This window comes from Cetorhinus maximus, chromosome 16 (genome assembly GCF_964194155.1).
Source record: "Cetorhinus maximus chromosome 16, sCetMax3.hap1.1, whole genome shotgun sequence".
NCBI lineage: Eukaryota > Metazoa > Chordata > Chondrichthyes > Lamniformes > Cetorhinidae > Cetorhinus > Cetorhinus maximus.
In genome coordinates, this window is record NC_135894.1 from 38,679,889 (window position 1) to 38,824,067 (window position 144,179).

General features: G+C 42.1%; 1 long non-coding RNA gene across 20 annotated transcripts; it reads left to right on the forward strand.

Moving 5' to 3' along the window:
- The first annotated feature begins 34,845 nt into the window (after positions 1-34,845).
- On the forward strand, positions 34,846-104,192 carry LOC144691537 (uncharacterized). 20 transcript variants are annotated; one of them, XR_013579154.1, is made up of 8 exons: positions 34,850-35,080; positions 35,216-35,284; positions 49,200-49,296; positions 58,766-58,847; positions 78,216-78,420; positions 94,838-94,913; positions 95,689-95,732; positions 101,852-101,914. It is a non-coding gene; the product is annotated as an uncharacterized LOC144691537 (long non-coding RNA). The 20 variants fall into 20 exon arrangements; XR_013579153.1 differs by lacking the exon at positions 49,200-49,296 and having other exon boundaries at positions 34,852-35,080; XR_013579152.1 differs by lacking the exons at positions 49,200-49,296; positions 78,216-78,420 and having other exon boundaries at positions 34,846-35,080; positions 35,197-35,284.
- The last annotated feature ends 39,987 nt before the right edge of the window (positions 104,193-144,179 follow it).

Consider the following 144,179-nt stretch of genomic DNA (forward strand, 5'->3'; position numbering starts at 1 on the left):
AGGAAAAGGAAAAAAAACATTTGTTTTTCTTTCCAAGGACTGTCAATAATTTCTCTTTTTCTTCCTGTGTGTCCTTTTCTTGCTAGCACTGACTAATTTTTCACTTTTCAATTTTGCTGTTGGCTGGACTAGACTCAGGCATGAGCTGAACATGAATGAGCTCAGTAGTTGGGTTTTCTGACAGCTCTTCTGAGAATTCGGGGGCTTCTAGCTTTAAAACTTCAGGGTTTTTATGCAGCTGCTGCTTCAACTCTTCTAATTCTTTCCTGTTTTCATTCATAGTTTTCTGGAGAATCGCAGATCGTTGCCCCTTTTCAGCTAATTTGTTCCTTAACTCAGCCAGAGACAGGTTTAACTCATCCTTTTCTTCTTCATATTGTTTTCGTGGCACAAATTGGAAGCTCATTGAATTTAGTAACGCACAAAAGTCCTTTAATAGATTTTCCATTTCCTTCCGAAGGATGCTGACTTCAGTTTGAACTCTGTCCCTGTCTAACACTTCTATGGGCTTCTCCAATTAGGTCTTTGCATACTCATTTTTTCTTGCAGCAACACTTCTAGTTTTGAATTGGGAACTTAGTGGACCCTCAAGATTTATCTCTCCCATCCAGTTCCTTCCGAGGAGACTCAGTCCCCTGCCTGACATTACAAATAGGGGTAATTTTGCAGGCTGTTCCTCATACTGCACCTTGACTTGACATACCCCTTTTATATTTATTTCTTCGCCTGTGTATGTCCTCAGCTTTCTGTCCAAAACATCTAACTTCAAAGGATGGGTTCCTTTACTCAGATATCTGAACGTATGCTCTCCAATGATGGGCATCAACGGTCCCGTATCAACTTCCACCTTAATGGGTTGTCCGTTAACTGTAATGACTACTTGGATTGGCTCAGTTACACCCACTTTGAGGTTATATAATGAATGGATGTCTGATTCTATTTCTTCTGGCTCTTCCATGAGACATATTTCATGATTTTTCCTTCTGCCTTTAGAGTGTTATTTTAGCCTTTCTCTGCAGTGCCGCATTATGTGGCCATAGCGATGACAGAAAAAGCACTTGACTTGTTTGAGTTTGTTTGTTGTTTGCTCACTGGAGGCCTGGATGTATTTCTCTCATTCATTTTGTGGGTTTTCACTGCAGTGCCGTTGTTTTTCAATGGTCTGGAGCTAGAGAGCATTTCCCGCCTTTCCGTGGAGTCCGAAGTTTTCGCGCCTTTTGTTGCCGGATTGTTCCAATTGACCAGGTGGATAGCGCCATTTTGTGCATCTCTTATAGCTTCTGAATTTCTAACAGCACTCTCCATTGCGGTAGCTAATTCTAATGCCTTATTGAAGTCTAGACTAGGTTCGGTTAGCAAACGCCTTTGTATAATATCATTTCCAATCCCACATATCAGCTGGTCTCTCAACAAATCATTAATGGACGTTCTGAATTCTCAATGCTCAGTTAATGCCTTTAAAACAGCCACATAGTCGGCTATTGTCTCCTCTGGAAGCCTGTTCCTTGAACTGAAGCGCTGCACAGTAACTGAGGGCTGTGGTCTCAAGTGGCTCTGTACAATTTTTATTAACTCATCGAAAGTCTTTGAGTCTGGGGCACTAGGGGACGTAAGGCTGCGGATCAGCCCATACATTTTGCTCCCGCATAAGGACAAAAGAATCGCCCTCTCCTTCTCCTCCCCCACGATGTCATTAGCAGTAAAAATGAACACTAGGCATTCGACATACTGAGACCAGTCATCTGAAATGGGGTCGAATGGATCGACATGCCCGGACTGCGGCATCGTGAAAGACTACAAGGGGACTGCACTTCCAATAGGCTTTTGAAGTAATGATGAATTTAGGTGTTTGGCTTGCTGAGGAGTTGCTGCCTCCCTGGGGTCTCTTATAATTTTCTGTCCATAGCCATTTTTCATTTATTTACCCTTTTAAATGTATTGCCACTTTAAGAGCAGTCACTATTTTTTCAAAACTCTGTCTCTGCAGCTGTCGGCTTTTCTCAGCTAGGTTTCATGCTCTTTTTGTGTTTTGGCAGGATCCCCGCAATCACACATCTACAGGGGTTTTTTTATATTTAAACTGCAGCACTGCTTTCTGCTCTGATTGACGGCTGTTGCCTACTTTACAAGATAAGTACAGATGCTCTTTCTAATGCTTTTCTCACCCATCTTGAAATTTATTTCATTTTGTTCTTTATCCTCGTTGCCACTTTTATGTATTGAGTAAATGAGTTCGTTGGCCAACCGAGCTCTTCCTATGTTCTCCTCAATTTCTGCTTGCAATCAATAATGGGGAGAGACTGATGTAAGAAGAAAGTGATGGTTTATTGAGACATAGGCTGAGCACCAGATCATACGTGCTCACTCAGAAACCTCCAGAACTAGAATTACAGTTCCCAGTTGCCTGCGCTGTACTGATTCGTCAGTGCTGTCACATGATCAGTACACTTGCATTCTCTTAAAGGGACATTTGATGAAATGAAACCGTACTTTAACAGAAGACATGAAATACCCAGTCAGAATGACATTTAATTGTGGGGAGCACGAGTGATAGTTCCTCCAAAACGAAGTAAGCCATTGCTAATTGAACGACACAGTGCACATCCAGGTATATCCCAAATAAAGACCATAGATTGTAGTTACCTAAGAGATGGATGGTGAAATAGAGAGTTTAGTGAAGAATTGTGTGCAATGTCAGCAACTGCAAAAGTTACCTTTAACAGCTCCATTACACTCTTTTGAATGGCCAGGAAGACCCTGGGCTTGGCTACACATTGCGTATGTTAGACCTTACATGGGAACAATGTTTCTGCTCATTGTTGATGCCCACTCAAAATGGATGGACATGTGTGAGGTGAAATCATCAACATCTTCTGCTACAATTGAGAAGTTATGTCAAAATTTTGCCATTAATGGACTACCAGAAGTAGTCGTTTCTGATAATGGCACGGCATTTACGAGTGCTGAGTTTCAGCAGTTTATCAGCCTCAATGATATCACTCATGTAAAAACTGCACCATACCACCCTTCCTCAAATGGACTGGCCAAAAGAGCGGTTCAAGCATTCAAGGCTGTCATGAAGAAATTAACTGGAGATTCCTTAACAACGAAGCTAACACACTTTCTTTTCCATTATAGGACCACCCCATATTTGTGTGTCGCTTTTTGTGTCTCTAAATTAAGTATGCATTTGGAGGGAATTGGCACTCAATTATACAAGGATCATAGGTGTAATTGGCAACTTATTCATCAAAAATAATATTACAACTGAACTCCAATTATCTGAAATTCAACAATGTCTTTTAAATATTATACAATGTGGCATTAATTTGTGCAATTTTGCAATTCTGAAACATTTTTTTTTTAATGGCCCCTCAAATCACATGCCAGCTTTGCAACAGATCTTTTAGATTCCTGCTTCCAGCACCTTCTGTAATCTTGGTTTGTCCAGCTGCAAGTTGGAAGGTATCTGAGATGACGAGGCAGTCAAATTTTCCTCTGGGTAGGTGCTGGTCTCTGTTCAAACTGAGAACTCATTCTCTGAGAAATCACAGGAATAATTATTCCACATGTTACAAATATTGACGAGCAAATTATCTGGTGAAGCAAAAAGTGGGCAACATGTGTTCTTCCTGAATGGTGCGGAAACAGCTACGGATGAAGATGAAGTCTCGGAGAGTAATTTTGACTTTGCATAATAGTGTGAAGTGAGTGATGGTGAATTGACAGTCCATTTTATAATTTCTCCTGATTTTTATTTCCATTTAAGTTATTGGAAGATATGTTAAATAGGCAGTCGATTTATTTTCTTGTTTTAAACCATCAAATAAAATCAAAATGACCCCAGGGGTATGAGCAGACTTAGCGTTTAAATTGTCTCTGTAAAACAAGTAGAACAATGAACTAAATAACCAAAACTTTAGCATAATATTACCAGAGATATATTAAAATTATGCTGGGATTTGTTCTGACCAGACCTAAAGTACTCTGTTCGCAAGAAACTGTAAGAACTAGATTTTTCGACCATTCATTTTCAGCAGTATTCAGTGGGTGGATAGGAAGGAGAGGGAAATTAGTTAGGGAACCATTCTGCCAGCTGTCCAATATTTCCAGGGTTTCCCAACAGAAATGCCAGAAGATGCTGAGCATAAGGTAGGCATGTTCAAAATAGAATCTAGCCCTTGGACCTTTTTGCTTTGAAGGGAAGTGACCAAGAAGGGGCATTTCAGAGGTATTTAAGATGGCTAATTGTATAGAACAGATAAATTTGGAAACCTCTTCAAGTTAAACCGTAATGGCAGGACGTGGCCAACATATGGAATGGACCTCAAAGCTGTGTATTGGAACCAATAAGAAACAATTGGATGCTGTGAAAGGACAATGCTTTTTTTGGCTGGATGATCTATGATGACCCGAATGCCATACCTTATTTTTGTGGCATAGTGCACAGAGTACATTGAACATTGTGTTGAGATAGTGGGAAAGTAAGTTTACTGAATGCTAATGCTTGTTGGATCTCCCGAATGACAAATCCTCAGAGGAGCTGATTCCTTCTGAACACCATCACAGGACACATTTTCCCCCCATCGGGTTGTGAGGGGGCGGGAGGGAGTGGGCACGAACCCGATTGGTGCTCCCGATCATGTCTGCACCGCCATTTTACGTGCACAGGCCAATTAAGGCCCGCCCAGCATGATGTACGCCCGGTGCACTCCCTGTGTGGTGGGGGGGAGATGTTCCCTGAGTCGGGGCCTGCGCTCCTTCGCGCATGCGCACAAAAGAGCACAGGAATCTCCCTGAGGCACGGAGGATTAGTTTAAGGTTTAAAAGTTTAAATAAAGAAATAAAGAAAAGAAAATATTTAAAGACATGTCCCCTCATGTGACACATGAGCTGGGACATGTCAAGGAACATTAATGAAAAGATTTATTTAATTTATAACCCTTCATGAAACCTCATCCCGCCCGTGGATGAGGTTCCATGAAAAATGCGAAGGCCGCCTGGGCTCTTCGCCTGTCCCCCAACCTTAAGGTTCAATGGGCAGCTCAGTTAATAACTTTAATTGATATTTAAATGACCTGGCTGATATTTAAATGGGATACACATCCGATGTCACCGTGCGTCATTTTACATGTCAGCGAGCGGGCCCCGCCCCCGCTCGCCAACCCGAAAATTCTTCCCTTGGTTAACATGCACCAGCCCAGATACTTCTGCTAAAACCATAGGGATTGAACCACATGGAAGGGTAGGAAAGGAAGAGTAAAGCTTTGTAGCTAATTGTTCAAGGGTATATATGTGAATAGTTGAGAAAATGTTATGTTGGGATAAACCCAGCAACTATAGGCCAGTCAGTTTAACTTCAATAGAGGGAAACCTTTTTGAAACAATAATCTGGGTCAAAATTAACAGTCACTTGACCTGGATGGATAAATTAGGGAAATCCAGCGTAGACTTTTTAAAGACAAATCATGTTTAACTAACTTGATTGAGTTTTTTGATAAAGTAACAGTGATGGTTGATGAGGGTAATACAACTGATGTGGTAACCTGTATTGGAGAGTGTTGGTTACAGTTCGGTAGGTCTGAAGAAGTCTTAGTAGTCATACATAGGTTAACTGTAAGTCTTTATTGACTCTTAGAACTACTTACAAATATACAGTAAAGGGTCCAAGCTAAGAGCTCTCTCCATGCTTGCTGGTACACATGTCTTTGTCCAATACTAGGTTGACCCTAGGTGTGGGTCATGTGCTTCTTGCCTCACTGTGTGGGCGGTACTGTATTCATTCCCACATTAACTCTATATATGCCAGACCCTCATACAACATTGGATGTCCAAATGGCATTTGGCAAAGTGCAACATAACAGGCTTGTCAGCAAAGTTGAAACCCATGGAATAAAAGGGAGAGTGGATACAAGCTTGGTTGAGTGACATAGTGGTGAATGGTTGTTTTTCGGACTGGAGCAAGGTATACACTAGTGTTCTCCAGGGGTCAGTACAAGGCCCACTATTTTTGTTGATACATATTAATGACCTAGACTTGACTGTATGGGGCACAATTTCACTGGAGGCATCTTCAACATAAATCAAGCTGCAGTGCATTTTTGCATTAAGCAAATCAAAGGCTGTGAGTTTTTCAACCATTGCAGAATTCCCAAAAGTGCAGGGTCCCATCAAATGCATAGACACAACTGCTAATTCTCCTTCATGAACCACAGAGGATTTCACTCCTCTAAAGTCCAGTTGGTATCTGGTCATAAGCAGAAGTTCATGCAGATGTGTTCCCACTTTCCAAGCAGCTCTCATGATGTCTATCTACATATAGTAGCAGTTCAGGATTCTCCCATCCTTCATGTGGAGCAGTAAATTGTAAGTTGGCCGCTAAGACAATGGATATCCAAACTTGGCTGCTCCAAAACCCATAGATATCCATAGAGATGAGATTAGTCATCATGCCATCCATAGGGTCTTTAAACAATGCCTGAACCATTGTTTGAGTGTTGGCAGGTAACAGCCTGAACAGAGTGTCAAGGATTGTGGTAACTGCCTCAAGTATCACTTTGCCCTGCAAGAAGGAGACCAGATGATGAGGACCATCCGCCACACAAAGAGGAGGAAGATAATCAACTACAGGATGCAACAGAAAATCTCCAACACTAGCCTGCAGCCAGAGTGGTACACCTGCAACCCACCTTTTCTTTCAACCTGCTCCTACCACCATACACTGTACCCCATCCTACTCATTTACCATTCCAAAACAACATCTGAACCATACCATGAAACCTCCAATCATTACAATTATGAAGTTTATAAAGTTGTTATGTTTTGGGACTGTGTCTTCAATTTAGGGGGAAATGAAGGGAGTATGTGATCTGTTCTAAATTCTGCCTGACAACAGGCCTGTGAAGGGGCTGTTAAAGATTAAAGGTAGGCCTAAGTTGCTGGAAAGAATGTGTAAGTCTTCACACTTGGAGATAACGGTAGCAGCATCTAAGATTATAGCGGTTAGACTGGTAGTCCCCAAGGTCACAGAAGGGTGTTGAGAATGTCAGGTTGTAAACAGTTGTGCTTTAAATTGTCCATTTAATTCCAAGATAAAAGAAAGTTGGGCTCTGAAGGATAGCTAATCGGCATTTCTACCTGGGTACAAGACCATGTGATTCATGGTGTCATGGAAATGGGCTTTGAGAGGGGAAGGGTTTCTAAGATAACCCTGAAACTCACAGGCATGTTTAGTCTGCCAGGATCCAGGAGAGTTAGAGCAGCTAGAGACCAAATTCATGAGGACTTAAAACGAGACTGGAAGGGTTGCCTAGCTTGTGCTAGAGGGAAAATTGCCAGGAAAAATCCTCATCATGAAAGACAGTTCTAGGGTTAAACGCTACCAGCCTGGAAAAAGAAAAGAATGGAAGTAAACCCTCGGGAGCTAAGACTCACTTCGGACTGGGTCTGGGAAAATTGAACGACTACTTAAAGGACAGTGTAAAGTATAGCAGAACATTACTGCAGGAGTTCCTCAGGGTTGTGTCCTAGGCCCAACCATCTTCAGCTGCTTCATCAATGACTTTCCTTTCATCATAAAGTCAGAAGTGTGGATGTTCACTGATGAATGCACAATGTTCAGCACCATTCGTGACTCCTCAGATACTGAAGCAGTCTGTGCACATATGCAGCAAGACCTGGACAATATTCAGGCTTGTGCTCATAAATGGTAAGTAACATTTGCTCCATACAAGTGCCAGGCAATGACCATCTCCAACAAGAGAGAATCTAATCATCGCCCCTTGACATTCAATGGCATTACCATTGCTGAATCCCCCACTATCAACATCCTGGGGGTTACCCATTGACCAGAAACTTAACTGGACTAACCATATAAATACTGTGGCTTCAAGAGTAGGTCAGAGGCTAGGAATCCTGCAGTGAGTAACTCACCTCCTGACCTCCCAAAGCCTGTTCACCATCTACAAGGTACAAGTCAGGTGTGTGATGGAATATTCTCCACTTACCTGGATGAGTGCAGCTCCAACAACACTCCAGAAGCTCGATACCATCCAGGACAAAGCAGCTCACTTGATTGAAACCCCATCAGCCATCTTCAACATCCACTCCCTTCACGACCAATGCACCATGGTAGCAGTGTCTACCATCTACAAGATGCATTTCAGAACTCACCAATGCTCCTTAGACAGCACCTTCCAAACCCATGACCTCTACCACCTGAAGGATAAGGGCAGCAGATGCATGGGAACACCAACACCTGGAAGTTCCCCTCCAAGACACTCCCATCCTGACTTGGAAATATATTGCCGTTCCTTCACTATCACTGGGTCAAAATCCTGGAACTCCATCTCAAACATCACTGTGGGTGTACCTACACCACATGGATGGCAGTGGTTCAAGAAGGCAGCTCACCACCACCTTCTCAAGGGCAAATTTGGGATGGGCAATAATAACACTGGCCTAGCCAGTGACACCTAGTCCTGTAAAATAATTTTTTAAAACTGTGAAGTGGGTTTTTCAGTTGTTGTAAAATTAAAGAGGAAAGTTCTATTCTGTAATTTAACAGAGTAGGTGAGAAAGCTAAATATGCTAAAGAGTAGTAATTAACTGATGCAATGATTGGGTTTTACAAGCCTGTGGATTTTGGGTGGAAGGAAAGACTGACAGAGGGAATGAGGTCCACTATTTTGAGATGCTGGGTTAGACTGGGAAACTATCTAAGAAGTATTTATTTTTGTATGTATGTGTGCAAACAGAAAGCAATAAAGGCCAAGGAGCATATGTAGCAGAGAAAACTACAATTGAAACATAAGGATAAGCTGATTAATGCTAAATCAATAATACTAAATGGACTGTTTCTAAATAAAATCCATTCACAAGCTAGGAGCAAATCATTCCATTGAAATAGAAGACAGCTCTGGGCTCTTGCTCCATACTGTCTGAGACAAGCTGGATTCCCACGTCACGGACTAACCCAAACTAGTGTTTCCATTTCCCAGCTACCCATCCTTCAAGCTATTGTGAGCTAAATGGAGCAGAGATTTTTCTATTGGAGCAATATGTGCCGTGGACTAATTCCCAGAGGGAACTAAACTGAAACTGGTGTAACTTTTTCAATTTAGGGTTTCAGTGACAAATGGCACCAGATGGAAGATTCTGGACCCCGCCCCAAATCCCAGAGGGAAATGAGTAATGTTTCAAATCACCGTGACATCAATGAATTTTTCCAGCGTGTTAAAAAGAATTGTAACATTTTAATAGCTCAGAAAATGATTCTAGTAAAGATGTTGAATAACTTAGAAACTGAATTTTACCAACACCCTGGCAATGGCTGGGATGGCATGGGAAGGTGTGGGGTGGTGTGCCAATGCCTCCATGCCACCATTCCATTTTGCCAAGGGCATGAACGGTTGGAGACAGCTTTGCCTACATAAGCCCAATTGAGCCACTTAAGTAGCCAATTAAGAACCTCTTCCTGCCTCAGCTGGCATTACCAGCTGCTGGGGGGAGGGGGTGTATTGTCATGTGGGGAGGCCACCAGTTAAACTCTGGTGGCCTCCCAGCAGGCTCCAGTGGAGTGATGGGGGGGCTCCCTTTGGGCACTCTTTGGTCCACAGAGGAGGTCCCAATGCCAATGGCCACCCCCACAGCAGAAGTGCAGCCTGTCCTCAGCAACACCATTCAGCCCTCCCCTCATTGAGGCCTGCCTGATGGATTAGTTGAGGCTATGTTGCCGCCCCTCTGAATCAGCCACAGATCTAACTAGGTGTGTCAGCCCTCGTGGCAGCCACTGACAAAATATGGCTGTGGGTCCCACTGCCTGCTGAAGCAGGGTTGCCCACCTCTTCTGCCCCAGAACCTCCACCAAATCCAGCCACATGGGCTAAATTTTTGCTTTGGAGATAAAAAACAAGAACCTGTCCCAACGGGACACACAGGAAAACCCCAGTCTGCCTCCATTACCATTAACAGTTAGTAAGCCTAATTGGCTGCCCACCTCATGGGGGCGGATAACCCTGCCAGCCATGAATCCAACTTGGCCAAAATAAGTGACGCCTGGAACAGGATTGGGAAACCAGCAAGCTGGCCGGCACCTCTATTTTCAGGCCCTGCGCAGCTTCATTCCCAATCTTAGCGGTGTCCAAACATCCATTCCAATGTGTTGAAACAAATTTACAGTACATTCAAACTGATGTTGTCTTGTATGCCTAGTGCTTGTTGCTATGTTCATTCTTTAGAAGTTATGATCTATTCTTTAATTAATTGTCATTTTAGCTGTTAATGGATACTGAATATAAGGTGGGAAAACCTGAGGACTGTTTGTAAGTGATGTCTGAAAGTTAGCATTTGGATTCTTTTGTTAGGTGTTGTGCTCCATGCATTCCATTGTGGACGGGCTCTTAGTGATAAAAGTGGAGGTTTAGTGGGAGGAGCTCTGGTTTGGCACAAATAAGATTCCCTTTCTGTGCAGGCATGCACTTTATTTTCAATTGTCTTTTCCTGTCATTTTTTTCTCTTCAAACATCATGTAATAAAGCTTTAGTGGTGCTTGGGTAAGACACAATTTAAATTGACTCTGTAATGTAAGCTGCCTGCACGGGAATGCAGCACTAGGAGTGGCAGGTTTGTTTGGTTTAGATTTATGGTATTTTGCCTCAAGCACTTTAAGGTTTGGATTTGTTGAGCTGGTTTCTCTTTAACTATTCAGGTATGCCATTCACAAGCAAGCCCCAGCATCTGCTGCTGTTTGTTTGATCATGTAGTAATTCTCCCATTTACTGTCAAGCCCTTGGCTAATCCTACAGCTCCAAACCAATAAGTAGGGCCAGCTTGAAGGCTTTTGTTGGCCTGTGCACAAGGTACATTCCATTCTGTTTTAAACCATTCAAGCATGGGAAATAAAAAAAATACATCTTCTATGAATAACATTGTGAAATGTGGGAAAAAAATGTTAAGTGTGCTGTTTCATTCCTGGGATTATTAATAAGCAGGGATCAGGCCAGAGAGTAATTGTTTTGCTCTTTTTCACCTAATGTGATTGTTTCTGAGATGCAACACTAATATGCAGCATTTTCCCAACACACCAGCCCTGGCAATAAAACCTACAAAAGAATGAGCAATGAATGTCTTAAAATGATTATCCCAAAATAAAACTGATTTGTAAATTCAACTGCCCGTGTCCTTTTTAGAAGAGATGAGCAATAGTTTGATTTTGTTTTTATTTGTTACATATGGTATTTCTCATAACAGGCACACATATTCACTGAATTACTAGTTCAAGGACACATTCTCAAAGCTTAACTGTAGAATAAAAATTTCCCAGAATTATTCCTCACTAAAACTTTAATCACGAGGAGTAAAACAGGTAATTGTTTAGGCTGCCAATGAAAATGTCCATTAACAGAATTGCTTAATACCAATGTATTTTCATTATGATGCTGGTGGTAAACTAATGATAATTACAAATAGTTAGCGAAAAATTCCCAAGAATTAATATATACGTATGCCAATATTTTTGGTATTGCCATTGACATGAATTACTGTGCAGGTAGCCAAACTGTTAATTGCTGAAGATTTTCAGTTGATGTGATTCCTTTCCACCATGAAGCGTTTTGCAAATTACATGTTTGTAATGCAATATCCAACTTTTCTAACTTCCCAACACCTTATTTAAATCAGAACAACCACTTAATCAAACTGTGAGCAGTTCACACTAGAAATCAACACAATCCTACTATACCACTGCACTAGATCTGTGGAGTGACACCTTGGTGTGTGTAGGGGTGTGTAGTAATTATGGTATTATTTAGTGTGTAATGTACATTTAAGAACAATATTTGTTAGGAAAGATCACATGATCTGTAGTAACCAATAGGAGAGTAGCACATGCTACCTCAGCAGACAGTGTAGAGGTAGAGTTGGAGTTGAAAGCACACGTGTAGTTGCTGCTGAGTATATTGTAAATAAATTTAACGTTTCCACTTAAGAAGTGTCTGCAGTTTAACTCTATTACCAATAGTACAACTCAGCCACCCTACAACAAACTGGCGATGAGGATAAAACAGGATTGAACAGAAGAAATCAAGTTAAAAAGAAATCGACACTCAAGCTCTGTTAGAATTGAAGAAGCTATCCTCTCTGAAAATGCCACAATTTGGGAGAATTGATCCTTTTGAACCAGCCACAGACAATTGGTCTCAATACATAGAATGCCTCACGTTCTTTTTTCAAGTGAACAAGATAACAGGGATAACAGAGATGACTGACCCTCCTGAGTATCTGTGGGAGCAAAACCCATGGTTTGATTTGCGGTTTGACGGCACCCAGTGCCCCAGATTTGGAAAATTTTGATGAATTGGTGGACCTTGTGAAGGGTCACTTTCAACCCAAGCCCTCAGTCATGATGCAGAGGTTCAGGTTTAACTCCCAAAATAGAGGCCCGGGTGAGACGATTGCATGCTACGTGGCAAATTTGGAGCAGCTAATGGAACATTGTGAGCTCAGCACAAATCTGAACAACATGCTCAGAGATCATTCAGTGTGTGGTGTGAAAGAGGACACTATTTAGAAAAGATTATTGTCCGAAGTGAATCTGGATTTCAAGAAGGTGCTAGAGATAGCGCTGGCCATGGAGAGCATAGTAAGAAATTCAAAAGCAATACAGGGTGTGTAAAATGACACCGTCCTCCACATTGGGTGGGAAATCTCAGCCAAAAGTGGTGCAAAAAAGTGACACTCTGCTGACAAGCGGGAAACAGCCCCGGCTAGCTGAAGAATAAAGAAAAATAATGTAGCAGCAAGATTGAAGAATAATTTTAATAGAGGTGGAAACAATCAGTCTTTTAGAGATTGGCAGTTTTAAAAAATCGATTGCTACAATTGTCACAGAAATGGACATATGATGAGGCAGTGTAAGGAAAGATTCAAGCAGGCTTGTAAACAAAAGAAGAAGCCCAATGAAACCTACAATGTGGAAGAGCCTGAAAGAACAAATTCTGACATTTACTCATTGTTTAATCTGAAATTTGGAAAGACAGAACCAATATTTGTCACAGTGAAAGTAAATGGCAAACCTGTTAAAATGGAAGTAGACATGGGAGCTTCCACTACAGTAATTGGGGAACATACTTTCAGATATTTGAGTAATGGTGAACATCAATTAAGGTTAGAACAAACAGATGCCAAGCTAAAAACATATATGGGTGAAGACATTCAAGTAAAAGGCATAAGCAGAGTAACTGTCCATTATGGAAGCCAATCAGCACAGCTACCCTTGATGGTGGTAGCAGGTGAAGGGCCAAGCCTCCTGGGGCAAAATTGTTAAAGGAGATTAAGTTAGAATGGTCTGAAATTTTCCAGTTGAGAGCAAGTGGACTATCAGAGCTACTTAGAAAGTACACCGCCATCTTCAAGGACAAACTGGGGAAAATCTAGGGCCTGCAGGCCAAGATTCATGTGGATCTGGAAGCAACCCCTCGCTTCATGAAGGCGAGACCGGTGCCATAAGCCCTGCGAGAAAAAGTCGACACTGAGCTATACAGGCTAGAGAAACTGGACATTATACAACCTGTTCAGTTCTCAGAATGGGCAGCACCCATAGTCCCTGTCTTTAAACCTGACCAAAGCATCTGAATTTGTGGGGACTACAAACTGACAGTTAACAAGGTAGACAAGCTGGACCAGCACCCATTCCAAAAATTGAAGACCTGTGTGCCAAGCTGGCAGGAGGGACAATTTACACAAAGCTTGACATGAGTCATGCTTATCAACAACTAGAATTGGATAATGCATCCCGAGAAATTGTCACAATTAATACTCACAAAGGGCTGTACCAATATACACGATTGCTTTGCAGTGTCTCCTCAGCTTGTACCATCTTTCAGAGAACAATGGAAATCTTACTGCAGGGACTGCCCCAGGTTGTAGTCTATTTAGACATTGTATTGGTGACAGGATTCACTGAAAAAGAGCATTTGGCAAACTTAGAAGAAGTCTTAAAACATTTCTTGCAAGCTGGAGTGTGTCTAAAAAAAAGAAAAATGCACGTTCCAAGCGAGGGAGGTAATCTATTTGGGTCACCAGGTAGATTCACAGGGCATCCACCTAGTTGAGGAGAAAGTGAGAGCCATAAGAAAGGCACCTGCGCCAAAGAACATCTCAGAGCTCAAATCATTCCTAGGAATGATCAACTATTATGGGCAGTTCTCACCCAATTTGTCTACAGTGCTGATCCCCCTGCATTCTCTACTCAAAAAGAACCAATGTTGGTCTTGGGAGACGTGCCAAAAAGAAGCTTTTATAAAGGTAAAACAATTGTTGCACTCGTCCAATTCATTAATACATTATGACTCGATGAAAGAATTAGCGCTGACATGTGATGCATCTCCCTATGGAGTGGGAGCAGTGCTATCTCATCAGATGGACGATGGCACAGAACGGCCAATAGGTTATGTATCAAGAACGCTCACCATAGCGGGAAAGGGATACTTGCAGATAGAAAAAGAAGGCCTGTCAATCATCTTTGGTGTCAAGAAATTCACCAGTATGTGCACAGCCACCATTCCACAATTGTTTCAGACCACAAACCACTACGAGGTTTGTTTAGCAAGGAAAAGGCTATGCCACCCATAGCTTCAGCAAGAATACAATGATGGGCCTTAATTCTGGCAGCATACAAATACACTTTCATATATAGGCCTGGCAATCAAATCGCAAATGCCGATGCCCTTAACCTTTATAAGAAAATGATGAGCATGTTCCAATTCCACAGGAACTAGTTTTACTAGTTTTGTTAAATTTCTTAGATTCCTCATCATTATGTGCTCGACAGATCAGAGATTGGACAAGTTGGGACCCAGTCCTATCCCAAGTATGAGAACAGGTGCTACATGGTTGCTCAGAGGAGTATGTACCTGATGAAATGAAACTGTACTTCACCGGAAGACATGAAATAATCAGCCAGGATGGCATCCTATTGTGGGGAGCGCGAATGATAGTTCCTCCAAAGGGAAGGGAGCCACTTTTAATTGAACTACACAGTGCCCATCCAGGAATTTCCCGAATGAAAACCATAGCACATAGCTATCTATGGTGGCCTGGGATGTATGGCAAAATGGAGAGTATAATAAAGCATTGTGTGCAATGTCAGCAACTGTAAAAGTTGCCAGTGACTGCTCCATTATGCCCATGGGAGTGGCCAGGTAAACCCTAGGTACGGTTACACATTGACTACGTTGGACCTTTCTTGGGAACAATGTTTCTGCTCCTTCTCGATGCCCATTCAAAATAGTTGGATGTATATGAGGTGAAGTCACCAACGTCGGGCGCTACAATTGAAAAACTATGTCAGAGTTTTGTCATTCACAGACTTACAGAAGTAGTCGTTTCTGGTAACGGCACAGCATTTACAAGTGTTGAGTTTCAACAGTTTAGCAGCCTCAACGGTATCACTCATGTACCGTACTACCATTCCTCAAACGGATCGGCCAAAAGGGCAGTTCAAACGTTCAAGACAGGCATGAGAAAGCTAACTGGTGATTCCTTGGCAACCAAGCTAGCACGTTTTCTTTTTCATTATAGGACTACCCCTCACACAACGACAGGTGTTACACTTGCGGAGTTATTGTTGAAACGCCATCTCAGGATGAGGTTGAGCTTAATAATGCCGCATTTAGAGGAGAAGATGGAAAGGAGTCAGGGAAGCCAGAAAACTAGACATGACTAGCATAGTCGTGAGAGGAAATTTACCATGGGAGAGCTGGTATGCGTGAAGAACTTTGGAGAAGGACCAAAATGGTTACCGGGTGAAACAAATGAGGTGATGGACCTCTATCTTACCACGTGGAGATGGAAGGCTGAATCATCAGTAAACAGGTGGACCATTTAAGGAAGAGCGAGACAAATCACCAAGGTATGGTTCCACCAGTGATCATGACCGGGTCTGCATTTCCTGTTGAAGATACTCAACCCAGGACTGACAGGTCTGATGCTCCTGTAAGAGTTGAGGATACAGAACTGCAAGTGCCTATTGAAGAACCTGATGTTCAGGCAACTCCGGAAAAGGAGGTTCCTGACAAAGAATCTGAAGTTGTGGAGCTGCGACATTCTGCACGTACCAGGAAGCTACCTGAAAGACTGAACTTGTAAATTCCTTACCCAATGTAAATATTATGTTGTCTTGGAAAATATGTACTTGTAAATATAATATGTATAGCCAAGTTAAAGGGGGGAGGAATGTAGTCATTATGGTTTTATTTAGTGTGTAATGTACCTTTAAGAACAATACTTGTTAGGAAAATCACATGATCTGTAGTAACCAATAGGAGAGTAGTGCGGGCTACCTCAGCAGACAATGTAGAGATAGAGTTGGAGTTAAAAGCACACATGTAGTTGCTGCTGAGTATATTGTGAATAAACTTAATGTTCCCACTTAAGAAGTGTCTGCAGTTCAACTCTATCATCAATAGTACAACTCGGCCACCCTGCAACAGGATGCCACTGGGAGTTTTGGCCACCGACCCTGTGAGAGTTTGCAGCATCAGCGGGGAAGTTGCTTTTTTACATATTCCTGGTAGGTAGCCAGCGCATCCAGGTCCTGAACTAAAGCCCAGCCATTCCATCACACTCCTGCTTGACTTGGTCCAGTCAAGGCCTGGATTGCAAAAATGTTTGACTCCATTGGTTTCTTACCTGGTCAAAATTTTCAAAGTGAATAAAATGGAAATTGAGTAAGTAGTTCAGACTAAAATAAAAGCAGAAAGCGCTGGAAAAATTCAGCAGGTCTGGTATCTATGGAGACAGAAACAAAGTTAACGTTTCCAGTCCGATATGACTCTTTTTCAGACTGAGTAAGGGTCATATCCGACTCGAAATGTTAACTCTATGTCTCTCTCCACAGATGTTGCCAGGCCTGCTGAATTTTCCAGCACATTCTGTGTTTATTTCAGATCTTCAGCATCCGCAGTATTTTGCTTTTATGTAAGTAATTCAAACTATCGCATTTAGGAGTTAAATAATCATTGTAGCCCAAACATCTGAAAAATTAAAGGAGACTGGTAAGTACAAGAGCAGGTGTTTAACAGCATAAAGAACTTTTGGTTCAACCAAAGAGAGAAGAAGCAGAATATTTAAGTGTCGGTGTGATCAACAACATTGCATGGCTATGCATATTAGGCACTGAATAGGGAAGGCATTTTAGGTGATTTTATATCACTGTTTGTTGAGGTCACAGGACAGCATCATTTGCACTAAAAATGGTTACCTCAACAAATAGTAGAATCATATGCGCAAGTAGGTCTACATCAGAAAAATGGAACGGTTTTAGAAATTTAAAGAAGAGCAATAGTTCTTGGCACTGTGCGATGGTCTGAAACAGGTGATAGCAAGTCTGCAGTCCCTTCTACATCACTTGGATTTTTATTGCATTGAAGTCAGTAAATTCAAGTGGGAATTTTAGCTCCCAGGCAGGAAGCAAGTAGTCTCCATTAGATTGCTGGCCAATATTAACTGCCTGGCCTCATTTATATCCTGTTGGCCAGCTGCCTACCCAAATTGGCACCAGCTGGTGAAGACCAGGCAGCCCAGAGGCTGCCTGCCGGCACTCAGATATCATGGGGGGCAGGTTTGGCCAGACATTTTGTTGGAAAGGGCAGGGCCCAAGGCAGCAGCACAATTCTCAGTGTTTCTCTTTCTCTGTATCAGCACCCCCCTCTCTATCTGAACCTTCTTCCTCTCACTCCTTCTCTGACCTCTTTCTCTGGATCTTCCTTTAATTTAGTTTAATGATAAATATTTCCTTAATTTACCGCTTGGCCAGGAAAACTTTAAAGCAAAACAACACTGATTGAGAAAGCCTTTTTTTTGGAGGGGGCTACAGATTTATTTCATGACACCAGTGACCTCAAAATTAAATTTACTCTTCCATTCCATAGCTGTCTGAACTCAAGAGTTTTCTACTGGATGAATTTATTGCAAGGGCTGCACACACTGTTCTCTCACTGGCTGAACTCACTGTTCTCTCACTGGCTGCACACACTGTTCTCTCACTGGCTGCACACACTGCTCTCTCACTGGCTGAACTCACTGTTCTCTCACTGGCTGCACACACTGCTCTCACTGGCTGCACACACTGCTCTCTCACTGGCTGAACTCACTGTTCTCTCATTGGCTGCACACACTGCTCTCTCACTGGCTGAACTCACTGTTCTCTCACTGACTGCACACACTGCTCTCTCACTGGCTGAACTCACTGTTCTCTCACTGGCTGCACACACTGTTCTTTCACTGGCTGAACTCACTGTTCTCTCACTGGCTGCACACACTGTTCTTTCACTGGCTGAACTCACTGTTCTCTCACTGGCTGCACACACTGTTCTTTCACTGGCTGAACTCACTGTTCTCTCACTGGCTGCGCACACTGCTCTCTCACTGGCTGCACACACTGCTCTCTCACTGGCTGCACACACTGCTCTCTCACTGGCTGCACACACTGCTCTCTCAGTGGCTGAACTCACAACTCTCTCAGTGGCTGAACTCACAACTCTCTTAGTGGCTGAACTCACTGCTTCCTCACTGGCTGAACTGAAGCTCCCTCACTGGCTGAACTCATTGTTCTCTCACTGACTGAACTCACAGCTCCCTCACTGGCTGAACTCACTGCTCCCTCACTGGCTGAACTTACAGCTCCCTCACTGGCTGAACTTACAGCTCCCTCACTGGCTGAACTCACTGCTTCCTCACTGGCTGAACTTACAGCTCCCTCACTGGCTGAACTCACTGCTCCCTCACTGGCTGCACTGTCATTGGCTGAATATACCTGCTCATGGATTTCTCTTCCTCCTCATCCTCTTTCTCCTCTTCATCTTCCTCTTTTTCCTCCCAAGGTAACATCTGAATGTCTGATGGTATGAAAGGGTGATTGTGAATGATGTAGCAGACCAGCACAAACTTGAACACTGGCTCTGGTAATTACTGCAGGGCATCCACCAAGCAGTCCATGCAGTGGAACTTTCTGCAAAACATCAATGGCCTGCTCCACGACATTCCTTGTTACTGCATTATTGGCGTGTTGTCTTTGCTTTGTGGGGTGATGGAGGGAAGTCATTTCCCTGCTGTAGAGTAGGTATTCATTATTGCCCAGGAGCCAACCTCTGGTTCATCATAAGACATAGGAGCAGAAATTAGGCCATTCGGCCCATCGAGTCTGCTCCACCATTCAGTCATGGCTGATAAGTTTCTCAGCCCCATTCTCCCGCCTTCTCCCCGTAACCTTTGATCCCCTTACCAATCAAGAACCTATCTATCTCGGTCTTAAATACACTCAATGACCTGGCCTCCACAGCCTTCTGTGGCAATGAATTCCATAGATTCATCACTCGCTGGCTAAAGAAGTTTCTCCTCATCTCTGTTCTAAAAGGTCTTGCCTTTACTCTGAGGCTGTGCCCTCGGGTCCTAGTCTCTCCTACTAATGGAAACATCTTCCCCACATCCACTCTATCCAGGCCTTTCAGTATTCTGTAAATTTTAATCAGATCCCCCTCATCCTTCTAAACTCCATCGAGTATAGACCCAGAGTCCTCAAACATTCCTCATATGTTAAGCCTTTCATTCCTGGGATCATTCTCGTGAACCTCCTCTGGACCCTCTCCAGGGCCAGCACATCCTTCCTGAGATACGGGGCCCAAAATTGCTCACAATATTCTAAATGTGGTCTGACCAGAGCCTTATAAAGCCTCGGCAGCACATCCCTGCTTCTATATTCTAGTCCTCTCGAAATAAATGCCGACATTGCATTTGCCTTCCTAACTACCGATTCAACCTGCAAGTTAACCTTAAGAGAATCCTGGATTAGGACTCCCAGGTCCCTTTGCACTCCAGATTTCTGAATTCTCTCCCCATTTAGAAAATAGTCTATGCCTCTATTCTTCCTACCAAAGTGCATGACCTCACACTTCCCCATGTTGTATTCCATCTGCCACTTTTTTGCCCATTCTCCTAACCTGTCCAAATCCTTCTGCAGCCTCCCCACCTCCTCAATACTACCTGTCCCTCCATCTATCTTTGTATCATCTGCAAACTTAGCCAGGATGCCCTCAGTTCCTTCATCTAGATCATTAATATATAAAGTGAAAAGTTATGGTCCCAACACTGACCCCTGCGGAACTCCACTAGACACCGGCCACCATCCTGAGAAGGACCCCCTTATCCCCACTCTCTGCCTCCTGCCAGACAGCCAATCTTCTATCCATGCTAGTACCTTGCCTCTAACACCATGAGCTCTTATCTTACTGAGCAGCCTCCTGTGCGGCACCTTGTCAAAGGCCTTCTGGAAGTCCAAGTAGACAATATCCATTGGCTCTCCTTTGTCTAACCTACTCGTTACCTCCTCAAAGAATTCTAACAGATTTGTTAGGCATAACCTCCCCTTGATGAAACCATGCTGACTTTGCCCTATTTTACCATGCACTTCCAAGTATACTGAAATCTCATCCTTAATAATGGACTCTAAAATCTTACCAACGACCGAGGTCAGGCTAATCAGCCTGTAATTTCCCATCTTTTGCCTCACTCCCTTCTTAAACAGCGGGGGTTACATTAGCGATTTTCCAGTCCTCTGGGACCCTCCCCGACTCCAGTGATTCCTGAAAGATCTCAACTAACATTCCACTATTTCTTCAGCTATCTCCTTCAGAACTCTGGGGTGTAATCCATCTGGTCCAGGTGATTTATCCACCTTCAGACCTTTCAGTTTTCCTAGCACCTTCTCCTTGGTAATGGCCACCATACTCACCTCTGCCCCCCGACCCTCTTGAACTTTGGGGATGTTACTCGTGTCTTCCACCGTGAAGACTGACGCAAAGTACCTATTCAGTTCCTCCGCCATTTCTTTGTTCCCCATTACTACTCCTCCAACGTCATTTTCCAGCGGCCCAATGTCCACTTTTGCCTCCTCTTACCCTTTATATATCTAAAAAAAACTCTTGCAATCTTCTTTTATATTACTGGCTAGTTTACCCTCATATTTAATCTTCTCCCTCCTTATTTCTTTTTTAGTTGTCCTCTGTTGGTCTTTGTAGTCTTCCCAATCCCCTGGTTTCCCACTGCTCTTCGCCGCATTGTATGCTTTCTCTTTAGCTTTTATGCAGTCCCTGACTTCCCTTGTCAGCCACGGTTGCCTCGTCCTCCCTTTAGTATGCTTCTTCTTCCTTTGGATGAATTTCATGTTGGCACAAAGGTGACAGAAATGACAGCCTGCTGCTAGGATAGTGGCCATTGATCAAGAGAGGATTTTCTGGTCATGTTCACACCCCAACTGGACATTAATAAAGTGGTAGCCTTGTGGTTAGGGAACATCTCTCCATCAATATTTGGGGCCCACAGTAAGCAGTTGATTGTACCCTGCACTATTGAGAATCCTGCCAGCCTGGCAAATTTACATGGTCTCTCCTTCAGCTTCTCTCTGGTCATGAGAAGACAATGAAGTCCCCTCTCCATCTATACAGAGCCTCTGTCACCTCCCTGATAAAGTGATGGACAGCAAACTGTGAGATGTTGCTAATGTTGTCTGTTGCTGCCTGGAAGGATCCACTGGCATAGAAATTCATGGCCATGGTGATCTAGATGGCCACTGGCAGTGCCTTCTTCACCTTGCTGTGAGGCTGCTGGTCGGGTTTTCATAGGAACAGTGCTGGAGGCAGTCAAAAGTACTCTGGCTGCTTTCATTTCACTTCGGGCTTCCATGGTGACAGCACTAAAGAAGCCCAACTACCGAAGCCCAATTTCATGACCGTAAACTTTTGGAATGGTTAATAGGAAACTTAACCCACAGCCTTATTTCAGAGACAGTAAGTAAATCAGGAAATCTTATAAAAAGACAAAAACAAAATACTGTGGAAGCTGAATATCTGAAATCAAAACAGAAATGTTGGAAATGCTTAGAATGTCTGGCAATCAACTCAGAATTGATGAAAGGTCATCGATCTGAAACATCAACTGTCTCTCTCTCTCCACAGGTGCTGCCTGGCTTATTGCTTCTTATAAAAAGGCTCTGTTCTAATTCTTTTAACAAACCACTAGAATTAATTCTAAAATTTCTGATAAATGTTTTTTTTCATTTTGTCACAGGGCATGGGCATCACAGGCAGGGCCAGCATTTGTTGCCAATCCCTAATTGCTGCTGAGAAGGTGTTGATGAGCCACCTTCTTAAACCGTTACAGTCCATGTGGTGCAGGCACACGCACAGTGCTGCTGGGAGGGGAGTTCCAGGATTCTCATCCCATGACAGTAATGAAATGGAGATATATTTCCAAGACAGGATGGTGTGTGGCTTGGAGGGGAACTTGTAGGTGGTGGTGTTCTCATGCATCTGCTGCCCTTGTCCCTTAGGTGGTAGAGGCTGCGTGTTTGGAAGGTGCTGCCAAAGGAGCCTTGGTAAGTTGCTGCAGTGCATCTTGTCAATGGTACGCCCTGCTGCTACTGTGCATCAGCGGTGGAGGGAGTGAATGTTTAAGTGGGTAAACTCATGCCGAACAAGCGGGCTATTTTGTCCTGGATGGTGTTGAGCTTCTTGTGTGTTGTTGGAGCTGCACTCATCCAAGCAAGTGGGGATTATTCCATCACACTCCTGATTTATGCCTTGTAGATAGTGGACAGGCTTTGGAGAGTCAGGAGGTGAGTTACTCATGCAGAATTCCTAGCCTCTGACCTCCTTTTGCAGCCACAGTATTTATTTGGCTGGTCCAGTTCAGTTTCTGGTCAATGATAACCCCCAGGATATTGATAGTGGGGGATTCAGCAATGGTAATGCCATTGAATGCCAGGGGCAGATGGTTAGATTCTGTTGGAGATGGTCGTTGCCTGGCACTTGTGTGGCACTAATGTTACTTGCCATTTGTCAGCCCAAGCCTGGATATTGTCCAGGTCTTGCTGCATTTGGACATGGACTGCTTCAGTATCTGAGAAGTTGCGAATGGTGCTGAACATTGTGCAATCATCAACGAAAATCCCCACTTCTGACCTTATGATGGAGGGAAGGCCATTGATGAAGCAGCTGAAGATGGTTGGGCCTAGGACGCTACCCTGCAGAACTCCTGCAGCAATATCCTGGGATTGAGGTGATTGGCTTCCAACAAATACGACCATCTTCCTTTGTGCTAGTAATGACTCCAAGCAGTGGAGAGCTTTCCCCTGATTCCCATTGACTCCAGTTTTACCAAGGCTCCTTGATGCCACACTCGGTCAAATGCTGCCTTTAGGTTAAATGCAGTCACTCTCATCTCCCCTCTAGAGTTTAGCTCTTTTGTCCATGATTGGACAAAGGCTATAATAAGTTCAGGAGCTGAGTGGCCCTGGCAGAACCCAAACTGAGCATCAGTGAGCAGGTTATTGCTAAGCAAGTGCCATTTGATAGCACTGTTAATGACCCCTTCCATTACTTTACTGATTATCGAGAGTGGACTGATGGGGCGGTAATTGGTCAGGTTGGATTTGTCCTGCTTTTTGTGTACAGGACATACCTGGGCAATTTTCCACATAGCCGGGTAGATGCCAGTGTGGTAGCTGTACTGGAACATCTTGGCCAGGGGCACGGCTAGTACTGGAGGCACAAGTCTTCAGTACTTTTGCCAGAATGTTGTTAGGGTCCATAGCCTTTGCAGTATCCAGTGCCTTCAGCTGTTTCTTGATATCATGTGCAGTGAATCACATTGGCTGAATACTGGCATCTGTGATGCTGAAGACCTTGGGAGAAGACCAAGATGGACCATCCACTCTGCACTTCTGGCTGAAGATGGTTGCAAATGCTTCAGCCTTGTCTCTTGCACTGATGTGCTGGGCTCCTCATGTTAGTTGTTTAATTGTCCACCACTATTCACAACTGGAGTGCAGAACTTTGAGCTGATGGGATTGCCTTGTTCTATCGTGTGCTGCTTCTGCTGTTTTGACATGTAAGTAGTCCTGTGTTGTAGCTTCAGCAGGTTGACAACTCATTTTTAGGTATGCCTGATGCTGCTCCTGGTTTTCCCTCCTGCACTCTTCATTGAACCAGGGATGATCCTCTGGCTTGATGGTAATGGTAGAGTGGGAAATATGCCAGGCCATTAGGTTACAGATTATGGTTGAATACATTTCTACTGCTGATGATGGCCCACAGAGCCTCATGGATGTCCAGTTTTGGGCTGCTAGATCTGTCCTGAATCTATCCCCTTTAGCACAGTGGTAGGCATTGTACACAAACATGATGCTCAGTGTGAAAACGGACTTCATCTTCACTAGGACTGTACGGTGGTCACTCCTTCCTATACTGTCATGGTCAGATGCATCTGTGACAGGTAGATTGGTGAGGGCAAGGTCTGGTAGGTTTTCCCATTTGTTGGTTCCCTCACCACCTGCTCCAGGTTCAGTCTAGCAGTTACGTTCTTCAGGACTCAGCCAGCTCGGTCAGTAATGGTTCTTCGTAAACACTTTTGGTGATGGACATTGAAGTTCCCCACCCAGAATATGCTCTGCACCCTTGCCATCCTCAGTGCTTCCTCCAAGTGGTGTTCATCATGGAGGAGCATTGATTCATCAGCTGAGGGAGGGCAGTGGGTGGTAAACAGTAGGAGATTTCTCTCGCACATTTGACCTGATGCCATGAAACATCATGGGGTCCAAAGTCAATGTTGAGGACACCTAGGACATCTCCCTCCCAACTGTATACCACTATGCTGCTGCCTCTTCTGGATCTGTCCTGCCATTTGGACAGGTCATATCTGGGACATTGTCTGTAAGGTATGATTCGGTGAATATGACTATGTCAGAATGTTGCTTGACCAGCCTGTGAGACAGCTCTCCCAATTTTGGCATAAACCCCCAGATGTTAGTAACCCGGACTTTGCAGGATGGACAGGTGTGGGTATGCCGTTGTCGTTTCCGGTACCTAAATCAATGCCAGATGGTCCATCCAGTTTTATTCCTTTCTGAATTTTCTGTAGTTGTTTGGTATAACTGAGTGGCCATTTCAGAGGATAGTTAAGTTCAACCTGTCAGCCAGACCAGGTAAGGATGACAGATTTCCTTCCCTAAAGGGCATTAGTGAACAATCAGTGATAATTTCATGAAGGACTACCTTTCAATTTTTTTTTAATTCATTGAATTAATTCATTAAATTTAAATTCACAGCTGCTGTTGTAGGATTTGAGCCTATGTCCCTAGACCATTAGCCTGGGCTTATCGGTTACTACTCCAGTGATATCACCACTGAACCACCATCTCCCAAAAGGTAAGAGATATGGAATAGGTATTAAATGTATAGGAGAGTTATTTCTGAATAGGACAGCAGCGCTTTATCAGTTTAGTTTTTTTTCAGTGCCAATACTGCATTATAAAGCTGAAGAGACTGTTATAGCTCACTACAGGATCCAATGGGATTAGACATTGGGTCTGCAGAATTGACCCTTGACATTAACTCTGGGCGGACTTTTCCGTGCCTGCTGAGGTTGGGCATGCTCGGCGGCGTGAGCGGACAATATGGCAAGAAGGTCAGAAATCAGCTTCATGACATCGTGAAAACAGTTTGCAATCGTCCGATCAGCCTGTCGATGGCAGTCCAGGTTCCCTGCACCAGATGTTGGGAACCTCACGGTACTACATCAGTATACCGTTATAATGCCAGCCCACCAGAATCAACGCCCCCCCCCCCACCCCCACCACAGCTCCCCGCTGGATTGTCCGCCCACGTTGGCGTGATTGCACGCCAGTCTTGACGCCTTGACAAGTGCGACGTGCAGAAGTCAGGACTTACCGTCTTGCTCACATCGTAGACAGCCAAGGAGCAGAGGATGCTGAAGCCCAGCAGCAACGGCACACTGAGGAATGTCCATGGCCATGCTGGGTGGACTCTCATGGACACGGCTCTGCTGTGAAGCAGCTCACGGGAGTTGGAAAGTCACCGTTGAGGGTCTGCTCACAATGGATGATGGTTGAGGGGGTGGAGAGGAAGGTCCAGCTGTGTTTGAAAGAGGAAGATGTCCTGGGGGGTGGGAGAGGAAGGTCGAAGATCGACTGGGAGAGGAATAGATGTCAGTGTGGGGTGAGGTTGGGAGGGCTGAATGATGGTGTCAGGATGGGGTGAGGTCAGGAGGGAGAAATGAAGGTGTCAGGATGGGCTGAGGTTGTTAGGGGGGTGGGAATGAAGGTGTTGGGGGGCAGGTTGGAGAGGGAGTACAGTGGGGAGGAGTGGGTAACAGGGGAGAAAACGGCAACTGGGGAGGTAGGTATAGGGGGTGAAAGGTGCAAGGGAAGGGGTTCGGAGGGGGGAAGGAGTATGGAGAGCACAGGAAGTCCAGGGGAAGAAGGAAGGAGACCGGTAGGTGGAAGGAATGTGGAGAGGGGAGGGAGTCCAGGGCGAGGAAGAAATAAGGGTGGAAGAAGGTGTCGGGAAGGGGGAAAAACTAAGGGTGGAAGAAGAAGTAAAGCTGGAGGAAGAAATAAGGGTGGCTGAAGGAGTCTGGAAGGGGGAAGGAGTAAGGCTGGAGGAAAGAGTCAAGAGTGGGGCAGGACTAAGCGGGGGTGCAGTCCAGGGGGGAAAAGAGTTCCAAGGGGGGAAGGGGTCTGGAGGGGGATGTCCAGATGAACGTGCAAGCGAGGGCTCTGATGAGTCCATGACTATCTCCTGAGGAGTGAACTGAGTGTGGAAGTCATATGAGGGAATAGTGAGGATGACCAAGGGCAGAGTGAGGCGGTAGGGCGGGAGGGTAAGAGTTTGCTGGGAGTGGTAGAAAGGATGGCGAGGGTGGTTGGTGGGGATTCAGAGGCAGACACGGACCATGTGGGTGGGAAGGAGGAGGTCGAGGAGGTAAATGTGGATGGGGGTGGGATTTTCAGGAAGGAAGGGAACATACACATTCACCTGGACATCCCCGAAGGAAAATGGTTGTGATTGGTAGGTCACGGAGGGGAGGTGGAAGGTCATGCCAGGGGAATGAACAGTGATCGAGAAAAAGAAATGGGTGACTGGGGGAGGGGAAAAGATGAGGGAGCACAAGAAAAACCTAATCAAAAGCATGTTGCCTAAATCAGAAGTGAAATGACAGTCATGGTAGGTGAGATCAGATATTGCATGGGAGTGTGATCAGTGGGTGGACGGAGATGCAGGTCAGCTCAGATGGACAACTGAAAGCAAACCCCAGCAGGCAGCATTGAAAATGCTCAGGACAGTGAGGTGAGTGTGATACGTGAAGGATCTGTGTGTGTGGGAGAGAGCTTGCACAAGGCTCCGAAAAGCCCTGCCACATACACATTTCTCCCTCTAGAATCACTCATTGGCCAGCTGCCCCCTCTGCGGTGACAAAGGGCAAGGTTGAGGGGCTCCCAGGCAAAGGGGGCTCGGAGGGAGAGGACAGCCTCTGAGATTACTGAATGGATGAACCAGGGATGTCCAGCTGCCGCTTCTACTCCCTTCGGATGCCTGGGGGCTCCAGCCTGACTCCTTGAGGGGAAGGAGCACCTGAAGAGACATCGAGGTGCCCCCTTTCTCTCTCGTGTTGCCAGTGCAGGAACTGACCCATGATTCCTGTGATGAAGTGAAGGTCTGCACACATCTCTGCATTCTGCTGGACCAGGGTCTCCATGGCGTCCACCATCCTCCCCATGGAGACTTCCATACACAAACGTGTAGGCACTACTTTATCAGAGAGCAGGCAGACACACTCTTCCAACTTGTGAGCCACTCTGTTTAGGGCTTCCAGCAGCTCTGTGTGATGTTCCCCCGCCTTCTGCTGATTCTCCAGGATGAGTTGGAAGGCCAAATCCAGAGGCTCATCATCTGACTCGGACTTCACAGTTGCCTCTTCCCAAGCAGTCCTCTGAGTGCCAGGGAACTCAGCCGAACCTGCCTCCTCCTCCTGCTGCGGACATGCGTCCGTGCGGTGACCACCAGATTGTGAACCTGAGCCTGCTCTAGCTCTAGGTCCCACTGAGGTGTGTGTCTCTGCACTGGTGGAGGGTGTGGGTAAGCGCTGTGATGGGTCTTCCAGGCTGCTTATTTCCAGCTCTTCAATGGAGGAGGTGTCCTCTTGGCTGGAGGTGAGGACGTGGATGGAGCTGAGGGACTGGCTGGCTGAGGGTGTCGGTTGCTTGGCAAAGCTCCCTGTGAACCAAAGTAGAGATAATTAGTGCATGTCAGCAGAGTCAAAAGCAGGAGAGAGAGCACTCACAGTTGTGTTGAAAGAGGGATGATGTGGTGCAGGATCCTCACAAGGGTATTTGCCGCTGACCTCACTGTCACTGCAGGCAGGATTCATGTCCTCACCAGTCATTGCGATGGCATGCTCCTCAAAGTGAGTGAGGGGCCTAATGTAGGCCACTCCACCCCCGGTCTGGGACCTCTTCCTGCTGATGTGAACAGGCTTCTTCTACATGAAAACAGGAGAGAGTGTGAGCAGGACACATGGCACTGCACGGAATGTTTGCCTGGTGAGCGGAGCCATGGACAGGATGAGGATACGAGCTCCAGAGGATAGGAGCCTGATGGAGATGTGAGGGTGTGTGTGAGAGTTAATGGTGTTGTCCCTTGAGGTGTGAGATCCCTGTGGATGTGTGATGGGTTTGTGTGTGTGTGAGTTGAGAGTGAGGAGAAGAGTGAATTACCTTGGAAGAATAGATAAGACCATTCATCCTGTAGTAGTACTGGGTGGCTGTCGTCTTTTGCAGGGCATTGGCGCTGACCACTGCAACCACTGCCTCCCATGCTGGGTTGGTGATGCAGCTGCCCATCCTGCAGCCAAAGCTGGGTACAGGACATCATGGCGGGCCTCCACGGCGTTCAAAAGGTGTTTGAGGGATGCATCACCGAAGCAGGGGGACTGCAATCATTTTGTCTTTCGGAGCAATCCTGTCTTCTGTGCAACAGTTGTGGGCTGGAAGCATTGGGAGGAGTGTGTGCGGCTGCACTTTAAATATGGCGCCAGCATCATGAAGCAGTGAGGTGATGGTGTGGTGGGTGAATGAGAGCCCGCCCACCATTGAAACGGCGTGTTTCCCAGGAATGCATAATTAATGCCAACCACGACTGTCATTTTACCCGCCCGCTACCACACTTAATGCAAACCTGGGATCATTCCACCCTCTATTTCTCTCCACAAATGCTGCCTAACCAGCTGACAGTTTCCAGCATTTTAATTCAGATTTCCAGCATCTGTAATAGTTAGCTTTTGACCTTGGTTCCAGGGTTAGAAAATATTTTGAAATATATTAAGCTTCAAAATATTAACCTGCATGACTGCATTTTAAATTCTATTTGATTTCATAATTGAAATGCAATTAGCCAATCAGAGAGATGGATGTATGCACTCCCACTTCCAGGTTAAATGTTACAATATATAGGCAAGCACGCACAACAGATGACGTATTAAATGGCATCCCAACTTACAGGAGAAAGCAGTTCAGATCAAACACGAACATTCTCCGGCTCAGCCCCATGTTCACATTTGGTATCGCACTAGTGTGGAACAATCATGACAGAATGAGAAAGTACTGGAACCAGCGTGAGATAAGCATTAATGGTTTTCACAGCAAAGCTCTCTCCAGAATTTGAACCAATGCATCCATTCCAACTTGGAAGAAGCCTCTTATAAAAGCCCAGAGAAAATATATCAGTGCCTTTCATAAAATGGACATCTTACTGTCATACTGTAACTATAGAATTCAATCTGCAGCTTACATAGGATTACATGGGGTATATGGCCCAAAAACAGGCCATTTGGCCCAACCTGTCCATACTGGTGTTTATGATCCACTCGAGCCTCTTCTCATATTTTCTCATCAAAATCTACCATTCTAACCCTCAATTCATTTCTCCATCATATGCCTGTCTATCTTCCCCTTGAATTCATCTATACTGTTCACTTCAACCACTCCCTGTGGTCATGAATTCCACATTCTCATCATTCTGGATAAAGAAGTTTCCAAATTCCCTGTTGGATTTCTTGGTGAGTATTTTATGTTGCTTGCTTCCAGTTATCCTCTTCCCATAAGAGAAAACATTTTCTCTGTATATACTCTATTTCATAATTTTAAAGACCTCTAGGTCACTCCTCAGCCTTTTTTCAAGAGGCTTAGCCTGTTCATCTCTTCCTGATATGTATACCCATTCATTCCTGGTGTCATCATTGTAAGTGTTCTCTGCACCCTCTCAAGTACCTCTATATCCTTTTTATAATACGGCAGTCAGAACTACACACGTGCTTTCCTGCTTGCGGGTCTGAATGCAAACAAAATCTCTCATGTTTGCCAGTTTGAAATCCAACTTTTGGTTGAAAATGACTTGTTAGAACCTAGTATGCAAATGAAAATAAACAAGGCTTTTAAATGGAGATATACTTACCATTGTGCATTGCACAGTAAAGTTAGAGTGGAATAGAGGATCATGGGATCTTCTGACAAACAAAGCCTTGGTTCAGGTTTTTTTGTTGAGAAAATGAGACCGAAGCGTCATTAAAACAAAAGCCTGTGGTTCGTAACCGCTTTCTTCAATAATTGGGTGTCTTAATTAGGTTACCGGACATATTCCGAGAGGTGTCATCACATGACCTCCTACCACCAACTGCCCAGACTCCTGCCATTGGTCGCCCAACATCTGTGTCATCCTGTAAACCCAGCCTTCCAATGCTTTTCACTGTGTCCTGGTTTTGACTTTTGAAAATCTGGTCACCCTACTTCAATTAGCATTGACTATCCCCCCCAATTTGGTATCATCTGCAAACTTAGAAATTGTGTTTTTGGCTAAAGTCCAAATCATTAATATAATTGTGAACAGCAGTGGTCCCAACACTGATTTTTGAAGAACACCACCTCCTCCCACTCTGAATAACTACCTTTAACTCCCACTCTCCATTTTCTGCCTTGAAGCCTGCTAGCAATCCATTCTGCCACTTGTTCCCTGACTCCACTTTATCTAACCTTATTCACTAGTCTATTATGTGGCATCTTATGGAAGGCCTTTTGAAAATCCAAATAAATTGTATCTACTGCATTGTCATTGACTACTCTCGGTTACCTCCTCAAAAAAATCAATAAGGCTGGTCAAGTAAGATTGCCCATTTTGAAATCCATGCTGACTATTTATTATTATATTCCTTATTTCTAGATGTTCTTCTATTCTCTCCTTAAATAGGGATTCCATTATTTTTCCTACCACCATGACTGGTCTATAACTCCCTGGACACGTTCTGTCATCCTTCTTAAATATAAGAATTATATTAACTATCTGGCAGTCCTTTGGAAGTTTTTTCTAATGAATTACTTAGTATATGTAGCGAAGCCTCTGCTATCTCTTCCCTAGATTATTTTAAAGTACATGGAAGCGATTCATCTGGACCAGGGGTTTGTGTCCTTTTTCAGTAGTTGGATTAGTTTATTTTATTTTAAATGCACTTATCTCACCCTTTATCTCATCATTCAATGTTATGTTTACTTGTTCCATCTTCCTGGCAAATGTTGAAGTGAAATAATTATTTAATATTTCTACCATCTCTCTATCATTACCTGTGGTATTATCCTGTCTATCTCTTAGTGGTCATTTTCCCATTGCAATCTTCCTTTGTTTATATTTCTATTTCAAAATATTTTACTATTTTGTTTAATGTTCCTTGATAATTTAATTTCATAGTTCCTCTTTGCCTTCCTAATTGTTTTTCAAACTTCTCTCCTAATCCCTTCATATTTTCTCTTATTCACTCCGCTGTTGTGTATTTATTTAATGCATGCCTTTTTCCTAACCCTCAATTGTTCCCTTACATCTTTATACATCCATTGATTCCTACTAGTGTTCAGCTTGTTCCTTCCTTTTAGCAGAATTTATTTTTCCTATACTTTGTTGAACTCCATTTCAATGTTGCCCATTGTTGTTCTACATTGTTCTAAATTGTTGCCCATTTCATTTTCCCAAGTTCTCTTCTCAGATCCTCAAAACCGGCTTTTCTCAAATCTATTAACTTGGCTTTCATCAAAATTATATTCTTCTCTATCAACGTAAAGCATATTATATTATGGTCACTATTGCCTACAAATTCCCATACTTTTACTCCTCTTATCTGCTTTGGTTCATTCTCCATTACGAGATCAAGTGGTGAATCATCCCTTGTTGGGATTTTTACACATTGGGTTAGAAACAAGTCCTGCACACATTGTAGGAACTCCAATCCCTTACCCCCTTTATCTACCTCATCTGTCCAATTAATATCAGGGCAGATTATTCTATGTTTTTTACTCAATTCCCTAATTTGTCTGTACATTTGTTCCTCCACCTCCTTTCCACTTTTAGATGGTCTATAGACTTCACCTGTTAATGTGATTGATCCTTTATCATCTTTAATCTCTTTCCCAGTGGATTCTATTTTGACTTGCTGATATCTGTGTTCCTTTTTCTACTGCCTTTATGTTATCCCAGATAAGTACAGCTATTCCACATCCCCATTTTCCCTCTCTAGCTCTTCTAAACATGTTCTCCCCTGCAATGATTAACCCCCAGTCCTGATTTTTCTGTAGCCACCTTTCAGTAATCCCTATTATGCCTGGTTCCTCCAATGCAGGATTGCCTCCAGATCCCTTGTTTTGTTACAGATACCATGTGCATTGCTGTACAGACATTTTAACTCATTTTAATGGGGTTTCTTCTCACTTTATGTTTAGACTCTCATTCTGATGATTCCCTAAATCTGCTCCCCCACCCCCACCTTACTTAATTCTCTCCTTTCTTCTCCTGGCCTATTTAGGCTGCTTACATTTTTTGTCAAGCCCTACCAACTCCCCCCACCCCTTACTAGTTTAAAGCCTTTGCCATGTCTCTATTTACCCTTTCCGCCAGGGCATGGGTCCCACCTTGGTTCAGCTGGAGTCTATTTCACCAGTACAGCTTCTTCTTGTCCCAGAACTGGTGCCATGGTCCCATGAAAAGGAACCCCTCTTTCCCACATCAGCTCTTTTAGTATGAAAGATGTATTGTCGGGAGAAGTCCAGGGGTGAAATAGTGTTGATTCATAAAGCAAATTGTAATAACTTGAAAAACAAGGAGCTTGAAAACTTTTTATTTTGGTGTAATCTCTTTATACACTTTGTTCGTTCATTCTTTTGGTGTCATCTTCTTTCCAGAATGTTGACTGCCAAGGATCTCCGCCTCTTTCTGTTCTGTGCTGCCCTTACACAGTCCACAAAGGTCAATTGCATCCAGTCCATTATATCTGTCATCCATTTTCTCCTCTGCTTCCCTCTCCTGAGTTTTCCATTGACCTGTCCTTCCAATAATTGTCCTGTCTACCATCTGCTCTAATGAGGTGGCACATCCGAAATTCTACCATCTGTGTCCTAACTCACGCCAAGTCCTGTTCACCTATAACCCCTGTGCTCATTAATCTATATTAGCTCCCAGTCCACCAATTCCATGATTAATAAATCCTCATCCTTGTGTTCAAATCACTCATGGCTCACCTCACCCATCTATGTAATTTCCTCCAGCCCTACAACCCTAAAAACTCTACATTTTTCTAACACTGCCTTCTTCTGCATTCCCCCATTTCCTTCACCCCACCATTGGCCTTAGGTCCTAAGTTCTGCAATTCCCTCCCTAAACATTTCCGCCTCTCCATCTCTCTCTTTCCTTCTTTAAGATGCTCCTTAAAACTTACCTCTTTGACCAAGGTTTTGGTCAAATTTCCTAATGTCTCCCCCTTTTTCTCAGCGTAATCTTTTGTCTGATTACGCTCCTGTGGAGTGCCTTGAAACATTATACTACATTAGAGGTGCTATATAAATGCAAGTTGTTGTCAAATATAAAAGTATTACAAACTCAGATTTTTCATGGATTACTTAGCATTAACTCTTTCTAAAGCACCTTTGCTAAATAGCAGCCATTTTTCGAAAATAATCCAAAGAGGTAATAATGATCTTTCTCCTTCCCATCAGTGCTGGGAGGAAAATCATTATCTTTTGGCAGTTATAGTTAGTCAGCCAGCTTAGAATGGTATTCATTATTCTGACACTCCTCATTCTGCAGCACTGTGGTTTTATTTACCATTCTTCTACATGGTATCCTACTCTACTCACAGAATTAACATGAAATCCTGACTGTCAGACAATTCACTTACCAGGAACCAATGTAGCTCCACCCAACTTAACCTGTGCAATAGCTGTTGGGCTCTATTCACAAGGTAAGCAATCATTTAAAAAAAAGATATGGATGGTTCCCAGATTTCTTTAGAGCTGAAAAATTCCTTTGCACTGTGCTTCAATCTAAGTTTCCAGTCAGGTTACAAAATCTTGTCTCATTTACCTAAATGCACAGAGTGAGCAATTATTCAACATTTTTAATGCTTTTAATCAGATTTTTTTTTTGCTTAACTCCCTGCCAACAGATTGCTACCACAAGTAAAATATTCATGTTTAAACCACACCACCCAAACTATTAGGTGTAAATAACCTTGCAAATATGTTGGAAGTGCAAATGCATGCCTTACAGACAAGTGGGAGCAATATAAAGATCAGCTGAAATATTTGTAGCACAAGGCTGAGGTTTTTTTTTCTCTAGAAAATTAGCTTAGAAATTATTACATGCAATTTAGCTACAATAGCACAAATAAAATGTGAATCTTTTGAAGGTGGTTAAAATGTGTGACAAAGATGTGTCTAGATTTGCCTATCGATAGGTTATGATTACAGCCTACGTAGTTACTCTGGGAGAGGATACGGCAGCTTGAAGTACCTTGATCTTTGTGCAAAACACACAAGCAGGTGGGCTGGCTGTAGGGTGAATGTGGTCAGGTGACAGTATTTGTGAGGCAGGTTGCTAGCGTGGGTGGATTATGCTATGCAAGTGTGTAGGCAGCAGCAATTTACTCTTCCATGTGACAAAGGGGTGGGAGTTACTCTATAGGTTAGCTGTGCCTACCAGCAGGTGGTCAGTCTCAGGCGCTCAGTTGAGGGAGATAAAACATTCAAAAGCCTGACTCCAGAGGCTTTGGGGTGAGGGACTGTGTTTTAGAGTGCAGAGTCACTGAATTTACTCATTTGCTGCAGAGCTGACACACTAGCAGGCACACTGAAGTACAGGTAAGGCTGTTATTTATAGAGCTAAGTGAAAATCCCTGTGAACATGTTGTTATTTAATGTGATGTAACTGGAAATAATCTTAATAATTTAATATCTATCAGCATTCTCAAAATGAGTTTGATCTGTTCTAATCAGCCAGCCCCTGATGCGTGCAATAACCCAGATTTGGATCTGATGGGACTCAACTTCAGAGGGTCCAACAAGGTAATTTTAAAAATCGTTTCTGTAGCCTTCTGTAGACCTGCAAAAGGCTTTGTGGGAAAAACGTTTGTAAAGTAACTAGAGTAGAGTTCTGATATGCATCCATAGATGATAAAGTAGATTACATTTTAAAGAACAAGCTAATAATTGTGATTATTAGAGATTTGGTTTAAAGAGTACAGAATGGAGCTCTCTGTTTCTGACCTACAACACAGATTCTCACGTATGTAAAGTTTTTAAAAATCAGATGATACATTGCATTTATATTGTTTTATTCTGAACCCCAGTGTAATTTGGATATTATAATTGAACTAACAAATGGGACAATTTCAGGGATTTATTCCTGCCTTTGTGAATTTTGCTCTTAGGATCATGTTTTCAGCTTGCCTGTTCCTTTAATAGATGCTGGCATACATGAACACAGGGACATAGTTGCTGCCGTTTTCTACACTGCACCACAAATTTTCCTACAAATGGGAAATAACAAATTCCTGTCACCTTTAGCTGTAGTCAGACTAACAAAGATTACATTTCAATTATTTTAATATGAATGGGGTATTTGGCACCTGCTGAACTGGTGGGCATGAGCTCAGTCTCTGGTGGTTTAGAATTGCATCAGTTTTCTCTGACAGCCTGATAGGAAAAAGGATTCTCTAATCCCTGGTATCTGGTGGTGGAGCACTGACACTGTTTATAAGAGCCATTTACATCTTACCTCTGCAGTAATGGGCTGAGTACATGGTACTCTATGAAACACTGCACTTGCCATCAGTAAAGACATGCATTCCATGCTGGAAGCAGACTTTCAGATTTAACTTTATTTATCCTGAAATTTTCTCCTTTTGTCCTCGAATAATAACTCAACCTGGCGCATGGTTCTGTGGCCTTTTATCACGTGCTGGCCTCGAGAGCTAATCTCGGTAGGCTGTTCATCTATGGACATGGCAGCAGATCCTAACCTTGTCCTCACCCACCATCCACACACAAATGCACTGTCTTGGAAATGTCATTGAATATTAATCAGGAGTGGGAACTCTAGCTAATTTTACTGCTCTCCGAATTAGGGCATTCGGTCCAATTGTAATGCCATACCAATGCCCAGTTGTGATCAGTTAACTCCACACAACACAAATCGAACCTTGTTGTTTTGTGTGGCTCATTACTTGGAGAACATTTACTCACCTAGGCATTGGTGGAGCTTTAAGTTTCTTTTTCTGATTTTCTGCAAATTTCAAATTTTTAAAACTTCACCAACCTTAGAGAAATTGATCTGTTGTTCTTATAGTATTTTTGAAAGAAACATAATAATATTCTTGTTTCAACTTTAATACAAATATCCATCTTGATTTGGAAATGATAAATTCTCATTCTGCACAATTAATGACTCCTTTATTTAATGCATCATTGTTTTGTTACAGAATTGACAAAGATTCTGGTATGGTTATAATTTCCATTATTTTATTTTGCTTTTTAATATCATCTTGAGGAAAGCTTCAAAGCTAGCTAGCTCTACTAATTTAGATTTGAATTCACAGATCATTCATTCAATGCCCAAATTTTGAATTACAGTTGGAATTACTGGCACTCATTAGCTGGGTGGTTATGCAGCTCGGGGAAGGAAAGAAGTGGCTGGGCTGATCTTCCTCTGTGAGATTTTTTTCCACTCACAGTGTAGTTATGAGGAAAGCTGAGGCAAAGTTTGCAGCCGAGTCTGACCAAAGTGGAGGAGGAAGTTTGCTGGTGAGAGGCAGTGTGGGAAAGGAAGAATGGCAGGAGAGTGGGAGGAAGTGGGGCATCAAGCAACAGCAGTGGAGACAAAGCGTGACAGTCAGAGTATTTCATGGGGGAGGGAATGCATGAATTAAGATATAACTGTGGAGGAGGGAATATTGGGACAAAGTATAACCAAGCAGATGTGAGGAAAGAGGGAGTGCAGCAGTGGGAGGCAGCAGATAATCTATTTTAAAATATTCAAATCATAACACTGTTATGAAAATAACAACTTTAAATTTGCCATGATATATCCTTGATGGTTTTTAATAATTTAATTGTTCATTTTTAACCGAGTTATCTCCACGTTCAATGCCAAACAGGAATTCGTTAAGACAGGTGACCAAGAGCTTAGTCAATGAGGTGGGTTTTAAAGAGGGTTGTAAAGGAGGAGTGGGAGGCGGAGAAGCTGAGGAAGGCAGAGAGGTTGCGAGCCCCTGGAAGGAATTCAACTTGGGTTGAATTTCCAGAGTCTAGGGTCTAGGAAGCTGATGGGACAGCTGAAAAGATGAAATGAAGGGAGGCAATGGTGCACTACAACAACAAGTTGCATTTGTATAGCATCCTTATCATAGTAAAATGTTCCAAGGTGCTTCACAGGAGCATTGTCAAACAAAATTTGACACTGAGTCACAAGAGTTATTAGGGCAGGCGGTCTAAAGCTTGGTCAAAGAGGTAGGTTTTAAGGAGTGTCTTAAGGAAAAAAAAGAGGTATAGATACAGAAAGGTTCTGAAATTTCCTCCCTAAACCTATGACCTTAGCAGCTGAATGCAGTCACCAATGTGGAGCAATTAAATGCAGGGATGCCCTAGAAGCCAGAATTAGAAGAGCGCAGATATCTTGGAGGGTTGTGTGGCTGGAAGAGTTTATAGAAATAGGAAGGGTCAAGGGATTTGAAAACAAAGATGAGAATTTTAACTTGCTTTACCGGGAGCCAATGTCTGTCAGCAAGCACAGGGGTGATGGTGAGTTGGGACATGGGATTTGGATGAGTTTAAATCTATGCTAGGTGGAAGATGGAAAACTGGTCAAGAGAACATTGGAATAGTCAAGTCTAGAGGTAACACAGGTATGGATGAGGATTTCAGCAGCAGATAAGCTGAGGCAAGGGCAGAGTCAGACGATGTTGCGGAGGTGGCAATAGGTTGTCTTAGTGATGGTGCACATATGTAGTCAGAACCTCATCTCTGGATCAAGTACGGAACCGAGATTGTGAACAGCCTGGTTCAGGCTTAGACAGTTGCCAGGGAGAGGGATGGAGTCAGTGGCTGGGGAACAAAGTTTTTGGTGCGGACCAAAAGTGATAGTTTTGGTCTTCCCAATATTTAGTGGAAGAAAATTTAGCTCATCCAGTACAGGATGCCAGACAAGCAATCAGATAATTTAGAGACATTGGAGGGGTCAAGGGAGGTGGTGGTGAGGTAAAGCTGGGTGTCATCAGTCTGCTGTGGAACCTGGTGTGTTTGGATGATGTCGCTGATTTGATAGTGATTCTAGGGCTGGGGGATGGTTACAGAGTAAGGCCATGGAGGTACTTAAGCACAAGAAAAAGCAATTAAAATTTGAGGTGTTAATGAACTGGAAGCTAATGTAGGTCAGTGAGCACAGCAGTGATGGACAAGTAGGACTTGGTGTGAGATAGCACATGGGCATCAGAAGGTTTGCTGATCTCAGATCTATAGATTGTGGAGGATAGAAAGCCAACCAAGCTTTGGAATAGTCAAGAGAATGAATGATCAGTGGCAGATGTCCTGAAGCGTGGATTGAGATGAATGTTTTTACAAAAATGGAAGTTAGACTTTATGATGGCAAGGATATAGGTTGGAAGCTCAATGTTCCGGGATGTCGAGGTTGTGGAGAGGGCCATGAATGAATGTTTTGGAGACACCAGGTGCTAATGAACAAATTGTTAGGTTTGCTTTGACTGTGCTCAGGTAGCTAAAAATGAAACCAAACTAGGGTAGTCCTCTAAATCTGGACAATGATCCTAGCTTACTGCATGGTTTTGATGGAGGAGACTGAAGCCCAGAGGAGATTGATGTGATGCACTCAGATCTGGTGTTGGTTGGCTAAGCCAACTGTGTGCAAGATGCGCTTAATTCTGGATGGGAAGATTTTGCTAGGGACAAGAGTATCAAAAGAGTAGGTGAAATAATAGTTGAACAAATGGATAGTTGCAGAGATGTTGTAGTAAATGGTGGGCCAATGCCTAAACAGTTGAGAGTTTGAAACTGCAGCTGTAAATGATTTAGGAGGATTTTTTTTACAGGGAGATGTAGAAAGAAATGGTATTGGAAGGGCATATGGGAATGTGGTGGTACCGGATGCAGGAAAATGATTGGTGATGCTCTTGTTAGCGATCAAAAGCCCAGGAATAGAGAGGCCAAGGGAATTGGTGAGGTGATGGGGGTGATCATATGTATGAATAGGAGAGTGTAGGAGAGGTTTAAGGAGTACAGGAAGGCAATGAGTTCAAAGAACATGGGGACAAGAGGAACTGATATTGAACGTCACTCAGTGCAGAGCCTAAGGGAGGAAAGGAAGGGGGATATATTAGGGAGAAACTCACAAAGGGATTTAGGAGACTGCAGAAAATAAGAATTTACAAGAGAGGGAAGATGTGTGGAGCAGGTAAGGTACTCAACGGAGGTGAAGAAGAGTGAGGTGAAGCAGGGTGGTGGGAGGTTGTGGGGGTGGGGAGAGCAAGATGTGAATTGGCAATAAAGGCCATACCACAATCAAGGTGGTTTGAGCAGGGCAGGAGGTGGAAAATATAACCAAGCAAGAAGGCTTTGATAAGAGGCAAGGCATTGTCATCAAGGAACCTTGTTTGAGTCAAAGCCAGGATGACATCATCCTCAATAGGGTTATGGAAGGCAAGTTTCTTGATTGAATGGCCATTGTGGAAGGAAAGGTAGAGAGGACTGATGAATGTTGGTCTACAATGAAATCCAAGAGGGCAATAGTGGGAGGTATGATTTGAGAATTGAAAGAAGTTGATTAGGTGAGATCCTCCAGGTATGCTGGGTACAAGGTGCAGCATGGTCTTGGGTGTTAGCAGTGCAGACCAGTGGAACTGATAAGCCAGCAGATGAACAAGTTGTGAAACCCAAGGACAGAGCAAGGGAGACTAGGAAGTCAGGAGAGGGTAAAGCCATAGGATCAGCTCAGGTGAAAGACCTGAGCCAAGGAACAGCTGTAGGCTAGTGGTGAGCAGACAAAAAAGTAGCAATAGGATCCTGTGCAGCCAGTCCATTCCCAATTCAGCAAAGGATGAGAAAGGAATCCTGAAGGATGAGTGGAGCAGTACAGAGTCAGCGACCATAGGAAGCAAATCGATAGCCGCAAAGCAGAGATGATTCAGGCAGGATGGCAGCCAGTAGCAATGGATCAGATGTAGCCCAGAATAGAGTGGAAATCTCAGGGAATGAGCAGGACAGGCAATTGAACTGAAGCAGTCCACCAGAGAATATGGTCTCAGTGAATCACAGCCGCAAAGGCAGAAGTTACAGTAAAGACCAGTAGGCAGACGAGAAATGGGATTCCACAGGTTTCTGCCTAGAACCCAACACAGTGACAGTATAAAGCTAAGAAGCCATCAGTATACAGACAGAAGCTCTGTAAGTAAGAGAAGTACGTAGGTAAGTAAGGAAATGGCTGCTTCAAACTAAAAAAGATTGAGTGGCAGAACAGAGTCATAGGCCCAGATTTTCGCCAAATAGGGACGACTCGGGAACCCTTTAAAAATGGCAACCAGGATCCAATTCTGGGGGATTCCCACCTGCACTCCCGTTTCTGGCAATATTCACTAGCGTAAGATAAGGGTGCGGGCAGTCAGCTGACACACAGCACTCCTGCCCTTACCAGCTCCGTTGAGGGGTGGGCAGTTTAAACCCCATGCAATGTTAGTGGAGTCGAGCCCAATCAATAAGTAGATGTGGTCCATGGCCTCTCAGAAGAGTCATGAACCATGGGCAAGCCCTAGTCCCAAGTGGGGAACCAAAAAAGAACAGCCACCTGCTCCTGGGAATACTTTCATTGACAGGCTTGCAATACAAAAAAAATGTTCTTTCAGTTTCAATAGTTGGATGCTGTGTTATAAGTTAAATGTGTTTTTACAGCAGTGATTGATTTATAAGGCACTGCCCTGCAAGGAAAGTTGACCATTACATAAGAACATAAGAACTAGGAGCAGGAGTAGGCAATTCAGCCCCTCGAGTCTGCCCCGCCATTCATTACAATCATGGCTGATCTCATTTCAGCCTCAACTCCAATTTCCCGCCCTCTCCCCATAACCTTTCAACCCATTACTAATTAAAAATCTGTCTATCTCCTCCTTAAATTTATTCAGCGTCCCGGCATCCACTGCACTCTGAGGTAGTAAATTCCACAGATTCACGACCCTTTGAGAAAAGTAATTCCTCCTCATCTCTGATTCAAATCTACCACACCTTAGCCTAAAACTATGACCTCTTGTTCTAGAATGCCCCACAAGGGGAAACATCTGCTCCATGTCTACTTTGTTTATCCCCTTTAGCATTTTATATACCTCAATTAGATCTCCTCTCATCCTTCTAAACTCTAGCGAGTATAGGCCTAAACTGCTCAATCTCTCCTCATAAGACAAACCCCGCATCTCTGGAATCAATCTAGTGAACCTCCTCTGAACCAACTCCAATGCAACTACATCCTTCCTCAAGTAAGGGGACCAAAACTGTGCACAGTACTCCAGGTGCGGTCTCACCAATGCCTTGTACAGTTGCAACAAAACTTCCCTGTTTTTATACTCTATTCCTTTAGCAATAAATGCCAAAATTCTATTTGCCTTCCTTATTACCTGCTGTACCTGCATACTAGCTTTCAGCGATTCCATGCAAGAGGACCAGATCCCTCTACACTGAAGCATTCTGAAGTTTCTCTCCATTTAAATAATAAGTTGCTCTTTTATTCTTCCGAATAAAATGGATAACCTCACACTTATCCACGTTAAACTCCATCTGCCAAATTTTGGCTCATTCACCTAACCTGTCCATATCCATTTGTAAATTTCTTATTTCTTCATTGCAACTTACTTTCCCACCTATTTTGGTGTCATCTGCAAATTTAGCTATAGTACCTTCTATCCCTGAATCCAAGTCATTAATATAGATTGTAAATAGTTGGGGCCCAAGGACCGAACCCTGTGGCACCCCACTAGTTACAGCTTGCCATCCAGAAAAGGATCCATTTACCCCGACTCTGCTTTCTGTTGGTTAGCCAATCCTCTATCCAAGCTAATATATTACCCCTAACTCCATGTGATCTTATCTTGTGTGTTAATCTTTTATGTGGCACCTTATCAAAGGCCTTCTGGAAGTCCAAATATACTACATCTACAGGATCCCCATTATCCACGTTGCTTGTCACATCTTCAAAGAACTCTAGTAAATTGGTCAAACACGATTTACTCTTCATAAAACCATGCTGACTCTGATGGATTGCATTTTGACTTTCCAAATGCCCCATTACTACTTCCTTAATAATGAATTCCAACTCTTTCCCAATGACAGACGTTAAACAAACTTGTCTATAGTGTCCTGCCTCCCCCCCACCCTTTTTGAATAAGGACATTTATATTAGCATTTTTCCAATCCACTGGAACCTTTCCAGAATCCAGGGAATTTTGTTGCCAATGCAACAACTATCTCCGCTGCCACTTCCTTTAAGACCCTGGGATGTAGGCCATCAGGTCCTGGGGACTTGTCACCCTTTAATCCCAATAGTTTGCTCATACTTTTTTTCTAGTGATGGTGATTGTTCTAAGTTCTTCCTTCTCTATACCCTCTGCACTACCTGTTACTATTGGGGTGGTACTAGTGTCCTCCACTGTGACAAAATATTGATTAAGCATTTCTGCCATTTCTGCGTACCCCACTATTAACTCCCCAGTCTCACATTCCAAGGGACCAATAGTCACTTTAGCTATTCTCTTTCCTTTTATATACTTGTAGAAGCTTTTCCTATCAGTTCTTACATTTTGCGCTAGTTTTCTTTCATAATTTACCTTTGTTCTTTTTATTACTTTTTCAGTAACCCTTTGTTGATCTTTAAAAGTTTCCCAATCTTCCAGCATTAAAACATTGATCAGTATTGTGTAAGTGTTCAGATGCATTATAGTGCTTTTCTCATTGGGTTCATTCTCTCACTGGGAAAGATGCTCTTATGCATTCAAAACTGAATAAAACACAGCTTTGGATCTCTAGAGTAATAACCTGAAGTGATATAAATGCTCAGAGCCCTTTTAAAATGAAAAAAAAAACCTTTAGCAGCTTTTATTTAGAGAAAGAAAAGCCCCCACCTGTTCCTGGATTGTTTTGATTGACAGGACATCTGGTGCAACTTAGAAAAAAAGCCCATTTAAGTTCCAATAGACTCCATTGTTTAAATTTTCCAAGGTTTGATTATAGCAGAGCCCATTGTGAATGTCGGGCTGAGTTTCAAAAGCTACAAAACCACTTATGTCAGCAGGGGGCTGTGTTTACATTTAAATTGACAGTTTTAAGAGGTTATTAAAGGATTATACGTGATGTGATTAGAGAAATTGGTGGTTTTTTAACAAATTGAGGGGATTTAAATTTTTGAATGGGTTTTATGAATGGGAATATTTTCAGTATCAATTGTTTAAGTGAAAGTTCTATTAGATTGTTAGAATTTTTTTTCATCTCCTCATGGCTCCTGAGGCCTCTCCATAGTGGATACTGGGTGAGTGGCAATGGAGGATACATAGGGAGCATGGAGGTGAATTGGGAAATATGAGGGGACATGAGGATTATGGGACCATGGAGGTGGCATAAGGAATATGAGAGAGCATTGGGATTGGGCTTGGGATTATAGGGAGCATGGAGAGGGGATGTGGAGTGGTTGGGGGGGATTGAGGGGAGTGAGGATTTGAGGGCCTGACATTCTTCAATAAACTTGGGCCCATGTCCAAGTAAATGGAGACATGCATTCCAGCTGCCAGCCTGGACATCTTCCCGCCTCCTTTGTCACCTCAGGCCTGCCTCTGGAGATGGCAGGCCCCTTCTCCAAGCTTCCCCAGAGCTAAAATATGTTGACCTTGGCTTTTTTAAAGAAGACCTTCCCGTCTCCTCCATGAAAATCTGGCCCATGGCAACTGAGGAATACAGTGTAGTCGATTGGAACAGAATCTGAGAAATAAAACATGAGCAGAGATGCAGCCATTGAAGAGAGCACAGGTAAAACACAGAATAAACATTCTGATGTTGCTCTCACATCATCACCATTCAACCTCCTCTGTTTCAGGTGGGAGCTTCTGTCTATGCCAGCAGATGCCCAAGGAAATGTTTGGCCAGTGCCAATCAATTTAAAGATAATTTATACAATTTAGTTTTCATGTAAATGATCCCAATTTTGACCATTCCATCAAGCACAGCAGATTTAGGTGTCTATTATTTAAATGATAATCAAGAAGAGGCTAACATCTTTTTTTTTGGTATAACATGAGCAGCTACTGCTGGCAGAACAGGTGTTCTGAAGGCGTGTAGTCAAGTACATGGTTAGTGCGCAGAGCAAGCATTGCACTATCCTTTACAGATTTTATCTAAGTATCTGTATGTTTTCCCTACTGTTGACTAGATATTATAGTCAATGTAACATTTATAAAGGAACTCAGCCCTACATTGACTGGGAATTTACATCATCTCAGAGCTAAGTGAGAAGGACCAGGCTTTTTGTCATGTCAGCAATGTGTATAATCCAATGACGTCACCTCAAGTGATGTATTCTTTCAAAGCAGGCTTTGAGTATTTGCACAAGCCAAAACACTGACCTTCCATTCAGCACAGAACTCATCATCTTTCCAACAAACATGGCCATCCTTTTATTTTAAACTTCTTTGCAGCCTAGATTTTACAGCCACTCTTTTGGGAGTGGGTGGTGGTCTAACACAATGTCCATTCACTTCAAGGGCCTGATTTCAAATCCTGTCTAGTCTAAACAAATGAGCATCTGTTCCCTCTCCTTGAAACTTAGGGAGCAATGCGAGATGAGAGTAGGGAACCTTGATCTAGTTTACTTGGCAGGATTGGAGAGGATGATTTTTAACTGCATCTGTCCAGTGAAACCAAGTGGTGATATGGTCAAAATAACTTCAATTACATGGCCAAGGCTGGTGGGTGTTTTTAACATACGCAGTCAGGTCCTGATTATTTCACTGGGACCCATTTATACCATTTATTCAGTGGCCTGAGTGGGAAGCAGCAATGAGTTTTCCATTAGGCCAGCCCAGTGAGAAAGAGGATCAGTGTTGGCGAGGTCTAAAAGGTGAGTTTTTAATTTTTTTTTACTTCCCTTGTGAGGCCAGAATCAATGTTCATTTCAGAAGCAATGATCTAGTTAGACAACAGACCAAAGCAGCATATAAAAAAACCTTTCACTCTGTAATATAGGTACATTAACAAGTGTATTTGAACACATTCCTATCTACACAACCTGAATTTCTGTCACAATTTGATACATTTTTGGCTCATTTTTTTTCTGTTGTAATTCCTACATGCACAGTTATAATGGGGTCTGCCTTTTTAACTTGTCGCCTTATAATTATATCTCATCTGCAGTAATGCTGTAACTCGTTAGTTTAATTGTATCTCCCAGCTTTTTAGCCTGTACTGGAGAGTAACTTCTATGCACCAAACAATTCGACTCCACTGTTTCCCAAATTGTCCTAAGTTTTACTTTTTAACTATTAATGTTTATAAAATCAAAATATTTTTCTTGGTTCTAATTCTATTGTGATGCTCAAATGGTTGGCTTAAATGCCTAATATCATTGATATGAATTAAGATTTGATAAGATTCTGCAAGTAGCGTCTTCCCAATTATTCCCACAGGGACAATTGGAGCAGGATATGGGGGTGGAGGCTGATTGTGACTCCTTTGGAGTCAGGAGCACTCTTGCTCCATGGGAAGGAATAATCTGTTGCAGTGATCACCTTTAAAAGTCTCTGAAGCATTAAAGCTATAAGCAACAGGAAGTATGGCCATAGATTACTACTGGATCTCTGCCTACTGTGATCTGTGTTGTAATTCTTACCACCCCCAACCCCCACCCAATCCCCACACCTTAGTCGCAGAATCCTTAATAGCCTTGAGTAGCCTTGCCTCATAGAAACTCGTCAGCCTCATTTTTGAAATGTTATTTGGACTAACCTCAACAGCTTTTTGGGGGAGGGAATTCCAGAGTTCCCCTATCCTTTATGTGATGAGCTACTTCCTGACTCACTCTAATTTTAAGTTTGTTACCTTTTCCTGGATTCCACCGCCAAAGGAAAATGGTCTAATGATCTACTCACCATTCTCTTCTCATTGTTGTCTCTCTTGACATTTTTTCTGTTACTTCTTGATGATGGTCCTGTTACCTAAAAATCTCTGTGGTTTCAGGTCAGGAGAATTGATATTATGTTTAAGGTGAGGGCTAGGTTTAGGCTAAAGCTGCCGGAGGCCTCCTCCCAGGAAGCCTGGGAAAATTGTTGTTAATTGGGCCTTTAATTATTCAAATTGGCTGCCTGTCTCCTTTCGTCGAGAAACTTTCCCGGCTGCAGAACTGAGTCAGACAGCCGTCCCAGTCCAGCTCCCCAATACTATCTCAGCTTGTTGCTCCAGGGCCGGTAAAATTCTGCCCATTAACTCTGTTTCTCTCTCCATAGGTCCTACCTGACTTGCTGAGTACTTCCAGCATTTTCCGTTCTTATTTCAGATTTCCAACATCCACAGTATTTTGCTTTGGTCTTAACAACAACCTACTTCTTTACTGTTGCTGCTGCTCTACCTCACTGCTAGCCATTTGGCCACTGTTTCCGAGGCCAGCCATTACAGAGGCACATCAAACGTATACAGGCAATGAGCAAAGGGGGTGAGTGACCCTTCGTAACAAATTCTACTTTATCAACAAACTGATGCTTTCATGGTCACTTTTACTGACACCAGATTTTTATTTTGCTAAACAAAACTAGAAAATGCTGGGAACATTCAGCCAATCTGGCAGCATCTGTGGAGAGAGAAACAGTTAACAATCCAGGTCAATGACCTTTCATCAGAACTGGAAGAAATTTAAGATGAACCACAGAGCCAGGGAACAGATGAGCAGGAAAAGCACAAAAGGAAAAGGCCTAAGATAGGATGAAGGGCAGGAATGATTCAATGGCAGAAGGAATGATGATGCAAGGGATGACAATGAGACAAGTAAAGAGACAAAAGTTGGTTTCATTGGAGGTGAAAATGATTATAGCGGAAGGGGACGGAAGCATGGAAAATTTGGCAAAGTGGAAAGGATTACTGTAGCCCGAGATGTGGCGGAGGAAAGGCAAGTAGACCCCAGGGGTGTAAATCAGCCATATTCTGGTAGAGGATCGCCACCCCGAGCTCCAAGCCACAGCCGCTCTACTGCTGGAGGCTCTGGTGCAGCCATATTATCAATATCTGTTGTCCAAGAGAAAATGGGAGTGGTGGTTAAGATTTAAGGCTGTACTCAATTCAAATTCTCAAGTCACCATGATGAGATTTGAACTCACATTCTCTAGATAGTTAGTCCAGGCCTCTAAATGACCCTTCCAGGAGAGAACTTAAGTAGGTTAGAAAAAATGTCTATTCTCAATTTTCAATGAATTATTGTGTGATTTAAAAGCCCCATTAATCCCTGGAAACAGTAATTTTTAATACAAAATTTTGTACTTATTTTGTTGTGCCTGGAAAATTTATGCAAATAACTGAGCTGGCCTACTGCAGAAGAGTATAAAAGTTAAATTTCCCTCTATTTTCCCATCAATAAATGCAGCGAGATTGGTTTTGAGAAAAGTTTTATAACATTAATTTGCAAATTAGTGAAAGGTTGTGGCGAGGGAGGTAAACTCCCAGCGGTAATCATTTCCTGCCGGCTGCTCCGATGGTTATTGACAGGCCCTCCCTTCTCTCAACTGTGGTGATTCATATGAAACCATGATAAGAATTTTAAACCATCATCTACCGTAAGATACAGTGATTCATAACTGGGCTAAAATGTTCACCACTTACAGAATCTTTGTTTTTCCCCTCTACTTAGCTAATAGAATCATTTTGAATTAATAAAACCTTTTAGAAATGGAACTCTACTTGTGCTTTTATGTTTAGAAGTCCAGTCACTTCTTTTCAAAAGCGGATTTAAAAATTTTCACCTGTCTCTTTGTTCTTTTTTTGATTTACATGAGTAGGAAATGCAAGCTTCCTTATGCTTTATTCCATTTCTAATGCTTCTCTTTTCTTGCTTTAGCTTGAAAGGTATCACATCAAATCAACATACGAGTCAGGTGGAAGGAATTAAACAGCACTTGGAGCAGATTTTTCTAACATCACTTTCATTTCCAGTAAATGGATACATAAGTTAATAAAAAGACATAGGCGGAAACATAGGGCTGGATTTTCATCCTCCAGGTGGGTGGCGGGAGTCGGGAAAATTCCCGTCTCAGCTTGCTAGCCTCTGGAGAAAATGCGAGGAAAGAGAGGATTTTCATTGCTGGGGCGGATGCAGGCTGCAGGGTGCCGAGGCGGACGGTTTAAAAGACCCACCTCAGTGCTGTGGGACTTTGTCCCAGTTATACTGAAAAAAGTAAAGCCCTCTAGCCCTCACCCCTCACACTCACAAGGTATGCCTCCCTACCCATCCCCAATGACCTCTTATGCCCACAATGCCAATGTATGGCTCCCATCCACCCCCAATGCTCCTCATGGCCCCCACGCCAAGGTATCAAAGCTTATTGCGGAAAGTAAAAGCTCATGGTATGAGGGCAACATATTGGCACGGATAGTAGATTGGCTGGCCAACAGGAAGCAGAGAGTAGGCATAAATGGTCTTTTTCAGGTTGGCTGGATGTAACGAGTGCTGTGCCACAGGGATCAGTGCTGGGACCTCAACTGTTTACAATTTATAGAAATGACTTGGATGAAGGAATTGAAGGGATGGTTGCCAAATTTGCTGATAACACAAAGAAAGGCAGAAATTAAGTTGTGAAGAGGACAAAAGGAAGCTACAAAAACATATAGATAGGTTAAGTGAGTGGGCAAAGATCTGGCAAATGGAGTATAACGTGGGAAAACATGAATTTGTCCATTTTGTCAGGAAGAACAAAAGGGAAGCACACTATCTAAATGGTGAGAGATTGTAGAGCTCTGAGGTGCAGAGGAATCTGAGTGTCCTAGTGCATGAATCACAAAAGGTTAGTGTGCAAGTATAGCAAGTAATTGGGAAAGCAAGTAGAATGTTATAATTTATTGCGAGGGGAATTGAATACATAATTAAGGAGGTTATGCTTCCATTGTACAAGGCACTAGTGAAACCACATTTGAATTACTGTGTACAGTATTGGTCACCTTATTTAAGGGAGGATGTAAATGCATTGGAAGCAGTTCAGAGAAGGCTTACCAGACTAATACGTGGAATGGGAGGGTTGTCTTATGAGGAAAGGCTGAGCAAACTAAGCTTGTATCCGCTAGAGTTTAGAAGAGTAAGAGGCAACTTGATTGAAACATACAAGATCCTGAGGGGTCTTGACAGGGTGGATATGGAGAGGATGTTTCCTCTTATGGAAGAATCTAGGACTAGGGGTCGCTGTTTAAAAATAAAGGGTCACCCATTTAAAACAGAAATGAGATGAATTTTTTTTCATTCAGAGGGTCGTGAGTCTTTGGAACTCTCTTCCTGAAAATGTGGTGGAAGCAGAGTCTTTGAATATTTTTAAGGCAGAGGTGGATAGATTCTTGGTGAACAAGGGGGTGATAGGTTATCCGGGGTAGGTGGGATGCAGATTTGAGGTAACTATCAGATCAGCCATGATCTTACTAAATGGCGGAGCAGGCTCAAGGGGCTTAATGGCCTACTCCTGCTCCTTGTTCGTATACCGCCCCCCCACTCACCCTCTATGGCCTCTCATGACTCACATGCCAAAGTATGGCACTTCCATGCCATTCATCCACTATACACTGTATAGAACCAATGAAACCTATCGTACAATATAATGTATTAAAAAATGCTTTTAAAAAAGTAATTCATTGATAATTTTCCATTTTCTTAAAACTTTTTACTACCGTACACAATAAAAGTGTCAATCACCCAGACCCTTTAAGTTATCAATAACTTAAACTGCAAGCACGTGAAGCCTCTTTATCTTGTGTAAATACACACTGTGCAATTGACAGAAGAGATCAGAGAGCCAGAAACGTTAATCAAGCAATATTTTCCCGAGACTCTAATGGATGTCTGGGATCTCAGGCAATAATGCATCATGAGGCTTGACTTCTTGTGGCACTGCTGCCAAGTCCTCAGGTCCAGACTCTGGGAATTGACCTTCCTGGACACCTGCTCGCACTCCCTTCTAAGGGTGCCCTTTGAGGGTCTCTTTGTCCCTTGCAGATTCATAGCATTTCTCCTCCTGTCCACCTGCACCAGTAATGCCTCTAGCACCACATGCGTCACACTGCATCCCTCTGTCTGACCTGGTCTTCACTTTTCAATAATTTATATTGCAGCAATATTGTTGAATGCAGCTTCATTTTAAGAATCAGCTTGTCTTTAAGAAGAGTGGGCTAGCTGGACCATGTGGTCTGCAAACTACGCTATTGGACCCTCCTGCTGTGCACAGAGCCCAGAGGCAGCATTCAGGAGGACGCAGCAGTGTGGGATATGTTTGGCTCAACACCACAATCATTCACCAAGTTTGCATGTTGCCCACTGCAATCTGAATGAGCATGGGCAGGTCGTGAATTGTGAGCCCAGTGCCCAAAAGATAGGGCTAACCAATTTCTAACTCTATGATTCTAAATTGCCCAGTGCATCAAAGTTTCACTGTTTTATCAGTGGCTGTCTGATCACCTGATGTTGGAAATTCTTTGCAGCTGAATAATATTGTAAAGTAAGTTACATGTTTGTTCCACTTAAGTCTACCTTGGCTGGTGTTAATGAATACGAACATGCTTGTTCCCGTCTGAGCAGTTGTTTCATTGCGTATCATATCAATCATAGTACTTGCTGTGACAGCCAAACTGGTTTAATATTTGAGGGTTGAATTCTCTTCACAAGCAGGGTGTTCCCTACAGAAAATCTACTTCTAAGTGTACAAGCATTTATAGTGATAATGCTGGACTTCGTTGTTTAGATAATATTTAAAGAGCTGTTGTCATCATGAATAAAGTTTGGCAATCTTACTTTGTTTGAAGACTGGGAAAAGCCAGAAGAGTTGTGAGCCACTTTTGTTAGATGATTGTGCAAAAGTTACGTGATAAAGTGATGTGATAATGTAGCATGTTCATTTTACGTCATTGTACAATGTGTTTGTTAAAAAGCAGTGAAATATTTGTTAAATACTACCTCCATGAATACTATAGCATTTTAAAAATTGTATCCTAGGTTTCCTATTTATGTACAAAAATGCCACCATCATCACCAAATAACAGACTTAAAAAGTGATTACCGCTACATCTTTGTGAGCTAAAGAAGATACAAAGTGTGTTCTGGAGGTGCTTGTATTGACATAATAATGGAGGGATGTGAATTTCTCACATTTATAACTGCTTATTTTGTTCTGTCTTAATGTTTACTTTTACTAAAATTATCAACAAAGAAATTTTGCCATCAGAGTACTCAGAGACACTGTCAAGGAAGCAATTAGTGAAGTAGCTCCTGTGGTCTGAGGAGTTAAGGAAGCCCATATGTATGGGATGTACCCTGTATTTAAAGCGGAATTGTTTTGTGGATCCGGAGAAGAGATGGAGGCAGTTCTGGAATAACTTGCACTATAACATTGGTTACATAGAAGCAATCTCTATGCAAATACTCCCATCATAGTATTAATCATGTTGCTCCTCTCATCATTCAATTTCATATCTACCTGTTCCAACTCCCTGGTAAATAATGAAGTGAAATAATTATTTAATATTTCTATCATACCTGTGATATTATCCTGTCTATTCCTTAATGATCCTTTTCCCAGCACAACCTTCCTTTTTTTTAATTGATTTGCCTGTAAAATATTTTTCTATTTTATGTTCCTTGCTAATTCACTTTCATAGGTCTTCTTTGCCTTCCTAATTTTTCATATTTTATAAAATATAATGGAAGGGACACTGCATGTAAAATAACTTTTAAAAAGCCTCATTTATTTTCTATTTACTTATTACTTGCAAACATATTGATTGCATATTTCAACATTCAATTGTGTAGTGCTTCTGCTTTAAGCATGAAAGAAAAGTTGCAGCAATTCTTTATTAGTAGGTATCATCAATTGTGAATATTAAAATTAGAAAAATGAATGATGACCAGATGTTTGGCCAAAGAGATCGGCTTCATGGAGTTTCTTAAAGGAGGAGGGAGATGTAGAGAGGCAGAGAAGCTTAGGGAGGGAATTTCCTAAGAGCTTACATCTGAAGGCATGGCTCCCAATGGTGGTGGAGCAATGAAAATCAAGGATACTCAAAAGGCCAGAATTTGAGGAGTGCAAATTTCTGGGAAGTCTGGAGGAAATTACAGAGATCGAAAGGAACAAGGCCATGGAGGGATTTTAAAAACAAGGATGAGAATTTTAAAATTGAGGCATTGCCTTAACAGAAGCTATTGTAGGTCAGTGAGCAGAGTGGTAATGGGTGAATGGGACTTGGTACAAGTTGGGATATGTGCAACAGAGATTTGGATGAACTCAAGTTTATGGAGGGTACTAAGTGGAAGGCTTGTTGAGAGATCATTGGAATAGTTGAGTCTAGAAGTGAAAAAGGCTTGGATGAGATTTTCAGCAGCAGATGAAGTACCGTATGGACTAACGATTCAGCGCCAATTAACATTGCATTATCAAATCTTAGTTAGGGTAGTAGAGAGTGATATAATTTCCATCAACGTCCCTGGATTATTGTTCGTGATGTTGATTGTTATTTAGCAATTGCTGCAGGTAAGTGCGCAGACATAGTCTGCCAGAAAAAAATGTAAGATTCCATCAAATTTAGTTTCGGAGACAATGTGATTGGTGTCCCAGAAAAATTGCATAGGGCTTTACCCATGCTGCTTTGGGTAGGATGAATACACTTTAGGTCTCAAAAATATTGGAAAAGGCATCAAAAGGGTTTTAACTTAGAAAAGTGTCGCCCCGCCCTCCCCGCACTGTCTAACAGGAATTTTAGGAGTTGTGCAGAAAGTACATTTGAAATGGGCCTCTTCACACAAAGGTATGGGATATACACGTAAAAATAGACAATACTGAAGGGGTTAGTTTATTTTCCGATGTGACTCCATTTTAACACTTGAAAATTAACGTGACACCAGACACCAGCAAAATCAATTCAGTAATAAAGCAGCATACTAACATTGAGTATATAATTATTAAAATTCACATGTTATAGATCAACATATAATGCATTGAATAAATATGAAAATGTTTTTAAAGTCCTCATAAAAATGTTATTATTTTATGTATTCATGTAGGTTTCAGCCAATCTCTCCATTTTCCTCAGTGAAGGACTCAGTGAAGCCCCTCTCCTCCCCAAACAGTAATCAGCCCCTCTCCCCACACACGCATGTACACACACAGACACGTGCGTACACACGTACACACACACACACACACACACACTCACACACAAAAACCAGCCGCTGTCCCCCACATATATATAGTAATTAGCCCATCTCCCCACATGCACACACACTTATTATCACTTCTCCTCCCAACACACAGTAATCAGTCCCTCTTCTCACATACACACACACACATAAACCAGCTCGTCTCCCCACCCCCCACCACACACACACACACACACACAGTAACCAACTCCTCTCCCCACCTCCACACACACACAGTAACCAACTCCTCCCCCCATATACACACAGTAACCAACTCCTCTCCTCACGCTCCACACACACACACACAGTAACCAACTCCTCTCCCCACCCTCCACACACACACAGTAACCAACTCCTCTCCCCACGCTCCACACACACACAGTAACCAACTCCTCTCCCCACCCTCCACACACACACAGTAACCAACTCCTCTCCCCACCCTCCACACACACACAGTAACCAACTCCTCTCCTCACGCTCCACACACACACACAGTAACCAACTCCTCTCCTCATGCTCCACACACACACAGTAACCAACTCCTCTCCTCACACTCCACACACACACAGTAACCAACTCCTCTCCCCACCCTCCACACACACACAGTAACCAACTCCTCTCCCAACGCTCCACACACACACACAGTAACCGGCTCCTCTCTCCCATACACACAGTAACCGGCTCCTCTCTCCCACACAGACAGTAACCGGCTCCTCTCTCCCACACACACAGTAACCGGCTCCTCTCTCCCACACACACAGTAACCGGCTCCTCTCTCCCATACACACACAGTAACCAGCTCCTCTCTCCCACACACACAGTAACCGGCTCCTCTCTCCCACACACACAGTAACCGGCTCCTCTCTCCCATACACACACAGTAACCGGCTCCTCTCTCCCATACACACACAGTAACCGGCTCCTCTCTCCCATACACACACAGTAACCGGCTCCTCTCTCCCATACACACACAGTAACCGGCTCCTCTCTCCCATACACACACAGTAACCGGCTCCTCTCTCCCATACACACACAGTAACCGGCTCCTCTCTCCCATACACACACAGTAACCGGCTCCTCTCTCCCATACACACACAGTAACCGGCTCCTCTCTCCCATACACACACAGTAACCGGCTCCTCTCTCCCACACACACACAGTAACCGGCTCCTCTCTCCCACACACACACAGTAACCGGCTCCTCTCTCCCATACACACACAGTAACCGGCTCCTCTCTCCCACACACACAGTAACCGGCTCCTCTCTCCCACAACACAGTAACCGGCTCCTCTCTCCCATACACACACATATTGTAAACAACCCCTCTCCCCACTTTTGGTCTAGTTGGTGGTGCCTGTGATTTGGAATCGCTAACCCAGGATAAGGAGTCTGTACAACAGGCAGACAGGAACAGAATTGCAGCTAGGCTTGAAGCCACCATTCACTTCCCCGGCTCAACCACATGACCTCCCGGTGTTTCCCGGACACATCAGTCACTGAGTTACACTTGCCTGCCTCTGCCTGCTCTGCCTGCACTAAGTCGGGCCCACTTGGCACTTGCTGTTAAAAGAGTTTTCTAAGGCTAAAGAGCGCTTTGGTTTCACCGTCTGCCCCTTGCTGTTTGGCGGCACCAATCCAGTGGCTCCATTGCTGTCCCGGCGGAGCCTCTAGATTGGGTAGTCTCCTTTCCACAGTCGTCAGTGCTGCCCCAGAGGAGGGGGAGCGTGTGACCATCTCTGCAACCCCACTGGGGTCATGGCCCATGCTTTGGGAACGATTGGGTTAATGTTTCAGATTCGTTCTAGTGAAAGATTCCACTCAAAATGTTAAATGCTTAGTGACTTTGCATTTTAGCCCTTTCTGTGTTTATTTTTTTAAAACTTTTTTTTCTCTTCTTGTCAAAAATTTTTGATACAATTCTCCATTAGCAAGGAATGGGAAAACATTAAGGAAGAATCGAGAATAGTAGAGGGCTACCGCTGGATTGCTCTGCAGATCACTTGTGTTAATGCAAAAAGCACTTGTTGCTATTCAATTCATACGGGATTCCCCAAATCAAAAACTGTCTTTTATCAGCAAACATGGGACTGTATTAGTGAGAAAATGAAAGATGTGATCAAAAAGAAGTTTCAAAACAGGCAGAATGAAACCGAGATTAGGTCATTCTGGTGCATAATAATATCAGGCTTTCACATTTACAATGTGGACTTTCCTAGCAGAAATTCCAGTGCAAAGTAGCACACTGTTTGGTTTCTGGTATCACTTCAGTCTATACGGCAAACTGTACAAGGGACAGTCCCTGTGGACAGTGGGGATTTCAGGGATTATGCTGGAGGGCGTAGTGTGATACCGATGTGAATGGGGAGCAACACGTGCTTCTTTTTAACGGAAGAGTCTGATGCAGAGGCATTTCCTACAGAACAGTGGAGAAATATTTGTGTGTGAGAGCCTCTGACCGGCAGATAAAAGCACAGAAAGTGCTGATTAGATGAACAACTGGTTAGATCGCACAGATTGTACTAAAAAGTTCTAACTTTGTTTCTTATTAGTTTCATTGTGGATTTATTTAGTGGAAATGAATGTAATGGATGCTATTGTAAGACATTCCATCACTGGATTGAAAAGAGAACCACGAGACTAACAGGTTAGAATTGAAAGAATATGTGGTTTTGGAGAATTTGAATCATACAATAATACTTTCACTTTTTTCTGAGCCATTATTTCCTATAGTTCAAACCACCAGGGAGACTGAAGCTCTGATTTAAATAATGTGTCAATCTCTCAGAATAAGGCAATTTGTTTTTAAGGGATGTGTGTGAGGAATGTAAGGAACCAAAATCTGATAGTTTGTTAGCAACCATTGCATGTGTTCTGCATTAAAGGTTCTGCTTTCTTTGAGAATTGTTTTAAATTTAGCTTTGGAAGGCCCAGTTTTCTGGGATTTTTTGTATTTTTTTAAAAAAAGGCCAGAAGTGCTTGTAATCCCTTTCTTCCTGTCGTTCAGTAGGGCTCCTGGTGTGTGTAGCAGGGGTACAAAGTGTGTGGTCTTTAGCTCTTGACTAATGCAGTTTATGTTCTGTGACTGGAAATAGTCTTGGAGCCTAGCAGAATTGACTGAGTGTTCAGGAATGCTGAGCTTTCCTTCCTCTCTGAGTCTCACACACACACTCTCACTCACACACTGAGGTAAATTATTACAAATGGATGTTGCTAAGTTTGCTTTCATAAGAACAATTTGAAAATGTGAGAGGAGCTTTTGTGCGTGGGTTAGAGTGTGACTTCCCTCAGGAAGTATGTTAGTCCATAGTGAGACAGAAAAAGAAGAAAAGAGACTTGAGTGTGGGGCCCAGTTTCTCTTCATTAGAAATGACAGCTGGTGCTGTCACAGCTCACATGACAGAGCGCTATGGAAACAAGCTGTTTAGCTGAAGCAAGCCAGCAAGGATGGTCAGCTGATTTTAAGCATTAGTCAGGTGATCATATGATGTTGACTAATCACATTCAGTACTTACTGTGAAGACACTGAAGGCTGCAGGTAGGAGTGAAGAGATCAGCAATGATTCATTTTTTATTTAAGTTGTAATACTCCTGGGGTTTGCTGTTTACTTGTACAAATCTATGCCTCTCTTGCATGTTTTCTTAGCATAGTTTTAAGGGAGCCTTTTTTTTCAATGAATAAGTTTGCTCATCATTTAATATGCCTCAGACTGTCAGTGTGAAGTATTCTGTTTCTTCATAGATTCTGTGGCTGCAAACTAATGATCTCTATTGTGGCTGGATTGAGCACTCATGCAGAGTATAAGCTTGAGACTTGTTATTTTAGTGAGAATTAACTGGGGATGTAATTTTTGTGAAATGACACTTGTGTGGAGGTGTTGGATCTAATTGCTGTGCTATAGAATTTGTCCAGCTTTAACCTGTATCAGCAATAAAGCTTTGGAGTTGGTTTAAAATAGTGGCACTGCCCCGGGAGCTGTTGAAGGATTTATGGTTTGGATTGTATCTGTAATCTCTTTCAAAATCATTTTAGAAAAAGAGGCTCACATTTATATAACGCCTTTCGTGACTTTGCGACATCTGAAGTGATTTACAGCTAATTATGTACTTGTAATGTTGTATTGCCAGCAGTCTATTTGTGCTCACCAAGGTACCACAAAATAATAATTTGATAACAAGTAGATAACCTATTTTACTTAGTGAGAAAACATATTGCCCAGGGGCACCAAGGGGATCTCCACTGCTCTTCAAATAGTGCCATGCAATCTTTATGTTCGTCTGAGAGGACAAATGGGATCTTGACTCATTGTCTTATTTGAAAGATGGAACCTCTAATATTGCAGTACTTCCTCGGCGATGCAGTGGAGTGTCAACCCTTTGTAATATCTGCAATCCTGCAGGTTGTTATCAACTCTCAATTTCACTGTGTATAGTAGGACAATGCTCCTCAGCACAGGTCATCTTCAGGAGAGTTTACAACTAAGAGGCATTGTCTCGGGATAAGGGGGTGGCCATTTAGGTTTGCAATGAGGAGAAATCTCTTCATTCCAAAAGAATTGAGAACCTTTGAAATTCTCTGCCCCAGACAGCTGTGGGTACTCAATTGTTGAAAATATTCAAGCTGGTCAATGGATTTGAGCAATCTCGGGGAATAAAGGGATAGTGGGATAGTGTGAAAAGATGATGTCAATTTGAATATCAGGCATGATCTTATTGAATAGCATAGCAAGCTTGAGGGGCGTATGGCCTACTCCTGCTCCTATTTCGTTTGTTCTTAGGAGCTCAACTAAAATTTCCTAAAAGAAGGTGTTTCCAGTCTTTAAAACAATGTGAACCAATTGTTTTTGGGGAGGCATAAATTTCATTTTGTTTTCCTAGTTTCTACACATGGGCTTCAAAATGGGTTGTCACCAAATAGTTAAACTAAAATTGTGTCTAGAAAATAGAGGACAACAAGCATATAGCAACACAAATAAAAACAATTGATTTCCTGCACCTCCTGTGGCACTAACAAAGCAGTTAAAAAGCAATTTATAGGATCTGTCAATCTGTACCAATTCCTTTCATTTTTTTTGGACCCATTGTCCAGGTAATATTCCCTTGCGGTGTACTTCAAAGTCAGTATGGCAACATAGACTTGAACTCTGGACTTCAGGAGAATACAGTGAACTGTGAATGTAAGTGCAGGCTCTACTTTAATAAAGTCACTAAATGTATGGGGCTTCATATTAGTGCCCCCTAGAGGAGTATGAGAAGTGCAACATGAAGTACAGTGTAAATTAAGGAAGAGATGTGGAAATCCGGGCATATTGTTCAGGCCGGCAGCGGGGTAACTAGTAAACACCTCCTTGTCTCTAAGGCATCCCACCATGTTAGTGCAGCTGAAATTTAATGGGAACAATTCTGCATGTGGCTAGTACATGTACAGGGAGCTCAAAGTAAGTCCTGCAGGATCACCAGACTGAACCAGTAGCTGACTCAAACTTCTGGTTGACAGCCAAACTCACCAGTAACCAGTTGGTAACAAGACACATGTTGAAAGTTCCTCTATGTGTCTGAGCAATGATTGTCTCCATCAGAAATTGTAAAACTGATCTGTTGCTCAACTTGTGCTCAGTAAAGAACTTATTGTTCAATGGCTGTATGATGTTTCCTTTTCTTTCTAGTTTTCTTCCCTGCTTTTCTTTCTTTTTCGCATGGCTCCATAGATGGTGGTTGCCTTCCAATTCCTTGCCCTGATGGTAATCATTCATGTATAACTTCAGTCAATCCCTGCACACTAGTCAGCAATGAAAGACATAGTTGAGCACAATTCCTCACCTGTTATTCGCAGCAGGAGTTGCTCCATAGCAATTGGGAGTAGGAGCCTTAACTATTTTTACTTCTCTAACCAGAAGCATTGAGGCCAATTGTATTTTCTCTAAAATTGGACTGGCTGTGAACAGCCACCTCGATGCAAAACAGATCAAATCTGTTGCCTTTCTGATTGGTATGGTTCAGAGATCCAATTATGTTCTGTTCTTTTCTTACCTCTCCCACCCCTCGACAAGATGCTAGGTCTCATTCCTCAGCTAAGAAGCCAATCAGAGGACCTGCACCCAGCCCTCTACTAATGACGCACTAAGAAAGCATATTCTGTTTTCCTGCCTGCTCCCACTGCCCGCCTCCCTCCTCCTCCTCCTCATTTTTCTCCCTTCCTCTCCTGAAAGTGCTGACCTTTACTGAGCTTTGTTTCATAGGTGCAGCAGCCCTCAAATGCCTTGCCCAAAATGGCCATTCATTAAGTGTAGCTTAAGACAATGGATGTTATTCTGCTATATAACAGAAGCAGCATTATAGGCACACCCAATCTTGTCCTCCCCTAGAATATGCGCAAAGCAATCCTGAAGCAGAACTCACAGAATAGTGATCAAGGGCAAGAACCTTCTTGATTTCTAAAACCATCCTCCCCCCTCCCCTACTACTACCACCACCACCACCCAGCCAACTTGAAATCCACTGTAGTATTTCCACCATGACTTTAAATTAAATCACCGAAATCAGCAGTTCTTAATTAAATCTGGAACTTTTCTGCTCTGTACAGTTTAGACGTGAGACATTTACTCACAGAACCATTGGGATGCTTACAAATGACTGGCATCTTTCTGGCTTCCCACTTCTTTAGCACCAAAAGAACGAACGGCTTCCAAATTCTGCTAGCAGATAGTGACTAAACCTGAATATATTATCCTCCCCCTCCCTCCCCCCACTCCCCCACATAATGCTTGTGGCAGGTGGTAATTTGTCATTTTTGAAAAAAATTATGCAGAACTTGATGGATGAATTCAGATTTGCAGTCGTTTTGGCTTTTAGGCAATAAACTGTTCAGTTGCTGTTCGAGGTGTTGGAATTAAATTCCTCAATGTAGAGTTATATGAATTATTTAAATGCCTATCCTGCATGTTAGAATGGAAATTTACTGGGTCAAAATTCAATTTATAGCCACCCTGCAATAACGCTTTTGAAACAATAAATTCTGTGCAAGGTTTCTGAATTTTGTGGTGCAATTTGTTGGACCTGATCTGGACTGGGAATGCAACCGAAGCCATGTTGGCTCGATGACTTTTAATTATCCAGGGTGCCCACCTAAATTAGGTATCGGGCTGCTTTTAATGTGCCCAAAATGGGCGCAAGTCAAGTTAATCGGATGTAATCTCAAGCTACTATTCTTTTTAAGCTATAATGGCACATTGTTTTTTCAAAGAGCCCAGGATAATTCTGTCTTTTCAAATCATTTGTCCTCATTTGGTAAATACAATGTGATACTTCATTACTGTGCAGCAGCAATATAGTGCAAATTTGTAAAAATTAATGCAGATTTGTCTGACTGTGAACAAAAAAAATCCAGCTGGTTGCTGGGCATCCAGGGTAGAATCAGAAATGGTTGCTAGGTAGCACATAGAGTACCAGGTTGCTTATACTAAGTAGCAAAGGAAGAACCAGGATGCTAGCTAGGTATTCAGCTGCTTAACAGGATGGTTATTAGATACTCAGTGGCTGATTTCTAGACTGCTGGGACTGTAACAAGCTGGAATTTGGGACCCTGTGGAAGCTCTTGGCTTGTGACGTAACCCTTACGTTACACTGGGCTACTCCATGGGGCACACACCCTGGCTGTGGTATCCTGATCATTGGGCACTCTGTAGCACTGGCATGCTCATTTTGCATATTAGGAAGTGTTGGTCTTTTCTGAGCTCTCGAGAGAACCCCAGCCTTGCCACTGAATAGCCGATGGAGCAGATTCTGAATGCTAATCAGGATATCACCACTGCATTTGGAGCTCGGCAAGTTGCTGACCAACGACACCACATGAGATTGCCTTTGCCCAACCCCCTTTGGTTATTCTTTACCTTGTATTTCTGGATTTAGGAATTCCAGTCATTTAATTCTTCCACCTGGTGTAATGGTTAACTTGCTAGAAATTTTTGTGGAATGTATTTAGTAACTTTTGGAAGCAGACTAAAGCATACACATGAGAGCACATGGCTAACCTGATGGTATTTCTCCACATGTCATAACCTATATGATAAGGATTAATTTATTCTATCATTTATCCATTTGCATTATTATATTAAGCATGTATTTAAATTAGCTCCTTTTGACAGACTGTTTTTTAAATAGTTACTTTGTTCTATTTTATCTGTGGTTATCCAAAATTGTGTTTCATGTGTGAAGCAGCAACGTAACTGAAAGTGACTGGGATTAAATTAAGATTGGATGTCATGACCTTTTTTATTATGTGTGTTCATCTGTAAAATTAAATCGTTAAAAAAAAAGTCGACACAAGAATTTGGGATGCCCCTAAAGTACGAGGAGGGCACTGACCATGAAACCCAATCATTTGATGTTCTTACAGCACTGCTTGTTCTCGAAATCAAATTTCTATTGAGCCCTTTCAGACCATGCAGCACTCTGCAATCAGCCTGCACTTTTACTTTCAATTCCAGTGTACAGTATTGTTATTGCCATAGAGGCAGAGCCTGACTTCTGCACACCAAACCTAATAAGCAGCCAGGCTCTTTACTCGCTTATCGAAACTAGAATTATTTTTTTAAACTATCCTTCACTGATGTAATCTCAAGTGCTCACACAGATGGTGATGTTATTTGGATATATGAGCATTTGGGCAACCAGATGTTGGTTTTCAAAGAGTGCAGTTGAACAAGAGAGCTAAATGTGGTTCTCAGAATGAGACATTTTGGATGGAATGAAACTTGGAACAAACACATATGTAATCTGCTGCTGGAGCGCTCAATTGAGCTTGAATCCAAATGAACCCTCTTTCATAGATGGAGAGCAGTATCCCATTGGCATTAATGACATGGTGCTCTAATTGATCCACTGCAGGGTTACAATGGCTGCTGATCATGTCTTGCAGGTTCATGAAACTCTCTTCCCTGCACTTTTAATAGAAGTGCTATCCTTATTTTGAATAGGTTAGCATTCGCTAAAATAGCAGAGAAGGGAATTGGGTTTGAAGCACAATAGCATCGCTAATGGTTATTTCTAGCCTTTATATCAGGGAGATAGATTAGGAATGAGAGAGGCTTCAAATCTATTCCTTAAAAGAAGTAAACTGGATCTATAATTAATTCAATTTCACTGCACTTCATGCAGTAAAACAGTGAAAATTTTACTACAGGACTTACTGACATGAAAACTAAGGAGTGGCATTGGTGTGCAGCTCAGGAGTGCTGCAATTGACTTGAAAATATTGGAATACTAACCTCCCAATCAGCTCCTCTAGATATTTTAAGCTTTACTGCCATCAACTATCTTTTTTGCTGAGTTGGCTAAACATGTTGGCAAACCAATATGGATTCCGGGAGGGTCCCAGCGGATTGGAAAACTGCTAATGTGACGCTCCTGTTCAAGAAGGGAGGGAGACAAAAAGCAGGAAACTATAGGCCAGTCAGCCTAACATCTGTCATTGGAAAAATGCTAGAGTCCATTATTAAGGAAGAAATAGCAGGACATTTTAGAAAAGCTTAACCAAAAAGCAATCAAACAGAGTCAACATGGTTTTGTGAAAGGGAAGTCATGTTTGACAAATTTGCTAGAGTTCTTTGGGGATATAACAAGCAGAGCTGATAAAGGGGAACCGGTAGATGTAGTGTATTTGGATTTCCAGAAGATATTCAATAAGGTGCCACATAAAAAGGTTATTGCACAAGATAGGAGCTCACAGTATTGGGGGTAATGTATTAGCATCGATTGAGGATTGGTTAACACACACACAAGACAGAGATTCAGGATTAATGGGTCTTTTTCAGGTTGGAAAGACGTAACTAGTGGAGTGCCACAAGGATCTAGTCCTCAAGCTAGATAGTTACTATCGATATTAATGACTTGGAGGAGGGGGCAGAGTGTAATGTATCCAAATTTGCTGATGATATAAAAATAGGTGGGAGGACATGTTGTGATGAGGACATAAGGAGCCTGAAAGTGGGTATAAATAGGTTGAATTGAGTGGGCAAAAACTTGGCAGATGGAGTTTAATGTAGGAAAGTGCGAGGTCATGCACTTTGGTAGGAAGAATCAAAAAGTAGACTATTACTTAAATGGAGAGAGACTCTGAAAATGTGCAGCACAGAGGGATCTGAGTGTTCTTGTACATGAAACACAAAGTTAGCATGCAGGTGCAGCAAGTATTTAAGAAGGCAAATGAAATTATTGCTAGGGGGTTGGAGTTTAAAAATAGGGAAGTCTTGTTACAACTGTACAGGGTGTTGGTGAGGTCCACCTGGAGTACTGTGTACAGTTTTGGTCCCCATATTTAAGAAAGGATATACTGGCATTGGAGGCATTTCAGAAGAGATTCACTAGGCTGATTCCTGGGATGAAGGGGTTGACTTATCAAGAACAGCTAAACAGGTTAGGCCTTTATTCATTAGAGTTTAGAAGAATGAGGGGTGATCTTATTGAAACATACAAGATTCTGAGGGGGCTTGACAGGGTAGATGTTAAGATATTTCCACTAGTGGGGGAATCTCGAGCTAGGGGACATAGTTACAGAATAAGGGGACACTCATTTAAAACTTAGTTGCGAAGGAATTTCTTCTCTGAGGGTAGTGAATGTCTGTCTGGAATTCTCTACCCCAGGGAGTTGTGGAGGCTAGATCACTGAAAGTATTTACAGAGGAGGTGGATAGATTTTTGAAATAGCGGGGAGTTAAGGGCTATGAGGAGCTGGCACGCAAGGGGAGTTGAGGCATGGGGCAGATCAGCCATGATCTTATTGAATGGGGAGGCAGGCTTGAGGGGCCAAATGGCCTACTCCTCCTATTTCTTATGTTCTTATGCAAACATTTGATATCAAACAGACTAGCTATTTGCTCCTCTTAATATTAAAACATCTTTGAAAAAGGTAATTTTTTTTAGAGTATGACCAAGGGAAGTAGATTCCTGGATGATTCACCTGATAAAACATCGTGTGAGACCTGGAAAATGAGAACTCGGTGAATACTGCCAAATTGGTTGTGTTGTAGTTCCCAGACGTTACACTGAAGCTGTACAGAGGCACATACTCACCAACAGCCTGCTCATGAATGATCGGTTTGAGTTCTAACAGGATCACTTGGCTCCAGGTGTCATTACTGCCTTGGTCCAAATGTGGACAAAAGAGTTGAATTGCAGAGGTAAGGTGAAAGTTACTGTCCTTAAATCAAAGCAGCGTTTGCTCTATTTGACCTAGAACTGGATTTTTGTTATCGAGGCAAGTAGCTCAAGTCGGCAAAATTTCTTGACTCGGCAGACCCACCTCAGTTAAACGTGCTCAAGTGTGGGATCAAGTCTGGCACGCCAACTCCAGAAGCAGATCAGAAACGGCCACGAGAGTGGGCAAGTGCCAAGGCAGGCTGGTTAGAAGGCTTGCCACAGTTCTCTGGGACTTTGTCCCAATTGTTTTAAAAGCTATTTGACCCTCTATCCCTCAACCCCCACCCACTCTCCATGCCACCTCTATAGCCACTCACCCAGTATCCACTATGGGCAGACATCAGGAGCCATGTGGAAATGTTAAAAAAATAAACTTCTAACTATCTAATAGAGCTTTCACTCATACACACTTGGTGTAGAAACAAACTCTCATTCATGAAATCCATACAAAGATTTTAAATCCCCTCCAGTGATCATTCTGTTATAAAAACAAACAAACTTCTATTCAGTAACCACATTAAAGACAGCTAATCCTTTTATCGCCTCTTAAAACTGTTAATCAAAATGTAAACTCTCCACTAGCTGGTGTCATACCTAACCCAAACGAAAATGGCTATGGTTGTTGGAGGTCAGTCATCTCAGCCCCAGGACATAGCTGCAGGTATCCCTCAGAAATTTCCTAGGCCCAACTATTCTCAGCTGCTTCATCAATGACCTGCTCCCCATCATAAGGTTAGAAGTGAGGATGTTTGCTGTTGATTATGCAGTGTTCAGTACCATTCTGCAATTCTTCAGATAATGAAGCAGTCTGTGTCTATATGCAGCAAGACCTGGACAGTGTTCAGGCTTGGGCTGATGAGTGGCAAGTGATATTTACCCTGCACAAGTGCCAAGCATTGACCATCTCCAACAAGAGAGAATCTGACTCTCTCCAATGAGAGAGAAACTAACTACCCTCCTTGACATTCAACAGCATTACCATCGCTTGAATACCCCACCATCAACATCCTGGGGGTTACCATTGACCATTAAAATAAACTGAGCCAGCCATATAAATACTGTGGCCTGAAGAACAGGCCAGACACTGGAAATACTATGGCAAGTAACTGATCATCTGACTCCACAAAGGCACAAGTCAGGAGCGTAATGGAGTGCACTTGTTTGAATGAGTGCAGCTCCAATAACACTCAAGAAGCCTGGACAGCATCCAGAACAAAGCAGTCCACTTGATTGGCTCCCCATCCACCACCTTAAACATCCCTCCACGACTGGTGCACAGTGTTTACGAGATGCACTGCAGCAACCTGCCATGCCTCCTTTGACAGCATCTTCCAAACCCACGACCTCTACCCCTAGAAGGACAAGACTAGCAGATGTATGGGACCTGCAGGTTCCCCTCCAAGTCGCACACCATCCTGACTTGGAATTATACTGCTGTGCCTTCATCGTCACTGTGTCAGAATCCTGAAACACCCTCCCTAACAGCATGGTGAGTGTCCCTAATCCACACGGACTGCAGCGGTTCAAAAAGGTGGCTTACTATTTGGGATAAGCAATAAATGCTGACCTTGCCAATGACTCCCACTTTCCATAAATGAATAAGAAGAAACCCTGGTAAGCAAAGGCTCCAAACCAACCCATTCAAAAGCAAGGAATATACTGGTATCAAAAAGTTAGCCAAAGGACCAGTCTTCTGATGAAGAGTCATTCGGACTCGAAACGTTAACTCTGTCTTCCTCTCCACAGATACTGTCAGACCTGCTGAGTTTTTCCAGCTATTTTTGTTTTTGTTCCTGGATGTTTATTTGATGGTGACACATTAGAAAGCTGAGCAAATAAGCCTGATCCCAGCAGTCTCTCACACATTCACTCACAGGCGCTTACACTTGCACACGCACACACTCGTACATTTTTCAGCAAGAGTCACAAGATTATGTTTAGGATAGACTAAATGTTGCCCTACCTATCTGGAAACAGAGCGGAACTGTATTGCTGCTTTTACTTCATAAAAAAACCCTTCAAGCTATTTGTGTTATTGTAAATAAATTAACTGTTATGTTTCACAACGTAGAGATTTTCAAGCCTTCCATGTGTGGTTGGAATCTCAAGAGTTAAAGTTCTGATCACATTGGCCTATTCTGAGTTATTTAACAGCTGAAATTGGTGGCTGGGAGTGAAAGGCCTGTCATAAAAGGGAGTGTATTAGCAGGAAGCTCTTGTCGGTGTTGAAGTAGAATGGAATGTTTAAAAGATCAGACATGTAATTTCCAGGATAAGGGTGGTTGCTGCATTCTGGTGGTGATGTGGGAAGCATTGAGAAGCACTGCCAGCCCACTCACAGGATATAAAGGGGAAGTATGACCAAATGGGCAGGGGTCAGTGAATAGTTGGGTGGAAAGCTAGCCAGGGGCTTCTCAGGGGCTGCTGTTGTCATATATCCTGAGTTTCCATAGCCAAGTACCGGGATTGTGTCCTGCAGGATGCTGGGTGTGCTGCATTGCGTGGGCTGGTGTGGTAAGCGACAGTGGGTGGAGATTATAGTATTTCAGCTGCTTTTCCTCTGACACCTTTTAAAGACACAGCCCACCACTTGCTTTCTAACTAGTAAATCTATTGTTTTAAATTCTAAAACTTTATACAACTACATAATTATAATTTGATTGTAATTTAGGTTGCTATTACCTTATCAACAAACTTAGTTTCTCTAACAAGCTCAGGAAGAGCCACAAACTGAAATTGTCTTGAATGTATGAGGGGTACAAAATCCCAGAATGGCCCATCAAATCCCGATAATGTTGAATTTCAAAAAACATTTGCTTAGAAATTACACAACCTTGTATTTCAAAAGCTGGTGTCTTGCCTCCTACCAACAGCTGTTCATCTCTCAAGATTGCCTGCCTTTTAAATTCACCTCCCACCTGGTTTATTTGTTAATATATTTTCAGTTTCTCTGCCTTGATACAAGTTGATGTTGAGGCATTCTGTCACTGGGAATGTAAATAATTGGTTGAACCTTATTTTCCATGTGATGCCTTTGGAGGTGCTGACGAAAAATGGAACAACCAAGGGTGATGGAATCAGTTTTATAGGAACTTTTAAAAGGCAATTGGACATGTACTTCAGCACTAATTTGCAGAGTTAGGGGTGGGGAGAGAAAGCTATGGGACTAAATTCTCTCAAAGAGCCAGCATAAGCCTGATGGACTGAATGTCCGTCATCTTCCTCATGTGTTGTAGGATTCTATGATTCGAATCCAGGCTGCTCTGATCACCCCTGTGGCAGAGGATATAAGGTCAGGAGTTGCCTGCAGGGGTAAACAGTGGAGAGACCATAAAAAGGAGTGTAGAGAATGAAGCGTTAGTTTTTTCTTAATAAAGTGGAAAGTCAATCACTCCATAAAATTGAATCACCAAGACCAGAAAAACATCATTCCAGTTCATAGAATCACACAATTTTAACGGCACAGAAGGAGGCCATTCAGCCCATCATGTCTGCACCGGCTCTCCAAATGAGCATTATGACCTAGTGCCATTGCCCTGCCTTTTTCCTGTACCCCTGTACATTGTTTCTATTCAAATAAACATCCTTGAATGCCTTGATTAACCTGCCTCCACCAGACTTCCAGACAGTGCATTCCAAATCCGAACCACTTGTTGTGTGAAAAAGTTTTTTTCTCTCGTCACATTTGCTTCTTTTGCAAATCACTTCAAATCTATGCCCTCTCGTTCTTGATCCTTTTACAAGTGGAACAGCCTCTCCCTGTATACTCTGTCCAGCCCCTTCATGATTTTGAACATCTCATCAAATCTCCTCTCAGCCTTCTTCTCTCCAAGGAGAACAGTCCCAACCTCTCTAAATTATCCTCATAGCTGAAGTTTCTCATCCCTGAAATCATTCTTGTAAACCTCTTCTGCAGTGTCTCCAATGTGTTCACATCCTTCCTAAAATGTGGCACCCAGAACTGTATACCATACTCCAGGTGATGTCTAACAAGGGTCTTATATAAATTCAGCATAACCTCCTTGCTCTTGTACTCTATGCCTCTATTAATAAAGCCCAGCATGCTATATGCTTTATTAACTACTCTCTCCACCTGTCCTGCCACCTTCAATGATCTATGCACATATACACCCAGGTCTTTCTGCTCTTGCACCCCCTTCAAAATTTCAACCCTTATTTTATATTGTCTGCCCATGTTCTTCCTACCAAAATGCATCACCTCACACTTCTCCACATTGAACTTCATCTGCCACCTACCTGCCCACTCCACCAACTTGTCTATGTCCTCTTGAAGTTCTACACTGTCCTCCTCACAGTTTACAACACTCCCGAGCTTCGTGTCATTTGCAAACTTTGAAATTGTCTCCTGCACACCAAGATCTGGATCATTCATATATATCAGGAAAAGCAAGGGTCCCAATACCGATGCCTGAGGAACTCCACTACAAACCACCTTCTAGCCGGAAAAATATCCATTAACCATTACCCTCTGTTCCCTATTACTCAGCCAATTTCATATCCACTTTGCTATTGTCCCTTTTGTTTCATGAGCAATAACTTTTCTCACAAGTCTGTGTGGCATTGTATCAAATGCCTTTTGATAGTCCATGTACACCACATCAACAACATTACCCTCATCGATCTTTTCTGTTACCTCTTCAAAAAAACCCCAGCAAGTTAGTTAAACAAGATCTCCCCTTTAGAAATCCATGTTAGCTCTTCCTTATCAACCCATATCTTTCTACGTGACTACTAAATCTGTCCCGAATAATTGTTTCTAGAATCTTGCCCACCACTGAAGTTAAACTGACTGGCCTGTAATTGCTGGGCTTATCCTTACAACCTTTTTTGAACAAGGGTGTAATATTGCAATTCTCCAGTTCTCTGGCACATCCCCTGAATAGAGGGAAGACTGAAAAATCATGGCCAGTGCCCCTGCAATTCCTACTCTCACTTCCTCCAATATTCTTGGATGCATCTTGCCCGGTCCCGGTGCCTTGTCAACTTTAAGTACCGGCAGTCTCTTCAACACTTCCTCCTTATCAATTTTGAACCCTTCTATTGACAGACTTTCCTCTGTCGCCATGGCCTTGGGTAGCATCTACCTCCTGGGTAAAGACGGATACAAAGTATTCATTTAATACCTCAGCCATGGCCCCTTCGTCCATGTGTAAGTTCCCTTTTAGGTCCCTAATCGGCCATACTCCTCCTTTTACAACCCTTTTACTATTTATATGCCTATAGAAGACTTTGGGATTCCCCGTTATGTTGGCTGCCAGTCATTTCTCATAATCCCTCTTCTCTAATATGCTTTTTCACCTCTCCTCTGAACATTTTGTATTCCTCTTGGTTCTCAATTGTATTTTCTACCTGATACCTGTCATAAGCACACTTTTTTTCTTCTTTATCTTAATTTCATTCTCTTTTTTAATCCAGGGAGCTCTGGATTTGAGGCAATCTCAAATGTTTGTGCAATAAAAACTGAAAATATAGAAAATACACAGCGGGTTTTTTTTAAAAATAACTTACCAGGAAGATTCGGGTGGGATTGTCCTTTACACCCGATTGAGATTAAAATCATGCAGGAAATGGGCAGCTGACCCAAACCCACCAGGCGAGTTAGGTTAAAGTTACCCCCAGCATGGCTGTCACCACCTAGAAGGGAAGGACGGTTCAATGTTTTATTTTGGGTGTGGCCTTGCTATCAGGACTTTCTCCCATTTTTGATGGAGGACTGCACCCAAACATTAAGCTGTCTTCCTCTCAGATTTCCAGGGTTCAGTTTTGCTTTTTATCTCATGGCTGTATCCCGCTTTTGGACAACATCGACAGAAAGAAAATACCCTGAAGTGTACTATTTAGCAAAATGTTTGAAACCAATGAATTAAAGTGTAATTATTTGTGTTTTGTTACAAATTCAATTAACACAAAATTGTTGCAGATATCGGGTAGTATATAATGATGGGTCTCTCCCACTAGCTGGAGAGCTGGCGAGAGCCCTGCATCCCTTCTCTTCTGGAAAGACAGTGACGGGCCGATCCTGGTGGTGGAAGTCCTGCCCACTGATAGCTGCTGGCCAATTGGAGGGAGGCAATGGCTGTTGCCATTACTATACCCACCTGAGGCCTAGGATCACCATGGATCCAGACACAGATGAGTGATGGCAGGAGGAAGGTCGCAGGGGAGGTGGGGGTCGGCAACAGGGGCATGGGGATGGCTTTCAGCGGCTCTGACACTCTTTCCCAGTGCCAGGTCCCGCAGTCAAGAGACTGAGGGCCTCCTCTGGAAGCCCGTAAGCAAACACATCAGGATTTGTTTTTCAGGGGTCCTGCATGGCAAGACCCCCACCTGCTGCTGGTTGAAAGTCAATGGTGGTGAGATCAGGCCCTTAATGTATTAATTGCCCATTTGAGGGCCTCAATTGGCAGTGGAGCAGGAGGGCCATCCATAGACCTTCCTACCACTGACTTAATCGGGGCAGTGGTGGGGTCCCCCACCTGCCATCCTCCTGTCTGATTAAATGCCCCCACCCCGACAAGGGAGGGCATTACATTCCACCCATCATTTCATGCAGTTCTGGGTCATGGCAAAAGTCATCTTCCAGCAAAGTACGAACAATGTTGCAAAATATAATTCATTTTGATCCAAATTGAAACAGGTCTGAGTAAATTGGTAACCTGGCCTCAAGGCAATGTTTTTTAAATGAAATCTTCTCTGATACCGAAAGCAAGCAATGTTGTATTATGCTGTTTAAAACGGAAGGGAATGTTAGTAATGTATAAAACGCAGAACCTGAAAAGATCCAAAAGTCTTGAGTAATGTCTGAATATGTTGTCAGTCAGGTTTTCCATGACTGGCTGTCCATTAACGTGGGCTGGAGATGCTGCTTTCCTGGAGGCAGAGCCCTTGTGTGATAGAATAACTTGCATTAAATAGGGAATTTAAAAAAATACAAGCCCCATTTCCACTAAACTATGATCTGTAAAAACTTGGTATTTTCACATTGCAAGTAAATATTGTGTTGTGACTTTTTTGCTATTTTTGGCATCTTTAAAAATAGTTGCTCTTCACCAGAGCATGATTATTTTAGTCATTATTAAAGTAAATTTTAGCGGCAACAGTGTTTTTGTTGATGATGGGCATTCTGTAAACAAGAGAAATATGTTTCATTTCTTAAACTTAAGACTAAAGTCTGAAGAACAAACGTTGAGCTTTAGGCAGCGGTGGCTTTAGACCTGTCAGGGCCCTGGGCAAAGACTAAGGTGTGAGCCACTCCCCTCCTCCATGTTTTTTACTCCCTTGTAGGTGTGACCTAATTTAGCCTAAAGGGACCCACATAACCCATAACCCTGGCAGTTGCCCTAAAGTTGCTGGTTTGGAAGAGTAGCTGGAAAGACTAGAAGAATTTCTAATTTTACAGCAGTTTCTTTACAATTGTAGCCTTCTTGAATTATAGCATAAAGAATGGTCCGTGACCTACATGAGAGTGTATGCATTGAGCTATGCGGCCAAGTGATCAATGGACCACAAGTACAATGGACTACACTGAGCTGATGGAATTAAGCAAATTAAGGCAAAGAAAAAGATGTCCAAAGGACCTTATTTTAGCCTTTTGGTAAATTGGCTTTTTTTTTAATAAAAATGTCATGTGATAAGCTGTCAGGAGTTCAACAGCAGTTCAGAGAGACTTGGTCAAAGCTTCAGTTCCTTTTCAAGTGGATCATGTCACCCAAAGGGTGGTTGGAATCTGGAACACACTGCCTGAAGGGATGATAGAGACAATAACCCTCACAACATTTAAGAAGTATTTCGATGAGCACTTGAAACGCCATAGCATACAGGGCTACAGGCCAAGTGCTGGAAAATGGGATTAGAATAGATAGGTGCTTGATGGCCAGCATGGACATGATGGACTGAAGGGCCTGTTTCTGTGCTGTATAACTCTATGAGCCTATGACATGTCAATTTTACTAAACTTTCAAATAATTCAGATTACTTCTCAATCATGAGATGAACCAAATAAAACCAAAAAAGAAGTCATATGTACACACATGTCTATGGGTGGTAAAAGATTAGAATTAGGTCTCATGGTTTGAATTGTACAACAAATGGTGAGGTCTTACTGCCAAGTCAGTTCAAGGGATGATGAAGTCAGATAATGAAATTTCAATGCTCTCTTACATTTATAAACAAGGACATGAAATATTGATTGACACAATTGGTGATAAAACTACACAATTGCATCAGATGCAAAAACCTACTGTTTTAACTTTTTAAAATAAAAGTATAAAATCTAAATCGTTGATAGTTGTATATATTAATAGTTGTATGTAAATTTTCTCGAACATCATGTATGGTTGTGTATTTTTCAACACGGATGTCACCTGGGCATTTTACATTTCAGAAAACTTGACAGTGAGGTAATGGGAGCCTTTTAAGGACTTGTACGATATTTCCAATCTGATTTCCTCCATGTTTCAAGTGTAGCAACATTGAGTGCATTGTTCATTAGCCCATTCTTAGATTTTGCTACATTTTATGAACATAGGAATATTTTTTTCTCTTGCTCTATTTCGTGCCATTTTCTATTGTGTCTTTTGTTCATTTGTAAATCTGCTCAAATGTAAAGAAGCAACTACTTAAATGTTCAATGAAGAAGACCTGGAGATTATAGAAATGAGCTGGCATAATGCCAATCCGTCACTTGGTCTAATGTACCTATTTATCTGCTTTTCAGTAATTGCTAATCATTGGAATACTTTTTGCTCTGCTTTTCACTAAAGCTTTTGAGATTGTGCTGTTACAGTGGTTAAGACAACTTGTTTAATCCCAAAATGTTAGACAGATCTGTCTGGGTCCCGGGCTTCTCCACAATGCCATCAATGTCACTCTGATACTGGCCATCATATAAGGTAATTTAAACTGAGCAGTTTGGGCAAATGTTTTTTTTTCTCACCCTCTTCTTCCCCCCTTGTCAGGTACATATGTGCATCTGGAAACCCAGTCAAATTTAACCAAAAGCTCTTTTTTGAAATGAGGGCAAAATGAATGCCAATCCTGACCAATTCCAGGCAGACTCTGACCTTTGCTTTGAATTGGACCATCCATGTTTAATCCCAGTATTTCTTTCAATTCTGAACCATGTTGATGAAAGCTATCCAATTGGATGATTACATATCAGATTAATTATTATTATTATTACCATGTCAATTACACAAAACTGTGTGTGTAGATTTTCGGATACCAAGGTTGTCAACAGCATTGGATATCTACAGGACTTTAATTTCACAGCAATACCACCTTAATTTCATTTTTGAGTTGCTGTAGGAATCGAGAGAATTGGCATATAGCAATGTTAAGGTAGTGCCACTGGCTATTTAGTGCATTACTGCATCCTGACTGGTGTGGTACTGAGCCCTTACAAACCAGGACGATTGCGGGTTTGCTCAATGGTTTGAATTGAATTAAGGTGGCAGTAGAATTTACACGAGCTAATTGGGAACGGCCATCCATTGTTCCCACTTCTGAATGCTCGAGCCATCTCTGCTGAAAAGTGTGTGTGTGTGTGTCAACATAAGATGAGGACAGAATTAACTTCAGGTTTGGTGCTTCCCACCCCTTCTCATGCATTGGCAAATATTGTGCCAATAATGTTTAAGATCACACATGAAAAATGGCCAATTGGCTATGGTACCAGGGTGCTGCAAGCATTTGTGGGACCGTGTCGCGGTCTATCTAACAATCAAGGCATGTCATCATATTTATGATTATGGGAAGTGGGCCCTTTCTTATATGCCCCATCTTGACCACTGGCTGATGCTGACATAAGTCTATTGACAAATAAGATGAAAACAGATGAAACAATTCTGCACCCTGCGGTGGACACGAGTAAGAGAGCAAAAAGTGGGACCATTCTGAGCTGTTGCTGCAGTGATGTTACCCAAATGCCAACAACATGTGATCATGTGTGGCAAGGATTTGTTGTTGCATCTTATTAAAACAACTCAATTTGGCTTACTGCAGACAACTGTGGTGAATGGTGCCCACATGCATTCATTGTTTAAAGGAGGAGTATTCTGAGGTTAGAGTGATATATATGCAGATGGGCACCCACACAGACATTATGGATAGCAAAAGGAATACCTCCTATTTTAATCCCATACGCACTGTCTTCAGGTTCTCCTGATTTAAAAAAAACAGGAAAAAATATTCTTAAATCCCCCTCAATATAGTTTATCTTAAATTATCAGTCCATTCTCACTGCAGCTAAATCTTTGGTTAGGCTAAAGATAATTTGGGGACAGGAGGAAGGTATTAGCAGAGTCATATGCCACTTAAGACTTTTAACAGGGGCTCCTACTGATGACTCAGTGAATAGATTATGTTGTGCTAAATTATCTGGATCACTGAAGTCCGAGGTTCAATCCCCAACCTGTGATGAGTCAACTAATTTTAGGCAGAGTAGGGGTAGAAGCTACACGTGGCTGCATAGATTAGGGAAGTGAAAATTTCCCATTTATTTCTCTGTTCACTTCTCTGTAAATCTGCATGTGTGTGGACATTGGGTGAGGCAAGAATCAGCCTGTGATGCTCTCCATGGTCTTACAGCTTGTTAATGCTCAAAGTATGGAATAACACTGCCTCAAATTAAATAACTCAGCAGATATAGGAGATAAAACCTGGGAATTTCCTGCTCTGTTTGGCTCAGTATTCTTCTGGATCGTATATTTACCAGATAAGCCAGCCAAAATGAGCTTTTTGACAAAGTACAAAGTTGGAGGGCTGATGCTATTAGTTATGAGTGTAGTCATCCAAGGATTGGACAAAACTATAGCCAATGTTTGGACAGAGTCTGCCATCATACTCATGAACAATGCATGCTGTGCATCAACCTGAAATTTGAGTGATGGGGAGAATCTCTGCAAAATTTTGTTTCTAATTATCCACCTACAATTAAGGGAGGAGAAATTTTGAGATGTAATGAAAATAAGTACTTATATTCATTTTGTTTTGCTTTAATGGCACAGCATTTTTAAAGGGAAGAATGTAGCAGACTTTTTTATTTGTAAACAAACACATGATGTGATGATAAATCATTTTAAACACATCATGTCATTTGTACATGATACCACAGTGGCTAAAATGACTCATGGCTTTTCTGGCACTGCGGCCTGTCAAATTAAACAAAAGTATAGCAGATCTTAATTTTAATGAAGACAGTGCACCGTTAAGTTATAACTGTGTACCTCATCATTTGTTATTTACTGGCTGTCTGGATATTAAGTGCATGTAATATGCTGCACAACTCTGTATGGGGTAATTAGACTGATTCATGCTATTCTGACATCTTAACTTAGTTTGACCTACTGCAAAACAAACTGTACTGCATGAAATGCACTCCCATCTGCCTCAAAACCTCAGTGGCACATCACACATGATTCAGACACTGCCCACTCCCTCCCCCAGAAGCAGCCCCCTCTTGTTTATGCTTCGGTCCTGGTAGTAAGCCCTTTAACTATCTTTGAAGCTTGCAGTTGCAGTGCTGTGTGTTAAGCTAACCAGGTCACCAGTGCCCAATTATAGGGAGAATAGCAACACTGGAGAAGTTGTGATTGAACAGTATTGATACCTGGATTTAACTGAAGTTGGTATATATTAATACTAATTCCAGAAACTGTTGATTTGTTGCTCTTGTTTGAACAGAAACTAATACTAAAATAAGACATTTTAAAAAGATTTTTGTTTGTTATAATTGAGATCTTGACAAAAATATAAATTTAATTACCTCTGTTTTCTCTGGATCTGCTGTCACTGTGCAAAATGGCACTCTCAAACTAAAAGTTTGATTTTTAAAAAAGGTTTTAATCTGCATATAAACACAAGAAGAATTTATGACATAAATCATATATTAAAATACATCGTCACTTAATTTGCACATCGTCATCAAGATTAAAATGACGAGACACTGGTGACTCTTCCAAAGTATCACATTTTCATTATAGTAGTAGTCATTTTTTTTTAATATTATCCCTCTCCTACACCCTCCATCCCAATGAGTTTCTGGAACTCAGGCAGGACAGGGTAGGATCCTTCGTGAATTGATATTTTCATTGATTATGCCTCAGTTCAGATTCAGTGGGACAGTTTGTAATGTTCTATTAATATCTAATTACTTTTGACTTGATTAATGAGCTTTGACCTAATGTGTAGGACAGTTAGTCACAAAGATATAATTTAATTTAAAAAGAAAAATAACTGATCTGTTAATTTAGAGCTGTGGAGTCAGTTTTCTTATATCACCGACGAGTCAGTGACTATATATTACAGATTTAAGACTAACCTTTTAGTTTCAGGTTTAGCCTGTATTTAATGCCATACATTTTTATGTGTGGTCTCAACAAAATAGAGTTGAGAACACTGGGAAACAGGTTCTCCTATTTTGTAAATAAATCAGGCATAAACCACAAATATCCTTATTTGTGGGATAGTCTGTTTTCACCTCCACTGTGCATCCTTCATGTGTTGACTAGTTTAACCAGAACACTTCGGTGTCACAAAAGTGTTAAATAATCCAGCCAGATTGTCTTGACTTTTACGTGCAGGAAGAGAAAAATCTAAATTAAAAAAAGGATAATGGCTGGATTGGAAGTTGTAGGCCCACTTCAGGATGTACTCCCAGTGTGTGTGGGGGGGGGGGGGGGGGGTGGTGGAGGGGGGGAATCGTTCAAAGGCAGTCAGACGTTTCCCTTATTTGGATAAAGGCCATTCCTTTTGTGTGTGAGGCAGGGGAGTTTCCTGCTCGTAGCGGCTGGGCGTATTCTGTCTTTTTTTTTGAATGGATGCCCTTTTCCTAACCCCAGCCTAGCCCCTGATTGAGAATTTTGTGTAATGTGTCGGGATTGGTCATGTGATTGGCAGACTGGGTGTTGGGGCGGGGGGGGGGGACTCGGCGATTGGCCCGCTGGTGATTGGCGCTTGTCTATAAGAAGAGCCGTGTCTGTATTCGGAGCTGCCTGGAGCCTTCCTCCGCTACAGTCAGACACTCGCTAAGCTGAGTGAGTGAGACAGACAACTCAGATACCATCAGCAGCATTGTCACTGGGACCGGCCGGAGCAGACACTGCCAGTCACCTCGCACCTGGATTACTCAGCAGAGTGCAGGGTGATGCGTTTAAAACCGGCACCTTTAACGTTTGTTCCTTGGTTGGAGTGAAAAGAAATGCTTTTTAAACCACCAATAGCGATATGTGTGGTCTGAGGTGGTTTTCTCTCCCCCCCCCCCTCCCCCTCCCCACTCTCTCCCCGCTTATTTATTTATTCTTTTTTTTGTTGTTGTTGAACAGGAATGAAATAGCGATTTCTTTAGAGTTCACGTGTCAGCAGTTGCCAGAAGTGACATCCAGTAACAAGATTTGTTTGAAACTTTTTTTTTAAAAAAAAAAATTAAGCCAGTGTAACGGAGGGGACTTCCAGCTAGCGGCAGCAGCCTGCCATAAGGAAATACTGATGAAAGAATGCCTGACCATAGAGATGACTTAATCAGACTGGGTGAGTGAAAAAGTCATCAGTTACTTGTACTTTTTCTTCAATAGATCGTTTGTAAATATTGTTCAAAATCGTTTGGGGACTGTTCTGTATGGAACAGATTAAATTTAAAATAAAGTTTAAAACAGAACAGTAGAAGCTTCCTAATATATTGAAATGAATTACCAATGTGTAAGCTGCTTGACAGTGCTGGTGTAATAAGCTTGCACTTCATTGTGACATATGGGTTGGTCAGATTGCCTCAAGAACTTTCTCATTCTTTGGGTACTTTATGCTTCACAGCTTTATAAGGTAATCACAGGTACAGCCATGTGAATTTCCTTATGCACTCTGTGTAAATTTCTGATGCTGGTTGCAAAGTGTAGTCAGAAGCTTGGAGGATTGTGGCACATTCCTAGTGAACATTTAGGTGTGGAAAAACTAACCTTGTTTTGTTTATTGTTGGTTGACTTCAGTACTTAAAGGGTTAATGTTTAGCACTTGTAAATCTAGTTGGACTCAATTGTAATGCTTATTTGGTGGGGGGAGGGGTTGATTAGGAAACACAGGGTGCGGGGTGGGGTGGGGGGTGGGGTGGAGAGCAGGGGTCAAAATGAAACTAGAATTGCAGGCAACCTAATAGCTACCTGCAAGCTAAAGAGTTGAACAGGAAAAGAATAATAATGGAGCAGCAATAAAAGAAGTTGGTTTAAGATAAGCCTAATGATTAAGGGTGGAGTTCCCAACAACTCTTACAGAAACTGTGTCGGGGCCTTGGCGCCAGTAACTGTATATACTCTTTAAAGGTGTGGTCCAAAACCATGTAAGGTGCTTCAGTTTCAATTTGTGTGAAAGAGTTTAATTGCCACTCCCTTGTAGATTGACAGTCCATAACAGGGCAGACAACATTCCCAAACTACCTGCCATGTAGTTTTTAACCTTTTTTCCCCCTAGGAGGAATGTTGACAAAATGAGTCCAAAACATGCTTTTTTTTTCTTTCCTCATGGAAACTTAGGAACAATTCATAATTGTAGTAATGGTTGGCATTCCTGGTTTTCATGTAGAAGAGAATCAAGGCATGGTGATGACATTTTTAAAAATATTAGTTTTTCAATGGTGGCAAGGAGCCTTTTGGGTGTCCCCTATACTTATTTGTGGGGGGGGCGCCTTTTAAATTTACTTTGAATATTTTTAATACCAGTGCCAACAGAAAATGTTGCTTAAAATTACAAAAACAACTCCCACCCATTAGGACTAGGGAACAGGAAGACTGGGCACTAATCTTAATGTTGATGACACCCATCTCACTGCCCCCACACAATCTGACAATCACACTTGCACAAGAAAGCAACAAACTTAAGGCATCATAAATGGAGCACTCTGTACCTCGGTTGAACATTATACGTGGCACAAAGATCAGTGAAGCCTGCGGGCGTGTCAGGCACAGCCAGTGGCTTGATCTTGTCTGAAGAGAGATGAACCTATTGGCACTCTGTCACTGTCACAGGCCATTAGAATCATTTCATTGGAGGTGGCATAAAGCTACGGTAGAATCATATTTTATAACGCAGAAGGCCTGTCACCCTTCACAGGTGCTGGCTCTCTGAAAGAACTATCCATTCAATCCCATCGCCCCACCTTTTCCCCCATACTTTAAAATTTTTTTTGTTTTTTCAATTTTATCTGCGTCCTTTTTAATATTTGAAAAAAACTATAATGGATTTTACTTACCACAGTTTCCAATTGGGCTATCCATGCCTTAATCGTCTCTTTCAAGGTAAATAAATGAATATCACTCCTAACATCTTCCATATTTTTGGTGGTCATGAATTCTGCCATCCAGTTATAATGCTGAAACATGGTTTTCTTGAGGCAAATGGAATATATTTAAAAATAATTTTTAACATCTCTATTAGATGTCCTCTCAACTTTTATTTTCTATTATAATGAGTCCCCAAAATGTCTCATGTTGACTAAAGCTTTTCTGTTGTCATAAATATCTTCAGCACCCATTCCTTGGCCTTGACATACTTTCCTAAGGTGCCTAATGCTGGATACAATAGTCCTACTCCAGCCTAACCAATGATTTTATATAGGTTTAACATTACCTTCTCTTTTTGCATGTAAGCACTGACTTGGATGACCAGGTGAGTTGAATGTGACTCCTATAGTGGGCTGCAACTTGTTTAAAAAAAAAGCTGTGGAAAATATTATGGGTGATTTCATAATGAGCTAATGGGCATCACAAATACAAGTAACTTGCTTTGAAGTTTCATGGATGTAGAACATGCAGTGGCCAGGTTTACTTGGCAGTTCCACCAGACTTCAAATGTAACTCCATTTGTGGGGTGGAGGGGGGATGGGGAAAGGACAGGACCCAGAAAAGATGGAATTAATTGCAAAATCCCAAGGCGCAGTCTCCACCTTGGAGAAACAAGCTACACAGTGAGGATCCAGGCCCAGGAATTGACCTGGGCTCCTGAAAACAAAATACATTTTTAAAAAATAAATTGGGGTATGCCCCCTACACGGGTGGCCTGGGTATCCCAAACCTCTGTTGACCAAGCACTGGAGTTTCTCTCAGCATGGGACTAATGAGTACATAATATGCAGATGAGATGCCCCCCTAATGTTCCCTCAAACTCTGCTGGGGTTTGCACTAGCATAGCTGCCAGGAAGGACCCTGGCCCACAGATTTTTGGGGTCATGATACTCTGTAATGTCATTTAAAATTTTGCACTGGTGAAATTTTTAAATAATAAAGGATTTAGCTCTTGCTCAATTAGGTGCTATATTAGCTAGTGTTCTGCTTATTGTGTAATTGATATGATTTCTAACCTTGCAGGGACCTTGTCTACCTTGTTCATTTAGGTCAGATTAGTTTTAAGCATTTAAATGGTTTTGCAAGTTGTGTGGCACGGACTAAAGAGATGTCTATTCAGGCCAAGGATTACTGAAACTCACATGGGATATTTGAGTCGAGCTTTCGCTAAGTTCATGGTTAGGAATCATGCTGACTCAATGTCACCTCACACTGTTAAAGGTGGCATAATGATCAGGGTTGATGCTAGTGTAGAAATCAGTCAGTTTAATCGCAGAGCTATTATGAGGATCTGTATGCGGTATTTTTTGAATTTCAAAGCTCCAGAAAAGCATGACTTTCATGTTAGCCAATAAAATTGCACCTTTTTGTCTTTCCATGCCAGCTAAGTGTGATTTGTTGGAGAGGCCTTACATCTGCTTTTGGTTTGAATTCTCTCCAGCTAGTATGGTTGTGGAGGAGGTCCCTCCTACATAACAAGTAATGTTCTAGAGAATGGGTGGGGTATAATTTTATCAAATTTCACCATGGGTGAAAATGTGAGCTCCTCCCACATAAGTTGAGATCCGGAGCAAATCAATCCATGAAACACCTGCAGAAGATGAGGCTTTGGCTGAGTAACAATGATTTTCAGCCCACTCTGGTTGGTGGCACTGAGTTACTTCCATCATAAAGAGAGAAGCAAATGTATGTTTAAAGTGCTAAATGTCCTATTCTAATCAAGATATCCTTGGTTGGTTCACTAATGTAGTTCTCAAATAAATTATTCTTTTCCCTTTGATCAATTGTTGCACAGGAAAATAAACAGAAAAGATTTGATGATTTTCCTATCTTAATTTTAAGCATTACAAAGGCTAAGGCTAGAACTAGACTGTGCCTCAGTAGAAACGTTCGGCTAGTAGAATCTGTCCTAAACCATTAGTGCAACTGTTAACATTTGCATGTGATGGGAATCATTTGAGATACTGCTAATTTAAGGGATCGCCTTTTGAGATCACCTTTTAGTGTGGGTTCATGGGAATCTTCAGTCTTCCAGCTCACTCCTTAATGTGCTCAACTTTGCAATGGAAGTTTACCCTTAAGCATCACACATGAAGTAAATAGCACAATACCTTCAACAGCTATGATCTGGCCTGTGACTGCAGAGTTATGAGAGGTGGATTTATTTCCAGAACCTCTCACGGCGATTTCCTGATATTGGTCATCTATCAGGGGGATTAGAAGAAATGAGAAATCAGTCAAAACACCTCACCAAGTAGTGACAGGAAAATTACAGTCAACCTGGTCTCTCCCCTGGCATTTCATGATGGCAAATACAATAATCATTATGCTGGGCACAGATATCATGCACATCCAGTCAGAAAATGATTCCTAACTCGCCCTAACTATACTACACACTGCTCTACTCAATCACATTGAGTACTCAAATCACTTGCCATTTCAACTTTCTCATTGGTCGTGAAAGCCCCCATGGAGTGGTGCAGCATCAGTTCCTTTAACGTTTCTCTTTTCTCTCTGTAGTTGATAGAATATTTTAACACCAACATGGAGCAAAAAAATGTGTTGCTTGCAAAAACTGGCTGACTCAAAAAGCAGAGTCCTTTACCTTTTGGGGTTTCGGTTTGAATCCAGGTCAAACGAAGATGAAAATTTGCCTTCAGTTGGTGGTTAGGATGAAATGAGTTTGGCTACAACTCCATTCCACTAGCAGTAATTGTACAGCAAAAAGTTATGCATAATTTTGCATTAATTTTTCTCTCTCTCTCTCTGGTGATACGAGGCTGGCTAGATAATGGTGTACTTGGAGTATCTCCTGCAGTTGACAATGACTACCAGATGAAATTCTACTTAATGCACTGTTGGTTGTTTATTACTCAGTGGATACTGTAACAGTATGGAAAGTATTGCTCAGTATCTTGTTACTTCTCAACACTCCAAGGCATGTTACTCATTTTATCCACCTCAGAATGTTGAAGGGCTAAATGGACCTTGCTTTTCTGAAATTGGGGCTGAAGTAAATGGCTCAGACTTAATAAATGGGACATTATATTGCATTTGCCGGTGTTAAATTTCAGTTGCTAGTGCTTGACACTATGAAAGTGACCAAAATAGAAAAATATTCTAGTCAATATTGACATTTTAAGTATGAGAATCGTAGTAGCAAAAGAGTAATTTTTGCAAGTGCTAGAAATGTGTTATAAATGATACTGCACCTGACTTCGGTGCCACTGATTCAAATCATCAGACATGCTGAATATTCTTGTACTTACCTGAATAGTTTCAAAGGGCACTATTTCATCTAAAATTATGTAATGTGTAAGATTTTGGGGGTTTGGGGCCACAGAAACCTAAATAGGCAGTCGAAATAAGTAATTTTAAGATGGTTTATTAAGAAGCAACAGTTTAGATTTGATACATTAACAAATTAGACACAAAGTATACGACCTGTAACAGGATTCCGCTGTCTAGTCGAAGTGTTAGGAAACTCTTCCCTCAATCTCTCGATCATCTTCCTCCTCCTCTGGTCCATCTTCCATTTGAAGAAGTCAGCTGCCCAACAAGTACTGCCACCTCACTTTTTTGGGTGGGGGGTTTGATAGCTTACCAAGTGTCAATCATCATCTATCTAACTATTCTGACCAATGGATAGAGGACAGGTACTCAAAACATCAGGGTGGTTATCACCCCCCTTGTGCATCACCCTGCTTGAGGTCAACCTTTTAGTTTATATCTTGCTGAGGGTCATACCCTTGTCCTTTCTAAGCTATTGTATAGATAAGGGATACAGACGATGACATTTCTACTTAGGAATGTCAACATGGCAGCCCAAACTGCGATTGTTTGGAGGTCAAAGCGTTTAGTAATCCTCTCTGCAGAGAAAATCTGTGCTGTTTAGCTAATTCCATAAGATGCAGAAAATACCTTCTTAATAAAGACCCCAATTTCTTACAAATGGACTTTATTTTATTACACAAATAATGCAAGTCACATAAGAATATAATCTGTCATTTGGATGTGGCATGCTTCTGGATGACCTTTTCCAAGCCAAAATATAGATGTCAAGCACTTTATTTTTTTGTCCCGAAGTCCCATTTGTTTTTTTCACTTATTTCTGAATCTTCTGCCACAGCCATACATCATCTTGCCAAGAGGGCATCGTCTATTTGCCAACCTTGCAATGTTAACCTGTAGCTGGTTACTAATGAAATCCAGGGTGACATGCTCGCTGTTTTTGCGCTCTTTTGTAGGGAAGCACCATTCATGATTTTCCTCAGCAAGTTATCAGCGATTGGGACTCGATACATGGGAAGTCATGAGCTGAAACACTCAACTGTCATGTTATAGTGCAGAGCAATGTTATCCTAAAGATGTCTAATCAGGCCAATTGCTTTCTTTACCAATTTTGATACTTTAATTACCAATTTTTATTTTTTTACTTTTGTTTTCTCTAACCTTTTAATGTTAGATTACATTCAGATTATTTTAACTATATACTGTAATACTAGATTCCTTCCACTGTTGCTGCATGTTACCTGTGTACAGAAACCTTGTATAATTGTAGTACCTGCTCCCACCCACTAGGTGGGTGCTTTTCTATCTCTGCAACCACAATTAGATATAATGCTGCCAAATGTCTTCTCACTTTTTGTTTATTTATAGCAAATACTTACTAGTACTCCTTCTCTAGACTGACACTCAAAAGCTGGGTTTTTACCTATTGGTCAATGGAGGGAAAATTTAGCCCATAACTCTACTTATACATCAGAAATTTCTCCCTTCTCTTGGATTGTTGCCTGACTATGTGATCACTTTCACTATTTTGGTAAGTTTTATCATGTTATAATCATTCAGCACCCTAGTATGAATCATTAATTTGTCATTTATAGATAGCTTGCCTTACATTTCTGAACATTAAATGTGAAGCCAATCCTGCACCGCAAACTAGTGGCACTTTTGGGCCTTGCACACCGCATCAATTGCTTTTTATGGTTTGAATCATCTATTAAGAACAGCAAGAATTGATGAAGTGGGTTGTATTAATAACTATGCCAACCAGAAGCAATCTGAATTGGTGAGTTCGATAATAAGTCTGAGTACAGTCAACATGTATTGTCCAGTTTCTGACCTGTTAAACGTCTAGTCCCAGTATAAACTTTTATCGGGCATTTTGCTACTTCAACTTTTTGCCCATTCTCAGGGAGGGAAAACCCTGCATTGCACAAATGCCTATCTGAAATCAACTGGTCAGAATGATGTCTGTCTGTGGCCTGCATATCCCACTGTCAGGAGAAGACTGTGCTCTGCAAGCTGAAAAATGTTAATAAAAATAATAAAGTATGTGTGAGGAAGCCTTATTTTTTAAACTTAAGATGGTTAGAAAGTCCCTAACACTGTACCACAGGCCACTTCCAGAGATATCTTTTGGTTTTGAGTTGATAGCTGAGCAATTCCAGTATAAAGACAGTAACTGACTCGCCATTAATTAAATATTTAATTTTAATGGTTCACCACATTTCTGTGTGAACTGTCTACTGTACATATTTGAGCAAAGGTTACTCTCTTTACACTGACTTGAGCACAACACTAACTAATGTGTGTTTACTGTTAGTGTCTGACATCCAGTTTTGAATGAGCCACAATTCCACATTGAAGGAGACAAGACATTTGGTGCAGATGGAGAGCTAATATGGTCAGTGTATAACGTACAGAAACTGAACTATGTCTACGGATAATGTCACCAAGGAATTGCGTGTATTTGGGCAAGCAAAGCTGCTGTGGAACCTAGCAAAGACTGTCTTGCTGAACTGGACAGTAGAAAAGAGGTGTTGAGGTGGTTAGTATGGTTGACTGTAAAGGTTGTAGAGAGCCTGAGGAGGGATAATGCACCATGGTCATGAGGATATAATTTGGCTTGGTATTTCACTGCTGCGGCAGGAATGAAACATGATTGGAGCCATTTAAATACGACGTTCTGGGAAAGGTGGGATTAGATTTGAAGGGTAAGGTAGGATTAGATTTGAAGGGTAACAGCATGTTAAAGGAGAAAGAGAAGTTGGCAATAGGATAGTAACTTACAAGGACAGAGGGGTTGAGAGTGGATTTCTGAAGGCAATTGACACAGCAAGGAAAGGGACAAATCTGGGGTAAGGTAACCATTTACAACTTCAACAATTAACAACTTGTGTTTATGTAGTGTCTTCAACATAATAAAACATCCCAAGGCATTTCACAGGAGTGGCTTGGTGTCAAATTTTACTTAAAACACAAGGTGATATTAGAGCAGATGACCAAAAGCTTTGTCAAAAAGTAAGTTTTAAGGAGGGTTTTAAAGGAGTAAGAGGCAGAGAGGTTTATGGAGAAAATCCCACAGATTGGGGCCTAGGCAGCTGAAGGCACAGCTGTCAGTTGTGGCACAATTAAAATTGGGGAGTCTCAAAAAGGGCAGAATTAGATGAGTGCAGGTATCTGAGGGTTGTGGGGCTGGCAATGATGGGGAGAAATTAGGCCAAGGAGGCATTTGAAAACAAAGGTGAGAATTTCAAATTTGAGGCATTGCTTAACTGGATGCAAGTCAATGAGCATAGGTGTGAGTTAGGATACTAGAAGCAGAGTTTTTGATGACCTTGTGTTTACGGAGGGTGGAATATGGAAAGCCAGGAGTTCATTGGAATAATCAAATCCAGAGTTGTTAAAAGTTTGGATGAGGGTTTCAGCAGTGGATGCTGAAGTGGGGTGGGGTCAGGTGATATTATGCAGGTGGAAATAGGTGGTCTTAATGTTGGTGTGGATTTGTGATTGAAAACTCATCATGGTCAAATATGTTTCCAAGGTTGCAGCAGCCTGGTTCCAGAGCCTCAGTTGTTAGGGCGAGAGATGAAGTCAGTAGTTAAGGAATAGTTTGTAGCAGGGACCATAGATAATGACTTCAGACTTCCCCACATTTAATTGGAGGAAAGTTCTGCTCCTCCAGGACTGGATATCAGACAAATGGTCCATTGCATTGCAATTCTGGAGGAGTTGACAGGTAGTGATGAAGTAAAGCTGAGTGTCAATGTTGTTAGCATGTGAAAAGGAACACTATCAACTAACAAGGTAAGGAAGAAGTTAAATGGTCAATAATTTAGTGGGAATGGATCAAGGGAGATGTTTGGTGGGTTTTATGGTCAAGATGAGGTAGGAGAAAAAGCATCTTTAGCCTAAGCTGGTGGGAGATTTGACTTGATGGGGTGGGGTGCAGCACCTGAACAGACTTCACCAATCTTGGTGACTAAGTCTCTGATTTTTCTCACTAGGTACAGAAACTTGAGGGGATGGTTGATTGTGGAGTAAATAATTGAATTTGTCTTTGTTCTCCAGGTTGACCCTGGAATAGTGCATGGGTTGAGAAGAATGTGTAGTCCTATAGCACTTGATGTGGTTGAGCCAAATTAAATGATGGCTCAACTAGTTGAGCAACAGACATTCCGTTTGTAGCTGTTGGACCTAATTAAACAAAAGGATGGGGCCATTCCAGAGGAAATGATAAGGGACAAGGGCATCAGGAATGGAGGCAGGGGAATGGTTGAGTAACCAGCCACAAAAGTATTGAGGTAGTGAACGGAAGGCTAAAAAGGCTAGGCAACAGGGAGTTTGAAAGTACACTTATATGATTAGGAGGAGTGCTTGCAGGGATTGACTTGGAAGTGGGTAGAGACATGTGGGTGCTGAGGGATACAGGAAAATAGTTGGAGATGGCCTTGTCTGTGAATTCCTAGGGAGTAGAGACCACAGAATGTGACAAGCTTAAGGGATGGCTTTCAAAATGGAACCTGTACTGAGAGAGCGGTTTAGAGAGCACTGGAGGGCAGTAATTTGTTTTTATGCATTCATGGGATGTGGGCCTGGCAAGACCTGCACATAATTGCCTGCCCCTAGTTGCCCTTGAGGGTGGTGGTGGTGAGCTGCTGCTGTAAATTCAGAGGAGAGGGGGAAAGTGAAGATTGAAATAAAAGGATGAGTTCTGCACAGAATCGGAAAGAGGATATCTGAGAAATTTTGGGCGGGTACACCAAGAATTTTGAAGTAGGAGGGTAGAACAAGGTGAATAAATCCCAATGCAGAGAAGATATTTGAGGAATAACGAAGAAACCAAGATGTAATCTACTCACTTTCCAGCATTTTCACTAGATGGCAGCCAAAAGCAGAAATGCTTTTTGGCTTTTCTTTTCCCCTCCACGGGTTGGGGACTGAGGGCAATTGTAACACCAGTCAAACTGGGGTCATCTAACTTAAAACAGACCAGGCTTCAAACCTGAGAACCTTCTAGGTCTGGACAATTCGAGGGTTTGTTCATTTCTAATGGCTAAAGAAGTAGTAATTGAAATTTTAAGTTGATAGTAACGTTACAATAGTGAAAAAGTTCATTTTTAATTTTCTAGGTTATTAACTATGCAAATCTCCCTCCATGACACTATCATGAATAGACCTCTATAGTTTTTAAAAGGTAACATTGTGTCAAACAAAATCCATTAAAGCTGGGGATAGGAGATAACCACGACAGTTTCAATTCTAATCACAGTAGCAGTGCCTATCTCAAAGTTGGTTTTTAAAGTTTTATTGTGGGGGGGGGGGGGTAAACAGGGTGGGTATGAGTATGATTTAGGCTGCTTAAATACAAAAAATGAATCGTTCTTCAATGTTAGTTTATCTGACTAAACAAAGAATTCCTAATGAGTGAAGAAAAGGTAAATATTCCTATACAGCTCTTGCATTTCTGTGGAGAAGCTCCTAACCATTATATATTTAGTTGAAACCAGAATATCAAAAATTGAAAAAATTCCAGACACACCAACATTGGAAAGTTTATTTGTACAGACAGTTTATTGATAAAATTTGTGAATGAGTTCATCGCTGTTGTGACCTCCAAACTTGTGTTTAAAATAATTCACACAAATATATCATCTTTAGTCACCTACAGCTTGTTCAAACTTGCATTTTAAAACTCAGTTGCTGATTTCTATCTCTACAGACTGGGAAAAGATAACTAACGTTTTAAGTCTTTATACTGGCACAGGGACTAGTGAACATAGATTTATTTAGGATGTGAGCTATTCCCACAGTGAATCATTGTAACTTGGTTCTCATTCTCAAAATAAATCTGAATGAATCAGCTTGTATTTGAATCAGTCCAATTGGAACCATAATTGAACCTGGTCCAATTAGAGGGAGCCATCTATTCTAGAAACTAGATTAATTCAGTATACAGAAGCCTAACCTGTTTCATATTTCAGGGGCATTCAGTAGATTAACAATTATTTGATTTTGGTACCTGTGCTAATTGTAGCGGTTGCAGCCAGATAGTCAGTTAGTAATGACATTTAAAAGTTATTTCTCACTGACTAGTAAAAGATTCTTGCAGTGGGGCTGTTGTGTGTTTGTTCCCTGTGTTAGTACTATATGTAATCATGGTAGAATGAATCAGCACAAATAATTAGGGACTTTTGGGCATCTTGGCATCTGTGTTGTAATTTCAGCACAAGTGAAGTGACTATTCAGTATTTGAGTATTATGAATGATTCAGTTCCTGTTGGTGTGATCCTGCTGACAGCAATTTGGTTAAGAGAACTCAAAAAATGTTTTAGAATGTGGATGTGGTGAGCCTAGTCATCTTCGAGATATTTCAGAGGAAACCCACATCAACTGTAAAAATGAACTTTGAACTACTGGACTCCAATAATAGTTCCAGCACTGCTTCAATGGACATGCTTAATCTTGAATTCAAAACTTATCCATAATTTTTGACACAACTTTCTGACTTGGTATACGTATTATAGCACAGCTAGTTCTAAAAACAATGAGAATGTTCCTGGGATGATTTTGCTTTATTTAAAACTTATACTAAGGGGCGCTGTTGCAGATTAGCAGATTAATACCTTGTGGCTCTAAATCACCACATGGTGAGCTTTTGATGCCATCACTGAAAGTATAACTGAATCCCCAGAACAAAAGAAATTGGGATGTAAGATTAGGGGGTATTTCAGCTGGTTATATTCTTTTCCATTTTCTAGAAGCTAGTTCCAAAATGGCATTGGCAGGGACTGCTAAATTTGCTGGTTAACCTCCAATTTTTCTCTCATTCCACTGTGCCCCCATCCCCCACAAACTGAAGAATTGTGTTACCTTGATTTTTTTTTTAAAAAAATACTCACACATGAATAACCTAGTGAGGTAGATTATCTGGCTGTTGTAAAACCTGCCTGGTCTTTTGTCCCATTGATTTCAATGGAGCTAAAATCACATGGGTTCTACAATAGAGGGGAAATCCACTCCACTAGACTGTTGCCCAGGGTATAGCGAAAATTACCCTTTTGTTTGTTTGTACCAAACTGACACTAACCCTTTTTATTGTGCTAGACTAAATTAATAACTGCCTCTACTAGATTCTCTGCTGCCCTCTCCTCTCCAGCAGGCATGAACTTGTGGTGGCTTGTCCACCCACAGCTGTCAGAATCCCTTTGGAACCTCCCTGAAGAACTCCTTTAATGGGTGAACCATTTTAGGGGCGAAGATCAACTTCAGGAGTCCAAAGCAGGCAGCAGTGGAAAGGAAACTAGCAGGGTGCATGTGCAGACCACTTTGTGACCCTGCCGAATTTGAATTTTCTTTCTCCATTTCACTCTATAGGCAATGTTCAGGCCATCACAGTTGAACCAAATCTTGCCCTCCAGTATTAAAATGAATACATTTTGAAAGAGAGGCTCTTTAATGTATGCTTTTTTAATATTTAACTTCGACTATGTTAAATTTGCTTCAAATCTAAGAAAATAGACCAGAAATCTGTTTGTTCTTATCTGCACCATTTAATATTTAATATGCACAATGAACTTCCCTTTAACTTTTTTTAAGCTGTAGAATTCCAGCTTCTTTAATACTTTGTACATTCCTTTTTTCACATTTTTTAAGATCAGTCTTGTTGCTCTTCTCTACACACTCCTAATGCTTGTATAGGTTTTCCTGGCACGTTGACCAGGATCGAACACTGTACTCGAATGTTGTCTGAATAGTGCATTGTAAAGCTACAGCATAACCTCTGGGGACTAGGGACTGGAATTTCTTTCTGCTATATTGTTTTCTTTTGGCCTGGTACAGTGGAGGAAAGTCACAAGGGAGGCCCACCAATGCATCCATCCCCAACCCTGACTTGGCAGAGAAAGCCAGAGGGAAGTGGCTGGTTCTCTTCCTTCTTTCTCTTCTGCCCCACCCCACCTCATTTTCTGAGGTGTCCAGCTGCAGTACCAAAATCTCTCTAGCCATTTTGCTTGTGCCTCCAAGCTGCAGGTGTCTTGTACAGATTTCTTGTGTTCTAATGTCCCAGACAGCTTACCAGATTCAGGCCCACCCAATGTTGGGCAGTCCAGGGTGTGGTCCTGATCACAGGAAGGAGGAAAGCCTGTGACTGCCCCAGATAATTTTTGTGGTGCCCAAAAATATGCTGCTCCTGATACCACAGAAGTAATTTCAAACTTGTCTTTTCAAGATTGTTTCAGCTTTTATCACCAGTGAGCACACAGATATGATTCCACACCTAAAATAGCAATTGGACTCCAATGTACAGCATGAGACCTTCATTTGCATATTAAAGGGGGCTACTGCTGAAACAGGCCAGTACTTCAACCACCCAATCCTGTGAAAGTGCTGATGTTAACAAGAAAGTTAATTCTACCAGACCCCCCTTTTTTCTGAAACCAATTTCTCCCTTTTAAAGCCAATTTCAACAAGTTCCAATCAACTTAAATCCATCAAAATAAAGATTCTGCACCCCTGATTACCAAATTACCTGGAAAGGGGCATTTTCTTTAATAATAATCCCTGTCAGAAATCTTTTTAAGAATTAATGTTGCATTTTGTTTTAGCATCCAGATTATGATTATGAATGTGGATTAGAAGCAACAAGCCTTGCAATATTTCACTCAACACCACCCCATAACCTAATATTACAATTCTCATTACTCTTAGCCAACCTACTATCCAGTCACCTGTTTGACAGCAGACTCTTGTGGCTTTGAGTTTCTGGATCTATTGCCTGGGACTTCATCATAAGTTTGCTGAAAGTCAAAATAAACTATATCATAGGGAGCTTGACTTTCTACTTTCTCTGTAACACCCTCAACTAAGTCAAGTTGTCAGGCAGTATATCCCATGCCAAGTCCAAATAAACTTTTGTATTATACAGTGCCCCTCCAGTCTCTTGTTGGACAAGGCTGTTATTGATTCTAGATGGATGAGCTTGTGGTGTGGCCCAGTATTATTGCCTGTTTGAAATATTGACACTATATAAAGGTTACTCTAGGGCTCTGCTGCCAGTGGGAACTCTGCCTGTCTGGAGCAAGGGTCAGAAATTCAATTTTGGGCAACCTGTGTGAGCTGGTGGTTGGTGAAGCTGCTGCCGGCAACACAAATTCAATAAATTATCCCTTGTATAACTTGTTTCCAGTTATACAAGATCTTACCTGTTCCCAATATTAGTTAAGGACAGCCTGCTTCGTAACCTGTGATTATATACCATCTGAGCCAGGGGATTTGTTAGCCTTAAGGTCTTGATTACAGTTTCATTGCCACGATATTTTATTCCTCTAATCTTATCTCCTAGGTCCTTTTTGCACCTGTAACATCTGTTTCAGCAAACCTTGCGCTTTCTCTTCCTTTTGTATAGCTTTTCCTTTATTAAACTTGCCATACTTATCCATCTTCACAATTACTTGTTTACATTTCTATTTTTATCTAGTATTGCTATTTTAAAGGATTCCTCATAGCAATTTACCTCACATTCCTTTTGGAAAATAATTCATTTTTGTGGCCTGTTTATTATATAATAAAGAAATTCTCACTTGTCCCCAAAAGCTACTTCTATAATATAGATGTTTCCCAGCTACCCATAAAACTCATCACCTGACTCCCCAAAGCTTGTTCACATCTACAAGGCACAAGTCAGGACTGTGATGGAATACTCCCCACTTGCCTGGATGAGTACAGCTCCAACAACACTCAAGAAGCTTGATACCATTCAGGACAAAGCAGCCTGCTTGAATGGCACCCCTTCCACATTCATTCCTTCCACCATCAAACAGTGGTAGCAGCGTGTACCATTTACAAAATGCACTGCCGAAACTCACCAAGGCTCCTTGGGCAGCACCTTCCAAAACCCATGACCGCTACCATCTAGAAGGACAAAGGCAGCTGATACATGGGAACATCACCACCTGGAAGTTCCCCTCCAAGCCAACTTGGAAATATATCACTGTTCCTTCACTGTCGCTGGGTCAGAATCCTCAAACTCGCTCCCTAACAGCATTCTGGGTGTACCTACATCATGCGAACTGCAGCGGTTCAAGAAGGCAGTTCACCACCACCTTCTCAAGGGCAGTTAAAGATTTGCAATAAATGCTGGCCTAGCCATCAATATTCACATCTGTAAATGAATTTTTTAAATTGCAAATGATCCCTTGTGAGGTCCACCTTGTACCTCGTTCTAACGATCACTCCACTTCCATTGAAGTTGCTGGTTATAGAGGCATTGTAAGTTAAACATCCATCTTATCTTATTCACAATTGTATTACTGCAGAATATCTTTGAAAGTCTGGTGTCAGACTATAGTTTACTTTGCAGCAGTGCTATGGACTGGCTTTCAGAGTTATCATTGAATTTGGGGTAATCAATTGGTGTTACCTCTTTAAGAACCAAAACCCAGAGACTGTAGTATCAAGAGCGTTTGATGTATTTAGTGCTGGCTGACATTCTTCTCTTAGATGGGCGGCTGGATACTTAACCTGTCTCTGTAAACAAGTAATTCAGTGTTATACCTGCTGTCTTGTACTACAGTAGCAACCTACACCACCAGTGGTGGTGGGGTAATGGGGAGAGAGATGCATTGAAATCCAGAATTCAAAGAACCGAGCACTAATGACTGGAAGAAATTAATAGATATCATTGGAGCAAAGCCATGGCTAGATAGACCAGGACCAAAGAAATTTAATGTGATACATTGGGGACCCGAGCTTGTCTTGGACAAGTAGGACTTTGGAGACTTGCAAAATATGTACAATTGAGTTTTGAACAAGTTTGAGTTATGAAAGGTGTAGGATCAGTAAAAAGCTAGTTTGAGTAATTGAATCTGGAGGTGACAACATTAGCTGGTTCAAGTCTACAGCCTATGGCTCTTCACAATTTGTTTACTTAACCTGCACTAAAGCACTCTACTATTTAGATGATCTCCTGCTTCAAATATCTAAAACCTAGACATTGGGTTATTGAAAATTCAAAAGGCAGGAAATACAAGCAAAACAGTTATTTAAAAAAATTATTATCCCTATTCACTGCATGTGAAAATAGGAATCCCAAGTTTTCACAGACTTGTGTATTTTTCTGCACTGCCTTATTTCCATAAATGCAACTGAACTAATGTCAGCAGCTAATTTGACAGAACTGACCTATCTATGACAGATTATGGATAAATCACAGGCTAACAGTTGTTGCAGTGAATGAATCTGAATGGTTTGTAAGGGTTTGGATGTATCTTGACTGCACTTTGCTGTTGTGTTCAAACCTTATGATTTTATATTGGTTTTGTTTCCTGTTATAGATACAACAACAGAAACTAACTTCAGGCCGCTAGCTGAGCAATACCCGCAATCGCGCCACAGTTCTTGGCCTTCCAAGTAAGTGCTGTCATTTATTACCTATTTGATTCCCACAGCCCCCAGCTGCCATGCATGTGAACACAGAAGACTTTTCCCTTGCCAATCCAAATAGCTATGCTATAAGCAACACTGGAACTCTCTGATCTACCACAAGCTCTTATAGAACACCTAAATAAGTTGCCTGCTCTGAAACATAATTGCCAATGGAAATTTCATGGGGAGGATTTACTGTGGTCATCTGAACTTGTAAAAGGTGAAAATCAGCTTTCAAGAATATCTTTTTTTAAACTTTATTTAAATTGCTTTATTTAATCAGAGTTGCTTTTCTTTCCAACTTACCCTTTCACTTTGCTCAATCAAGAGGGCAGGCTACCCATCAAGTACATTGAACATCCCAGATGTGACTCACCTCTGATTCTCCCAGAAGATGTTGTCACTTCTGATTGAGAAGCGAAAGATTTTTTGTTCTGCCTTTTTCAACAAATACAAATCATTGCTCCTAAATGGACTGCAGCAATTCAAGAGGCCAGCTTAGCACCAGCTTTTCAAAGGTGTTGGTCTAGCCAGTGGCGCCCACACCCCATGAACAAATGATTTTTTTTTTAATGTTTCCCCTCTCAAATTTTGTGGAGATCATGGGTGCCTGAGACTTCAATTTCTGAAAAACTGGATTGGAAGCCTTGTATGTATCTGTGTTCAAAGATTTCAGTTACTTTCCAAACCACAAGGGGAACTATCTCATTAGGAGAAGTAACAATCTTTTTTTTCTCTCTCCCTTCCTTTTCTCTCAAAGATCTTGGTTTCCTGCTGAAGTGTTAGATACTGAGATGTGTTTCGGTAAGTGGTTGGCTTCCATGCCCAAGCTTTAATCTCCATGGTGTGTCAGCTGACTTGTCAAAGTTCCACCCCTGTGCTCACCCAATGCACACTCGTATTTCCAGCATGGCACTTGCTGAATTGCAATCAGAATTTGCCTTCAGTGTTTTTTTTTTCCCCCCATTCTCTCCCCTGACAGCCCTCCAAAACCCCTACTTGCAATCATTCAGCCAAAACTCCAATTAGCTCAGCAGAGACCAAGGCTAAATCTTAAACCTTTGTTTGACTGTGGCTCAGCTATTCATTAGATAACTTTGAAAGGTTTTTTCATTCATTTTTATGGGATGTGGGTATCACTGGCCAGGCCAGCATTTATTATCCATCCCCAATTGCCCTTGAGAAGGTGGTGGTGAGCTGCTGCCTTGAACTGCTGCAGTCCATGTGGTGTAGGTACACCCACAGTGCTGTTAGGAAGGGAGTTCCAGGATTTTGACCCAGTGACCGTGAAGGAATGGTGACATATTTCCAAGTCAGGATGGTGACTGGCTTGGAAGGGAGCTTCCAGGTGGTGGTGGTGTTCCCATGTGTCTGCTGCCCTTGTCCTTCTATATGGTAGCGGTTGTGGGTTTGGAAGTTGCTGCCTAAGGAGCTTTGGTGAGTTTCTGCAGTGCATCTTGTAGATGGTACACACTGCTGCTACTGTGCATTGGTGGTGGAGGGAGTGAATGACACCTTCCACAAACAATCAAGCAGGCTGCTTTATCATGGATGGTATTGAGCTTCTTGTGGTGTTGGAGCTGCACTCATCCATGCAAGTGGGGTGTATTCCATCACACTCCTGACTTCTACCTTGTAGATGATTGACAGGTTTTGGGGAGTCAGGAGGTGAGTTACTTGCCGCACAATTCCTAGCTTCTGACCTGCTGTTGTAGCCACAGTTTATTTGGCTAGTCCAGTTCAGTTTCTGGTCAATGGTAAACCCAAGGATGTTGATAATGGGCGATTCAATGATGGTAATGCCATTGAATGTCCAGGCATGATGGTTAGATTCTCTCTTGTTGGAGATGGTCATTGCCTGGCACGTGTGTGGCACGAATGTTACTTGCCACTTGTCAGCCCCAGCCTGGATATTGTCCAGGTCTTGCTACATATAGGCATGGACAGCTTCAGTATCTGTGGTGGTGCGAATGATGTTGAACATCTCCACGTCTGACCTTGTGTTGGAAGGAAGGTCATTGATGAAGCAGCTGAAGATGGTTGGGCTGAGGACACTACCCTGAGGAACTCCTGCAATGCTATCCTGGAACTGAAATGATTGACCTCCAACCACCACAGCCATCTTCTTTTATGCCAGGTATGACTTCAACCAGTGGAGAGTTTTCCCTCTGTTCCCATTGACTCCAGTTTTGCTAGGGCTCCTTGATACCACACTGACAAATGCTGCCTTGATGTCAAGAGCAGTCACTCTCACCTCACCCCTGGCGTTCAGCTCTTTCCTCCATGTTTGGACCAAGGCTGTAAAGAGGTCAGGAGCTGAATGATCCTAGCGGAACTCAAACTGAGCATCAGTCAGCAGGCTATTGCTAAGCAAGTGCTGCTTGATAGCACTGTTGGTGACCCCTTCCATCACTTTTACTGATGATCAAGAGTAGACTGATGGGGCGGTAATTGGCTGTTAGATTTGTCCTGCTTTTTGTGGACAGGACCTGGGCAATTTTCCACATTGTCAGTTATATGCCAGTGTTGTAGCTGTAGTGGAGCAGCTAGGGGTGCTGCAAGTTCTGGAGCACAAGTCTTCAGTACAATTGCCAGGGCCCATAGCCTTTTGCAGTATCTAGTGCCTTCAGCCATTTCTTGATATCACATGGAGCAAATTGAATTGACTGAAGACTGGCATCTATGAGATCATTTTCTTTTTTAAAAAAAAAGCAGTTAGCCTTCATAGTGCAGTTGCTAATCTAACTTTACCATCAACTATTGACTAAACACATGAAAAATATTAAATGAATTGTGATGACATGCCTAGGCTGATCATTTGGGCTGTTGGTTGAACAGCCAACCTGATTCCATTTCCCAGGTGAGGACTTTTATTTATTCATGGGATCTGGGCATTGTTGCCAAAGCCAGCATTTATTGGTCATCCCTATTTGCCGCTGAGAAGGGGTGATGGTGAGTGAAATAAAACTGGTTGGTTTGCTAGACCATTGCTGAAGACAGTTAAGAGTCAGCCACACCTTCTGTGGGTCTGGAGTCAGGTATAGGCCAGACCAAGTAAGGATGGCAGATTTCATGTCCTAACGTTGGTGAACCGGAAGTTTTTACAACAATCCTATGGTCATCATTACTGGTACAATCTTGGTTTTATATATTCCAGATTTATTTAGCTGACTGAATTTAAATTCCCCAACTGCCATGGTGGGATTTGAACTTTTCTCCAGGTCTTTACTTTGGTGGGTCTCTGGATTACTAGTCCAGTAACATAATCACCTATGCTACCATATCCCTTACACACTTGACTTTCTATTTTCTCCTCTCTGAACCAGAATATAGGTAGGGAGAGAGAGAGATTCATGATATGACTCAAATATACAATTTAGTCAAATAATTCTTAGTTGAACTTATTTAGCTGAGTGACTGCAAATGGGGGTTATGAGAGCTGTGGGAGCTCTCTTAAGGGAGAGGAAGAAGAAAAAACACAGGTGACCTCTCTTGATTGCAATAAAGCAAGTGCCATGCTGGAAATGGGTCGGGGAATTGGATGAAGACAGGAATGGAGCTTTGTGTCTTCTGAGAGATGAAAGTATGTTATATGCTAATGAGTGGTGGGGGAGTCCTATAGTGATCGGGGAGGAGTGTAAATCACCACACCCACACCCCCCATATGTAAATTATTCTTGGAAGTGTTGCACCCTTGAGGTGATTCACTATGATGTCTATTTAAACTCCAGTTAAGCACCACTCCAAACCACCTCATGTCAGTGTACTGCAGCAATCTACTTGAAACATTCTTGGCAAGGTTTATTCTACTACCTTGCTTACACTGGAGGTTTATAGGTTCACAAAGTGGCATCCAAGTGACCATTGGCTACTGATTTATATGTTGATCAGTAGCCAATTGCAAGGTCTCGGTCAAATGGGACTTAATTAAATACCAGTTTCCAGACCATAAATACATTCTATGCATGTCCTGGATGAACTGCAATTGACCATATGCTAGTAGTAGCTGCCTTGAGTAGATTCTATAAAATTACCCTAAGTAACAATTATTTACATGGATTGGAGGGTGTATTATGTATAGCACGCAAGTGGGCTCTTCGGCCCGGCAGGTCCATGCTAGTGTTATGCTCCACCTGAGCCATCTCCTACCTTCCCTCCATCTATCCCCATAAAATATCCATCCATTTCATGCTCCCTCTTTAAATGGATCCATGTTAGTGGCCTCGGCTACTCCCTGCTGTAGGAAGTTCCACTTTTTAAGGACTCTGCTTTCAATCACATAGTGACGCTATGAAGGTCTCCCTGACTTTCTCAGAAGCTGCGTTGTATGGCCTGTGGTATTCTCAGGGTTTGGGCGGACCCAGCTGTATCTTTTGTCCAAATCCAGTTGAATTGGTGAAATCCTGATAATTCTCAGCCCAGTTGGCTGGTGTCATGTTGGGATTCCAAATTTAGACAATGCAGGTCCGGGCAATGCCTGTGTTATCCACTCTCAAAAATAAAAAATCAGCAAAATAGGCCCTGCAGTGGTGGTGTTTAAAGGGCCATGTGCCCTGAGTGCAGGTAAGTTTAAACATTTGGACCTTTTTCTATTGGAAAGTGAAAGTGCTCAAGTGTTTTTGGAGATGGTTTGGGGAGCTCTTGCTAGAGCATTGCTGCATTCTCTCGGGTTGACAGGAGTCAGTGAGCTGTATACTAAGGCTGCAACGGGTATGGGGGAAGCTGTGGCAGGGTCTCTAGGTGTGTAGCATGACAGAAATGGAACAGAGGCTGCAAAGGACCAGCTCATTGACATAATAGGAGGCTGTGTGGCAGACCAACCAATGGACCCAGAATCTCTGCATACCCATTCCTCCTCAGGAAGGGGCTGACATGGATCACCTGCTCGGCACTTCTGGCTGAAGATGGTTTCAAATGCTTCAGCTTTGTCTTGTGCACTGATGAGCTGGGCTCCTCCGTCATTGAGGATGAGGATATTTGTGTTAGTTGTATAATTGTCCACCACCAGGACAGCAGAGCTTTGATCAGATCCGTTGGTTGAGAGATTGCTTAGCTCTGTCTATTGCATGCTACTTCTGCTATTTGGCATGCAGGTAGGCCTGTGTTGTAGCCTCACCAGGTTGGCAACTCCTTTTTAGGTATGCCTGGTGCTGCTCCTGGCACATCCTTGATGCCATCCCATCAAAGCCCTCGGCAGTGTCATCTGCAGGAGTCCATGTCTGTCACTTTGTCCTTGTTGAGCTGGAAAACTATCCCTTCACCCTGACTTGCAGACCACTTGTGCCCTGTGACTTGCAAATGCTAATCCCAACCTTATACCAGCTTGCACGATAAGAGCAGTGCCACCATCTGAACTAGTGTGTGAGTGTCAGACCAAGTGACCTTCCTCTTTAGTGCTGTGCTGTTTTGTCCTCTCTCCTCTTCCTGGGGTTGCTGTGGTTGGACAGGCAGCAGGAACTTGGGAGGTGCTTGGGAGTGGGGGAGGAGTGGGAAGCATGCGATTACACCATCAGCAGCTTGCTTATCATGGGCATGATTTTAAGAGGCATAAGGCAGGAAGATGCCACCATCCTCTCCTATAGTCCGTGACATTGAATGCTGCAGGCCATGTTGGAGATGGCTTCATGATGCTGAGAGCCAACTCCTCCATAGGGTTCAGGAGACACCGGCATCATTGTCTCCCACCGGCTTAGCTTGCCTCTGCTCCCTTCTGTTGTATGTCACCTCAGTCCTCAGAGAGGACTGACTACCAGAGGTTGCGTAGCACTGTTTGGGTTATGAGTTTGTTATTGCTGAATATCAGAGTAATGCGATAGCAATGAGAGGTGGATGTGAGATTGGCACTGGCAACAGCCCTGCTGGGACCCCTGCTGTGTATAGCTAGCAACATTGAGAAGGAGAAGCTGGGGAGACTGACGTAGTGGTAGCGTCACTGGACTAGTGATCCAGAGAACCAGGCTAATGCTCTGGGGACATGGGTTCAACTCATAATTAATCTGGAATTGAAAACTAGTCTCATTAATGATCATCATGAAACTAATATCGATTGTTGTAAAAACCCATCTGGTTCAGTGACGTCCTTTAGGGGAGGAAATCTGCCATCCTTCCTGATCTGGCCTACATGTGACTCCAGATTGAATTGCCCTACGAAGCGGTGTGTCAAGCAGGGATATTAGGGGTGGGCAACTAATACTGGCCTAGTCAGTGATGCTCAGATCCCAAGAAAGAACAAAGAAGAAAAAGCCCCACCAACTGGTACCAAAGTCATTCTGGTGAGGCGGGTAGACAAATTGTTTTGCCCACATTGATTCGAACAGGTGAGAGTAGGTCATGAATCACAGCTCCCACGCCCAAAAATTGGGGCAGACTAATTTCTAACCATGCATGTTGCTCCTGAGTTCTCTATTAGATTTATTATTCCATATTTAAAGCCCTTTAATTCTAGACTGAGCCACAAGTGGAAATATCTTCTCTGTCTACCCCATCAAACTCTTTCATAATTTTTAAAGGCTGCAATCGGCTCACTCCTCTTCTAGGGAAAAGAGGCCCTACCTATTCAATCTTTCCTAACCTCTCAGGACTATTATCATTCTGGTAAATGTTTTTTTGTAATCTTCCTCAGTGCCTCTAATATCCTCTTTTATAATATGAAGATCAAAACTAGTCTAACTAAGGTTCTATACAAGTTTTTATCCTATTTCTCCACAAATAAACCATAGTACTTAGTTTGATTTTTTTTAAACTGCCTTATGTATATCTGTAATCTCATCCCTCTGCTTGTCTATCGCATTTTAGACACATTCCAAGGAGTGTGTGGACTCCTAATTCTTCCTGTCAAAATGCACCACCTCATTTATCTTTGTTGAAGATTGTCAATTAAACACCCATTGTGTTTGTTAATGTCTTCCTATATTTTGTTGCAGATCTCCTCTGTAGTAACTACAACCCCCAATGTGATGTCTTCTCCAAATTTTGAAATTGTACTTTTTGTACTTTTATTAAAGTTTTTTTAAATTTGAAAGTTACTCATTTCACCAACTAATTATTTCCTAATAAATTGACTGCTTTGTTCCAATTATCAATTGCTTTCATTCAGAGCTGCAGATAACTTGTATTGCTGAAGCAAAGTTTGTACTAAGGTTTCAAAGTTGTCAGTTAAATGATTCAAATCCAGAAGAATGCTACATCTCTCATTTGTCATGTAAATGTTACTACTTGCTCTATTACTGGCTTGTCTGAGTACAAGCAGGCTTGTTTTTATTAAAAGGGTTAAACTGTGCTGTAAACACAAATAATCAACTATTAATTTTATTAGCCTTTGAAGATTTAGGAATGTTGGGTTGGCTTTTACATTTAGCACACAACTTTACAGTTACACCTGATAGAATAACAAGCTGACAGGCAGTCCATAGTGAAGCATTGTTGATTTTTTTTAACCTGCACAAGTTAGTTGGATATGTAGAATGAATGGAATGTATTTATCTCTACTTATCACTGCTCATCTACCTATTTTCTAATACATGACACACCTTGCTTTTAATGCAGAGTTGTTTTATCCATCCAAACTAAGTGTTAAGAAAAGTCATCCAAAGAAATAGTCCTTACTTTTGAAATGGAAGTCACTGCACGATTCTGGGAGATGAGACTGGTTTGGCTTCTTCCTAAGCATTGTGAGCCCAACAAAGGCATTCTTGACCTCCTGGAGACACTGAAGTTACAATCAGATACAATGTGAATGTTGAAATAGGGTTAGTCCATAGTTTACAATCAAAGGAGCATTTATAGTGTTATCACAGGTTATAATCAAAATTTGAATTGGTCAACTCAATGATCTGATTGTCTTGGTATCAATGTCACTCTCCATTCCATTTGCTTCCATGATGCATTCTATCCAGCAAGACATGAAAAATAGCCATAATCCACCTGACTGGTTCATGTGCTAAAGTTAAAATTTTGAACTTGCAGCCCTGTAAGGGATTGAGGACAAGGCAAATCTTTGCCATTTTCATTCTACTGAGGGAGTGAGCAATTGACCTGTTCCCAAACCTCTGCTTAAATAACCCATCCCCAAGATGTATTAGTGATTTGGCCTGTCACTCTTCTGAATTTTCTTCTTCCCAATGGCAAAGTATCTAGTTCGAGTTTATTGGCTGAGTTCTGATCCTCAATGCATAACATATTGCATGCATGAATCAATCACATTGGTGCTTTAGTAAACTGCTTCACCATGTCATCACAGCATTGGGCATCTCCCTCCCAGAGTTTTCTCTTAATGATCAGATCAAGAGTAGGAAGCATTGTGGTCTCTGTGCTCGTCTCCAGCCTAAAACTAAAATAGTACACTCCTGGTCAAGATCATCTTAACTGCACAAGGCAAACACCAAATCTAACCTCTTCTTGAGCTACATGAATCATTCCCCTCTGAGTCATTTAAGGAAGTTGCATATCAATTGTGTGATTGGTCTTTCAACCATTTTTTCTAAAGCTGCATAAATAAAAGATGAAATAATTCTATGAATTTGCCTTTTAAGCAACTTGTAAAAACATTGTCTTGTTTTGATTAAAATAAATGTGTTCTGCCCCTGATTTTTCACTCTAGTGACTGTGACATTTCCTTTTTTGACAGGGTTGATGTCCTGGCAGAATGACAGATGGCTACATGACCAATCGCACTCCATATTTCAGTGCCCATCACTTGCTCAGTAGTCAGTGTAGATTCTGTCCCCATCCAGCAGCTACATCTGGCTACTGGGTCTCTGATGGTATCGCAGTCCTCTTCTGGCTCATTTGCTTTATAATTTGAGGCTTCCTATCCAAGGTGGATCAACCAGAAGGTCCAGTGTTCAGGATGATTCTGCAGTTACTGAATTGGAGCCTGGGTGATTACTCTGCTCTTGTTCTTATTAATGGAGACTTCTAGCTGCAACTCTAACCATTGATCCTCAATTACATGTTATCTGCAACTTATAAAGTGGTGGTTTGGTAATATCTCTGGTTTGGATGGAACAGGCAATAACTAATCAACATACAATTCTATCTTGGGCTTTTGCTTTCCGATTGCATGGTTACAAATTCCCTTTAGCTGCAACAAAAACATTATTTTGTTGTGTTTCCCTTGGTCAATCTCTAACCCTCTTCCTTCTGCTGTCCATTTTTGCTTCGAGATCCTTGCATCAGCCATTCTCTGAATGTGATCAATGTAAGTTCATCTCTTCTGCATTGTTAGTTATGTGCTGTCTGACATACACTTTCATTTGTCTCTTTGTGAACCACCTATGATATGAGAGTCATTACAGGCACCGGCACTGGAAGCTGTAGAGCTTTATTTAGATGGCACTGAGACTGCCATGTTTCTGAACCATTATAGAAGCCCAATCAGCACATTTTGTTTAAATCCCAATTTGTTTTTCTCTCAAATCACATTCGATTTCCAAATTAACAGTTTCAAATGCAGCACTAACTTTATCTGATATGGGCTTTGACATCTGCCCTGGAGAACCTAAATAGGTAAAAGAATATCCAGTTTTGCAGGTGTATTCCTTTTGCGTACCACTTACTTTCAAGGCCTAGAATTTTACACAATTGATCTATAGCCTTAACTATATGGTTCTGGTTATAAAATTGATTTTATTATAGTTTTTTTTTGTAGTAAGCAGGGTTCTACTTGCCTAGCCTGTGCACAACCTTCCTTTTTACCTACCTGGATTGTAAGTAGTGTCATAGAGCTTTTCAGCAATATTCTCTTTTCAGCAATATTCAAGTTCTGCACTACCAAGTGAGTGTATGTGAACAGAGTTCCTCACTCTTATTTGCACTATTACTATTGAATATGGTTATTTGCCATTTAGTAATTATATTGCAAGACAATTCCACAACTAACCAGCAACTATGTTACAAAGGTTGCTAATTGTCATGTGCAAAGTTTCCTACAATTGAAAATTAAAGGGACTGATGACCAGTATGTCCAGCGCTGTGGTAGTTTGTCATGCAGACCACCAAAACACTAACAAAGATCACTACCAGCCCCTAGTGGCAAAGATCAAGTCCTGCATCATTCATTTATCTGTCTGCACTTCACTATTTAATACATGAATTTCTCAGTTTGTCCACACACTGCTCAACTTTCTTTCTCTATTAACTTGCAGCTTTTTTTTCCTGATTAAAAATAATTAGGCCACAAGATATAGGTTCAAGTTTAACACTGACATCAGGAAAACCAGCCATACTTGGACTAGACTTCAAGGGAGAGTAGTGGGAGACAAAAGCCTGAGTCATTCCAAAGCCTGTGTGGGGAACACAGTTTCTCTTTTTGGATGGATAATCTCCCTCATCTGTGTATTCATCATTTGACTGTCTGATGAGCTCTTCTCACTACCCACTAACTTTCTTTCAAACCTGTTTCAAAAGTTTAATTTGCATGTTCGTAATGAACCTTCCACACTGAATTCAGTCTGCAAATGCTCAGCATTCCCTATAGACAGATGCATAAAGACTTGAAAGGGAAAAACAACATCTACAGGCACAGTTACTCATGAGTTCAGCAATTGAATGTATTTTGGTCCAATTTTTAAGCAAGGATACTTTGATGGAATAAAGTGATATAATACAATCTGTGTAGCAGTGACACTGGTTACAATTAGAGAGGCAAACTAAAGCATTAAAATCCCAGGACATTTTTTTGAAATTGCAACAAGGGTGCATCCAGAAATTTTAATTAGATGTTTGTCTGTAACATCCAACGTGGAATAATTCCAGATTTGGTGAGAAATGATGCTACTTGGAGCAGGCTGAAGACAATCCAAGATGATTACACTTATATATTTTTCAGGTTTGGGCCTGAACCTGGCATACAATGTAGAATTCTGTGTTTGTATACCAACAGCTACATTGTCTGCTGGGTTTCAGGCTACCTGGAACAATAGAAAAATCGCTTGAACATTGCAGCATAGCTAACTGGAATAAAACGTAAGTACACAAGATTTTTTAAGGAACAAAAATCTGTCACCATATTTGGACAGCCTAGTCATTCACTTCCAACTAGGAGTCAGTTCCAAAGCTGCCTATCACTGCAATCTGCCAAATCTATATTGAATCAGTTTTCTTTGTTATGTGGAATTAGCTAAAGTGAAATATTCCTCCCACAGCTATCTTGGAAACTGAGGTGCTTTGCTTATCCTGCCTCGGAAGCAACTCCTGAGACACTTTGGGGAATTATATTGATCAATTATGTAACAGTTCATCAATAGGACTGACTGTCTTCCTTGCACATCTTTCGGTCAACAGGAGAAAAATAGTATCTGTGTTGGGTGAGGAAGTTCTAAACCTTTTAAAAACTGCTCATATAATCATACATTACAGGCAATGGCCATTCAACCCATTGTCCCTGTGCAACCTCTTTGAAAGAGCTATCCAATTAGTCCCACTCCCTGCTCTTTCTCCATAGCCCTGCATTTTTCCCCCTTCAAGTATTTGTCTAGTCTCTTATGAAAGTTATTGAATCTGCTTCCATCAGCCTTTTCAGGCAGTGTGTTCCAGATCATAACTTAACTTTTGTTTTTACACAGCAGCTCATCTCCCCTCTGGCTCTTGTTGTTTACCTAAAATATTTCAGTAGAAATGTAGCACTAAAGGCAGTAGAGTGTAGAAATTTCTAGTAGTTTCTGACTTGAGATCACAGGCTATTTTCAACTTCTCAACATTAAGTTCATAAGCAGTGTATATGAATTTGTTTGATGTGCACCAAATGTTATTGTAGAGATTGGATGGAACAAAAAGCTCAGCACCAGAATATTTGTCACTGAATTTAAATGTGTTTGTGTTGGAGCAGCAAAACTTTTTATTTTCTGATACCTGTCTTAAACTGATAAGTCATTGCTAGTGTACAGTTTGGGGATGTGAGAATAACCTGTAACCTGTTGGTCTAAAGTACCACACGGATTGTCTGTATGAACGAATTGAATAATAAATGGAAGTTAAATGCTTCAGTTATTCTTTTATGTTGTGTGATGGTATACCTCTCAGCAATAAGATGAACTTTAAAAGTGTGATTGCTACAGGAGTCCCTCAGGGCAGTGTCCTAGGCACAACCTTCTTCACCTGCTTCAGTGAACTTCCCTCCATTCATAAGGTTAGAAGTGGGGGTGTTTGCTGATAATTGCAGTGTTGAGTTCTATTTGTTACTCAGATAATGAAGCAGCCTGTGCCTGGATGCAGCAAAACATGAACAGCATTCAGGAGAATGTTGCTTGCCACATAAGTGCCAGGCAATGACCATCTGCAACAAGAGTGTTCAAGTACCTTCCCTTGACAATCAAAAGCATTACCATCACTGAATCATCCACCAACAGCATCCTGGATCACCATTGACCAGGCACTTGACTAGAGCAGCCATATAAATACCTTGCCTAAAAAAGTAGGTGAGAGGTTGGATATTCTGCGGCAAGTGATTCCCACATGCCTGCATGAGTGCAGCTCCAACAACACTTGAGAAACTCAACACAATCCAGGAGAAAGCAGCCTGCTTGATTTGCATCCCCTCCACCACCTTAAACATTCACTCCCTTCACCACTGGCACACTGAGCACACAATCTATAAGATGACCTATAGTAGCTCGCTAAGGCTTCTTCAATAGCATAACCTAGAATGACAAAGGCATAGCGCATGGGAACACCACAGCCTCCAAGTTTCTCACAACCCTGACTTGGAAATATGCAATTTTTTGACTGTTGTTGGATTAAAATCCTAGAACTCCCTCTCTAACAGCACTGTGGGTGTACCTACACCACATGGACTGCAGTGGTTTTAGAATGTGGCTCATCTCTGCCATCTCAAGGGCAATTAGCAATGGACAATAGATAATGGCTTTGCCAGCAAAACCCATATCCTGTGAATGAATTAAAAAGGTGTCTGCTGAATTCCTGGCTAATTGCTCATTTCAATGCTAAGAGATGTCACTGATCCGGCTACTGTTTAATCCTAATCTCAACATATAAACTGCAACTGCTAAGCAGGGATCTTATTGCGTTACACAGATTGTAGCTCTTGATCAGAAGGGAATTGAGAAATGTACTGTTTACTCCGGCTGGGATACAGGAGAGTTCAGACTGACAATGTAAATGTCACTCGTTCAAAGGTTGAAAGGATTACTTAATTCATAAAAATTAGTAAGTGAACTATTTTCTTGTACTATTACTCCAAAGAAGGTAATTTTATCTATCTTGCTTCACCTAGCACAGTGTTCAAATACGGCATGTTCTTCCCTTTAAAAATGGATGCTAATTACAACCCCATGAAACACTTGTCCATGTCCTCATAAGCGTTACTTCTTGCATTTAAAAGAAACTGCATACATTTACTGTAGCAAATATAGCTGTTACTGAAACATGGCTTAAAGAAGGATAGGAGTGGCAGCTCAACATTCCTGGTTACAGGGTTTACAGATGATATAGAAAGGAGGATAGAAGAATTGTGATATTGATGAAAGAAACAATTACGGCTGTGAGAATGCAAGCTATGCTAAAAGGATCATCAAATGAGGACACGTGGATTGAATAGCAAAACTAAAAAGAGACGATCACTCGGCAAAGATAAAGGCAAAATACTGCGGATGCTGGAAACCAGAAACAAAAACAAAAATAGCTGGAAAAACTCAGCAGGTCTGACAGCATCTGCGGAGAGGAAGACAGTTAACATTTCAAATCTGTATGGCTCTTGATCAGAACTAAGAAATAGAAATGAGGCGAAATATAAGCTGTTTAAGGTGGAGCTGGATAGAGAGCCAGTGATAGGTGGAGGCAAAGGAGGAATCGCCAAAGATGTCATAGACAAAAGGATAAAGGGGTGTTGACGGTGGTGATATTAGCTAAAGGATGTGCTAGTGGTGACATTAAGGGTAGAAAGCAGGATGAGCAAGTGACAGGTGGCCCTAGTGCGGGTGGGGTGGGCAGACTGGGATATGCTATAGACCCCAAAAAGAGCAAATATGTAAACACGATTCTAAGAAGTTCAAAAACAATAGGGCAATAATAAAAGGATTTTAATTACACTAATACTGGGATAGAAACAGTATAAAATTATATACAGAGGACAGAGAATTCTTAAAATGCATTCAGGAGAACTTTTTAAGCCACAATGTAGCATGCTCAACAAGAGAGGGGACAGTTCTGATCGTTGTAGGGAAAGAAGCTGAGCAAGTGAAAGGGATAGCAATGGGAGAGAATTTTGGTAGCAATTCATAGTGATCATAATTCATTTAGATTTGGTGTAATTATGGAAAAGGACAAAGCCCAGGTGTAAAAGTTCTCAATGGGGGGAAAGGTCAATTTTGCTGAGTTGAGATTAAATTTGGCACAAGTATACCAGAAACTGCTACTTGAAGGTAAAGCAGTATCAGAGCAGTAGGAGGCATTCAGGGAGGAGATGGTGATCACTCTGAGCAAATATGTTCCCACAAAATAAAACAGGGTCGTGGGTGGGGGGGAGAGAAAGTCCCAAATCTAGAGCCCCTGGATGTCAAGGAGGATACAGGGTGGGTTAGAAAAGTAAAAATGAGGAAAACCCAAAGCTATTTTCTAAATACATAAAGAGCAAGAAGATAACTAAGGAAAATTGTGGGCTTATTAGACACCAAAAATGTAACGTGTGTGAAAACGCAAACACGATCCTTAATGAATACTTTGGGGCTGTCTTCACAAAAGAAGGGGATAATGCAGTTAAGGAAGAGGAATGTGAACTATTGGATGGGGTAAACATAGTGAGAGAGGAAATAGAAAGGGATTTAACATCTTTGAAAGTCGATAAATCTCCAGGCTTGCACAAAATGTTTCCCAGTAGCAGTTAAGAGAAGAAAGGGAGGGAATAACAGAGGCTCCAATCCACTCTGGCTAAAGGCATGGTGTTGGAGGACTGCTAACATTGTACCTTTGTTTAAGAAGGGAGAAAGGGATAGACTGAGTCACGCCAGCTAACCTAACCTTGGTGGTGTTCAAATTGTTGAAAAAAATTCTGGGGAACAGTATTAATCTTTATCTGGAAAGGTATGGATTAATCAAGGATAGTTAACATGGATTTGTTAAGGGAACATAGTATCTGACTAACTTGATTGAATTTTTTGAGAAAGTAACAGGGACAATCAATGGAGGTAGTGTGTTTGATGTGGCCTACATGGCAGACTGGTCAGAAAAGTAAAGGCCAGGGGATCCAAGGGAAAGTGGCAAGTTTGATTCAAAATTGGCTCAGTGACAGGAAGCAAATGGTAATGGCCGATGGATGCTTTTGTGACAGGAATGCCATTTCCAGTGGGGCTCTGGAAGGATCAGTACTCGACCCCTTGCTTTCTTGGTGTATATCAATGACTTATCCTTAAATGTAGGCGGAATGATTAAAAAGTTGGCAGATGATATAAAAATTGGCTGTCTGGTTGATGGTGAGGAAAAAAGCTGTAGACTGCAGGAAGATATCAATGGATTGGCAAGTTGGGCAGGAAGATGACAAATAGGATTCAGTGAACTCAGTCCAGAGAATTGAGATAATACATTTGGGGAGAGCAAACAAGGTAAGGAAATAAAAAAAATAAATGGTAAGATACTGAGAAATGCAGACAGGCCTTAAAGAGCATGTCCACAGATCCCTGAAGGTAGAAGGACAGATATACAAGGTTGTTAGGGAGGTATATGGGGTACTTTCCTTTATCAGCCAAGACATAATATACGAGCAGGGAAGTTATGCTTGAACTGCAAAAAACAATTGTCAGGCCACAGCAAGAGTACTGCATAAAAGTTCTGGTCACCACATTACAGGAAGGATACAATTGCACTAGAGAGGTTACGGAGGAGATTTACGGGGATGTTTCCAGGACTGGAGAATTTTAACTATGAGGAAATATTTGATAGGCTGTGTTATTTTCTTTGGAACAGAGGAGGCTGAGAGTAGATTTGATTGATGTGTATCAAATTATGAGGAGTCTAGATAGAGTAGATAGGAAGTACCTGTTTCCCTTAACAAAGAGGTCAATCCCCAGGGGGCACAGATTTAAAATAACTGGTGGATGGAGTAAAGGGGAATTGAGGTGGAAAATTTTCACCCAGAGGGTGTTAGGGGTCCAGAACTCACTGGCTGAAAGGGTGGTGGAGGCAAAAATCTCCAAACCTTTAAGAAGTACTCAGATATGCACCTGAAGTGCTGTAACTTACACAGCTATGGACCAGTAACTGGAAAGTGGGATTAGGCTGGTTAATTCTTCGACTGACACAAACACGATGGGCTGAATGGCCTCCTTGTATTCTGTAAATTTCTATGATTGTGTGTTTTAAGGAGGATTCTGATAACTGGATGTCCAGCTATTATTTATTCAGCAGCAGCTTCCTCCCAGGAGTAAACTGCTGTGAGTGGAGAGCCACCCAAATCCCATGAGCCTTTTTTTTAAGCACACGGGCAGTTAAACATCTCTTTCAATACTGATTATCAGGTTGCACCTGGGCGAAGCTCTAGAACAAGAGAAAGAAAGACGCACTTAACCAACTAGGGAAAGTGCAATGTTAGGAAAGAGTGGGTTGGCTTTTTTCAGTTGGAAGTTTATGCCAAAATGACAGTGGCTGTAATCAGGAGAACAACAACAAGTATCTACAGTTCCTAGGGAGGTCCTAGAAGGCTTATTGTCGTTTCCATTGCAGATATTCATGATCAACTCCACACTCTCCAAATGCAAGAATTTTTAATTTTATTCTAAAGTATTGGGTAACTACAGCTCAAAAACAAAACATCTTTTCATTTTTAATAGACATGTAGCTTAGCCAAGTTACAACTATTAACCAGTATGCAGCAGGCAACCTTAAATTTGATCCATCATCAAATCTAAACTCGGAGAAACACAGTAATCTCCCCTACTTATAGCAATGGAACAGTTTAATTATGCCTCTGTGCACATAACATTGAAATAAGCCAATAGGGGGTGCATTTTTAAACACAATGATGTGATTCCAATGTATCTTTGTGCCTTTTGGCATGTAATACAAACACTATCATGACTGCACTTTTATTTCCACAAAATTGATCATTTCACACTTATGTTTCTAGGAATGGAATATTTGTGTCCAGTGACACTGGCTTGCCATACTTGCTCAAGTTTGTCAAGTTTTTTATTGCAATCTTAATAACACATTATTTTCACATTTCCACTTATTATGCTATCCAATACGAGCTGAGAAAAAATATGGAGAGATTTACTAAGTTTTGGGTTTAAACTGGATTAACAAATTTTGCCTAAACATCGTAATAAGAAAGATTAGTTTAGCATTTATCCAATTTCAATTTCAGTCCAAGTCACCAACGTTGTCAGACATTCAAACCCTGCTTGCCCTTGGAAATGCCCTCAGTCATTCTTCTCCATGGCAGGTTCACTTTGGTGAGTAATGAAATTAATTGAAGTTTGAAGCAGCTGGGAAGAAGAGAAGAGAATAAGGACGAGCAGCAGGAAGAGGGAACAATGAGCCAGCCAGTCCTAAGCAGCATGGTCAATGCAAACAATGATTTTCTTATGTGAGACTAAGCACAAAATTTAACATGATTTTATTTTTCTAAATTTTCTACATAATGACTTTTCCCACATATCTTCTTCAATATACAGTTCTCCACAGAGTTCCAGTGATAGAACAAAAACTTTTGGGAATTAAATATTCCCAGTATATGGGCTGGGTTGCATTAGCTATATGCCTAGTAAAGCTTTTCCTTTCATTTTATGTTTAAGTGCATTCCATAGCACACCCACTGTCTCTAATTTTTTTATTGAACCCTTGATAGGATACTGTTCTGTTTTCTATTCCCACTTAACAGGTCACTTTGCAACCTCATGCTGTCAGTGAGCAAGGCTCCCCCTAGCATTACACTTTGTGAATTTAGTCTTGTGTGGTTCAAAAGAAAGATTGCAAAGTTAAGCTTTATAACAAATTTCCAATATGTGTGATGGCTGAAGCTACCTCAAAAAAACATTAAGTCAGAATATTAACCTTTTGGTTTCTTCTGCCAACACCATTTAGCAAAAACCTTTAAAATCATTCTGGATTATCATTATCTAGATTATTAAAATATCCTGCAGTTTTTAAATTTGGAATCTCAATTTTCTTGTTGAGAATTGACGCTGCTTTTTTTGCCATCCAGGTTGTACATACCTCTCATTTCCCCCAAATAGTAATGATCAGATGCTGTTGGTTAGCTAACAGGAAGCAGAGATTCGGGATAAATGGGTCATTTTCGGGTCGGCAAGCTGTTACTAGTGGAATGCCACAAGAATCAGTGTTGGGGCCTCAACTATTTACATTCTATATCAATGACTTGGATGAAGGGGCTGAAGTATGGTAGCTAAATTTGCTGATGACACAAAGATAGATAGGATAGTAAGTTGTCAAGAAGACATAAAGAGTCTACAGAGGAATTTAGATAGGTTAAGTGAGTGGGCAAAAATTTGGCCTATATAGTATAATGTGGGAAAATGTGAACTTGTCCACTTTGGCAGGAAGAATAGAAAAGCAGCATAGTATTTAATAGCAGAGAGTCTGGTGGTATAGAGGGATCTGGATGTCCTAGTACATGAATCTCACAATGTTAATTTGCATGTACAGCAAGTAATTAGGAAGGCAAATTGAATGTTGCTGTTCATTGCAAGAGGAATCGAGTATAAAAGTTTCTTCAATTGGAGAGGCTACATCTGGAGTACAGTGTACAGTTTTGGTCTCTACTTAAGAAAGGATATAATTGCATTAGAAGCAGTTCAAAGAAGTTTCACTCAACTGATTCCTGAGATGAAAGGGTTACCTTATGAGGAAAGGGTGAGAAGGTTGGGCCTATACTCATTGCAGTTTAGAAGAATGAGGGGTGAATGTATTGCAACCTATAAGATCCTGAGGGGACTTGACAGGGTGAATGCTGAGTGGATGTTTCCCCTTGTGGGGAAGTCTAGAACCAGGGAGTCTAGGACTGGTTTAAAAATTAGGGGTCTCCTATTTAAGACTGAGTTAAGGAGAAATTGTTTCTCTGAGGGCCATTAGTCTATGGAATTGTCTCCCCAGAGAGCAGTAGAGGCTGGGTCATACAATATGTTCAAGGGTGAGTTAGATAGATTGTTGACCAGCAAGGGAGTCGAGGGAGAGGATGTTGGGAGCCAAGGGGAAAGTGGAGTTGAGACCACAATCAGATCAGCTATGATATTATCGAATGGTGGAGCAGGCTCAGGAGGTCAAATGGCCTAATCCTGCTCCTAATTCTTCTGCCTTTGTGTTGTGTTCTCATGTCAACTTTAACACCACAGCAAAGATGCTGATATATATTGAGTGCCTTGTTTAGCTTGCCGCACTTTGCAAGCCAGTGCATTATGGGATTGAGAATTCATGTTGTTTTGTTTGTTCTGTTACTGCAGTAGAATAAACGAGAGCTGCAATGTTCAATCGCTTCCACACCTCCAGAAATATTGGTTAGTCTTTAAAAAGTTATCGGCTGTACCAATATTTAAACATAACAAATTGGCGAGGAGGATGACAGACCTTTGCGGTCAGGCCACTCGAAAAGTGAAACGGCTAGTAAAAGGAAATTACTAGTAAAGAAAAAGCACTCCTACTCTCCTGGATGCTCCCGAAGTTCAGACAAAGGGGATCTACAAGGCAAAGATAAAAAGACAAAAAGGGAAGAAATCGCTGCTGTGCTTTTCTGAACAGGAAAGAAGGTTAGAAAAAAAAGTTTACAGAAAAAAGCGACGCAGCCACGTTTGCAGAAAGAAAAGAGACTCATGACTGCGGGGATCCCAAGAAAACGCGAGAAAAATACAGCGATAGGGCCGCCAGCTGCAGACAGCCTCCCAAGTTCCAAATATACAGGACAGGCAGGGTTCAAAAAGAAGACACAGAAGAACGTGCTGCAGTTTTTAAAAAAGTTTAAAAACTTAAAGAAAGGGAAGGTCCACGATCGCTGCAGAGCTCGCCAAAACCCAAAAAGCATGGGAAAAAATATAGAGACATAACCGGCAGCTGAGTAAAAATAAAAAGGTTACCGTCTTGAAGTGGTAATAGAATTTAAGATGGTAATTACAAAAAAAGGAAATGTCAGTAAACAAAAGTAACTGAAAAAGAAGAGAAAATTAAAAGTGGAAAATGACTACACTTACCAGAACAATGGGACCTTTCGATGAGACTGTGGAACAGTGGTGCTCCTACACTGAACGCTTTGAGTTTTTTGTCTTTGCAAATAGAATTGAGAATGATAGAAAGCTGGCAACTTTCTTAAGTGTGATGGGAGCTAAAACCTTTGGCTTATTAAGAAGCTTGGTGCAGCTTGACAAACCTGGCACAAAATCGTATGTGGACATTGCAAAAGTCCTGGAGACATATTTTTCCACCTAAACGACTTGTCATAGCAGAAAGATTTAGGTTTCACAAAAGAAACCAAGAGGGGGAAACAATTGCGCAGTATGCTACAGTACTTAAAAAGCTCACGGAACATTGTGAACTCAAGGAAGTGCTGAACGATACTCTCCATGACAGGTTGGTCTGTGGCCTTTGTACTGAAGCAACCCAGAAATGCCTCGCTAACCTCACTTTGCAGAAAGTCACAGAGATTTCAGTCTCCATGGAACTGGCTGCAAAAGAAGCACAGCAGCTGAGTGCATCAACCCGAGTGCATAACATGCCAGCTGAGCGTGCAGACAAGATAGCAAGCAGCCCCGAATGTTACCGTTGTGGAAAACCTGGTCACCATCCATCTGAATGTTGGTGCAGAGACCTTGAATACTGCCAGTGTGGCAAGCGGGCACATTGAGCGTGCCTGTAAAAACAAAAAAAGTAGCTGTGAATCAGAAAGGCAAACCAGAGAAAAAGGAATCTGCCGTCTGGCGTAACAAGAAGAAAAATCTGCATGTCATACAGCAGGAACGGGTGGACCAGAGAGACACTGAGTCCGAAGGAGAAGGGCCCTTCCAAATCTTGTTGGCGGCAGGTGGTTCACAGGGCTACTGGGTAACACCGCTGCTGGAGGGCCAACCAATACATATGGAACTGGATACAGGGGAGCAGTTTCTCTGGTCCCAGAGGCTGTGTATAAGGTAAAGCTTAAACATCTTCCCTTGATGCCTACAAAAATCATTCTGAAAACATATACAGGGGAATCTGTACCTATGATGGGCAGAACAGAAGTTAAAGTGGAACTAAATGGACAGACTGCTAAGCTGCCACTGTTTTTGGTGAAAGGCAACTACCCAGTTTTAGTTGGATGGTCAAGGCTTGAGAAGTTCGGGTTAAATTGGGCATAAGTACACAGCATTGCAAAAGAAGAAACAGGCCTGACAATCACTGTTACATTGAACATAAATGCTGACCCTCAGCCAAAATTTCTGAAGGCCAGAACTGTGCCTTATGCCAAATGACCAAAAGTTGAAGCTGACCTGGAGAGCCTGGTCAAGATAGGAGTCTTGGTACCTGTCTCTCATAACAAATGGTCAACACCCATCACTTCAGTGCTCAAGAAAGATGGCTCCATATGCATCTGTGGAGATTTTAAGGTTACTTTTAATCCCATGTTGTGTGCTGAACAATATCCACTTCCCCATATTGAGGACCTTTTTGCTGGCCTAGCTAATGGACAGCAATTCAGCAAACTAGATCTATTCCAGGCCTACTTACAAATGCACATTGATGAGAAGTCACTAGAATATCTGACCATCACAACACACCAGGGACTGTACTGATATTGCCGCTTGCCTTTTGGAATAACATCTGCTCCGGCCTTGTTTCAGAGGGCCATGGACCAGATCCTGAGCGGCTTGCCTGGAGTTCAGTGCTCCCTTGACAACATCTTGGTAATGGGCAAGACTGATGAGGATCATCTCAAGAACTTGGATGTCGCCCTACAAAGGCTAGAGGAGTTTGGCCTATGGGTTCGCAAAGGCAAACGTGAGTTTTTTCAGCCCTCTGTAGAATACTTGGGGCATGTCATTGATGCTGCTGGGCTTCACAAAACACCCTCCACGGTCAAGGCTATTGTGGATACTCCAGCTCCTCAGAATATCAGCCAGCTTCGCTCATTCTTAGAGCTGCTGAATTATTACAGGAGATTTATTCCACAGCTGGCAACCCTGCTGAAACCCCTATGTCAGAACAATGCCTGGAAATGGAGGGAAGCCTGTGACACTGAGTTCAAGAAGGTTAAAGCAGCGCTGACAGATTCCGAGGTATTGATGTACTTTGACCCCTCCTTACCTCTACAACTTGCATGTGGTGTATCGCCTTATGGAGTCGGAGCCGTTGTTTCACACATAATGTCCTCAGGTGTGGAGAGGCCCATAGCTTTCACTTCACGGACTTTAAGCAAAGCAGAGAGCCAATACGCTCAAATCGAACGTGAAGCACTGGGAATCATTTTTGGAATCAGGAAATTTCACCAGTCCCTGTTTGGATGGAAATTCACACTGCTGACTGATCATCGACCACTCACCTCAATATTCGGTCCACGCACAGGCTCCTCTTCTTTAGCTACAAGCAGGATGCAGTGGTGGACATTGATATTGAGTGCTCACACATAAGACATCAAATATCGAAAAACTACTTTGCATGGCAATGCGGATGGCCTTTCAAGGCTGCCACTACCAGTCAGCCAAGTGGACACTGTTCAGAAAGACATCATCTACTTTGCACACGTGGAGAACACACCCATCAATTCAGTCCAAATCAAGAAGGCCAACTCGAATGGACCCAACCTTGTTCAAAGTCATGACAATGTGATGCATGACAACTCTTCCCCAAACTTCTGAGTCTCATCTGACTTTCATCCCTACGTTCCCAGGAGGATGGAGTTATCAGTCACTTCAGGATGTTTGCTTTGGGGCATCCGAGTTGTTATTCCACCAACATTGAGGAAACCAGTGTTTAGACCAACTGCATATTGGACACTGTGGAATAGTTCACATGAAAGAAATTGCAAGAAGCTACTTTTGGTGGCCTGGCCCAGACTGAGACATTGAAGCCAAGGCAAGATCTTGTCCTTCATGTCAGAGTGTGAGAAATATGCCTCAATTGGCACCTCTCCATCCATGGGATTGGCCGGAAAACCCTTGGTAGCGCATCCACATCGATTTCTCTGGACCATTTGAAGGAACAATGTTCATGGTGATTGTGGAAGCTCATTCTAAATGGCCAGAAATTTCAGTAATGTCCTCTACTACAGCTGAGAGTACAATTCAAAGGCTAAGAGAAATGTTCACTCCTTGCGGGTTACCAGAACAAATGACAACGGACCGCAATTTGTCTCGCAGGAGTTTGAGAATTTTTTAAGTAACGGAATTCATCACATCACCTCAGCACCATACCACCCATCCACTAATGGATTAGCTGAGAGATTTGTTCAAACTATGAAACACATGAAGTTTGGCACAAGGACATTCCTCCATTCAAAAGCGTCTGGACACATTTCTGCTGACATGCCGAAACACGCCACATGCTACGGCTAAAGCATCTCCAGCATTCCTACTGATGGGATGGTAACTGTGCACTCACTTCAATCTGCTGAGAGCAACAAAAACATGACAAGTTGTACAAGATCAACAGCACAACCAAGTGGAGAGAAGAGCACAAAGATCAAAGACAAGAATTTTCTGTTCTGGACAAGAAGCTGTAGCTCGTAATTATGCTACTAGAGCTAAATGTGTTCCTGCTACAATGATTGCTCAGACAGGACCTGTTTCCTACACAGTCCAAACTGCGAATGATCTCACCTGGCGGAGACATGTTGACCAACTTTTGCCAAGTCAAGCACCATTTAAGGATTTATGGAAGAGCCATCTCCAAGTCAAGGAATGCCAACTCCAGTCTCACCTCCTCAGTCAAGCTCGATTGAAGTTGAAGTCATCTCACCTTCACCTGCATTAGACACAACTTCAGATTCTGCAACAAGTCCTAAATTGCCATCAGTCTCTGATTAACATTACTCTGTAAATGCACCAGAAGTCCACCTTAACCTGCACCGGGATAGAAGACTCTTGAGCGTCTGAATTTATAAAGTCAGAGACTTGATATGGTTTCAGCGGGGATAGAGGCAGTCTACCCTCTTTCCCTCGTTCAGAAAATGTTTTGTTAAACTGATATTTCCAATAAGGGGGAGGGATATGTTTTGTATTGAATGTCTTGTTTAGCTTGCTGTACTTTGCAAGCCAGTGCATTATGGGATTGCAGAATCCATGTTGTTTTCTTAGTTCTTTTACTGCAGTAGAATAAACGAGAGCTGCAATGTTCAAACACCTCCACGCCTCCGGGAGTAGATTCGTCTTTAAAAAGTTATCGGCCGTACCAATATTAACACATAATAGATGCTATGCAATTTTTATGCAGTTGCTAGTTTTGCTAGGTCCATATCAAATAGATGGGACCCACATTGCTTTGTAAGCTACTACAATCAACTCCTCAACTTTCACTTCTTTACTGAACATATTATGTGTGATAACATAAAATATGCTGGAAGTTGTCATAATGCCACATTTTTTCAGAATTCAACCTTCCAAAAGGTCTGTAAGGAAGAAAATTGGTGGGTAATGAAACCATTGCCCTGCTTGTTTGAATAATGACCCCACTAAACATTGTCCAAATAACAACAAAGAAGTGCCACAACAAGGCACTTGTCTATTCAAGACTTGTTATCAGCAGGACCAAGTCAGGGAGTCTTATAGGGATATTTTTGCTGCCTTGACAGGTCAGCCTCAGCAGTACACTCCAGCTCACGTGCCACAGACATAGTTTGTAATGTCGGAAAAAGCATTATAAACTGAATGGCTGTATGCCTCCATAATGGTTCACTAGGGAAATGAAATTCTGATGCAGAGCTAAACAGCACAGATTAGGAACATCTATCATCCTATTCCTACTATTTCTATTTTTCTTATTTAAAGATTCCTTCATGGCCTTTCCCTTCTCTTTCTCTGTGACCTACACCAACTTATAGCTCTCCAGATCATCTCCACATTCCTCCAACTCTGATTTCTTGTGCTTCTCCTCAATCCCTTTAGGATTCATTGGTGGCCTTGCTTTTAGCCACATGGTCACCACTTTCTGGGATTCACTTCAGACCCTCTCAAAACCCATGTCTTTAGCTAAACTTTGACCATACTTCCTAAAATCAACGTTTTTTACCTCGGTGTCAATTTTTAATCTGATGATGTTTCTGTGAAACTCCTCAGGACATTTTTCTACCTTAAAGGCACAATATCAATGCAAGTTGTTGTTTCTGGCTAAATCCCTCTTTCAATGCATTATTGCAGGGGACTGTAGCTCAATGGTTGTGTTACTGGATCTGTTATCCAGAGGCCTGGACTAACAATCCAGAGATATGAGTTCCATTCCCACCACAGCTGGTGGAATTTAAATTCAGTTAAAGAAATAAATGTGGGAATATTAAAAGCTAGCGATCATATAATACCAAATTGTTGCAAACCTCATTTGGTTCATTTTCCTTGGGAAGGAAATTTGCTATCCTTACCTTGTCTGTCCTATATGTGACTCCAGTGCACAGCAATGTAGTTGATTCTTAACTGCCCTCTGAAATGACCTAGCAAGGTCTAACAAGAATAAAACTGGACAGATCACCTGGTATCGGAATTGGACATGACAGAGGCACACTCTGCCCAGTCAAAACTGTAAAGTTGTCCTCACTAACACCTGGGAACTTGTGCCAAAATTGGGAGAGCTGTCCCAAAGACTAGCCAAGCAACAGTCTGATATTGTCACACACACGCAGCCATAATGTTCAGTCAATGTCCCACACAACTCCATCACCATCCCTGAGTATGGCCTGTCCCACCCCTAGGATAGACCCGCCAGAAGGGGCGGCACATTGACATAGAGTCAGAAAGGAGTGACTCCGGAAGTCTTCAACATCAGCAATGGACCCCATATAGTCTCATGGCATCAATAGACAAGGAAACCTCCTGCTGATTACTGCCTACCACCCTCCCTCAGCTGATGAATTAGTACTCCTCCATGTTGAACACCAATTAGAAAAGGCACTGAGAGTAGCAAGGACACAGAATGTACTCAGGTTGGGGAAATTTGAATGTCCATCAGCAGAAGTGGCTCCGTTGCACCACTTGTAATGGAGCTGGCCAAGTTCTGAAGGACATATCTGCCAAACTGGGCCTTCTTTTTACTTGTTCATGGGATGAGGGTGTCGCTGGCTGGGCCAGCATTTATTGTCCATCCCTAATTGCCATTGAGAAGGTGGTGGTGAGCTCCCTTCTTGAACCGCTGCAGTCCATGTGGTGTAGGTACACCCACCGTGCTGTTAGGAAGGAAGTTCCAGGATTTTGACCCAGCGACAGTGAAGGAATGGCGATATATTTCCAAGTCAGGATGGTGAGTGACTTGGAGGGGAACTTACAGATGGTGGTGTTCCCATCTGTCTGCTGCCCTTGTCCTTCTAGATGGTAGAGGCCATAGGTTTGGAAGATACTGGAAGGAGGCTTTGTGAGTTCCTGCAGTGCATCTTGTAGATGGTACACACTGCTGCCACTGTGCATCGGTTGTGGAGGGAGTCAATGTTTGTGGATGGGGTGCCAATCAAGTGGACTGCTTTGTCCTGGATGGTGTCAAGTTTCTTGAGTGTTGTTGGAGCTGCACTCATCCAGGCAAGTGGAGAGTATTCCATCACACTCCTGACTTGTACCTTGTAGGTGATGGACAGGCTATGGGGAGTCAAGAGGTAAGGTACTCACCGCAGGATTCCTAGCCTCTGACCTGCTCTTGTAGCCATAGTATTTATATGGCTAGTCCAGTTCAGTTTCTGGTCAATGGTAACCCCCAGGATGTTGATAATGGGGGATTCAGTGATGGTAATGCTATTGAATGTCAAGGGGTGATCATTAGATTCTCTCTTGTTGGAGATGGTCATTGCCCGGCATTTGTGTGGTGCGAATGTTATTTGCCACTTGTCAGCCCAAGCCTGGATATTGTCCAGGTCTTGTTGCATTTGGGCAGGGACTGCATCAGGATCAGATGATGAGAGAACCAACACGGGGAAAAAACCCATTTGGCCTCATCCTCAGCAACCTACCTGCCACAGATGCATCCATCCATGACAGCATTGGTAGGAGTAACCACTGCACACTCCTTGTGGAAACAAAGTCCGGTCTTCACACTGAGGATAGACACCTACCATCATAATGTGTGGCCCTGTGACTAAATCACATTGATTCAGAACAGATCCAGCAGCTCAAAACTGCACACCCACCTAACTGCCCCTCCCCTCCCCCACCACCACCACCATCACCCCCCATGAAACACTGTGTACCATCAGCAACAGCATAATTGTAGTCCACCACAATCTGTAACTTCATGGCTCGGCATATCCTTCCCTCTCCCATAACCATCAAGCCAGGGGATCAACCCTGGTTCAGTGAGGGATGTTGGAGAACATGCCTGGAGCAGCACCAGGCATACATAAACATGAGGTCAACCTGGTGAAGCTATAAAACAGGGCTAAAAACATGCTAAACAACAGAAGCAGCTTATGATAGAGCTAATCAATATTGCATCCATGGTTCAGATCAAAGCTCTGCAGTACTGCACATCCAGTCATGAATGATGGTGGGCAATTAAACAATTAATAAGAAAGAGGAGGCTCCATGAACACCCCCATTGTCAATGATGGCAGAACCAAGAACATCAGTGCAAAAGACAAGGCTGAACATTTGCATTGATCTTCAACCAGATGTGCCAAGTGGATGATCCACCTCAGCCTCCTCCTGAGGTCTCCAGCATTACAAAAGCTAGTCATCTGCCAATTTGATTCACTCCACTTGATATCAAGAAATGGCAGAGTGCACTGGGTATAGCAAATGTTATAGGCCCTGACAACATCTGAGTCGTAAATGTTGAAGATTTGAGCTTCAAAACTAGCCATGCCCCTAGCCAAGCTATTCCAATACAGCCACAACATTGGCATCTACTCAACAAAGTGGAAAATTATGCAGGTATGTCCTATCTACAAAAAGAAAGACAAATTCAATCTGTCCAATTACCACTCCATCAGTCTACTCTCAATCATCAGCAAAGGTAATGGACAGTGCTCTCAAGCAGCCCTTACTCACCTCAATATATAACCTCTTCATCGATGCTCAGTTTGGGTACTGCCAGGGCTACTCAGCTCCAGACCTCATTACAGCCTTGGTCAAAACATGGACAAAAGAACTGAATTCCTGAGGGTAGTTGAGAGTGACTGATATCTAGGCAGCATTTGACTGAGGGTGGCATCAAGGAACCCCAGCAAAACTAAAGCCATTGGGAAGCAGGGAGAAAACTCTCCACTGGTTGGAGGCATACCTAGCACAAAGAAAGATGGTTCGGGTTATTGGAGGTCAGTCATCTCAGTCAGGGATATGTCTGCAAGAGTTCCTCAGGGCAATGCCTTAGCCCCAACCATCTTCAACTGCTTCATCAATGACCTTCCCTTCGTCATAAGGTCGGATGTGTGGATGTTCGCTGATGATTGCAGTGTTCAGTAACATTTGAAACTCCTCCAATAATTAAATCGTCCATGCCTGGATGCAGCAGGTGTTGGACAATATTCAGGCTTGGACTGATAAGTGCCACATGAGTCCCAGGCAATGGCCATCTCGAACGAGAGAATCTGACATTTTCCCTTGACACTCAACAACTTGTATTTATATTAGCACCTTTAACATAAAGGCATTTCACAGGAGCATTATATAACATAATTTGACACCAAGCCACATAAGGAGATGCTAAGGCAGATGAACAAAAGCTTGACCAAAGAGGTAGGTTTAATGGAGCATCTTAAAGGAGGAAAAATGAAAAGAAAGACTTGCATTTATATAGTGCTTCTCATGACCACAGGACGACTCAAAGTGCTTCACAGCCAGTGAAATACTTTCTGAAGTGTAATTAATGTTTTAATGTAGAAAATGTAGCAGCCAATTTGCACTCAGGAAACTTCCACAAACAGCAACATGATAATGACGAGATAATCTGCTTTTTATGATGTTGATTGAGGGAGAAATATTGGTCAAGACATCAGTGATAACACATCTGCTCCCCTTTGAAATAGCACCCAAGTAGGCAGATGGGGTTTCTGTTTAATGTCTCATCTAAAAGACAGCACCTCCAACAGCACAGTGCACCCTCAGTACTGCACTAGAATGCCAGTCTTGATTTTTGTACTCAAGCTCTGGATGTGGGACTTGAACCCAGAACCTTGCAATTCAGAGATGAGTGTGCTACCAACTGAGCCAGGGCTGACAGTACAAGAAGAGGTACATGGAAAAGAGGGTGAAATCTGGGGCTTATGACCTTGGCAACTGAAGCCATAGCAATGATGGAGCGACTGAAACTGGAGGTCCTCAAAAGGCCAGAATGGAATGGAGTTGGTGGCTAGAAGATGGTGGTGGGGGCCAAAGGCAATGTCTTCAGTCTTCCTAATATTTAATTGGAAGAAATTTCTACTCAGCCAGTACTGAATGGTGGGCAAGCAGTCTGATAATTTAGAAGCTGTAGAGGGGACAAGAGATGTGGTGGTGAGGTGAAGCTGGGAGTTGTCAACATACATATGGAAACTAATGTTTTCGGATGATGTTGCCAACGGGCAGCATGTAGATGTGAAATAGAATGGGGGCAAGCATATATCATTGGGGACGCCAGGGGTACAAGGGCAGAGCAGGAAGAGTAGCCATTGCAGATGATTCTCTGACTATTATAGGATAGTTAAGAATGGAACCAGGCTAGTGCAATCCCACCCACCTGGACTACAGGGGGAGAGGCATTGGAGGAGATGGTGTGGTCAAACATGTCAAAGGCTGCATAGAGGTCAAGAAGGACAAGGAGGAATAGTTTACTTTAGTCACTGTCACATAGAATGTAACTTGTAACTTTGTTAGGAGTTGTTGTCGCAAGGGCAGAAACCTGGCCGAAGGAATTGAAATGTAGTTCCAGGAGAGATGGGCATAGATTTGGGAGGTGACAACAAATTCAAGATCTGTGGAGACGAAAGGGAGGTTGGAGATGGGCAGTAGTTTGCAAGGACAGAAGGATCAGGGCTTGGTTTGTTAAAGAGAAGGGTGATGATGGCCAATTTGAAGAAGAAGGACACAGTACCTGAATAGAGAGAGGACAGTTAACAATATCAACTAACATGAGTGCCTGGAATGGAAAATCAGCAGTTTACTGGGAATACGGTCAAAGCAGCAAGATGTGAGTCATAATTACATTGCCATTGTTGAATCTGCCACCATCAAAATCCTGCGGGTTACCATACCAGAAACTTAACTAAACCGGCCATATAAATACTGTGGCTACAGCAGAAAGTCAGTAGCTTGGGACTCTACGGTGAGTGGCTTCATGGCTGCCGGGTCAAAATCCTGGAACCACCTCCAACCCTGCCCCACTCCTGTGGGAGTACATATGCAACATGGACAGCAGCGGTTCAAGAAAGCACCTCACCGACACCTTCTTAAGGGCAATTAGGGATGGGCAATAAATGCTGGTGTTGTCTGCAACACCCTCATCCTGTGAACGAATTAAAAAATTCTTGGTTTTCTGCAGAATTACAAGCAAATTCATCAGCAAAATTTCAGCTCACAAGCATCTGGTCCATTGGAATTTCTATACTTATTTCAGCTCAGTGACATTCTTATTCAGCGTTCTTGCAGCAACTCACTAAGACTCTCAGTTAAATTAAAATAATTGAGCTCTGGCAACAAGAGGTTGGGGAAAAATCTGCTTTTCTAAGGCTAACTGAATGTTAGAAAGGGGATCCTGCTGCCCTGCTGCCTGCTTCCAATTTTCCATTTGCTGTCCTTTGACTCATAAGTGCTTCTTGCCTCTTGTCAATATATGAAACCTGCCATGGAAAATATTTAGCATGTAATTAAAACTCATTCTGATAGCTTCAAACTAAAGAAAATTAAGTAAATTGAATCAATTTGGGGAGGAAGCATAGTTGTTTTCAAAAGGAAACATGATTCAGAGTCCATTACATTTTTTGGTTGTGAATCAGAACTCTCGAGGAAGTCAGTTAAGTGCTTTGTAACATATTCAGTAAGATTTATTGGTAGTAACTTCTTTTGAAGTAAGTTACTTCCAAACTGAATAACTAACATGAACAGTCTAGGCAATTTTTTCTTGGTATAAGTCGACACTATCAGATTTCTGACTGTACGGAATGAAACCTTAAGAACAGGAAACAAAACCATAATGAAATGCAAAGGTACACACAGCCCCAGTAGAAGTGGGGCTGAAAATCTGCAACGTTTCCACACATTCCCACTGTATCTCCGGAGGGAATGCCAGTAGGACCAGAAATTGGGAGGGGGGCTAGATTTGCCAACCCCTAACTCACGTACATCATGCACGTAGGCACCGATTTGACTCTACTGGACAAAATCCAGAGATGTCAGTCAGTGTACTGTACTATTAAACTGTACTGTTATACCACCTTTGAAATCCAATTGGCATTATCATTCCACAGACATTTCAGCCCCAAATTTCTTGTCTCTCAGAGAGGTAAATCAATCAGGGATCAGTTCTTCCAGCTTCTTGGCTTTCCCAAACAGAACTTCTGGCAGAAATAATCTTGGGTGTATAATGCATCCATCCAAATACAGGTGCATATTAATGCTCCAACAATCTTGGGTACCTGCATGTTCCTGTCATCAAACATTGCAAAGGATTGTGGATTCAGTTTTAAATGGCCCGTTTTCCTAATGCACTTGATTACATTACGGAAACTGGCATGTTTCAAAATGGGCCAATTATTAAATGTTTTTAAAATTGTCAGTTGAGACTTGGCCCAAATTATGCCACAGCAAATAGCTTCCCCTTTACCGAACAGAGGTGCCCAGCAACACTGCAAATGTCCATCTAAAATATTTAAATATTCCTGACCCCACAATATGGGCTGAGGTCAAGGACAGATTCCAGTGATGGGCCAAAGTTCAGCCCCACTGAGGTTTTATATTACAGCTCACAAAACTATCTTGGCCCTGTTGTTGCTAAGAGATACACAGAGGAAACGAAGCACACACTTACAATGACACAATATCAATACCAATCAGACAAAGTGGATAAGTTTTTATATCAATGAAATACATGTTCACTGTGTCGAAAGATTCACATTCCCTATAAGCTCATCATATCAGAAAGCTGATTCTGTGACAGACAATTCATTTGATTCTTAAACCATTGATAGTGAGGTAACTCCAGCCAATGTATTTTGATTCAGAACAAAGGTTGTTTAAAATTACATTTTCTTTGTGACCATGATTTTGCTGAATGAACTCTGGAAATCCTGTAAAGCAGCAACAAAATCAAATCATTTAAAACTGGCTGCTTTCATGACTACTCAGTTACAGGACTGAACTTACCTCCTGACTGTTACTTGAAAGTTTGAACTCCTCTGAAGTCTGATCCTTGTCAAATCTTGTGATGGGCTTTGTCAGATATCAACAAAGCTGAAACTCTCACCCCAAAACAGCACCATTTATCCAGGAAAGAGATGCAACAGACCTCAGTTTTCTTTGCTCCTTTCCAATTTTAACACAAGAGCCAGGGTTGTGATCGGAGTACATTAAAAATTCCCAATATGTACATATTTTTAATTAACTCAGTTACCTGGCATGAACAGAAGATATCTGAAAAGTGGATGTTAGGATAGGTTCCTTATAGAGACCATCTCTAAGTGAAGCTGGACCGTTATGTGAATATTCACTGGTGAGCAGTGGGAAGGGATGTTTTCCTAAAGATTATGCTGAAGCTCGCTGTTAAAAATACCTCCACCAACTGTGAGAGAAACATTCCAACCAATAGCTCTTACACTTCCTTTGAGGTCTCTGGCATTTTATCCAACCAGAGCTGGATAAAATAGGAGTTGAGATTTTTTTAAAAGAACCGTCATTACTTAATTACATTTGAAATACAATAAAAGCAAGAAACGCTGGAATTATACAGTATGTCCACATCACCTGAAAAGAGAAAAGTCAAGGTAATATCTCAGGTGCAGACCCTAAGGTTAATTTGACAAAGAGGCATTTCCAGTGCGGACTCTCATCCACGTGGAATGCATTTAGGGAAATTCAGCTGTGTGCCTCCCCAGCACTTTCCGTTACACAAAATATGGTTTCAAGAAATAACACCCCCACCCCCCACTCCATTTTGAGTTCTGATATGTAGGGGGGAAGTTTAACCCTCCAAAACAGGTGGGTTTAGGTTGGGTGAGGAATTAACATTGTTAAAATTTCAAACACAGCCTCAACCCACTTCCAGTTTTAAGGAGGCGGTATGGGATGCAGGCAACCAATGCACTCTCAGGAGGTGGGTCAGTTGATAAAAGCATTTAAGGATGCTGCATGGTTCCATTTTATGTTAGGAGGCCCACCAGGTAAAAGGAGATGAGAAGGACTGGATCCATAAGGTAAGTGCATTTACAGCACTACTTGTGGGCTAGGTATGTTTCCCATGGCCCAACAAGCTTGCCTACTTCCAACTCAGTGTTCACCGGATCCCCACCTCCATCTCCTCCATGCTTTCCTCTGATCTCTCCCTTCATGAAAACTCCCCTGACCACAATGTGGACCCTGATCAGAAGACCCCACTGCCACCCTGAACCACAGCTCTTCCCAACTGGATTCTCTCCCTGCGTCACTGCGTGCTGTCTGATCCTTGGCTGCAGCCTAGGGGTGCAGGGTTTCCTGCCTGACAGGAGGGCAAACCGTCAATCAGACTGCTGTGTGATGGATGAGGAACCAATGGAAAAAAAGTTAAAAGGTTTCCTCAAGTAAATATCTGCAGGACATCTGGGAAACTTGTACTTTCAAGTTTCCTGTCCAGAACTCCCCCACACCTCTTCCCCAGCTCAGAATACATCTTTCCTTTTCAGAAACTCTTTATTTCCATTGCTTTCTTTTTTTCATTTCTGTAAACTGTAGGATTTTGATTTTATTTGTTAGAACCAGCAGCTAATGACAATGCTGAATATATATATTCTGCAGGCATACATTCAATTGACAAATTAACTAGTAATATTAATTTCTACTTACAAGTCTGATTTGGGAGGTGCTGGTTAGCTGAGATGGCTAGACAGCTAGCATATGGTTCAGAAAAATGCCAACAGCACATGGTTCAACCCCCATTCTGGCTGGGGTAGACTTGGGGCCTGGCTCCTCACCCTACCCTGTAGTAAATTGACAACATAAGCTGTACTTTGGCAACCCTCAAATAATCAAGGATGCTACCTGTAGACAAAGGAGAAGTCTAATTTGCATTCAAGAGTTTGGAGTTTATTCTTTGATTAAAATTAGAAATTTCAGATCTCTGCCACTTTTTGATTGAAATATTCTTTCTACTTGATTTCTATTGGGATATTGTTCCAATTCTCAAATTCAGAAATGCCCAATTTTGACTTTTGTTCAAACTGGCAAAGACTAGCTTTTCTTCCAATTGTCCATCTAATTTTGGGCCGATTTGGATGAGCCAGATGGGGAACTGTGTTGGTGAGATGTGACATCAAATCCCTACCCGGACAACACAGGTGCAGTAAGTCATCAGAAGCACCTCCTTGAATACTGCCCTTAGTTCTTAAATACTGCCTCAGTATCCATTCATGTTTAAATACTGCTGTCATATCACTTTCTCTCATTGCCACCCATGACCTGTTCTTTGCTAAGAACCTTAATATAGAAGATGAATTCAGTAACACTAAGTGGTCCTTGACAGGCAGCGCTGGATTTAAAGAAAACCTTCAGTGCAGTGTGTAGGGAGTGCTACACTGTTGGAGATACCATCTTTTTGATGAGACATTACACTAAAGCCCAGTTGCCTTCTCAGGTGTATGTAAAAGATCCCACAACATTATTTTGAATAAGAGCAAGGGATCCCAACACCCCACCCCCCTCACTGCCACGTCATTGCCCTGGCCAATATTTATCTCTCAACCAATACTTGTTTGTAGAACATTGTTGTGTGCAAATCGACTGCAATGGTTCCTACAATACAATAATGACTACCAGTGTTCCCTCAGCTGCGGAACTGCACAGCAACCCAGCTGTTCCCACTCAGGCCACGCCCAACTTATGTTATGTGAGCCGCTGCATAAAAAAATTTAAAGGGGCCATGCACTTAAACGAATCACCTGGCTCCAGAGAAAAAAGTCAGAGGGTACGTTGTGATTGCATGTCCAAAAAGTGCTTCATTGGCTGTGGCACATACTGGGGTCATGAAGAGTGCTATAATAAATGCAAGTTCTTTAATATTGCATTTGTTTGAATGTTGTTTGTGAATTGCTGGGAGTCATTTTATTTTACATCTAAACCTTTTTGAAAGATTCAGCATCTTCCTAATGCTGTCGGGCATCCTTAGTTTGTAACTTTAAGGTTTACATGAGGCAATGGTGCTTCACTTAAAGAGATGCCCTCTACCTGCTTTAAGGGGAAGAGAGCAATTCAGGAATACGATAGGAAGCTTCTGGCACCCATTCACAGGTATTTATAGACCAACCTGCTCATATTGCAACCTTGGATCAGGAGTTCACCAGAGACACTGCATTGCTAGTGTCAATTGACGGTAACAGCCACTCTCAGATTTTGTACCACAGGTTCCTGCAACAGGAGACATGTTTAACATCAAAAAAAGAAAGACTTGCAATTATATGGCACTTTTCACAAACTTAGGACTTCAAACAGTGCTTTACAGCCATTGATGTACTTTTGAAGTACAGCCATCACTGTTGCAGAAAAACATGGCGGCCAATTTGTGCAGAACAAGGACCCACAAAACAGCAATGTGATAATGACCAGCTAATCTGTTTTTTATAATGCAGATTGAAGGATAACTTCTATCAAGGACACCAGAGATAACTCCCCTGCTCTTCTTCAAAATCATATCATGGGGCCTTTTACATCTGCCTTAGGGAGCAGGCAGGGCATTGTTTGAATATCTCATCTGAGGGGTGGCACCTCCAACAATGCATCATTCCCTCAGCACTGCACTGGAGCATAAGAATTGCACTCAATTCTCTGGAGTGGAACTTGAGTCCATTTCTGATTCAGAGGAAAGAGTACTACCAACTAAGCCAATGCTGTTCACATAGTCAGCTGTTCACAAATACATTGAACAAATGACCATTAAGTTGTTTGCTTTAGTTGCTATAGACTGGAAAAGCCTGTTAAGTGTTCAGGTATCCCCAGTACCAAGGTGCAGTTCAGTACACCCAGGTTGCCATGCTTGAGGCTTTTCAGAATTGGGTCAACCTTCTCAACAAGAATGACTTTGTCTATAAATTTGAGGCTGATATATTGTCAAAGCCATCTAATGATGAATGTGAATGCTAACTATCCAGCGAGCTGCCACAACTTATTTAATTTAAGACAATCAACCATACCATCACTATTTTCAGATGAAGCATAGATCTCTTGATGTCTGCTCAGAAAGCAGTATCAGCCTCTGCACCAGCGATCAGCAACTCCATTTTAGCTTCCTGTGACAGTGAGGCTTAGGATGTCCCCATGATCCTAATAGAGCAAACCATTAATGCCCTGAGAGATTTGGGATGGCTCTATAACTAGCTTTCCAGTACTATTCAAATTATTCTTGATTCAGAGTCATTTGCTGCACATTATGTTATTTTGAAATTTGCGGAGGATTTCTTTTTGGAGAAGGAAGAAGGAACCAGCAGAGTGAGCCAGTGGCCAAAGGTACATCTTGAAGGGGTTGCAGAGGAGAACACTTTGCCAGCCATCAGATATCTGTGGGCACAGATGTTCCTGTTCACAAACGCTGCTGGCTAATCTTTTGGTGCCCCGATAACTACATGAGTGCAGTCTATTATGCCCTTGACACAAGTGAATCTGAATACTTGGTGTATGTTCCAAAGTGCTCTCATTCTAGCTGCTAGCATCATTGAGAAGGTAATGTATTAATTTGTTCTAGAAAGGAGGCCATTGGTTGCCTGCTTGATGCAGTTGTGTACTTCAGACTAGACATGTGAGTGATGTAACAGCCTGGAAGGCGCCTGTGGTGAAAAGTTATTAAAGTGGTGACTTTGGCAGCCAGTGGTACAACTTGGTCTAGTAGGTAGCAGTTCCTGCTGCAACAAGCTGCGTAGCTCAGGAACAACAACTTGCATTTGTATACTGCCTTTAATGTAGCAAAATGTCTCAGTGCATTTCACAGGAGCATTATCAAAGAAAAAGAGACTGGTGGAAGTTGAGTTGAAGCACTTTATCCACCTCATTTAATAAGTTTAATATAAAGATGTTGCAGATTAGCATTATAACATAATATGTTGCAATAAACCCTAAGCCAAAGGTGACATGAATTGGACTAATTCTTTATCCATAATCCTGGATTGCTGTTACAAAATTTTAATAAATAGAATAGGCAATGTGATGGTTTATTGAATCACTTCTATGGAACAAGAAATATATCAGGATTGGAAAGAGTCCAAAACATAGAAAACAATGAAAGAAAGCTAGGTCACATCTGGCAGTTGCACAGAAGGATCTGCAACTTTAAGCATCTGCAATGAAGATACAAACACATTTAAAAAGCACATATTTTTGCACATCACAAACAGCAATCTCCGCTTGTGAATTTACATTGGAAGGAGGATGGAGCCTCACCCACCCACTTGAGGTTTTGCTGGAATGCACTAAAGTATGCAACTCATCATGTGTCACACCTCTATAAATATCACTTAAGGTGTGGATCCAGCCTTACAGGAGTTGGATGAATCAGTTCATTTGGCATTGTTGAAATATGGCTCATGGGTAAACATACTGTGTACTGTGTTATTAAGCTATACAGTCCAGGCATTTCAAGTTGAGGAGAAAAATCAGCAATTATTCCACCTCTTGGTCACAATTCAACAATCCTGTCAGAAAGTAATAGGTTCAGACCTGACTGTGATGCCTCCATAGTCAAATAACCCTCTGATATTCATTCTCTGGGTTGATGCATGAAGAAAGGACAAAATACTGAAAGCTGACTAGTGCCCAGGACAGGAGTGAAGCAAAGGTGAGAAAAGAGAAACACCCAAAAGCGTTGCACAACTAGTCGGAAGCAGGAGTCACCCTGCCTTCATCATTCCAAGTAACATGAATACACCTTCCCCAAACACCAATATAGCATCAAGAGCGGAAAAGACAGAACCTTTACAATAGGAACAGACAGAAAATTGAAGAACAAGCTGTTCTTATCCAACAATAACCCAAGTGTGAGACATGTCTTGATCAGCATCAACACGGTGCTGTGACCACAACAAGGAGCCGTATTAGCCGCAGAGTCAAGTGTTCTCCTAATGGAATCTCCTCTTTCTCCATCTTAGATGCTCAACTAAGCAGATAAACTGGACAAAATTTCTCCAAATGGTTCAAGAAAAGATTACGTGACAGGATGGGCCAGAGCTGAAACCTGTCTGGAAGGCCAGTGCTCTGTTATCCCAGCCCCTGGGCCTTTTTGACGGCCATTTGATAAATCATTCTATAGCTGGATTGCTATTTGTCTATAACATATGTATGCTGTAAAATTATGGACGTGTTACACAAGTCTTTTTCAGAAATAGAACAAGCATCACATTCAACATTATGACACTTCTTAAGCAACATATATTTTATAGTTCCAAACCATTTTGATAAATTGTAAAACACATTTCCTTTCTAATTGTACTGTTTTTTTAATCCTTTTTTTTCTCTGTAAAGCAAAGTGGATTTAAAAAAATGCTATGAAGTTGAACAGTTACCAGGCATAGGTTACTATGGTTACAGCTACATTCACTGGCGCTGAGCATTAACAAACAGTTTGAACTTTTTGAACTCCAATGTCTCACGACAAAGCGGCTCCAGTGGAGGTGTACATTGAATAAATGCCATGGATCCATTCCGTTGGGGTCCTTGCAGGACGGCCAACCCCAGAAGCAGTTGTGAGCCTCAGGAATATATTCAAATCAAAGTCCTATTGCAGTAATAGGATCGCTAGGTCTCTTCACACAGTGCTGGAGCTGTCCTGTAATGGTAGCCGGGGTCGGAAATGGAATTTAGAAGCACAATTGAAAGAGGGCACGAAGCAGCAAGTAGGGGTTTAGATGAGGAAGAAAAGCAGCCAGCAGGTTCAGAAAGCTCAGGAGCTTCAGTTAAGACCACAAAGCTGGAGGTCCACTCACAGGCATGTTCACCCTATCCATAGGCTCAAACTCAGAAAGACTTATTTCCAGTTTCCAACATCAGTGCATAAGGAGGCTGTGTATCTCCAGAGAGCGGGTGGAGTTTTAGATGAGAAACAGGTTCCCTGCATGCTTCCACAGCCTGTCTTTTCTCCTTGGCAGATTTCCCACCCCGAAGTCACCTTGATTGATGCCAGGCAGGAGAGGACTCTGGAGCAGAAGGGATCAGCCCTCCCCCTTGCCCAACCAAGGGTTGGGAACTTCAATCATGGGGAAGGGTCCAATCGCTGGGGGCATTTGTACGATGGGGGTTTGGGGAGTCAGGCACTCCTCGAACCCACAAACTTGGCTTCATCATGAAGCTACGCTCGCCTTGTTGGGAAACCTAGCAGCCTGTTAAAGCTGTAAAGCAAATCTAAATCTGAGGCTGCCATCCTGCCTCCAGAGAGCAGGCTCCTCCCACACCTTGCCCTGTCTCCGTTAAAACCAGAATTGGACCGTTTGGAAGCAGGCTGGGATCACGTTTGAGATTTTTTAGATTTTAATCTCTGACCTGGCCCCAAGCCACACATTGTGGGGGTTAAAATTCAACCTGCTGACCCTGACCATTGCAAACTCGTACAGCCGACTGTCCCAGCTGGCTCGTGCCAGTGAGAGTAACAACAGCATTCCTTTTTTTTGCCTCACCATCTTCCCAGGCTGCTGCAGATGATACCAGTCACCTTAGTCAATCGGCAGTCCATGCCTGCAGTCAAACAAGCCACAGATACACTCATTGCTAAGACCAACCATTTGAGAACATTCCTCATGGTTGGCAGCAGTTAGCAGGGAAAGACTGTGGGTTTGCTGCTATAACAGGATTCCCACAAGATTAGGCTGTGATCAACTGCACCATGGAGTCATCAGGGCACCTCCCAATGAGCCAGTCACCCCCATGGTCATAGACGACTTTCACTCCACCAATGTTCAGCTAATGAATAACCACTTTCAGTGATTCATGCAGATCTTGTGTCCAGTTTCCTGACAGTTGTCATAACACATAGGTACTGTACCAGTCCACTATCCTCCCGTCCTTTGACCCAAGACAGCAAATCAGAGGCTGGCTGCTTGAGGACTAAAACACCTGGCTGATGCCACCTCAATGAAACCTGGATGAACGGTCATAGCATCTGAGCCAAGGGAGGTAACACCAAGCAAGGCATAGAACTATTGCCTGGCAGGTAGATGGGGGCTTTCTGTACTACAGGCAATAGAGATGCCCTGTGGATTGTGGTCATCTGCTGCATTCTGCACAATTTTACTGTGCAAATGGGGCCTGCACATCAAAAATGCCTTCCATCATTTCCAACAGGAGCGAGAATGGAGCAGAAGCTGGTAAGAGGCTGCACCAATCTGCAGTGAGAGTTCTTCAGCAACAATTAATTAACCACTTCTTCAGCTGATGAGGCCAGCACTGTAACAGCTCTTCTATCCTCTGATGAAGTACTTCCAGCACCAGACCAACATTAATACACATGACAGCTGATATTGCAGGCTCAGGCACCAACAGAACCATACTGCTGATAAAGTCACAGTATATAACAGAATGATATTTCAATGGTTTACCTTTATGCCTTCAAACAATATTTTCAACCATGTGTTATTCCCAAAGTGCTGTTCTTAATTTTTTTGACTATTCTTGTGCTCCTATGAGTTGGTCCTCCAGTGGCCTCAGCCTGGCTGGTGGAAAGCTGCTAGTGCTCAGATGAGAACACTTGAGGTATTTTTGGTCAGTGCCCTCCGAGAGCTCGGGCTTGAGATGGCTTCACTGCAGGTTGCAGCATCTCAACTGCTGCCATGGCACAATGGAGGCCATTAGTTAAGAGAGATGGTGAGAGAGCAGAGATGCTGTCATACTGAGAGAAGGCAACATGTGCCATTCCTGTTGCCCCACTGCCATTCTCATGGGACTGCAGCCCATCACTCCCACTAATCCACAGCTGATCTATGATATGAATGAAGCCTCTATATATGGACTTTTTAAATTCTTTCACAGGATGTGGGCTTACTGGTTAGACCAGCATTTAATGCCCTTGAGAAGGTGGTGGTGAACCACCTTCTTGAACCGCTGCTGTCCATGTAGTGTAGGGACTCCAACTTTCCACCAGCCAGGCTGAGTCCACTGGAGGAGCAACAGTGCTGTTAGGAAGGGAGTTCTAGGATTTTGACCCAGAGACAGTGAAGGAACGGCGATATATTTCCAAGTCAGAATGATGTGTGGCTTGCGGGGGATCTTGCAGGAGGTGGTGTTCCCAAGCATTTGCTGTCCTCGTCCTTCTAGGTGGCAGAGGTTGCAAGTTTGCAAGGTGTTGTTGAAGGAGCCTTAGTGAGTTGCTGCAGTGCATCTTGTAGATGGTGCACACTGCTGCCACTGTGCATCGGTGGTGGAGGGAGTGAATTGTTAAGGCGGTGGTGGGGGTGCCAATCAAGCAGACTGCTTTGTCCTGATGGTGTCGAGCTTCTTGAGTGTTGTTGGAGCTGCACTCATCCAGGCAAATGAAGAGTATTCTATCACACACCTGACCTGTGACTTGTAGATGGTGGAAAGGCCTTGGGGAGTCAAGAGATGAGTTATTCGCTGCAGACCCTTTCAAAGATGATGGAAATAGGGGCCAGAGCTTGAATGGCACCAGTGTGAACACTGATCCAAGCTGCGCAAGGCAGGGACCCAGACTCTTGCACAAAGGGATTAACTGCAGCGTCCATGGGCATTCAAAGGGATCTGGGTGTCCTAGTGCATGAATCACAAAATGTAGGTGCAGCCAGTAATTAGGAAAGTTAATAGAACGTTATTGTTTATTGCGCAGGGAATTGAATATAAAAGTAGTGAGGTTATGCTTCAGTTGTACAGGACACGAATGAGACCACATTTCGAGTACTGTGTACAGTATTGGCCTCCTTATTTAAGGAAAGATGTAAATGCGTTAAAAGCAGTTCAGAGCAGGTTTACGAAGCTAATATCAGGAATGGGCAGGCTGTCTTATGAGGAAAGGTTGGACAGGTTAGGCTTGTACCCACTGAAGTTTAGAAGAGTAAGAGGTAACTTGTTAGAAACCTTTAAGATCCTGAGGGGTCTTGACAGAGTGAATGTGGAGAGGATGTTTCCTCTTATGGGAGAATCAAGAACTAGGGGTCACATTTTAAAAATAAGGGGTCGCCCATCTAAGACAGAGATGAGGAGAATTTTTTTCTCTCAAAGGGTCGTAAGTCTTTGGAACTCCCTTCCTCAAAAGGCAGTGGAAGCAGAGTCTTTGAATATTTTTAAAGCGGAGCTAGATAGATTCTTGATTAAAAAGAGGGTGGAAGGTTATCGGGGGTAGGCGGGAGGTTGCAATCAGATCAGCCATGATATTATTGAAGGCTTGAAGGGCCAAGTGACCTACTGCTGCTCCTAGTTCGTATGCCTGCATGCCCAATGGTACACTAAATGGTCCATTATTGTGTCAGAACATCACATAAATCATGGGATGAGTAGGAGGAGCAAGAGGGACAAGAATCAGCATGGCATGGCTAGAATTTTCACATTGTCAGCCTGCTCCCTCCAGGTTACAAAGTCTGTCTTGCCATCTGAGTGGAAGAGGATCAGGCTATGCTCCCAAATCTGTTTCATAAGGATCTCCACCGCTGTGTCACTAAATCGAGGAGCTAGTGACTGTTGCATCTTACAAGGGTTCAAGAACACTTTAAATGGGCACCAGACCTGCCAGATATTCCATGCTGTGATACAGCAGGGCTACTTGCCACCACTGGGAACATGGGCAATTCATCAATGAAATTTAATTGAGGCCCAACCACTAAAAGAGCTCAGGCCTTGGACTGATGACATGGGGCAGCATGCCTGACTTGCCTAAAAATTGCCTGGTGAAAATCTATTCCCATCTCTCATATTTAACTTGATGCATTGGATTGACCCATGTGTACAGTGTTTCCTTTTGTAGTTTATGTTTCAGTCAAGCTGATTTGATCATTCATGAAAACAAGTATTAAAAGGGAAAAAGAGAGATAGTAATGATAGTAGTTACATGTTTTGTGACAATTGCACTTCTCTGAATTGAGCACTGATGTGAGCTTTGAATATACACATCATGCTAACTGTTGCTTTAAGGGGAAGTTCATCAAAACTGGCTACCGAAAAATGAATCTGGAAAATCCCATCCATACATTTTTGAACATACTGTTCTATAAATAATTTTCCAAAATAGGATAAGCTCAAATGGTATGCATTGATAAATCACAAATACTACTATGTCAGGTAATAAATTCTTTATTGTTAATGTTGACAACTTTAATATGTTTATATATCAGTAGTAAACTCAGACATGTGTCTTTTTGGTGGCTAATATAATTAATATCAGAATAAATTGAAAATCCTTTTTGAGCCATTGTTTGAGCTGAATTTCCTGTTGGAATACAGGGAAATTCAAAGCTCCTTTGGAATTGAATTAACGGTTTGCCTGAGTGTGATTTATAGCTAATCTGGATGAATGTAGAAAAATGGAGCCAACTTTCTTCCTCCCCCGTCACCCAGCTTAAGCTAGGCAGTGCACACTCCATTTCCCACCCTCTGTCCTTTTTCTGTGCCCAGAATGCTTGTGAACAGATGCACATGGAGCTTTGGAGACAGGAAAATCAGCCCCTGTGGGTCAAGTTCATCTGGTCCCTTTACAAAGAAAGAATGATTTGCATGTGGAAGAACAAACTATCTGGCTATTTAAGTACAATAGGGCTAATCTCAAGAAAATCAACTAGGAAGTTTAAGTCCAAAGTTCAGTTTCACACCCTCTACATGCAAATGTTTTGCTCCAAAAGGTTAATGGCTCTTTTTAAAAATTTATTCTTTCACAGGATATGTTGCTAGCAAATCCAGCATTTATTGACCATCCCTAACTGCCCTTGAAAGGTGGTGGTGAGCCACCTCCTTGAACAATTGCAGTGCATGTGCTGCTAGGAAGGAAGGTCCTATAGTATAAGGGTGTTCGGGTTAGTAAGGGTTAATGTGGAACTGGGAAAACAGTACCATCCTCATTATGATGTAGGGAGTCACATGGTGGTGGAATTAGTACAGTAGTAGTCTAGCAGAAGCCAGCACGAGGACATCACCTAGGCAGAGCTGTACATTGGAAATGTATATAGTTATGTGTTAACAATAAACAGTTTATGTTCAACCACACAAACCTCCAGGCTTCTTCATGAGGCAACAAACAACCTTACAACAGATCCTTCATGTGCACTCAATTACTCCCAATCAAAAGCAGCACACATAGTGTGAATGGGTTTGTTTAATAACAGCCATAGTACAAAGGAGATGTTTACTCTAAATGAGATCTCCTTAAGTGGGCTTCACCGACTAGACATTGTACAACCTGAAATAAAAACAGAAATTTCTGGAAATAATTAGCAGGTCTGGCAGTGTCTGTGGAGAGAGAAACAGAATTAATGTTTAAGGACTGTGACCAGAAGTATTTTCCATGTTTATTTTAAATTTCCAGCAGCAAACATTCCCAGTATTGTATATTAATTGAACTTATATAATTGGATAATGGTTTTATAACTAAACATATCAACCTCAAAATAATTTGACTTTTGAGACTGTAAGTTGGCAATGCAAGGCCAGGAACCCTGGGTTCCACTTCACACCCTGGTATAAATCCTGTGGAGTTTCAGGACACAGTGAGGAAATGTCCACCTCATACCCATACTGAGCTCACTAAATATGCACACTTGCTAAAGAAAGCTTTTATTGATCTTGAAGATGTATTTAAATGCACCTCAAAGATCAGGTAATGCATTTGGGAAAGGCTAACTAAGCAAGGGAATACACAATAAATGTGGTAGGATACTGAGAAGTGTAGAGGAACAGAGTGATGGACCTTGGAGTGTATGTCTGCAAGTTCCTGTAGGTGGCTGGACAGGTAGATAAGGTGGTGATGCTTGCTGTTATTAGATGTGACATTGATTATAAGAGCGTGAAGGATATGCTTGAACTGCATAAAACACTCATTAGGCCATAGTTGGGAGTACTGCATGCAATTCTGGTCACCAAGCTATAGGAAAGATGTGATTGCACTAGAGTGGGTACAGCAGAGAATTATGAGGATTTGTCTGCACTGAAGAATTCTAGTTAAGAGGAAAGATTGGATAGGCTGGAGTTGTTTTCTTCGGAACAGAGGAGTCTGAGGTGTTACGCACAGGAGTGAGAGACAGATTGAACCCCCTAATTCTTCTTTCCTTCTGCCTGTAATCGGAGTGTTTTCATTTTGATCAGGCTGAGATGTGTTTCCTGTTTATATGCAATCAGTTTCTTTTACAAAGTCACTAGCAGCAGATTTTCTTGGATTTTTAAACCAGGAACATTATTTATTCACACACACCCTCCTGGAAAGGTTTGTCACTACTACACACACATGCACGCATGCACACGCACATGAAAGAATACAGTAAGAGAAATGAGTTTTACTTCTACGAATATTAAAACCAAACAGAATAGTTAACAGTTCACATGATATCCAAAGTGGGGGCTTCTTTTACTCAGGAGTTAAAATTTAGCTGGGCCCAGGTAGCTGAAGACAGGATTTCATGGAGTTCTCTTCAGAATATGACATGTGAAGCAAATTGAGAAAGGCAGCCTTGACAATACTGTAGCCAGAGAACCAGTTTGCTTCTCCAGGTGAATTTAGGATCTTTTGGAAATAGGTTTCAAGGAGACCTTAAACTTTAAGCCTTGTGTCTTGGAAAAGGGCTAGATGTTATGTCCAGGTTTCTGCAGTGCAATTACTCCTCCATTCTACAGAGCTGTGTTTGTCTACAAGCAAGCAGGGCTTATAATAAAAGGGCTTTCAGAAATGAAAGAGTTTCAGTCATGTGATGACTGGCTATTGATACGCAATGGGAAGCACTCAATAGTCTGTTCATATTAATGAATAGCTTCCACCTCCCATGGTCAAAACATCAACATACAATGGAGGAAGCTAGGAGCTCTCAGCACCCCGTGTGCATAATCAGCTTTGGTAGCTCCCTTTGTATCCTGGCAGTTCTGGAGACAGACCTTCAGAGGTTTTATTGTCCTTGACGTTTTGGGATGAGTCCTGACAATGGCAGGTGTGACATTCCACAAGGCTGTGATCATTTGTAATCCACTTTTAGAAACTTCCAGAAGCTTGACCAACTTGCAGTTCCAAAAGTCAAATGACCTGTGGCAGCCATTTTAAAGGTTCAACAATGTCCATTTTTAAAATACAGTTTTTAACAATTTGTAATATTCTCATGTCTGTTTGGCTGACAAAGGGGAGACCTAATTGAATTGTATCAAATTATTTGGGGTCTGGATAGGGTGAATAGGAAGGCCGTATTCCCTTTGGTTGAGCAGTCCTTAAACGAGGGCAGAGATTTAGGTTCAGACATAGGAGGTTTGGAGATTTGAAGGGACTTTTTTTTACCCAGGGAGTGGTGGGGATCTGGAACCCTTATAACATTTAAAAAGTATTTGGATATGCATTGAAGTGCTGTAACCTACAAGGCTACGAACTAAGGGCCGAAAAGTAGGATTAAGTTAGATAGCTACTTGTCGGCTGGTAAGGAGGTGCTGGACCAAAGGGCCTCCTTCCATGCTGTATATTTCTATAATTCTAAGATTCTGTGTTGATATCAAAACATCTAACAATGCAAGGAGATGTTTTGTTTTTATTCATTTGTTCTTGGGGTGCAGGCATCACTGGCAAATGTCATTTATTGTCCATTCCAAATTCCCCTTGAGAAGGTGGTGGTGAGCAGTCAATTGAACCACTGCAGTCTGTGTGGTGAAGGTACTGTGAGGAGCGGTATAATATGACTCCCCTATCGTACCACCCCAAGCCTGACTGTAATAGGTTTTTTGAAAGATTTAGAAGGGTATTTACTTATTGTCTGTGTTAAACCATTCAGGTGCTGATTGCAAAGAAACAAGTCTGGCAAGCTTTCTCGAGGTTTAAAACAAAAAGGGGTTAGTTTTTTTGAGTTAAAAACCCATCCAGGCAAAGTTAGCAAAATATTTAAAAAGGTAATCCCGCGACTCTCGACCTTTCACAACCCATATACACACACACACTCTCTCACTCTCACTTACACACACACACACACAAACACACATTCACTCTCTCACTTACACACACAAACTCTCACTTACACACACACACACACTCACACATACACACGCTCACTCTCTCACTTACACACACAAACACACACTACACTTACACACACACATTCACTCTCTCACTTACACACACAAACACTCTCACTTACACACACACACTACTCACACTCACACATTCACTCTCTCACTTACACACACAAACACACACTCTCACTTATACACACACTCACACTCAATCTCTCACTTACACACACAAACATACACACTCTCACTTACATACATACACAAACACACACTCACTCTCTCACTGATACACACATGCACTCTCACTGACACACACGCTCACACATACTGACACACACACTCACACATCACACACACAAACACTCATACACAAACACTCACAAACACACACACCCACTCGCACACCCATACACACACCCACACACATACACACAGACCCATACAGATACACACACACAAGCATGCAAAATTTACAAGTTATACTTAAGGTATACTTTCTTAATTAATTCTAAATTAATGTTCAATTCTGAAAGGTAAAAACTTGAGAAAAACTGTCTATGAGTCCTTTCCTGATAACTGTAGCTGCGGCAGAAATGTTTTCAGTTTCACCTTTAGGTTTCAGGAGTTGAGTTGAAGCCCAAGTAGCTGCAATTGCTGGAGATAATTTATTTTTAAAACATAATCTATCTTTTCCAAAAGGTCAATTATTATTGCATCTGAGGTTCCTTTCAATGGAGATTCACTATCTCTGCACTAGATTTTTAAACTAACAGAGATAGGGCCTTAACTTTAGAGAGGAGAGAAGGGAACTCCTTACTGCTTCATTGGCAGCTTTTTCAGACTACTCACTTCTTCTCAGCAGTTTTCCTGCTTTATTAAAATTATTTTAATATGGTTACTTCAGTCACATGGACTCTCTCTATCCATAATGAATTCAGAAGGAGTTTGATTACCTGAATGTCTGAACTGACGGTTGCTTTTGTTTCATGGCTGGGGACAATAAGATTCTTTAATGACCCAGCCATTAACTCCCTGAATGAGTCATTATCCATCTTGATGAGATAGGAAAACATCTTTCATATCGCTGTTGTTCTAGCAGACTTTCTGCCTCTGCTGGAGTGGTAGTCTTTATAGAAATGCAAATGTTATGTCCAGTATGTTTCAGTGAATCCTTTTGACGTGTTTCTTGACATCCTCAGGTGTGAAAGTCCATGAAGGTATCTGGGCATGTCAGAATTGTAATTCGCCTTTGAACTTTCCAGAAGGTGGTCAACTTGCAATACTAGACATCAGGTTTCTGGTGGCAACCATCTTAAGTCAGTGTCTTTTCTTGCTTTTAAAAAGCCCTTTTTAAACAGCTTAGTATATGTTTGGTCAGCCAGTGAAATCACACATTGATACCACTCATGCACAAGTCACAGCAACATGACAGTACATCTACAGTGCTGTTAGGAAGGGAATTCCAGGATTTTGACCCAGTGGCAGTGAAGGAATGATGATATAGTTCCCAGTCAGGATGGTGTGTGACTTGGAAGGGAATTGCAGGTGGCGGGGTTCCCATGCATCTGCTGCCCTTGTTCTCCTAGGTGGTTGCAGGTTTTGAAGATGCAGTTGAAGGAACCATAGGAGGTTGCTGCAGTGCACCTTATACATGGTACACACTGCTGCCACTTTGCGTTGGTGGTGAAGAGAGTGACTGTTTAAGATGGTGGAAGGGGTGCCTATCAATTCCATCACCTCCCGACTTGTACCTTGTAGATCGTGGAAAGGCTTTGGGGTATCAAGAGGTGAGTTACTTGCCACAGAACTCCCAGCCTCTGACCTGCTGTTGTAGCCACAATATTTATATGGTTGGTTCAGTTAAGTTTCTGGTCAA